This window comes from Mesoplodon bidens (genome assembly GCF_964165515.1).
Source record: "Mesoplodon bidens genome assembly, chromosome: 7".
Taxonomy (NCBI): domain Eukaryota; kingdom Metazoa; phylum Chordata; class Mammalia; order Artiodactyla; family Ziphiidae; genus Mesoplodon; species Mesoplodon bidens.
The window spans coordinates 50773131-50917309 of NC_138164.1; the positions used below are offsets into that span (position 1 = coordinate 50773131).

Consider the following 144179-nt stretch of genomic DNA (forward strand, 5'->3'; position numbering starts at 1 on the left):
GACTACTGGGACAACATTAAACACACCAACATTTGATTTATAGGGGTCCCAGAAGAAGAGGACAAAAAGAAAGGGACTGAGAAAATATTTGAAGAGATTATAGTTGAAAATTTCCCTAATATGGAAAAGGAAATAGTCAATCAAGGCCAGGAAGCACAGAGAGTCCCATACAGGATAAATCCAAGGAGAAACACACCAAGACACATATTAATCAAACTATCAAAAATTAAATACAAAGAAAAAATATTAAAAGCAGCAGGGAAAAACAACAAATAACATACAAGGGAGACTTCCGGGGAAGATGGCGGAAGAGTAAGATGCGGAGATCACCTTCCTCCCCACGGATACACCAGAAATACAGCTACATGTGGAACAACTCCTACAGAACGCCTACTGAACGCTGGCAGAAGACCCCAGACCTCCCAAAAGGCAAGAAACTCCCCACGTACCTGGGTAGGGCAAAGCGGAGAGATTCCCGCACAGAGGATCGGTGCCGAGCGGCACTCACCAGCCCGAGAGGCTTGTCTGCTCGCCCGCCGGGGCGGGCGGCGCTGGAAGTTGAGGCTCAGGCTTCGGTCAGAGCACAGGGAGAGGACTGGGGCTGGCGGCAAGAACTCAGCCTGAAGGGGGCTAATGAGCCACAGCTAGCCGGGAAGGAGTCCGGGAAAACTCTGGAGCTGCCGAAGAGGCAAGAGACTTTTTCTTCCCTCTTGGTTTCCTGGTGCGCGAGGAGAGGGGATTAAGAGCGCTGCTTAAAGGGGCTCCACAGACGGGCGCGAGTGGTGGCTGAAAGCGCGGAGCCGAGACGGGAGTGGGACGCTGGGGCTGCTGCTGCCGCCGCCAAGAAGCCTGTGTGAGAGTGCAGGTCACTGTCCACACCGCCCTTCCGGGAGCCTGTGCAGCCCGCCACTGCCGGGGTCCCGGGATCCAGGGGCGGCTTCCCTGGGAGAACGCACGGCGCGCCTCGGGCTGGTGCAACGTCACGCCGGCCTCTGCCGCTGCAGGCTCGCCCCGCACTCCGTGCCCCTCCCTCCCGCCCGGCCTGAGTGAGCCAGAGTCCCCGAAGAGGCTGCTCCTTTAACCCTGTCCTGTCTGAGCGAAGAACAGACGCCCTCCGGCGACCTACACGCAGAGGTGGGGCCAAATCCAAAGCTGAGACCCAGGAGCTGTGAGAACAAAGAAGAGAAAGGGAAACCTCTCCCAGCAGCCTCAGAAGCAGCGGATTAAAGCTCCACAATCAACTTGATGTACCCTGCATCTGTGGAATACATGAATAGACAACAAATCATCCCAAATTGAGGAGCCAGGAGTCAGTGCTGTGCCTCTGAGGTGGGAGAGCCAACTTCAGGACACTGGTCCACAAGAGACCTCCCAGCTCCACATAATATCAAACGGCGAAAATCTTCCAGAGATCTCCATCTCAACACCAGCACCCAGCTTCACTCAACGACCAGCAAGCTACAGTGCTGGACACCCTATGCCAAACAACTAGCAAGACAGGAACACAACACCACCCATTAGCAGAGAGGCTGCCTAAAATCATAAAAAGTCCGCAGACACCCCAAAACACACCACCAGATGTGGACCTGCCCACCAGAAAGACAAGATCCAGCCTCATCCACCAGAACACAGGCACTAGTCCCCTCCACCAGGAAGCCTACACAACCCACTGAACCAACCTTAGCCACTGGGGACAGACACCAAAAACAATGGGAACTACGAACCTGCAGCCTGCAAAAAGGAGACCCCAAACACAGTAACATAAGCAAAATGAGAAGACAGAAAAACACACAGCAGGTGAAGGAGCAAGATAAAAACCCACCAGACCTAACAAATGAAGAGGTAATAGGCAGTCTACCTGAAAAAGAATTCAGAATAATGATAGTAAAGCTGATCCAAGATTCTATTTCCAAGATCCAAAATCTTGGAAATAGAATAGACAAAATGCAAGAAACAGTTAACAAGGACCTAGAAGAACTAAAGATGAATCAAGCATCAATTAAAAACACAATAAATGAAATAAAAAATACTCTAGATGGGATCAATAGCAGAATAACTGAGGCGGAAGAACGGATAAGTGAGGTGGAAGATAAAATGGTGGAAATAACTGCTGCAGAGCAAAATAAAGAAAAAAGAATGAAAAGAACTGAGGACAGTCTCAGAGACCTCTGGGACAACATTAAACGCACCAACATTCGAATTATAGGGGTTCCAGAAGAAGAAGAGAAAAAGAAAGGGACTGAGAAAATATTTGAAGAGATTATAGTTGAAAATTTCCCTAATATGGCAAAGGAAATAGTTAATCAAGTCCAGGAGGCACAGAGAGTCCCATACAGAATAAATCCAAGGAGAAATACGCCAAGACACATATTAATCAAACTGTCAAAAATTAAACACAAAGAAATCATATTAAAAGCAGCAAGGCAAAAACAACAAATAACACACAAGGGAATCCCCATAAGGTTAACAGCTGATCTCTCAGCAGAAACTCTACAAGCCAGAAGGGAGTGGCAGGACATAATTAAAGTGATGAAAGAGAAAAACCTGCAACCAAGATTACTCTACCCAGCAAGAATCTCATTCAGATTTGATGGAGAAATTAAAACCTTTACAGACAAGCAAAAGCTGAGAGAGTTCAGCACCACCAAACCAGCTTTACAACAAATGCTAAAGGAACTTCTCTAGGCAAGAAACACAACAGAAGGAAAAGACCTACAATAACGAACCCAAAACAATTAAGAAAATGGGAATAGGAACATACATATCGATAATTACCTTAAATGTAAATGGACTAAATGCTCCCACCAAAAGACACAGATTGGCTGAATGGATACAAAAACAAGACCCATATATATGCTGTCTACAAGAGACCCACTTCAGACCTAGAGACACATACAGACTGAAAGTAAGGGGATGGAAAAAGATATTCCATGCAAATGGAAACCAAAAGAAAGCTGGAGTAGCAATTCTCATATCAGACAAAATAGACTTTAAAATAAAGACTACTAGAAGAGACAAAGAAGGACACTACATAATGATCAAGGGATCGATCCAAGAAGAAGATATAACAATTGTAAATATTTATGCACCCAACATAGGAGCACCTCAATACATAAGGCAAATACTAACAGCCATAAAAGGAGAAATCGACAGTAACACACTCATAGTAGGGGACTTTAACACCCCACTTTCACCAATGGACAGATCATCCAAAATGAAAATAAATAAGGAAACACAAGCTTTAAATGATACATTAAACAAGATGGACTTAATTGATATTTATAGGACATTCCATCCCAAAACAACAGAATACACATTTTTCTCAAGTGCTCATGGAACATTCTCCAGGATAGATCATATCTTGGGTCAAATCAAGCCTTGGTAAATTTAAGAAAATTGAAACTGTATCAAGTATCTTTTCTGACCACAATGCTATGCGACTAGATATCAATTACAGGAAAAGAGCTGTAAAAAATACAAACACATGGAGGCTAAACAATACACTACTTAATAACGAAGTGATCACTGAAGAAATCAAAGAGGAAATTAAAAAATACCTAGAAACAAATGACAATGAAAGCACGATGACTCAAAACCTATGGGATGCAGCAAAAGCAATTCTAAGAGGGAAGTTTATAGCAATACAATCCTAACTTAAGAAACAAGAAACATCTCAAATAAACAACCTAACCTTATACTGAAAGCAATTAGAGAAATAAGGACAAAAAAAACCCTCCAAAGTTAGCAGAAGGAAAGAAATTATAAAGATAAGATCAGAAATAAATGAAAAAGAAATGAAGGAAACAATAGCAAAGATCAATAAAACTAAAAGCTGGTTCTTTGAGAAGATAAACAAAATTGATAAACCATTAGCCAGACTCATCAAGAAAAAAGGGAGAAGACTCACATCAAAATAATTAGAAATGAAAAAGGAGAAGTAACAACTGACACTGCAGAAATACAAAGGATCATGAGAGATTACTACAAGCAACTCTATGCCAATAAAATGGACAACCTGGAAGAAATGGACAAATTCTTAGAAAAGCACAACCTTCCAAGACTGAACCACGAAGAAATAGAAAATATAAACAGACCAATCACAAGCACTGAAATTGAAACTGTGATTAAAAATCTTCCAACAAACAAAAGCCCAGGACCAGATGGCTTCACAGGCAAAGCCACAAACATTTAGAGAAGAGCTAACACCTATCCTTCTCAAATTCTTCCAAAATATAGCAGAGGAAGTAACACTTCCAAACTCATTCTACAAGGCCACCATCACCCTGATTCCAAAACCAGACAAAGATGTCACAAAGAAAGAAAACTACAGGCCAATATCACTGATGAACATAGATGCAAAAATCCTCAACAAAATACTAGCAAACAGAATCCAACAGCACATTAAAAGGATCATACACCATGATCAAGGGGGGTTTATCCCAGGAATGCAAGGATTCTTCAACATATGCAAATCAATCAATGTGATATACCATATTAACAAATTGAAGAATAAAAACAATAAGATCATCTCAATAGTTGCAGAAAAAGCTTTCAACAAAATTCAACTCCCATTTATGTTAAAAACCCTCCAGAAAGTAGGCATAGAGGGAACTTATCTCAACATAATAAAGGCCATTTATGACAAACCCACAGCCAACATCATCCTCAATGGGCAAAAACTGAAACCATTTTCACTAAGATCAGGAAAAAGACAAGGTTGCCCACTCTCACCACTCTTATTCAACATAGTTTTGGAATTTTTAGCTACAGCAATCAGAGAAGAAAAAGAAATAAAAGGAATCCAAATTGGAAAAGAAGTAGTAAAGCTGTCACTGTTTGCAGATGACATGATACTATACATAGAGAATCCTAAAGATGCTACCAGAAAACTACTAGAGCTAATCAATGAATCTGGTAAAGTAGCAGGATACAAAATTAATGCACAGAAATCTCTTGCATTCCTATACACTAATGATGAAAAATCTGAAAGAGAAATTAAGGAAACACTCCCATTTACCACTGCAACAAAAAGAATAAAATACCTAGGAATAAACATACCTAAGGAGAAAAAAGACCTGTATGCAGAAAACTATAAGACACTGATGAAAGAAATTAAAGATGATAGAAACAGATGGAGAGATACACCATGTTCTTGGACTGGAAGAATCAACATTGTGAAATGACTCTACTACCCAAAGCAATCTACAGATTCAATGCAATCCCTATCAAACTACCACTGGCATTTTTCACAGAACTAGAACAAAAAATTTCACAATTTGTATGGAAACACAAAAGACCCTGAATAGCCAGAGCAATCCTGAGAAAGAAAAACGGAGCTGGAGGAATCAGGCTCCCTGACTTCAGACTATACTACAAACTTACATTAATCAAGACAGTCTGGTACTGGCACAAAAACAGAAATATAGACCAATGGAACAGGATAGAAAGCCCAGAGATAAACCCACGCACATATGGTCACATTATTTTTGATAAAGGAGGCAAGAATATACAATGGAAAATAGCCTCTTCAATCAGTGGTGCTGGGAAAACTGGACAGCTACATGTAAAAGAATGAAATTAGAACACTCCCTAACACCATACACGAAAATAAACTCTAAATGGATTAAAGACCTAAATGTAAGACCAGACACTATAAAACTCTTAGAGGAAAACATAGGCAGAACACCTCTATGACATAAATCACAGCAAGATCCTTTTTGATCCATCTCCTAGAGAAAGGGAAATAAAAACAAAAATAAACAAATGGGACCTAATGAAACTTAAAAGCTTTTGCACAGCAAAGGAAACCCTACAGAAGACGAAAAGACAACCCTCAGAATGGGAGAAAATACTTGCAAATGAAGCAACGGACAAAGAATTAATCTCCGAAATTTACAAGCAGCTCAAGCAGCTCAATATCAAAAAAACAAACAACCCAATCCAAAAAAGGGCAGAAGACTTAAATAGACATTTCTCCAAAGAAGATAAACAGATTGCCAACAAACACATGAAAGAATGCTCAACATCATTAATCATTAGAGAAATGCAAATCAAACTGCAATGAGGTATCACCTCACACCAGTCAGAATGGCCATCATCAAACAATCTAGAAACAATAAATGCTGGAGAAGGTGTGGAGCAGAGGGAACCCTCTTGCACTGTTGGTGGGAATGTAAATTGATACAGCCACTATGGAGAACAGTATGGAGGTTCCTTAAAAAACTAAAAATAGAACTACCCTACGACCCAGCAATCCCACTACTGGGCATATACCCTGAGAAAACCACAATTCAAAAAGAGTCATGTACCACAATGTTCACTGCAGCTCTATTTACAATAGCCAGGACATGGAAGCAACCTAAGTGTCCATCGACAGATGAATGGATAAAGAAGAAGTGGCACATATATACAATGGAATATTACTCAGCCATAAAAAGAAACAAAATTGAGTTATCTGTAGTGAGGTGGATGGACCTAGAGTCTGTCATACAGAGTGAAGTAAGTCAGAAAGAGGAAAACAAATACCGTAAGCTAACACATATATATGGAATCTAAAAAAAAAAATGGTTATAAAGAACCTAGGGAGAGGACGGGAATCAAGATGCAGGCCTACTAGAGAATGGACTTGAGGACACAGGGAGGGGGAAGGGTAAGCTGGGATGAAGTGAGAGAGTGGCATGGACTTATATATACTATCAAATGTAAAATAGATAGCTAGTAGGAAGCAGCCGCATAGCACAGGGAGATCAGGTCGGTGCTTTGTGACCACGTAGAGGGGTGGGATAGGCAGGGTGGGAGGGAGACACAAGAGGGAGGAGATATGGGGATATATGTATATGTATAGCTGATTCACTGTGTTATAAAGCAGAAACTAACACACCACTGTAAAGAAATTATACTCCAATAAAGATGTTAAAAAAAAGACAACAGAATGATATATGTAAAGTGCTAAAGTCAACCTAGAATTCTTTTTCCAGAGATAATATCCTATAAAATGAAGATGAAATATAGACATTTCCAGACAAAGGCAAAAGAATTCATCACCAGCAGACCTACACTACAAGATATGTTAATGCTTTCAGGCCAAAGGGAAATGGCACCAGATGGAAATATGAATCTACATGAAGAAATGAAGAACTCCAGAAATGTTAAATACTTTTTCTTAAAAGTACTTTAGAAAATACAAAGTCTTGTTTTCATTACAAGAAAAACAGCTGACTGTTTAAAGCAAAATTATTAACAATTTATTACAGCTTATAACATTTGGAAAAGAAAAAAAAAAGAAAAAGAAAAATGTTTGGTAACAGTATCATGAAGAATGGGAAGGGGGTAATTGGAAATATACTGTTGTAAGGTTCTTATATGCTAAGTGGTATAACATTAATTCCAAGTAGACTGTGATAAGTAGAGATATTAGCAAGCCAAACTTAGTAGTGTATACAAAAGACACTATACCAAAACTAAATTGGGTTTAATCCTAGAAAAGTGAGGTTGTTTTATAATTTAAAGTGGAATAATTCACTCTACACAAATTACAGGAGAAAAAAATAATCATAATGTTTTTCCTATTCTAGATTGTCCTTTTCCATTCTGACAAGCTAACTGTGCAACCTCTAACCAGGCCACATAGAGATGATTAAGTTTGACAAAAGATGGCAGATATATTGCACACATGACATGTTTCTGTTTTCTGCACCCATGGCAGACATCACTAAATGATCATGCCTCGCATTCTCTTCTGCTGAGCCTCTCTTGGGTCTCAAATTTTTTCTCAATACAGATATTAGTTATCAACTGACTGGCAATAATACCTAAGATAAAGTCTGTTTACGATCCCTGATTTGGACCAGAAGAATGAGATGTGGAATGGAGTTTTATCAGAACTCTGGGATCACTTAAGAATGATAGGTTAGAAGACTAATATTATTATAAATAATAACAGTAATGATTATGATGACAGTAATAATGAATCAATGCTATCAACTGCCTGTCTCCAGATTTCTTATATAAGAAATATTAATAGCAATCTGTTTTGGGGTATTTGCCATTGAAAGCATTCTTGATACAGACTTGATGCCTAAATTGAAATGTGAAAGATGGGTGAGAGCTGACAAAATTTTGCAGGTAGAGGCACGTCGTGATCAAGACAAGACAGAGATTAGAACTTTGGTAGAAGAGCAAGTGGTTGAGGCATGAGGAACAGGAAAAAATGTAGGAGATGAGAATGTCAGATCGTAATGAGCTTTAGAAATCTGTGTCATGAAGTACAAACTTTATCCTGGGTACAGTGTACAAATGGCAAGTCACTTAGGGGTTTGTTTTTGCTGTTATTGTTGTTGTTGTTTTTTGCAGTATGCGGCCCTCTCACTGTTGTGGCCTCTCCCGTTGTGGAGCACAGGCTCCGGACGCGCAGGCTCAGCGGCCACGGCTCACGGGCCCAGCCGCTCCGCGGCATGTGGGATCTTCCCGGACTGGGGCACGAACCCGTGTCCCCTGCGTCGGCAGGCGGACTCTCAACCACTGCACCACCAGGGAAGCCCCCCACTTAGGGGTTTTAAGTATGGAAACCAACATATCAGAATTGTGATTTAGAAAGATCATTCAGTTGTTGAAGAGAGCATGCTTTGGAGAGGAACCAGACTAGAGGCAAGGAAATCAGTTAGGAAAATGTCATCATGATCCAGGTAAGAGAAATGGTGGTCTCCGGACCACAGCGGTAGCAATGAAGATGGAAGGAAGTTAACATATCCCCAATGTTAAGGGAATAGAATGGCAAAGATCTGGTGACTAATGCAAAAATTAGTATAAAGAGAGGGAAGAGCAGAGAATGATTCCCATTTCTAGTTTACCTGGGTGGATGATGGGGTCCATCTGATGGGACAGAGGAGGAGAGTTTGGGGGACAGGGAGAAAAATATAAGAGATAATTTCTATTTTTGGACAACCTTGAACAGTCTCTTCCAGAGCTGAATTCATCTTAAGGAACGGATGAAGGGCTCTTTATTGAAGTACTACAACCGTGACTCCACTGACAAACAACAGAACAGTGTGTGTGTGCGTGTGTGTGTGCGCGTGCGCACGTGTGCGCATGCCTTTTTGGGAATGGGATGTATAGATGGGGAAGACAGACTAGGTAGAAAGAGTGGGTTTTGTTTTCAGGCAAAGAATTTGCCTTCTAGATGTTGGTGGTTGGACCAAATCTGCGAATTAGCAATCGGTTCCACAGTGATATAATACATATGGAAGAGCAAGGATGATTCCCCTGTAATGATGGTGTGCCCATATCAGGTACTGACAAAGGAAGTAGTAGCCAACTTGAAAAAGTGAGAAAGGCAGTGAACATTTTTTTAGGACCAATCAGTAGGCTTTATTCCACCACAGTTGGGGTCCTGAACTGTGTTAGTGGAAGGTACCAGCATTGCTAAGATGTAGATGAGGAGCTGTATCCAAACCGGACAGGAAACAGATGGCACACTGAGAAAAGTAATAGAGGTCAAGGAAGGGACTACAAAAGTATGAGCAGGGTTAAAGCAACCACGAAGAACGGTGAAGCACAGGGCCTATCAACAGTGGGGAGCTGCAGGCAAGGGGAGGAGATGACGACTGGAACTCTGAGAACTGCGGAGCTGTAGGAGGGAGGCCACCCTGCAGCAGCAATGGCATTTGGTAGAGGAACGCAACCTCTGCCAAACCAGAGCTCGGAGGGAATGACTGAGGAGCAAACAGCCCTGTCCTTTCTCTCCTCTGGTCCTCTACTCCTGCCAGTGCCTCTCACGAGCTGAATCCAACTGGAAGCCAGAAGGCAAGGGAAGCCAAATGTGTCATCCACAGAGGTCAGCTTGATGTGGCAAAGAGCAGCGTGGAGAATAGAGTGGGTCTGCAGGGGCAAAGCAGAACATTCAGCAGAGGAACTTTCTTCTTGAGGGAAAAGGGTGAGGGGGTGCCTCTAAAGTGAGGACTGTGAATCAGAATTAGAAGCTCAAATGAAATAACCAGCAAGTTCTAACCAAGGAAGAAAGGTAAAAAGTAACTAGACTTATCTTGGAAAAAAAATTGAAGTCCAGGGTGGGGGTGGGGGGGGGAAGAGGGGAACCTGACAACTGATGTGGAAACACTGTACATTCTCCTTTGAAAATGAGAAAGAGTGAGAAAGCTGTACAGAATGCCTGGCAAAGCAAAGAACCAAATCTAGAGCTAAGAATCTGTGATTTAACAGTATACAAATACACGTACCCTGCAATTTCTAGTTGTAAGTGAAAACTTCCTGAAGATTTTTGATTCTGAGGAAGAAGCTTTGTTCAAAAACGAAGATTTTAAATGTGTATGTGTGAGGGTGGGATGATTTCCAGAATTTCCTTCTGGATAGTTCAAGGCTTTTCCTAATTACAGGCCACTGATCAGGACTGAGGACTACAGAGCTAATGGAATGCGAAATGCTCCAGCACCCAAGTTATATAAACAACTAGAAAAAATTGACATTTTGCAGTTCAAGTTTGTTTTATCTCTTTTAAATAAAAGCAAGAGGAGGGAAACTCCCCAAAGAATTCTTGGAACACAAATGAGGCCCAGGTCATGTGCTATAATCTCTTTACCTCAGCAAGAAGACAAACTATTGGGTTGACTACAGATCATTAGGGCAGATAAAGAGGGCCAGTTGTCTCAACGTGCCCGCGGGTGAAATGACTAAGGGGGACTTATATTCCCGTATAAGGAAATTTTGAAGGATCCTCATTTTACCCAGTGGGCAAAGTCCTGTTGATTGCAGAAAAGCCACAGGGGAGAAGGGTGCTCAATTAAAGTGATAATAACATTAACACTGCAAGGTGTAAAGAGAACTGATTTCTTATACTTTTATTCAAAATGTTCAAAAATTGTATTCCTTAATGATTAAAAAAAGTGGTATCAGGGACTTTCCTGGTGGTCCAGTGGTTGGGACTTCACCATCCAATGCAGGGGGTGCGGGTTTGATCCCTGCTTGGGGACTAGGATCCCACCTGCCTCGGGGCCAAGAAACCAAAAACATAAAAGCAAGGGCAATATTGTGTCAAATTCAATAAAGACTTTAAAAAATGAGGACTTCCCTGGTGGCACTGTGGTTAAGAATCCACCTGCCAATGCAGGGGACACAGGTTCGATCCCTGGTCGGGGAAGATCCCACATGCCGTGGGGCAACTAAGCCCATGTGCCACAACTACTGAGCCTGCACTCTAGAGCCCATGAGCCACAACTTCTGAGCCCACGTGCCACAACTACTGAACCCACAACATAGAGCCTGTGCTCCGCAACGAGAAGCCACTGCAATGAGAAGCCCGTGTGCCACAACGAAGAGTAGCCCCCGCTCGCCGCAACTAGAGAAAGCCCGTGCACAGCAACGAAGCCCCAACGCAGCCAAAAATAAATAAATAAATAAATTTATATTTTAAAAAAAGACTTTAAAAAATGGCCCACATTAAAAAAATCTTAAAAAAAAAGTGATATCAGAAATGGGGAAATCATAGTATAAAATTGGAGAATATAAATTGCATTGCATTAATATAACTAATTCCATAATTATTCCATAGTTTTATTCCTTAAGCATTTTTGGTGATTTTGAAGAAATAGTTACTCAACACTTACTATGTAACACACACTTTATATTCATTATATCATTTAATCCTTACAACCACGTTCCTGGGCAGGTATTTTACAAAAGTGGAAACTGAGTCTGAGAGGTTAAATGACTCATTCATAGTCACACAGCTGATAAGTGGCAGTTGATTCATGCCTAGTCTTACAGCAAAACTAATGCTTTTTCTACTATACAATTCTGCTTCTCTGTCCTTACGGAAGTTTTGTTGTAATAGTATTTTTTTAAATTTTAGAAGTAACTATGTACTTGTGCTCCAGTTACCATGGAACAGTATGTTAGAAAAGTAGACATGGAGTATTCACATACAAGAACAATTAGAGTATCTGTGAGAATCCCTTTCGACACTAATCTGTAACTGCTTAGTTGTTATTATTATTATTATTATTATTAACATGCCTGTGCCACGTGGCTTGTGGGATCTTACTTCCCTGACTAGGGATCGAACCCAGGCCACGGTAGTGAAAGCACTGAGTCTTAACCACTGGGCCACCAGGGAATTCCGCTTAGTTATTTTTTAAAACAGCAAATCCTTCATGTGTGCAGACCTTAGAGGAATTAAGCCTCCTAGAAGGAATATTAGTCCAATTCCCTGCAAGAAGAATATCAGTAATCCTGGAAGACTCGCTGCAGCTGGAAAGGGAGTTTTCAAATGGGAAATGCGGAAGACAAGAGCAGAGAGAGAACTGTCAAGAACTATGTGACAAAAGGCAGAGTAGCAATGGGACCAGAGTGGGCAAACAAGCAGTAGTGACTCTCAAACAGATGAGGCTAGGTTTTGGTACATTACCTGGGCTTTGTAAAGAAGTTCCAGAGCTGGAGTTTTAAAATGCCTCAAAGTCAATGTTTTCCCCTTGCATTTTTTCTGTGTTAAGAAAAAAAAGGTTTCTTTTCAGACAAAAGGGATTCCTCCTAGGATGCCCAACCTAGGGGATGGTTCTGTGTGTCTTTCTGAGATTATGCTAATACATATGCCTAGTGCCAAGGAGGATCTCAGGATACTCCAGGATCCCAGTACTGACATTTCCTGAAGAATTTGTCCTTATGCTCTGTGATGACCTAGAATTTTATGGTCTGTTAAGCAGTGTATTGATGTATATGGATACAATATGCTTGCAGGTAAAGTGCATCTGACAATTCGAGAAGTAGGAGGGTGCTCATAACATGGTATAAGTTTGAACAATACTGGAATTATACAATGAGGAAATTGAGGGTTGAAGTGATGTCAGAGCAGGGCGGGCATTTCATATAGTGTACTGAACATTACCCCTTGTGTCAAAGGGAAAAAATTCAAAAATTGGCCTAGGCCTGCAAGATCATTCTGGTATACTGGGGAAGAAGGCAGATGATATAGCCAGGTCAAAAATGTGCCATCAGGCCATTCTACTGTGCTGCCAGATGTTACATGCACAGTCGACCCTCCCAGTTGCTTTTGCACCACTGAGCTAAGCAGATTCATAAAGCTTATCCAGAGATTTTCTAATCTAAAGCACACACCACTAGGAATCACCACACACCAGGAATCAAGTTGCCCTTCAATCTAGACTAGATTTCTTTGGATAAGTGTCTTCATAAAGAAAAACTCTAGAAGTAGTACAGACAGCAGAACTAGTACTTTATGACCCACTAAGAATTCAGAAGATTGTATTTAGCATGACTTTACATTAGTGGATAGCAAAGAGCCAATCAATGCTTATCAAATAAAAGACTTACTAAAGTTTGTCAATTGTGGAGTTTCTAACTTGGAGCATTTGCGTTGTCTTTTGTTAGCATCTCTAGGTGAGGGGAAAAAATGAAATTATTGGTGTCAACTTTTATATTCCTTTTGGCAAATTCTTGATTGTAAAATTTTGTATTATATAGGAAAAGGAAGCTTAACAATTCTGGGGCTGATAGAAGGAAGGACAAACTTCATATTATCAATTAAGCTGAGACATTTATTTATTTATTTATTTATTTATTTTTGCGGTGCGCGGGCCTCTCACTGCTGTGGCCTCTCCCGTTGCGGAGCACACGCTCCGGACACGCAGGCTCAGCGGCCATGACTCACGGGCCTAGCCGCTCCGCAGCATGTGGGATCTTCCCGGACCGGGGCACGAACCCGTGTCCCCTGCATCCGCAGGCGGACTGTCAACCACTGCGCCCCCAGGGAAGCCCGAGACATTTATTGAGTAACTTCCATGTGCCAGGTTCCTTAAAGAAATAGGCCCTGCCCTATGGGAGAGCTCACAAGTGTATGAAGGAAACAAAGTAAACAGGCATTTTCAATCTAATGGGGTTAGATCCTGTTTTCATATAGCTTAAGGCAAACCCCCTAATCATTTCAGATTTTCTCAAGTAAAACATTCTAAAATTAGCAATACTTTCAACTGCCTGCATGCTTTGGTAATTATGCGAGGTCCCCATGGCACAGGCTCTAGAACCCAGTTTTGACGACAGAAACACCTTCTCAACCTACGAAGAGCTGAGCACGCTCTGTGACAGCTGACTCTCCATCAACTCACAATTAATTGATATATAAAATGAGCATTATAATGGGAATTACAATGGGAAAGTAAGCTAGTTGGAGGACTGTGGTAACTTGGCTGCACAGAAAGGACATACACTCATGGTCAGTACCAGATAAAGACCGAGTAAGAAACTAGTAAGCACAGAAATGAATATACTTACCGAGTTTACCAAAAACATAACAAAGACCTGGACAATTTCAAAGCCTATCATAGCATAGTAAGTTGTTGTTCTCTAACCATGAGACAAAAATGCCATCTCAAGATCTGGAGTTAAAAACCCAGAATGAATGGACTTTTTTTTTTTTTTTAAGGCTTTTCTTATTTTTCCAGATTCCACACACCCTCATTTGTTACTGTAAAATAAAAACTTTTGCTTTAGTTTACAAAAAATTCAGGCTCATTGCAGAAAACGTAGAAAATATGAAAGTATAAGGGTCAAAAAGCTAGACCACCCATAATTATCACATAAGGCTAACTTCTTGAACATTTTGGCATTATTCCTGTGAGGCCAGACCATTTCCTATGTATTACTATGTGTTTTGTGTCATGTTTTATATCTTGATTTTTAGTTTCAAGTGGGACCTTCCAGACCTTGTCCCAGGTCCTAGGAATGTACTCCACTTGGACCTTGCTGGTATCTCAGGAAGACTGACTACTCAGACCAGCAGTTCTCCAACTTTAGTGTGCATAACAATCACTTGGAGGCCACGTCAGAACAGGCTGCTGGGCCCCACCCAGTTTCTGATTCAGTAAGCCTGGGTGGGATCTGAAAGTTGCATTTCTATTGAGTTCCCAGGTGATGCAAATGCTGATGGCAGCTGGTCTGGGATCATACGTTGAGAATCACAGAAAACTGAAAACAGAGACCAGCTATTTAAACACTGGTGTGGTTTGTATTCTCAAAAATACTTAGTGTCACTATTTAAGTAGAATTTTTTCCCTTGATTTCATTCAGGAAATAAGTGTAATAGGTCAGTTCACTGAAGTCCAAAATCTATTCATATTTAATAGGAATTGGTGTGCTTTGGCTAGGAGGACCTTCTGAGTGTTTTTGACCACAGCCATTCCACATTCCATAGTGAATTCTGAGCATATAAAGGCCCTCGGTTGGCCCCCAATTGCCTCCCCAGCCTCATCTTCCCTTAGTCATCCTCCCCTTTGGCACCAAAATATTTCCTCATGGCTCCCCACACTTCCCTTTACACATGTCCTTCTCTGTTCCTGGAATGCTTCCCTTTCCCACCATTCTTCCAATCAGACTTAAAACCACAATTCAACTGTTGTATGTCTGTATGAGCTCTTCCCTGAAACACTAAATCACTCCTTTGTGCTTTTAGTATTTTGTTCTTTTCTTTATATGTTATATTAAAACTATGTTTACTTACCTATGTTAAGTCATACAACCCTAAAGGGTAGGTAGTGTGTCATACTCCGATCTGAACCACTGACAAGTTTAGAGTGTGTTGAGTGATACAGACAAACAGATAATTGCAATACATAAAACACAGTGCCTAACCCAACAGCATATAAGAGAACCTCTCTAAATGGTCCAGAAGCACGTGTTCCTATAGTGAAAGACAGTATAGTGTGATGGACAAGTGTAGCAGGCTTTTGACCTAGACTTACCTGAGTTCAAACCTTGGCTCTGCCACTAGCAGTGTAACATGGATAAATTACTAATGTTACACACCTTAGTTACCACACCTATAAAACATGGGTAACAGAGGTGCCCTTCTCAAAGGGTTGCTGTAAGGCACAAATGGGTTAATACATGTAAAATGCTTAGAGTAGTGCCTGGCACATAGTGAGTGCTCAACAAGTGTTCACTAATGTTATTTCTACAGTGTAAAAGGTGCGAGCTTGTTTTCCTCTCAACAACCAGAAATCAACAACCCAGTTCGGGAAAATGACAAACCTGTGAAAGATGTAACATAAAGCAGAGAAGTAGGTATTATATGTCAAAAAATTAAGTACTGATGAAATAAATATATATTCTCCTGGGATGACTATTTTAAATAAAATCCATTCATCTGTATGTTTAGGTTCAGGTGTGTTTGTTAAAAAATAAAACAAAAAAAGCAGCTCTAGTACTAGGGTAGAGTCATATGAGATTATCTTTGTAGTTCAAAGACCATCAAGTATTAGCATTTTTATGTGTTTCAACCTAACACTTTCTAGTTACACTTTGCTCTCAAAAACTGCAGATAAGCTTTCCACAGATATATGTGAGACAGAGAGAAAGAGAGAAAGAGAATTAGGTTTTCTGTATAACAGCAGAAAATAAAGGAATTCTGCCTCCAAAGCATCTTTGGAGGACACCTAATTCAACCCCATAGAAAAACAAAGTCAAATGTCTAGGAGAGAATCTCAAAGTAAATATTTTGAAGAGAATAATGAGGTATGCTTATATATTTTAATGAATTCAGAAAAATCTCCACTGCCTCTCATCTTTTTTTAAAATTTCTTGGCTGCGCCACGCAGCATGTAGGATCTTAGTTCCCTGACCAGGGATCGAACCTACACCCCCTGCATCCCTGCATTGGAAGTGTGGAGTCTTAACCACTGGACTGCCAGGGAAGTCCCTGCCTCTCTTCATCTTGTATAAAAGTATAGGTACTATATGTGATCTGTGACAAAGGAAGGGAGGGAGGGAGGGAAAGAAAGGGAGAAAGAAAAGTAAGAAAATGACAATTATAGCCTTATTTGCCCACCATAAAGATATTAAACTCATATTTATCACTTTACATTTTTCTATATAAATGTATTTTTATAGCCATCAACTTGCAAAGGAGCACGTCAAACTTAATGTTACTCAAAGTTTTCTTTAATAAAGAAAAATCAAAGGAATAATTTAACAAATATGCTCAAATGACAAAGATGATTTGTTTAGGAATCTTAAGGGTAGCAGAGATGTGTGCTAAGAGAGTATCATCATAAAAAAAAGGCATTCATTCATTCTATGACTTGAAAATGTCTCAAGATAAAAATACTAATTCAATAAGAAAATATTTCATATTTCTTTTATCACAGAGACTGTAAATTTAATTAACTCATTTCTCTATCAAGTTATGCAGTATACCTTCCTTTCTCTAGCTTCTCATGCAGAAGATTAGGGAGTTTTTCTCAAAATAGAGCAAGTCAGTGCTAATATTTTCAAGTCACAGCTTGGAGTCAGCCTAGAAGAGCTTGGCTAGGAAGGACATTTATACTTACCTATACCCCAGCCTTGTATCAGCTCTCTCCTTCTTTAGTTACCCTCTATTACTAATGAATGATTCCTTATACTTACTCAATAGACAAATTACAACAAATGTATTTATAAATTAATATAGTATCATTCAATGTGGAGGAGAGGAGCTGGAGCCTAATGACACCCTGGCACTGTTTTTAGAAAAACCACCTCATTCCAGCTAATAAATAAAAATAATACTTTAACAAAAAGTATTCATCCTGCCCATATGCTTCCCCTAAAATGCTGTGTAAGAGACGTAGAATTCAATAAAATTAGGATATAAAAAGTAATGAGTACACCTTTAAAAAGGTAAGAAGTATAAATGAGAACTGTTTCCTGTAATCCTAACCCACATTACCTCATGAGTAATTTTCAGGACAATTATTGTAAAAATACAATAAATACTATAATGGAAATATAGGGATTCATTTATTACTTTTTGGTTTACAAACAAAGGCACCCAATAATGCTTCTATTTATTTCTTATAAAAGACTATCGATTTACATTTAAAACAAAAAGCAAAAAACCCTGAAACAGTTCCTACAGACAAGCACAAAAAAGGGAGAGAAGATTTTTCCTCCCTGCTTCCAAGCTTTATTACACAGATTCAGAAAATATTTATTTTATACCACCCTTAAGTCAAAGAATGTATTGCCATGCTTCTCTGTGTTGTTTTTGAACATACTAATGTTGCCAAGTCAAGTTTAAATATAGTTATAATGACTTCATGACTGACAAATGCATATGTCAGAATTATAACAATCAAGGGTGAATAGGGGGAAAAAAACCCAATGTTTAAAAAGCAGCTTTATCAAATGAGTTAAATGAAATATTAGATTTATTTAACAGGCTATCCTGTTAAAATTTGAGTTTGTGTGTAAAACACAATCAGAAAGAACTAAAAACCATGTCTAGCAAATGACATAAATACAAATGATTTCCAAAATCTTTGAGTTAAGTTTAAAGTCAAGTTGGTGAGGATTAACAACCTATATACTTTTTATACTAATTTTAGAACTTGAAGTTCCAGAATGACATATTAATTTATTCATTAGCTTTCTTTTGACAAAAGAATTCTAAACACACAAAATTAATGCAGTGGCCTCAGCACCCTCCCAGTTTTCATTCCTTTAAGTTAGATTACAAGAACAATGACAGAGTTCAGAGACATACACCTTCCATGTACTTCACACACCTGCCGAAGTTGTACCTGATTCTTTTGCAAGACACAAAGACAATTCATCTGATTCTAAGTATATTCAGCAGATGTGTAAAAATCATACAAATGTTAGCAACACATTATGGAAATGTATTTGGAGAGATGGAGTACTCAATGTATAGAGCATCTATAGTTAACTTTGTGGGCCACTTCAAATCAAAGGCATCATCATTTACTCCATTTTTACACTGCCATGGTCTCTCACACCTTACACAAGGTATGGTCCTAGACCAGAGACTTTAGTATCATTGTAAAGAATACATATGTATTTATATTTATATACATATTTCTTTTAAAATAATGTTTTAAAAGGTTTACTACAGAAAATCTGGCTTCAACATGGAAGCATTTTCCTTTTCAAGATTATACACCTGCATGGAAGAAGGTGGTTTCCTTTACATTTAGTTTTTTCACAATAACAAAATAAACTTCTTATACATTGCATTTAAATTGATGAAGAAAATTAAGATGTAAAGTTCTATGTAACTTTTTGTATTGTGAACTGACTTCATTAAACATATTCAAGATACACTGTTAATGATTTAAATATAGTACAACTTGATCAGCTAAATTAGAACATGTTATGCTGATATGTTAAAGCAAATGTGTTATAACAGTAAGGAGAGTTACCTACTATTAAGATTTAAAGGGAATTATAATGTATCATTAAAATATACATCGATTTTCTTGCTATTACTTGTTTCTATAATGAATTCCTTTCTAAAAGCTAAAACCACATGCAGAAAAAAAAAATGATATCTTTAAACTCATTCAACAGTTTGCTACTTTATGTGGTATGTAAATAAAGTTCTTTAATTTTATACACATACATTTTATGTATTATTTTGTTTTTCTGGAAGAAATTCAGCTCTCAAGGTCAAAAATTAGTATGTGTTTACACACATGAGAACATTTTCTTAATGCTATGACTACCTGCAAATACATTCTTCCATAGTAATGTACTTTTAGTTTTCATTGGAAAGACAGTATAAGCCTTTTAAAGTCCTATTAATAAAATTTATAAAGGGCAGAGAGCACAAGTATGGTGAATTCCTCCCTGCACCCACACCTGCTTGTCAAAGTCTCAAGTAATCATCCAGCTTCAAAATATGAACAAAATGTCACGGAACGGATTTTCATTTGGTCATAATGTGGTCAAGAAAAATGTATTCCTATTCTTTTTGACACTAACGGTCTCACTGAATTTTCATTTTCCTTCTAAAAACACATAGCATATGTTGACATGGATTCTCAAACTCATTTAAATCCAGTAGGGCCTCTATAATAATATATGGCCTTCTGATTATGAAAGCAGCTGACTGCTTATAGAAAAATGATATGCATCAGACCTCTAATCAGAGAAAGAAAAATGAGAACGTGTCTCTCATGTCTGAGACCACTCAGTAACTTACAGGATGAGGTGAAAATAGTTTGGCTGTAATTTTAACAAAACTAAAACCCACTTGAATTGATGAAAAAAATCAAACACTGAAGAATCAAATATCTACCACTTAGCTAGTATTCCTGTCCAAATAAATGTTTTCCACTGCACTAAATATTATAATTAGAAAATCACTGTATGTTAAGGCATATTTTAATTAATATGTTCCAGAATTGCACAGTTATACTGGTCAGTGTTCCTATTTCCCCACTCCTACCCTCACCCAACCCCTTTTCCCCAGGGATCAAAATGTTAAGTCATGGTTTTGGTGGCTATTATAGATTTGAGTTGGCATACCACAGTGTATTCACTAGGTTTTTATGAGCATACATTAAAATGTTACATAAAATATACCATAATTTACTCCACACTCTGAGTTAAGATGGTTTAATGTCTTGACAAAAGGTGAAATGACTTAAGTACATTTTATATTTTGTGCATTTAGACCACCATATGCATAGATGTTCTAATGCTAAATTCTTGTCTTCAGTATCTCATAGTGCTGGATGCTCGGAAGTAAGACAGAAACTTGTAACACAGACTAACCACGAAGTACCAGATGTTTCTTGCCATTTGTGATCTTGCGATAAAAATGCGCCAAATCAGGATCACGAGGATAGTATTGAAACCGTAACGTATGTTCCTCAACCTGAAAAGCAAATCAAGAAATGTACTGGATACTATTTTCTAGAATAGAATATTGTTGGACAGCAGACAATTCATGCTCAGTTTTAATCTAATCAAAGTTCAAATCCATATTAAGCTGCAACTTATTTAAAAACTAACTAGAAGGGACTTCCCTGGTGGTACAGTGGTTAAGAATCCACCTGCTGACGCAGGGGACATGGGTTCGAGACCTGGTCCGGGAAGATCCCACATGCCGCAGAGCAACTAAGCCCATGTGCCACAACTACTGAGCCTGTGCTCTAGAGCCTGTGAGCCACAACTACTGAGCCTGTGTGCCACAACTACTGAAGCCCGTGTGCCTAGAGCCAGTGCTCCACAGCAAGAGGAGCCACCTCAATGAGGAGCCTGCGCACCGCAATGAAGAGTAGCCCCCGCTCTCCACAACTAGAGAAAGCCCACTCACAGCAACTAAGAACCAACGCAGCCAAAAGTAAATAAATGAATCTATTAAAAAAAAATCAACTAACTTGAAGTCCTTAAATTAGAAAGTTAGCAAACATCAAACAAACCTGACTGTGCACATTCTGGACAAGAGTCCATCAAACAATGCATTACCTCTATTAACAATGAATAATGCAAAGTTTTTTTATAACAGTACATTTGGGATGTAAATTTATTTATTTAACAAGTATTATTTAGCATCCTTCTGTATGCCCTATACTGTGCTAGTCAGCAAGTACATTAGTAGCTAAAATAGACACATCTCTTGCACTTCAGAGCTTCCTATCTAATCTAAAAAGGTAGATTCATCATATACACCATCCTACAGACAAAATAAACAGTTTTTGGACATCTTTAGCTGCTTACAAGTTGTCAGACAAGTGAATTTACTCCTTCAGTCACAGGATCAAAAGCCAACTGGACAAGTCCTCATTCATGAATGAAACATGGCACTTGCCCTAAATAGGAAGACCCTCCTATTCTCAAAGAGCAACATGCACATTATCTTGCTCATGTTTCAAAACATTTTTGATGTTTTTTAATGGTGTTAGAAAGGAATATAAATCCTTTAGATATGCAACACTGTTACATAAATTCCATTAACTTCAACAGGCAGTGAAAGATATAGGACTACAGTTGATCCTTGAACAATGTGGGGGTTAGGGCATCGACCCTCCAACAATCCAAGTATAACTTCACAGTCAGCCCTTCTTACCCGAATTTCTGCATCAGTGATTCAACCAACTTCATATTGTGTAGTAATATAGTATGTATTTATAGAAAAAAATCTACATGTTTCAATAAATGGACCCACGCAGTTCAAACCCATGTTGTTCAAGGGTTAACCATACAACACACGAACAATGGGTGTAGACAAAAGAGCTTTGAATTAGGAGTCAAAGATCAGTATTCTAGTTTGCCCTGCCACTTAATACAATACGACCTTGTCAAACACAACTTTCCTAAGTCTCCATTTCCTCATCTATACAACTAGCTGCCCTATAAATTCTCAAAGAGTTGAAAGGACAAGAATAATAATGTGAAACCTTTGAAAACTGTTATAAAACTTTTATTAAAAAATTACTATGGGGGCTTCCCTGGTGGTACGGTGGTTGAGAGTCCACCTGCCGATGCAGGGGACACGGGTTCGTGCCCCGGTCCGGGAAGATCCCACATGCCGTGGAGCGGCTGGGCCCGTGAGCCATGGCTGCTGAGCCTGCACGTCTGGAGCCTGTGCTCCACAACGGGAGAGGCCACAACAGTGAGAGGCCCGCATACCGCAAAAAAAATTACTATGAATAAAAGAGATAACTATTAAAACTAACTGCATCTCTGAATAATGGATTAATAGTAATTTTTCCTTTTCTATTTTCTGAGTTTTTTTTAACAATTAGTATGTATTACTTTTATAAGAGACTAAGGGAATAATTACAACTATTTTATAAACAAGGAAAAAAGTTCTATAGTAAATAATGTATTATTATACCTCTTTTCCTCTTCTAAAGATGTATTTAAATAGGGTAAAAGAAACTTTACATTACCCCCTGTTTAAAATATATTTTTATTTTCTCCTAATATCTTTACTTCTTCACTAGCAATAAAGGAAGATAAAAGTGATATTTAAAACTAAATTCCACCTGACTTTATTACTAATGGACAGTATAATCTGATGAAAATAGTAAGGTTCAACAATCATAGGCTAAATTAATACTACCATAGTTACAGCCCCAAAGCAACCACTTTTCTTAAATATTGATACAATATATTATTAGCGGTATCTCAATTTATCAGCTTAGAAAAAACTGTAATATTTCATAAGGAAGACAAGATGAAATCAAACCCATATAAAAACGTACTTGTTCAGATGTTTTCTAGCTGCAGGGAGGCCAGACATTTCTTCATTCAATACATATTTCTTAGTTCCCATACAGTAGTTCTCTATATATTCTGCCCAATGTAACTGTCGTACATCAATATTAAAAGTCTACATAAACAAAAAAATTATTGGTTACTTTCTTGGATAATTTTTTTCACAACCAGTCAAAAATTCACACTTTTTCTAAAGGCTACTTCGACATGACATGATTACAAAACATTTACTATATTAATTTTTTAAATGTTACTGCTATTCACAAAAAAATTCTTATTCCTATTTCATATTGTCCATTAAACAAAGAAACATTTGAGAAGATCATCTGAAAACATGTCAGCTTTTAAAGAGGAGTACATGAAGAAGCCTGCACCATTAAAAATAAATAAATAAATAAACCAACAAAATCCCATTGTCCAAATAGACCTAAGAATTCCTTTTATACATGTATCAATACACCTGTTTCCAGTTTCCTTCTGTCTACACTATCTCTTCTTTTTGAACATCCTGCATACCACACAGATTAATTTTCCTAGAGAAATAGTACTGACATCAAGAGATAGAATATGTTATGAAAGCTGGCTTAGGAATTTAGATAACTGTAAGTAGGCCATTTGATGAAAAGGGTAGATAAACCTGGAAAAGAAAGCCTTATAAAAATGCTATTTCATGACAAAATAAGAGGGCTATACACTGCTCAGTGCTCCTCCACACACAATCAGGTAATTTTTCTGGCGTAATAAATTATTCACAATTCAATTTACCATCATTTCTGAAAATAGCAAGTTCTAGGCCAAAAATAGTAAAGCTACCATAAATAAATCATTAAAGTACCAGTGCACTGAAATGGAGACTTAAGATATGAGATATTATGAGAAGGTCACACATATGTGCAACTGGATTCCCATACGAAGAGTGAAAAGAATAGAACAGAAGCAGTATCTGAAAAGACAATGGCTGGAAATTTTCCAAAAATGGTGAGACACCAAGCCAAAGATTCAAAACACACATATACCACATATACACATATATATCTACACATATTAGAGTAAAACTACTGAAAGTCAAAGAAAAAAATTTTTTTAAAAACCAGAGAAGGCACTGTGGATTACCTCCAAAGAAACATTAGTCTGACCAACTGACTTCTGAAAAGAAGCAATGGAAGCTGAAAGACTATGAGAAGATGTCTTCCAAGTGCTCAAAGAAAGCTGCTACCGTAGAATACTATACCAGTATAAATATCTTTGAAAAATAAAATATTCCCAGAAGAATAAAAACTGATACAAACTGACATCAATAGAAGACACACACTAGAAGAAGTATACTAATGGGTACTCTTTAGGCAGAATGAAAATGATTCCAGATTGAAGTCTGGAATCATTAGAGGAGGATGGAGGATGGAGGAAGAAATAAGAGCAGTAAAAGGACAATTATGCCAGTAAATCTATATGAATACTAATTGACTAGACTACAACAGGAACGACTGTGAGGCACATAACATAAATACAGAATTAAAAAACATAACAACATAGCAGATAGGTGTTACCCTTTGCATTATCCAAGAAAAGGTAGAAGTATCAATATTATATTAGACCTTGCTAAATTAAGAAAGGATACTGTAAAGCAGCCGCAAATTAGACTGGCTTTTCAACACCAAGAATATAAGACAAATATAAAAAGAAAGTTGTCTTTAATGTGCTGAAATCATGCAACATAATCACAAACTGAGAATTCACTACCAACATACCTACAACTCAGACATATTCTTGTATTCTGGATATATTTCAAGCAGAAAAAAAATGACCCTAAAGAGAAGATCTGATAGCAAAGACACTAGTAAATATATAGTTAAATCTAAGTAAAACTGAACAAAATAATCATTTCTAATTATGAGGTTTAAGTAGAGAACTAAAGTAACATATAACCATATAAGTTAATGAGGATGGTAATCAGAGCTAAAACATTTTATGGTCCTAAATATCATTAAGGAAGAGGCTATACAAATTGCTCAATTTAGACTTTGTTAAGTATGCATGTTCAAATATCTAAGGTAACCTTAAAAAGAAAATACAGAGTTTAAGTTTCAAACTAACAGAGAGCAAAATGTGGAATGGCAAAAAGTAAAAGAGTATACAAAAGCAATTTCTGAGAGAAGGTTTTCCTTAAAACTTAAAGAAAACAGAGTGTTTTGGGGGAAAATGCATAAAGAAGTCAAAATTCTCTTTGAATCTGACATTAAAGAGAAAAAGAGAATCAACATGTCAATCATGCTTTGAAAATACCTCTGCTACTCTCATACTTACATTAGAAATTCTAGGATAAAGCAACTTTATCACCACCAATTATGACTGAAGCTTTAATGGGAGACTATAAATAGATCAACTTTCTTATTATATAATGGTTGGGGAAAATACTCAATTATTTCTCGGGTTGCTAATTAGCATACTCCAATTAGTATGCTACTTGTTTTCTAATATAAAACAGAAAATACTTGCCTTTTTATCTTCTGGGTTTAGTTGATTCATTAACATATTGACATTGTCAGTATTCCAAACCCAAGAATTACTTGTGAAATATTCAAGAAACACCATAGCTTTGTGAAGACGAGTTATTGTCTTCATCATCCTGTATTATAAGAAAAATTGAGATTCATAATTTGCATAGATAGGGAAAAATCTCATCACCACCCAGGGTACCAGTTTCTATTTTGAGACATTAACAATAAAATTGTAACACGTAATTCAATAAGTGTACCAAACCACCAGGAAATAAGAATATTTCTGCATCTTAGAAGAACATTTTATAAATCCAAAATGCATTTAATACAGCAGCAGTAAGTTTAAGCAACAGTAATTGAATTTAAGCAGCAGTAAATGAATTTAATACTGCCTAAAGAGAGTTCTGCTGATATATGAAATTAATTTTCAAAGGAAATGCAATACTTCAAGGTCAAATTTTCTACATACAATACTAAGCAAATAAATGGATTCAATTAGTATTCCTTTCCTTTTGTTCCTTAAGCCACATTTTAGTTCAGCTGCATTTTACTAAGATTATCTGTGAATTCCTAACATACTGTTCCATTATAATCTCAACTCTTCAGCATCATGGAAGCAAAGTATACAGAAATATTCATTTGCCATTTAGTCAACTCTCTATATATATTTTAAATAACTTTCTCTTGAACACTAACGGGTGCTGTGATTGTCTGGACGTGCCATGAAATCAATGACTCATGTTGACAGCTTTCTGAAACAGATATTCAAGATATTCACTCATCTTCCCAAGTCCCCAATATCCATCCTTATGGAAATAAGGGAGTTCAATACTTTGTTTCTTTTTAGAAGGGTGAAGGGCTTTAATCTTTAAATTTGTCATTTTATATATCATGGCTCACTATAAGTCATTGATATCGTAACACTAACCAGAAAAGCAACATCTATACAATAATAATTACCTATGGTAAGTAGAGAAATGGAAGAAAGAACTTTTTGAAACAAAACACACACCAAAAATTCCTAACCTCTGGTAAACAGAAAAATTACGTGTGAAGTAATACTTAAAGAGAATTCTATTTATAGTCCCACAATAAGGATTAGCATTATATGCAGTTTAGAAGTCCCAAAATTAGGGGCTTCAGAATCGGAGAAAATTAGAACATTAGAAATGGGGGGGAAATCAAAACAGTAACATTAGCTAAGAAATTCTGATGACATATACATTTAGAAAGAAACCCTAAATCCAGAATACTGCAAGAAAATGAGGCAACATGGACTATGTAAAGAAAAACTGTAATTCATGCAAGGAAGCAATCCCAAAATAAAACCTCCATTAAACACAAAAAGAATTATTGAGCATCAAAGGCTAAATCTGGACAGGATAGTTCAAATAGAAAGTACTTGAAGGGAAAAAAAAACAAGACATGCTGCTTTTAGAAAAGCGATAAGGCAATTTTTTCTAAAAAACAACAAAAAGATTTAACAGATTTGTAATTAATACCCACTATCACAGCCAGTATACTACACTTGAATCACACATATACACATATTTGGTTAATGTGATTTTCCAACATACATCTTACTAAAAAGTTTTTCTTCCTAACTCCTTTTTCACTGACAATTCTCACCTAGTCTTATTTTCAGATTCATTCAAGTGACAGAAATACCCTAAAACCAATCACTGATTCAGCCATAATTACAATAAAAAATTGGAGGGGGAGAAGGAAATTTGAAAGGTCATGTATGTGTGAAGTTCACAGAATACTTATCAAGCAATAAAACTCTGGATTGAATACTATGGGGGATAAAAAGAAACTTAAAACTTTGCACCATCAATCTTTGGTTAAACATGCTGTAAGAGCAGATGCCTGGGACTACACTGCCATGTATGTTCTGAGTATTTATTCTTTATTACAGCAACCTGTAAAAAATAATCACAATCTTTTAGAGGCGGGCAAGATCTTAATGGTCATCTAGTCCAGGGTTTCTCAACCTCAGCACTATAGACATCTTAGGGCAGATAATTATTTGTGGTAGGGGGCTGTCCTGTGCACTCTACCCACTAGATGCTAGCAGCACCCATCCCCCAGTTGTGATAACTAAAAACATCTCCAAAAATTGTTCAATGTCCCTTGAGGGAGGCAAAATTGTCCTCCACTGAGGATCACAAAGATAAAAAATATCAGATTCAGAGAAGTTAAGCTGGAGAAAGTTAAGCTAAATAATAAAAAAAAACAAGACAATGGAAATATTTTTTTAAATACCATTTTAAGAGTGATGAAATATCTACTACATTTCAAGAGCTAGAGTAAATAATTTATACTGCTTCTACATGTGATAATATCATGCATCCTAGTCCCCAGTGACTATTAATCAGTAATCCATATGATGTGTATACTTTTTAAATTATGTCAAGATATACAGTAAGTCAGATTTTTATCTAGCTGGTACTCAGAATAATGTAAATGAGTAAACTGGACACCATGAATGACATGACTGACATTAGTTTAATGCAGAGGTAGGCATTATATTAAGGCCCCAATATAAGGTATAGAGGCCAGTACCTTGCTCAGTAAATATCTGAACAAATTAAATAATATAAATGATATATTTATATTTGTAAATATGTAATTTATATTACATATAAATTAATATAAATTTACTATATTTATATTTAACATTTATAATATTGCCTAAATAAAAAACCTTTATGTCTCTTGTTGCTTTTACAATATAGGCTCCCAAGGCATTCCTGCTTTGATACTTAGGAAGCCTTGTACAGGACAAACCTCAGGTAAGAAGATTCTTTATTTGATGCTTCCTATTTGTTGCAAATTTTAATTTCCAAAGGTGGCTGTAAATATTATCTCCCATCTTACATGTTCACCTATAATATCACCTTAATTATCGCTCCATTAAGAGGTGAAGGTAACTTATACAAAAAGAATGAGGTGGAAGTGACCCTGTGTGACTTCCGTGGGGAGGTAAGAAAAAGTGATGTAGCTTTCTGCCTTGCTCACTGGAATACTCACCCTTGAAGCCTTCAGAGGTCATGTATGCTGTCCAACTCCCCCTGAGGCTGCCAGGCTGTGAGGAGGCCCAAATTAGTCCATGTGTAGAGACCACATTGAGAGGCTCTGAGACTATATGAAGAGAGAAAGATGCCTGGCCACCCAGCTGCTCTGTACCCTTTCTCTCCTTTACCATTCCTACAGTGTACCTGCTCTAGCCCCTGTGACTGCAACTACTTGAAAGATCCTGAGAAAAAACCACCCCATCAAAGGCTTCTAGAATTTCTGACCCACAGAAATCATGAGCAATAAATGAAATGATTACTGTTTTAAGATACTAAGTTTGATGTCAATTAGATCTCAATTTTTTTAAAAAAGAAAGATACTAAATTTGAAAGATTTGCTATGCAGCACAAATAATGGGAACTGAAAGATTTGTTAGGCAGCACAAATAATGGGAACAGATATCAGTACTGGGAGTGAGGGACTGCTATAATAAAAATCTAAAACATGCAGTACTGACTTTAGGATTAGGGGGCAGACAGAAACTGGAAAGCCCTTGAAACCACTGCTAAAACCTGGAAGGACCAAGAGTGTTAGTGGAAAAAATAAAAGGGCTCTAAGGAAACTGTTGATGAGAGTTTCAAGGTAAATGAGGAAAATAATGTTGGAAGTTAAAAGAACAAACTGTCACCTGTGGTCACATGGAAAACAGAAAATGTATCTAATAAACTCGATGATCTAGCTAAGATTTCCTCAAAGAGGACAAAGATGATCTTAAAAAATGAACTATCTGTTTGGGTGCAATTTGGAAGGAATGTAAAATTCCAGCCAGGAATTCTTTAAGAAACATCTTCTGGGGATAGATCAAATCCAGAATGTAAATATAAGATTCTTTGTTAGGACCTCAGAAAGATTTAAGGTAGTATACTTCATAGAACCTTTCAGACAAACAAAAGTTTCACTCTAGATGTTAAAGACATGTCTTAGATAAGCTCTATTGTTTAAGAGGCAGGATGTAAGAGTCTAAGGATCTAAGATCCAAGGGTGCTATCCCACAGCAACCTCATAAGGACCCAAGATAGAGAAGGGTATGTCTCAAAAAGATACGTGGGCTTTGGTCTAATGGAGTGGATTGTTTTAAAATAGATACATGGGAAACCCACACAGTTTTAAAAGGAATCCTATCAGTTTACACTTAAAAGGACAGAGACAGTACCAAATGAAAAGAGGCCTCTGGATCAAGGGCCAGCAAACCAGAGCTTAGGGGCCAAATCGACCTGTTTTTGTAAAAAAAGTCTGATTGGAACACAGTCATGCTTATTCATTTACATATTGCCTAAGGCTGCAGAATTGAGTAGTTACAAGGTGGAAGCTACATTTAACAGCAGAGTTAAGTAGTTACAACAGAATTCATGGCTCACAAAGGCTAAAATATTTACTATATGGCCCTTTACAGAAAGTTTGCCAATCCCTGCCCTGAAGATTCCCAACTTTTTACAGGCAGGAAGTAGGGTAGGAAGGCTATTCAGTTGCAAACACAGGCCATTTTTTTACGGGAATAGAAGGATGACTCAGAGGGGAGAGCCAAAAGCCTCAGAAAACCACCAGGGAGTGGGAATGAGCCCTAACTAAGAAACCATCAAACAGGACCCTGCTGGAATGCAGAACTGTTATGGACCAGTGATTGCTGCGTGCCTCTCTTTTTCTCTCTTTCGAACAAGACTGTCTAAAGTATTTCCTATGCTTGTCTCACTATTATATGTTGGGTGGACGGGCAGCAGGTAACCTGTCACTTTAGTTCACAGGTTTTCAGATTAATACTTGAGGAACTATACCTGAAAAAACACTCCTAAAGAGCTTCATCCACAATTTACCAGATTTCGCTGACCACACTGGCTTCAAGCTGATGTCAGAGAGGTTTTGGGGGGAAAAGGCAAGAGTATTTTCCATGTGGGAGGAATATGAATTGTTTGTACCAGAGACCTGACTATAGTAGACTGCACTTTCCAAAAATGGCTGCAACAATACCTTTCATCTCACCCGTTCATTTACAAGATGATCTTGACTATTCTCTATATCCCTTCTTCTTCGATCTTGGAGGATCTGTGACTCGCCTGTGACTAAAAGAATGAGGTGGAAGTAGTGCTGCATGATTTCCTTAGGTAGGTCAGAAAATGCACATAGCTTCCACCTTGCCTGCTGAAGCACTTTTCCTTGAAGCCTTCAGTTGCCATGTAAGTAGTCCAATTCCCCTAAGGCTACCACTGGTCCTTGCAAAGAGACTCTATGAAGAGATCCTGACACAATATGAAGAAACAATGATACCAGATGTTCCACTGCACGCCCCCCTTTCAGCTCCATCTGACCACAATCACATGAAAGACCTCTAAGACAAAGCTGCCCAGTGGATTCCTTCCTGAATTCCAGATCCTGAAAGAAATAAAATGACTACTGCTGTTTTAAGCCACTAAGTTTGAGATGATTTGTTATGTAGCAACATCTACTATAAATTATTTAATAAACTTTGGCTCTTCATTCATTTTTTAAGTTTACTAAGCCCCACTTTCTGTGTAAGGCACTGTGATATATTTAACTTATTTTACTTTTTTGACCTAGTTCTGATTGTTCTGCTCTAATTTGCAACAACTTTATTAATATCAAGACAGCATCACTGCCAACACTCATAAATTTACATCTGCTTTTTAGCCACGAAAGAATGTTGCCAATGACAAATACTGCACTTTGCAGATCATTCTAGGAAAACTTGAAGACAGTTTTAATGTATTTTGGATCTTCTTTCCACTGAGTATTTCTTTACCTATGCTAAAGTTGTTCAATTCAACACCTCTCTTGTATTTCAATATTTAACATACAGGGTTAGAAACATAAGGGACAACTGAATCCACAGAAAATTCCCTACATGTAACTCAGATCCTGATACACTATAACTGGAAGATACCTCACTTTTTTTTGAGCAGTTGATGGAAGTTCTGGAATCAGCATCTTCTTTATACATAAATACTCAAATCCTGAACTCTCTAATCAAAGGCTCCACTATAATGCCAATGTAGTTAAAAAAATAAATATTTTTATAGTACATTTCACTATAATTGTGGTAAAGACAGTAGGATTACTTTATTTAAGTTTGTGGGGTTTCAATAAAAAAGAAAAGAAAGAAAGGCCATAACAACTATAATAGAAAGTTTTCCATTTGTTAACTTTTGTTTTAAATTCTCAACCTTAAAAATTAGTCAAAAACGGTAATTACGATATTATAAGCTGAATAGGAAGCTGAGATAGCTCAAGCAGTTAATTTTCTAGAAGCATCCTAGGTTTTTTCATATAAAACTGCACAATCCACTTAAAGCAAAACATTTAACCCTTAATCCCCTATAAAACTCACCTCCAAGTTTTTAACGGGGAGAGAAGGGCTCAATTTCAGCTTATAATAACAATGACAACCTTGACGCTGGACATTTCCTATATTATGGGATTCTGGAGGATCAATGGCCCAATAAGATGAGATCCACAGTTAGTCTCCCCAAATATCCTTAATTTCTAAGAAATGTCCTAGCATCCTGACTGTGATTGTGATTAATCAGGTTAGTAATTCTAAAGGTAAAGCTCATGCTAGCGACTTTTTGTCTCTCCAGCAAGCTTCCACCACCTTACCAATACATAGTGTATTTACTGCTATTCTTCTTACCACGGTTTCTGACCTGTCAACCTGAGGGCAAGATCGAGCAATAATGCAGGTACTGTATGTCTGACACCCTTCCAATAATGAAGCAATAAGTTGTTGGAATACAACTTAATATTGGGGCGCCTGAATACTTGGTTTAAAGGATTCATCTTGAAGGAATGATTTAGATAATATCCTGTAGGAAAAATAAGCGTCAAAGCATTTTGAATGTTATTTGTTATTCAGAAAAAATACCTGAAGTTAGACCTAGAATTCAGCACATGACAATAATTTATCATTCAAACTTTAGAACAGTGAATTATAATACCACCTTTGCTTTTCTGACAAATTCTTAAATTCAAGAGTCTTCTCATTCACAAAAGGCCATTAAGCCTTATCATAAGCATAAACAAATACAGAGTTAATATGCATTTTAGTGTAAGCATGGGTTGCTTAACAGTCAGAGGAACAGAGAAGACAGAGCTAGTCACCATTACCTTGGGCTTCTTCCAGTCATCCTGAGGTAGATATCATACAGGAATGCTGGGGCCTTATGGCTTACAGCAATCCAGTAATGATATAAAAGGTGATTGGAGGTTAGATTTACATTGGGCCGTCTGAAGGCCTGTTCGAGAGGATTCCTCTTGAAAGTGGAAATTACATGGTATTCTGAGGAAGAAAAGTTGTGTAACAGCTTTGATAATAACCATGTAATGAAGTTTTGAAAAAAAAAAAACACGTTTTTACAAAGCAAAATATTTTACCAAAGATATAAGAGTTTGCTCATTTAAAAAACAAACTTTTCCATTTTCTATAATAGCTAAGAGAATATGGGTATTAGACTCCTGAACTCAAATGGTTTTAGAACTGCCACTATTTATGAATTTTAATTAGATGAATGAATTTTTGCTAAAATTCACTCTTAAAAATCCTTTTAGTGTTTTACCTACATCAGTTTACAATGTCACTTTCTATATTTCACCTCTCACAATAGCTTCTTTCTTTCTGTTCCTCTTTCCAGATTCTTATTACTGTACTTACTTAAAAAAGAAAAGGGAAACCACCATCCTTTGCTTGTGAATAATTAAGTTGCTCAAATTAACATATATCAACAAGCTTAAAACAACCCCAAATTAACTTCTGTTGTAATTTATTTAGGTTATGCAATATCAAAATAATCAAATCTATTATGTATGTTAATACTTCAATGGAAATGTATACTGGAATATTCACTAAAATAAAGCTCAACTTGATTTTTGCTAAACTTCATAACACAATGAAAGACTACAAAAAACCTAACTCATTAAAGTGTTTCAAAATTCTTAAAAGAGTACAAATAATTATCATAAAATTAAAAGCACCCTAGATTTTTTTTCTTATATGCTCTAACAGTCAATCTTTCAATTGAAATAAAAATGCCATAAAAAACCCTAGGATGAAAGACAAAGATTTACTTTAAAATCAAATCGCTCCTCAAGGGTAACAAAAATTGTTCAATTAGAGGTAAAATAAGACCTAGTACTAAATCAACACTGTAAATACATTTTACTTTAAATTTGAAAACATATACCAACAACTTAAAAATGATTCAATTTAAGTAGGCCTTTAAGTTATACTATTCCTATTCTAAAACAAGTAACATAGCATACACAGTACCTGCTGTGAATCTGTGAATTTAAACAGATTAATAAATGTAATAGAAAATATTCTGGCAACATGTATTCTACTTGCTAATTCCTTCAGTTATTACTCTTAGGACAACTAGCTATCTCCTACAATATACCAACTCTTGTAGTTGGAAGTGATACTGCCTGTGAACAGGGAACATCAGGATTGAGAGTACCCACGAGGGAGGAAAAAAGCATTATTTCCATACCACGAGTATCTATAGGCGTTGCTGCAAATGGCAGCAGAGAAATAGTAAGGGTCAGACAAGGGTGGGATGAGGAAGGAATATACAGCAGGGTATTTTAAAATTTATGAAACATTATTAAGGACCAAAAGGCAGTACTAGCAGATATTCTAACATGGTAATTAAAATAAGAATACATTGGTAACTGGTGGCTTTAATGCCTCATGGGTTATTCTAACGTACAAACTCAGTGAACATTTTAAGTTCTTTAAAATTTATTCTAACATTCAAAAACACAGGTAAAATCATACCAATTTCACCCCAGTGGAAAGGATTAGTGCTGCCTGTTGTACAATTATACACCATGATGTTTCTTGGTCTGCAAAGACAAAGATCAAAGCAATGAAACATAAAAAGAGGCTAAACTTAACCAATCTAAATCTTACATGATACTTAAGTAGGAAGAAATGAGGATGATGGGTACCTTTTCTACAGGGAATATTTAAAATATTATCTTTAAAGGATTAATTTTTTGTGTCTGAACGACTATTTACACTACCCTTTTTCCCTATCCTACTAAAAAATTATTTATGAAAAATAATATAGACTTCATATTTTCTTCTTTGTATTAGCAGGAGTGTCTGTTTTTCATGCGAGGAAAAGGAACAACAAACAACCTCAGCTCTTCCTATCTCCTTCCCATTTTCAGAGGCTCTAGCTGAAAAAATTATGAATTGAGTTCCCTTTCACCAGAAACAATATATTCATATAATTATATCCCTCTTTTTTAAGATATAGAATACTGACTTCAAAAATAAGGGCAGTTTATTATTTAGAAAAAAAGTTATTGAGAAGCTTAGGTGTTCAGGCTTAGGTGTTACCTGTAAATGCTACTACTCCCTTTTAAAAGGAGGCCCATGAGTTGATTAAAGTGCTTTAGTGTGCATGTTTGATATATGTAAGCCATTCTCTGCCAATTTTAGCTCTTTATATATGCCAAGTTTATACCAAGTTCTAGTTTGGATTAAAAAAAAATCATGTTTTCTGTTGTTTTTTTTTTAAATTTCTAATGACCTTGTCCATCCTGTGGGTAGTACACAAGAATTTATGTCAATTCTTAATAATTGCTGATGGAACCACTTCATCGCCTATTTAAACCAACTCTTGCAGTTGAAAGTGATAATGCCTATATGATATTGGTATGGGTTAATAAAACTGATAAATATCAGTAATGAGGGATTATTTAACATTAGTATTCCCATCTCAGTTATTATATATTTAACAAGCGACATTGTCATCTCATATACCTATTAACTCCGGAATACCAGGCTGCCGCAAGACTCATGTTGACAACTACATCTACAGGAACAAGATCTGCAAGGGCATTGTTGGAGGCACGCATTGTTCGAAGAATTCCTTTCCCTGCCTTTGTTGAAATTAAAAACAACACCTTATGATATATAAGCCAAAGCACATATACACAATATACAGATACACAAAAAACAGAAAAAAAGTACAGAATATTCAACAAAACAAAAGGCTTACTTACCGCAATAAAGAGACCACTTGGTCCATTAAAGTTATCAATCCATCCCTAATACCAAAAATTAAAAAAAAGGGAGGGAGCTTAGAAATATTATGAAACTAGAGATTTATCATTTGAAATCTATAACTCTACATATATACTTGGTAGTTTTCTTCTAAAAACTAAAAAACAGACTAGATTCAGGCCAGAATATTTCTCCCCATCTTCAATAGAAGCAGTCTTCCTCTGAGATTGCAAGTGACTAAGTAAAATCGTTTTCAAAGTGCTACCTACTCTTCCATTAACTCTCTGCAAAGAGAATTTTTTAAAAAGGAGTTTATATCTGTCAAATATTTTAGCTAAATGATGACTGTTTAAGTTTGATTTTGTGCTATTTACTAAGGCAGTAGCCTGAGATTGAGGGAAATGGTAAATCCTCCTCAAAATTACTGAATAAAACAGAAGAAAACAGAATAATGCCAAAGCAACAGAAGAGATACTATCATTTACTACCATTACAGAGACCTAAGTTTTTCCTAAATCAATTTATCTCTTATGTTTTCTCTTATTTCAGGGATTCACAAATACCATAATGCCTTGCTTTCTACAGCAGATCACAGAAATCTCTTATCTTCCTTAGCTTGTAATCTATACAGGGAGGAGTCAACCTCTAGGAAGGCCTGCCTCTTTTTGGTACTAAAAAGCAAATGAAATAAAATAAGACCTGAATATTCTCATCTCTATTTCCTTCACCTCTGCAAGGGAAACTAATCTGCAAATAATTTTAAAAGCCAACAAATGTTGACGTGTCAGAGTCCAATCCCTCATCAATCATGAAGAAAACTCATGGTCTCCTTTGACTCCAGACAATACCATAGCCTTCGATTTAATTTTCAATTAACATTTTAAAAATTGATCTGCATATCTATACATACAGTATTACATTAGAAATAAAAGTACCAATAAGAGTGTCTCCTTCTACAAATGGAAACAACTTTGCCATAGTAAGCCATGTTCAGTAAACAAAACCTGCTCATAAAAAATTGCCAAATCTTTTTGTACAGAATTATGCCTTAAAATTCCCAATTCCAATTATTTACAAAGATTTCTAACAACTTACTGGAAAAGGTTCTTTCCAACTGGCACCAACAATTGATGGCCTTACAATCGCCACATTTAGCTTTGCTCCTTCTTGTTGTACAACATATTCTGCCAATGCTTTTGTGTATATGTATGTATTAGGTCTGTCTCCTATCAATTTTGGCGTGATATCATTTACTAGGCCGTCATCCATCCACCTGGTAAACAAAGAAATTGCATGCAAAAATATTTTCGGATGTTTTACTATAAAATGAAAAACCACTTGGCATATTTCAAACATATCTGTTGCACTGACTCAAGTGATTTGACAACAACTTATACTAAAAAAATGGAAATTAGCTTTACTTTCATTAAATATCAACCAGAACTCCATATCTCTTATATCCAGTTTCTATATCCACAAAGGTCTGAAAATCAAGAGTTCTTTCATAAATCATATGGTAGGTAGCAAAAGTGAATCAGAACTGATTTATGGTCTTTTTTTTTAAAAAAAACATCATTTAGTTGTAAGTATTCATATACTTCATATGTGTTTGATGAGGGGTGCTACCCCGAATCCAGTTGAAGTTATTTCATATTACACAATACATAGATTATATCTCCTTTCTAAAGTCTAAATAAATTCTAAAATACATCTGGTCCCAAGGGTTTCAGATTAGGAATTATAGATTTGTATATAATCACCATAACAGCATAACATGTAAATTATATACCTTTTAAATGAACATATATTTACAATCAACACAAAAGATCTAGTAATCTAAATATTTAAGGTGAAGCACTAAAAATTGTTATGCTCTCATTAGCAACACTAACAAATACTGGGGTAAATGATAAAAATAAATTGAACCACGCTATAAAAATTCAATTAGCAACCTACTATGAAGTCACAAAATTCCTCCAATTCTCTCAGTGTCTCTGAAGAAAAGTTCTACTATGATAATCTGTAAGAGGAGGGTGATACGCTAGGTGATCTCTATAGTCTTTTCCAGTCTAAATTTCTAATTCCAATACATTATGTACTTGTTTTCAGACAGTTTTTCTTCCTGTCTATAATACAATGCATACTTGTATGCATACTAAGTATTCTATCAGTGCACAAATGATACCCATACTAACTGATAAGGATGCATAAAATGGAGACTATCAAGATAAACTTTCTTCTGTATGTGGAAGTACTTTTTGCATGTAGAAGGAAAAGAACACTAACAAAATTAAAGGGAGGTTGCTACTCAACTTAGGAAAAATTCCATAGTTCGAGATGAACTTTGAAAAAAGGAAGAGAGAGTTGCTATATTAAAAAAAAACAAGGGCTTCCCTGGTGGCGCAGTGGTTGAGAGTCCGCCTGCCGATGCAGGGGGCATGGGTTCGTGCCCCGGTCCAGGAAGATCCCACATGCCATGGAGCAGCTGGGCCCGTGAGCCGTGGCCGCTGAGCCTGCGTGTCCGGAGCTTGTGCTCCGCAACGGGAGAGGCCACAACAGTGAGAGGCCCGAGTACCACAAAAAAAAAACAAACCCCAAAACAAAACAAAACTGGCTAAACCAAGGAAAGACTTTTAGAGTCAGTAAGCCTCATCACTGGAGTGAGTTTACAGAGCCAATCTATGAGTTACCCTAAAATTATCTGTTGGCCAGTTGGTCAGATTTCTTTGTAAGCAAAGAAAGGAAATAATAGAATTAGAAGGTTATAGGCTCTTTCTCAGCAACTTCGATGTATGGATATACAAACTGCTAATAAGAGAAAAAGTAAAAAGATTTATTAACTTCCACACCCAGCTTTTCCCAGAGATATTAAACACTTCTGCCTACTGACCTGAGGAAAATGAGGTAGACATTTGGGACCATCTAAGAAACGAATTAGAAAACAGAAACCAGGGAATTACCATAAGAATGTCTCAGTAAGCTCCCATACTTATTAGTTTTCTTACAAATCTGTCAACTTCCTCATATTTCCAGGAAAGCCTTAAAGAAATGGACTTATGTGTTTATTTTAGAAGAAAACTTGGAGAAGGAGCTACCAACATTCTGTAGCACCCTTGGGAAGAAAAGAATTCGACTGAGAAAACGGGATGGTAACTGAAGAGCTGAACGTGAATAGGATTCCTTGGAAGAAAAGAGACCAAAGAGCAAACAGAATAAAGGAGGATAAAGCCCACAGGAATATTATATGACGATTAACAAATATGTGAAGATATGGATACTGGAATTTTCTATAATTATTGTCTATAAAAGAAAAGACCCTCTATTTATTCTTGCTCTGATACTGTTTGTTTCACTCGATGAGAAAGTAAAGGCTGAAGCAAATGAAATCCTGGCCATGCCTATTTGTATCCATCAAATGCAAACATTTCTCAACTAATAATTGATGACAGGATCCTAGTCCTCAGAAAGATGACAAACAACACTAGGAGTATCAATTAAAGGACCATGACTCCTCCGATTCCCTAATAATTCAAGGCCCCTCTGTAGATATACAGTTGACACTTGAAAAACATGGGGTCGGGGCATTGACCCCTGCGCAGTCAAAAATCCACATATAACTCTACAGTCAGCCCTCTGTATCGTGGTTCTGCATCAAAAGATTCAACCAACTGCAGATTGTGTAGTGCTAGAGTACTTATCTATTGAAAAAAATCTGCATATAAGTGAACCCACATAGTTCAAACCCGTGTTGTTCAAGGGTCAACTGTACTCCATTGGGCAAAATAAAAGGATAATCTTTTAATAAATTAGACCTTGCTATTGAATAGGCAGTCATTAGTCTCCATGGATATCAGGCACTTCTTAGAGGCTAAGATTGATTCCTCGGAAAAACAGAGACTCTAATACCATGGATGAGTTGTTCAGAGGCTTTCCCCCAACCATCACACCTGGTCAAAAGTGAAAGCTCTACACTGACTTTACACATTGACTTTACGGAGAGTCATTTAAGTACAAATCTATACAATAAAAAGAACATAGTAGATACACAATAATTTGTTGAATAAGGAAGAGATAAATGTATACATAAGTGTGGGTGGAGATTTAGAGAGAGAAACTGAAACAGACCAAGAGATACATGTAAATAGATAAACTCGGATCCAAAGTTTGAGGTCAAAGCAAATGTATATAAATTTCAAACAAACGTACTCTAAAGAATCAATCAGCTTCTTGGGATCCACAGGGGGTGGATAGACTACTTCATCAATATGCTTTCGATTGCAGTAGGCATATGCCGTTGATACATGCATGAACACTTCCAGATTCTTCATCTGTTGTGCAAGCAGAATAAGCTGTCGTGTAGCAATCACATTTAACTGAACAGCATCTCTGTAAAAGAAAAAGTGACAATAAAAAATTGGGAAGCTGTGTCATTTTTTCACCTGTTAAAAAAATCTTATTTCCATTTTAGAGCATCAGAGACAGAAAGGGACAAAGAGGTTTTTGTTTCTTTACAACTGATCCCTTAGCTCAGATTTTGTGTGTTATTTCAACATGAAGTACAACCATTCTATCAGTTGTGTTTAAATTTTTTCTGATTATAAAATAAACTTCATATTAGGATTGTAAAAATAAAAGCACAAATTAAAAATTTTAAATTACCCAGAAGTAGACACAGATCATTTCAGTCTTTGGCTTTTATGCATACATTTTTGAAGTCATTTTAGACTTCTTTTGTCTCTTAATTTTTGAAAGCATACTGTTTTATGAATGGCTATACCACCAGAAGAAGTAAGAATCATTAAGTAATTTTAAAATGCTATGGTAGAGTCATCAATAAGGGTAAAACAGTCAAAGAAAACTCAAAAACATTAAATTATATTAACATATAATCAAGTAAAAGTATGCTGACTTCTCTCTTTGTAGCAATTAACCCAAACACCTTTTTGAGACTACCTTACAAAATGCAAAGGGGTGTTATAATACATTTGTTACAAGAGGCAAATGCAAGACCCCAAGATGATCTATATATTCCCTTCTTGAAATTTATTTGAGGTAAATAATTTCACAAATGCAAAAGTATATATGCCAAAAAATAATCGATGAAGCATCATCTAGTAATAGCAAAAGCCTAGAGAGCCCAAATATTCACTGTGAAATGGTATAATAAAGTAGGTATCTCATCACAATGAAAGAATACAGCCATTAAAATAATTGACAACTATAAAAACATGGAAAATCTGTGTGAATAATATTTTTTAAATATATAGATTATGAAGTGAAACAGGATTAAAAACAAGACTCTGGAATAAGACCTGGGTTCAAACCCTGGTTTAGCCTGCCTATCAGCTAGGATTAGGTGACCTTATAAAGTCATTCAAGCACTCAGGCCTCAATTTCTTCATCTGTAAAGGAGAATACGTAATGGAGACTAACTACTAAGATTTGTATAAAGTTAAATTAAACAAAACAGCTTGCAAGTATTCAGCATTATTCTTAACATAGTCCCAAAATAGGCATTCAATAAATATTACTTAAGGGGTGGATAGTTTTTGCTTTCTATTATACTTTTGTTTATAACTTACTTGAAGGAAAAAAAAGTTGAAATACCCAAAACCAGTAATACTGTGAAAAAACTGGCAAAGTAATACACTGTTGGTGACACTATAAACTGATACAACTGATCTGAAAGAGACTAGGTCAAAGTACCAGGAATTACAGAAATGACAGAGTTATTAATCTAGTTAACCCACTGAAATTAACTGAGAGGAAAAACTTGTTCTAACCGTAATTTTTCAAACAGAAAGAAATTAAGATTCCCTAAATTTGTTTTTTGGGTTTTTTGGTTGTGTTTTTGCTTTTGTTTTTTAATTGAAGTATACTTGATTTACAACGTTGTGTTAGCTTCTGGTGTACAGCAAAGTGATTCAGTTATACATATATATTCTTCTTCATATTCTTTTCCATTATGGTTTATTACAGGATATTAAATATAGTTCCCGGTGTATACATTAGGACCTTGTTGTTTATCCATTCTATCTATAATAATTTGCATCTTCTAGTCCCTAACTCCCAATCCAACCCTCCCCCGCCCCACCCCTTGGCAACCACAAGTCTGTTCTCTACGTCTGTGAGTCAGTTTGTTTTGTAGATAAGTTCATTTGTGTCATATTTTAGATTCTTCATATAAGTGATATCATATGGTATTTGTCTTTCTCTTTCTGACTTACTTCATGTAATATGATAATCTCTAGGTCCATCCATGTAGTTGCAAATGGTGTTATTTCATTCTTTTTCATGGTTGAGTAATATCTGTGTGTGTGTATGCACGCACGCACGCACACGCACACACACACACACACACACACCACCACCACCACATCTTCTCTATCCATTCATCTGTTGATGGACAGTTAGGTTGTTTCCATGTCTTGGCTATTGTAAATAGTGCTGCTATGAACACAGGGTTGCACATATCTTTTTGAATTATAGTTTTGTCCAGATATATGTGCCCAGGAGTGGGATTGCTGGACCATATGGCAACTCTATTTTGAGTTTTTGAGGAACCTGCATATTGTTCTCCATAGAAATTGGCTGCACCAATTTACATTCCCACTAACAGTGTAGGAGGGTTCCCTTTTCTCCACACCCTCAGAAAAATTCCCTATATTTGCTATACTAAGTGAACATGACATAAATTACAGTATAGTAACATGATGAAATATCATCACATCATGAAAATTATAACTATGAAAAAGTTAGAAATATGGCAATTGTTTCAGTAAGTAAAATTACAAATTCTATGTTTACGTTTTATGGAAAACAACATATTTTCAAAGACAGACCACAAGAAAAATTTTTTTTTAATAAAAATAGTTTTGAGTACTTTCCGAAATTCTTACATTTTCAGTATTTAAGAAGAAAAAAATCCAACTGTTCTTTTAAAAGGCCAGGATATGTCACAGATAGAATCTGGTCTACTTGACTGTAAAGTAGTTCTTTGATGCGTATCACATTTGCAAAACAGTGGGAATGGGGAGGGTACTGTTTTGGAAAAGGTATACAGAGAATATCCTGTTACAGGTTTCTGAGGACAGAACAACAAGTTCTGGGTCACTAGGAATAAGAAATAATTCATGAGAGGAAAAACTCTTCGGACTTATTTTTTCTTTTAATTTAATATTATCTGAGAACCTACGAAAACATACTAAAAGGAAAAAACATTTTTAATGGACTAATTGGGTTGGGATCTTAAAAACATGAGTATATCTTTTTCCTTCCTTATCTCAACTGAGGGAGGAAAATCTATTTAAATAGATATCCAGCAAAAAAAGACGCTTCACAGAGAGGATACTGTCCACTAGACTATAAGGCAATGTGCTATTTTCTTTTGCATTTGCAAAACAATAGCGGTAGGGAGAGCGATGTTTTGGGAACAGAACACAAAGGATATTTTGTTACAGGTTCCTGAGGATGGTGACAGAATTTCTGGGTCACTGAAAATAAGGAATAACTTGAGAGAGGAAGCACTCCTGAGCTTTGCCTACTCACCTCTTCCCATCCATCCACACCTGCCAGCGCAAACCTGAAGGCATTTTGTGCCCATGTAAATAACTCTTAGTATCTCTGCCAGGCTAGTATCCTCACTGTTTTACTACCATCCAATTTGTACACCTTGAACTTTAGGCTGAGACCCTGACATGTTAGATCTGAAAGCATTTAGTAGTACCAAACAAACATAAAGTTCTCACTATGTTTTGGTTATGGGGATTCATAAACTCATCTTATATAACACTGGCTTTTGGGGGGGAGAGCAAAAATGAACAAATCTTTGTAATTATGGTCCATCACTAATGTAGACATAGAAACCACTTTAATAAAGGAAAAAGCTCAACTTGAACTGCCAATAAATTTTCTTATTCACCTGTCTTCTATTGACATATTGGGCTGTTCAAAATCTATGCTGATAACACTTCTAAGACCTTAAACCAGAGATCATGCTTTGCTTGACAGACCTGTGAGCTTATTAAAAATGCAGATGGCTGGACCTCATCTTCAGACACTTTTTAATGTGTCTTAAATCACATCTTTTTTTTTTTTTTTTTTTTTTTTGCGGTACGCGGGCCTCTCACTGTTGTGGCCTCTCCCGTTGCGGAGCACAGGCTCTGGACGTGCAGGCGCCACGGCATGTGGGATCTTCCCGGACCGGGGCATGAACCCGTGTCCCCTGCATCGGCAGGCGGACTCCCAACCACTGCGCCAGCACGGAAGCCCTTAAATCACATCTTATATAAGCTCCCCAGGCCATTCTGATCTCTCCCTCATCACTCCCTTCCCCACCTCTGAGAAAATACTACCTACATGAGATCTCATCACTATACTGCTGCTGATTTTTTTTTAACTTAATGAAGATATAGAAACAGATGTCTATTAAGGGGACAATTAATCAATCAGGGTAGGGGATCCAGTCATTTGTAATTTAAATCACACCCTAGGCTCTTATTAAAAATGAGGATTCCTGGGTATTATCTCAAAACTAGAGGGTCTGAATTTGGCAAATACAGTCCAAGACTATGCATTTTTAACACATTTTCCAGTAATCCTTAAGATTCATAATACACTCTAAAGTTTGAGAATCCATGCCCTTAGGCTCAACAGTTTCTCGATCTTTTCTAAATCATCTATCTTTACTTCCACTCCTTTCTGAACACCTACTCTCATATTCATACCCTGGGCCCTCTCACCCAAAATTGCTCTAGCTCTAAAATCTCATACTATGAATTTTCCCCAGACCACACTATCTGTCCTCCCATGTCTGCCCGTAAGCCTGTTTTCTGTCCTTATCATGGTCTTTAGTATCCTGATACTTCTTTACTCTCAAATCCAATGGCCCTGTTCTACCTTCACTTTCCTTACTAAGAGATACCATACCTATGGTCAACTATTTAAGTAACTCCCTTTATTATCCTCAATATCACTCTCTCCTCATCTTTTGTCAGTATTTCTTTATAATTCCTAATCTTGATATCCATTTTTTCCCACTTCAAGATTTATAGACCACCATATCTGAAAATAAATGAGTTCTGTCGCCTCTCAACTCTCACAGCACTTTAATGTATGCTCTTCAGTAACTCCACATTTTCTATCCTATTTTATGGTTATTTAAGTATATTCCATTTCCTCTAATAGACAATATGGACTTTGCAAATAGGATCTGTGTACAATTTATTTTGATTTCTCCCAAAATACAGAGTATAATGTTGGGGGTAAAATCTGGATTTTCTTGTCCTGGCAGTAAAGGCTCTGAACCATTTTTTATTTGTGGGCTAACTTAAAAAGTGGTTATAAAGAATAATTGTTTTGTAAGTAGTTATTATATGTCAACTTACAGTATTTTAGAATGTATCACCACTTAGACATCAATATCCATTAAAACTGCTCCACAGAAAACAATAATTTCAACTAATGACTAGGATTAGGTCAGTAAATATGCATGCCCTGACAAGGAAGAGAAGAACAATAAATTTTCTTGTTCACCTGTCTACCTCCTTCCACTATGGTATCTCTAGTGAAAGAAGAAAGAATAATAATAAAAAGATTTCCCTTTTGTTAATGGTAACCTTGCTTACCCTGAGGGGAAGAGAAAGAGGAGAGAACATTCCCCAAAAGTATTACACTTTGGTCCTCCTCATAAGGTTACTTGGATGAGTTTCACCCTAATGAATGTTGCCTGTTTGCAAAACAATTTCCCCTTCAAAAGCATCTGATTTTCCCTTTGAGGACTATACCATAATTATCAGGTATCTATATACCTTTTTCCTTGAAAACAGTTTCATAAGGCTATGTGAACTCTTTCTTTTGGTTATGAAAAAAATGAAAGCTAGAACTACAGGGAAAAATACCAGTTAGATGGACTATTTCATATTAAAAACCTACCTATAATCGCACTATCCAAATATAATAACTGGCCAATATTAAAAGATATGTATATAAATACACATCTATGTACACACATATTTTATGAAAATGAGATTATACTATAGTTCTAATAAGATTCTTTTGTCACTTTTGAATCCTGAACACATAACTGCTGCATAAAAAGAACTAAAATGTTAATAAATTATTACCACCAGATAATAAAGGATAAAGTCAAGATTAGAACTAAGGTATGTAATTCCAAAGCTCACGCCCTCTCCATTATACAGTGCTGCCTCAGCTTCCTCAAGTATAAAATGGATTTGACCATTACATTACATTGGGTAACATTAAGCATGGAATGAAATAATGAGCGAGAAAACACCCTGAAACTATAAAGCATTGTTAGAGGAATCTAAGGGACTATTACAGTGTCCTTACCTGCAATATAGGCAAAACTCACTGTAATGCTTTGGCACTGAACTGTCATGTTGTACACTGTCGATTAAGGTTTATACTTCTATACTTAGACAATATGGGGGATAATCTCAAAACCCTTTATAATCATAATTGAACTTAAAAACATTTTAAGGAGGCCTTCAAGCAATTATGAAACCTAAAGAAGTGTGCACCATTTTAATTGATATAAGACCATACAATTAGATTAACATTATAAAACTGTATACAAAATCAAAAAATGCTCTGAATTAAGCACCATTATTTGAAATGTGTATTTGTTAGATTTTTAAAAACATAGTGACCATTTTAAATGTTATTTTTTTCTTGAAATAGGGCATTTTGAAGGAAGTCCAAACCGTTTCTAAAGTAAACCTATATCCAATGTACCCTGCCCTTAACACTGATACCAAAGTTTTAAAACAAAAACAGGGTATGACTTCAATGTATAAGCCATTTCATCTTACTCTGCAAAACCTGAGCCTAACTTTTTAAAATTTTCAGATGAATATGTGTGAAGTAGACAAAGCTGCTGAGGTATACACTTCTGAAAGAATGGAGGGCAGAGGAAATAAACACTATTAGTTGTTAAGACTAATACTCCTGCCCAAGGTAAACTTCTCTTTCTTCTACTCCACACTTCCCATTTCTTGCCTCCTCCCTGCCCCATATATAAATTCATGGCAACTTCTAATAAACATATACTAGCTATCTGATGTTTTTAAACTGTTAAGAAGAGAAAGAAAATCCTTTTAATACTCTGTAGGACACGGAATGCTACAATTAACAGAGAGCAAACATTTTCAAAACATTTTCAAATGACTTGACTAAAAAGTAGAATTCAAATTAGATCTTTTAACTGTGCTGCAGTTCAAATATCATATAAATACCTTTACTTACCTCAAATTTTCATTAAACCTTACTGTAGCTGCACAGTGGAATATAATATTGGTAGACTCTATGATGATCTCTTTATCTTCTTCACTAAGAGCCAGTTTAGGTTGGGTGAGTTCACTGTTGACTGCTATAATTTTCTCCCTAAAATCTGGATTTTCATCTCTCAATCTGTCAAAAAGCTATCAAAGGGGAAAAACATTTTAGGGCAGTATTTTTCAACTTTCTAAAACCCATCATCACCACCTTTTCCTCCCCCAAGGATCACTATTTTTTAAATTTCAACTACGTGAATCCTAAGGTTGCTTAAATTGCTATCATTCTGCATGAAAAACACTCTATGGGGTCCACACTATTATCCCTATTTTATAGATGAGGAATCTGAGACACAGAGAGGTTAAGTAACTTGCCAAAGGACACAGGGCTGGTAGCTTGCAGAGTTAAATTTTAACTGTCCATGCCTTTGTTGATTAGATTACCTCTCAGAATAGACATAAGCAGCACAGACATCAGAACAATGTTTAAAATGATCATTCAGGGACTTTCTGGTGGCGCAGCAGTTAAGAATCTGCCTGCCAATGCAGGGCACACAGGTTCGATCCCTGGTCTGGGAAGATCCCACATACTGCGGAGCAACTAAGCCTGTGCATCACAACCACTGAGCCTGCACTCTAGAGCCTGCGATCCACAACTACTGAGCCTGTGTGCCACAACTACTGAAGCCTGCGCACCTAGAGCCCGTGCTCTGCAACAAGAAAAGCCACCGCAATGAGAAGCCCGTGCACCTCAATGAAGAGTAGCCCCCGCTCTCCACAACTAGAGAAAGCCTGATAAACTTGAGATATACATATAGGATTCTAACTTGAAAATAGAAAATTCAGTATTCCTTAAGTATACTCAAAGGAATAAATTTAACTAGAGAATCAGATCCCAAAATGGTTACGGTATAAAGGTACATTCAATTGTGAGTCAAATTTAATTTTTTATCCCAGATTTTATAGAGGAACACTGATGTCACCTCTGGATCACTGTTCTATTACACCCTGACTCTCCACTCCATTGGAAGTCCATATTTGTAGCTTAAGCAGAGATTCTGAAATCTGGGGAAAAAAGTCTATAAAACATATATGGTACTCGCTTTCACCTTCCCAGGTGACTTTTAGTAAGTAACAGTCTTCCCCTCCACCACTGCTAGCTAGTGACTTCAATATTATTGTTTTCTTATATTAATTAATAAAATATTTACTAAGCATTTCAGATGAACTAAGTACCTTCTAGACACTGAGAAAACAAGAATTATGACCTTTGCCTCAGGCTATTTAGAGTCTAATAGGAAAAATGAGACAAGTAAACAGAGAGTTAAAATATAATGTTATAAATAATAAAATCGGGATAATATAAGTGTTATGAGACTGTACAGGAGCAACATCTAGCCCTGATAGTTGGGAAGGACCTGAGATTACAAAGTAGAAGAATAGTGTTTCAGGTAGAGAAAGTAGCATGTACAACCACCTAGAAGTAACAGAGCATTAATGTTTGGGAAATTTAAAAAACTCAGTAAGACTTGGCCAATGACTGGACGAGGGATAAGGAATATAAACTCCACGTGGACAGGGACTAGGTCTATTTTGCTCAGAACAAAGGCCCTAGATAACAGAGTGCCTGGCAAGACACTGACATGATAAACATTTGTTAAATGAATAAACTCATTAGGTGGAAAACACTGGAAGAGAAAGAAATACAGCTATAGAGATATGAGTTCAGTTTTGTGAATGTTGAGTATAAAGTGCCAATGAGAACACCCCAGAAGACTGGTCTAGTAGAGATAACTGGTTCTGTGGGTCCTGAGTTCAGGGAAGAAAGAGCCAGACTACTGATATAGATTTTATTAACCACACAGGTAGCCCTGGGAGAATATCACCCAGGTAGCAACAGTGATGAGCACCCAAGGTCCAGACTATATGAAGCTTTTTCCAAATCTAATTTAAAATACAACCTTTCACCTCACACAAAACACAAGGTGCTGAGTAATTACCTAACTGGACCTAGTAAGAAGAGATCAAGGCCTAGGACAGAATTCTGAAGAATATTTAAGGGGCTAGCGGAGAAAAACGAGCCTGAGGAATGACCAGAAAAGTACTTTTAACACACTGAATTCAGATTTTTTCATTCTCCTAGACTGCCAATGACCTTTTATTCCCCTTCATATCAGATATCTCCACCACTACCACCAATACATGATCACGCTGCTTCACAAGTTACATCTCAAATGTGATGCTCTTCCCTTCTTTAGCTACCATCTCTTTATTCAATACCATCTTTTCCAAAGTTTTTAATCCACTGGTACCCCAATTAGTTCCTACTTTACTAAGTCTACTAATGCCCTCTTTAATGTATTTTATTCCCTTTCCAGAATTTATTTCATGGTCAACTATTTGCACTCCTTGCCAGCAATGAGGTTTACCTTCCCAGAGACATTCCTGTAAATCAGTGGTTCTCAAGTTGGGGCAATTTTAGCCCCCAGGGAACATTTGGTGATGTCTGAAGACATTTTTCTTTGTCAGAACTGGGATGGTGAGGAGAGGGAGCTGCTGGCATTTAGTGGGTAGAGGCCAGGAATGCTGACCACCCTACAATGCATAGGACAGCTCCCCATAACAAAGAATTATCTGGCCCAAAATGTGAATAGTGCTGAAGTTGAGAAATTCTGCTATAAGACAATGTCCCACTATAGTATATGCTCTATGCCTATGCTCTTTTATTCCTGTTTCAAAATCATAGAATGCTCTACCTAAAAGTTTCTTAACAACTTTAAGTGTACATATTCACTGCTACTTGATATAAAAAGAACTCATTTTATTGATTCACCAGAAATGCTATACATAAGTGGGAATGAATGGCCCTAGGAGTAAGTGGTGGGATGTGCCGGGGGGAATTAAAAGCATAAGATAAAATGACAAAATTTTATAGAGTATTTTAGCCAAATATTTATTTAGACAAATACTTGGGGATAAGGCATTTTTATATTGAAAATAATGGCCATATGTTTAGACTAAACTATAAAAGTTCAATGAAATTTCAGGCTTTCAGTAGAAGATAATCATTTTCTTTACAAATCAGACTTACTGGTGAGGAAAAATTTTAGAAGCATTACCCTGGAGACCCCAGAGAAGACGCCCAACTCTTTCACATTTTACTTAGGTCCTCAGTTCCAACCAAGACATCAGCTTCAATAATTGCTCCTATCCAATCCTCTTAACACCTCTACACTCTCTCTTCCTTCCATCCTCCCTCTTAAAAACTCTCTAGACTGCAGGCTCCATTAAGGCAGGGACTCTTTTTTTTTTTTTTTTCCTTATTAATGTAATCACTTTATTATTTTAGATTGAAAAAATTTATTATGTATAACTTGATTTGCTCATTATACTATCACACTTGGTATTTTATACTTAAAGTGGAGTTGATTAAACATTTTATTTTATTTTATTTTATTTTTTACTTTTTTTTATTAGTTTCTGCTTTATAACAAAGTGAATCAGTCATACATATACATCTGTTCCCACATCCCTTCCCTCATGCATAGGGACTCTTATTTATTCCTGAATTCAACCCCTTACATCAAGTCAAGTGCCCAGCACTGAGTAGGCACAATAAATGTTTTCTGAAAAATAAAAAATGAATAAGAATAAATAACCTCTCACTAGGGGGAAGGAGGGTGTTGGGAATTACAATATACCAATTACAAGTGGTTCATGATAAAATGCCAAGATGAGTAAACAAAGGGCAGAGATGGCAGCAAAACACACATGCAGGCATTATTACTTAAAATAGGCCTTGTGGTCTGATAGCCCCCTTGATGACTCCCTTCTCACAGGTTTTCAGGGAAGCAAAGAATTCCAAAAGGATTTGGCAAAAAATCAGAAAGAGGAAAAAGAAGAGAGACTAACATACACTATCTGAGTAGTTAAGCAGTTTAGGGATAACTTCTAAATTTTGGAGAAAGGATTTTACATCCTACAGTTAAATAAAAATAAAAGCAACATATTAAGTATCTGCTGCATGATGTCAAAGAAAAGCTACTGTGACATGACAATTAGTTCTAATCCAAAGAACTATCACAAAGGTATACGAAGTTCATTCAAAGTAAAAAGTCTGGTCAGTTGTTATGTAAGGATTTGCTAATTTTTTTGTTTTTTCCAACAGGACTATAAGAATTTAGATAGACAAATGAGCATCATTTTCTTCCAAACAAAAATAATAATGCTATCATTGACATTTCTTTGGAGGGATATGCCTATAGAGTCAGAGCCCTTGCAAAACTGAGCTCACAGCTTTCTAATCACTTTTGTTTCTGACTCCAATTTTATTCTCTGAATCTTTACTGCCAAGCTTGGGTTCAAATTAATTTTGGATGTCTGCAAAAGTCAACTCTCTCCTTAAAGCATGAACATTTGCCCCTATTCAGTATATCCATTAGAATGTGCCAGTAGGCTGTCCCCACATGGTCTAAGCAACACTGTACACTCTGAATCAGCACCAGTTCTCAAAGTGTGGAAGATCCTAGGAGTCCCTGAGACTCCTACTTAGGGAGTTCACAAAGTCAAAACTATTTTCATAATAAAAGTAAAACATGATTTGCATTTTTCACTTTCATTCTCTCACAAGTATAGAGAGGAATTTTCCAAAGCTACATGTGTAATGACATCATCACTCTCGATGGCTCATGGAATGTATGCTTGTATGTATATTCTTTTACTTTCTCAATTTTCTCAGTCTCAAAATTTCTCAATTTTAAATGGGACCTAATGAAACTTAAAAGCTTTTGCACAGCAAAGGAAACCATAAACAAGACAAAAAGACAACCCTCAGAATGGGAGAAAATATTTGGAAATGAAGCAACTGACAAAGGATTAATCTCCAAAATTTACAAGCAGCTCATGCAACTCAATATCAAAAAAAAAAAAAAAACAACCCAATCCAAAAATGGGCAGAAGACCTAAATAGACATTTCTCCAAAGAAGATACACAGATTGCCAACAAACACATGAAAGGATGCTTAACATCACTAATCATTAGAGAAATGCAAATCAAAAGTACAATGAGGTATCACCTCACACCAGTCAGAATGGCCATCATCAAAAAATCTACAAACAATAAATGCTGGAGGGTGTGGAGAAAAGGGAATCCTCTTGCACTGTTGGTGGGAATGTAAATTGATACAGCCACTATGGGGAACAGTATGGAGGTTCCTTAAAAAACTAAAAATAGAACTACCATATGGCCTAGCAATCCCACTACTGGGCATATACCCTGAAAAAACCATAATTCAAAAAGGGGCATGTACCACAATGTTCACTGCAGTTCTATTTACAATAGCCAGGACATGGAAGGAACCAAGGTGTCCATCGACAGATGAATGGATAAAGAATTGGCACATATATACAATGGAATATTACTCAGCCATAAAAAGAAACAAAACTGAGTTATCTGTAGTGAGGTGGATGGACCTAGAGTCTGTCATACAGAGTGAAGGAAGTCAGAAAGAGAAAAATAAATACCATATGCTAACACATATATATGGAATCTAAAGGAAAAAAATGGCTCTGAAGAACCTAGGGGCAGGACAGGAATAAAGACTCAGATGTAGAGAATGGACTTGAGCACAAGGGGAGGGGGAAGGGTAAGCTGGGACAAAGTGAGCGAGTGGCATGGACTTACATATACTAACAAAGGTAAAATAGATAACTAGTGGGAAGCAGCCCATAGCACAGGGAAATCAGCTCGGTGCTTTGTGACCACCTAGAGGGGTGGGATAGGGAGGGTGGTAGGGAGATGCAAGAGGGAGGAGATACGGGGATATATGTATATGTATAGCTATTTCACTTTGTTATAAAGCATTAACTAACACACCATTGTAAAGCAATTATACTCCAATAAAGATGCTAAAAAAAAGAAAGAAAAGAGGAAACTAGAAGAGGAATACAGCATAAAGCTTACTTTGATAAATCTATACACAGAAAAAGATGGGTGAAGAGCTGAACTGGGGAAGCATAGATCATACCTACAGTGTGAATACCTGACTGTTTGGAAAATTGTTCTTGTTAAATAACTCTCAGCACTCGATGAATGATCTAGCAATCCAGTATAAAATAATATTAATATTAATATTGCACTACAATTATCATAAGTACTAAATCACTATCATTGCTATTACTGCTTCTATCATGTTTTGAGTTTTTACTATGGCCCAGGCTTTGTGCAAAATGTTTTAAATAGTAGTATCTTATTTGAATCAATCATTCAACATGTATTTAACACGTGGTCTGTGTAAGGTATTGTTTAAGTCTCAAAACTTTATAAAGAGGTGTTACGGACTGAAAAAAAAATTCTCAATTTTAATCTCTACTACGATAAACATCAATAAGATATTTGAAATAAAACCTCACAAAAACAAAATCTCTTTGAAGTCCTCAATAATTTTTAAGAGTGTAAAGGGGTCCAGAGATCAAATGAGAATCACTGCCTTAAATAAACAGAATCTTTCAACCTATTTGGATGATATGAAAAAATATAGCCATAAAGTAATAATATCAGTCTGCAATACACTGCAGTCAATATACATTATCAAATAATTTGCTCAAGAGTTTTAATTAAAAGTCACTTGAAAAAAAGCTATAAATTATATCATGTTTTTAAAAAAGTCCTTATACTAGGCTACCAAATAGTTTTAGTTTTAAAATGATATTGAATACAGTTTAGTTGATCTTCCCAGTTCTCAGGAAAAACTGAAAATGACCTTTTGTCAAATGACCTTTGTACCTACCACACTTTAAGATGGCAAATTCTTCAAGCATAGTTATTATGTAGCTAGATTTTACGGTAGTAAATACTGAAATATTAACTCACATCTTTTTTTTATTGTCTCTAAAGAATTTAGAAACAATAATGAAAATGACTAAAACTTGTCTTTTTTTTTTTTTTTTTTGTGGCCATGCCACATGGCACCCGGGATCTTAGTTCCCCGACTAGGGATCGAACCCATGCCCCCTCCAGTGGAAGCAAAGAGTCTTAACCAATGGATCGCCAGGGAAGTCCCTTGTCTTTTTTTTTAATTGAGATAACTAACACTGGTTTATAACATCATATAAGTTCCACGATTAGGACATTATATTTTGACTCCTATATACACTATAGCACGCTCACCAACAAAAGTTTAGTTTCCATCTGTCACCATACAGTTGACCCCCTTTACCCATTTCACCCTACCCCCAACCCCCTTTCTCTCTGGTAATCACTACTCTGTTCTCTGTTTTCACGTTTAACCCACATCTTACTTTAAAAAATAAGTACATAGAAAGTTCATGTGATAATTCCTTAATCTAAGAGTTTAAAGTTAATACTAGCTACATTTTTCTCATGTGTAACTATAAATATTTGTTTGAAGCCCTCTTCCTCAAGTCAAACAAGCAAAAATTTAAAAGAATAATTAACAATTTCAATTGTATTTTAAAAGGCAAAAACCTCACTTGGGGAGAGGCAGAGTGTTAGGAGGAATACTCCAGCACTTAGTATTTACTTTACATGCCTTATACAGAGTCCAGTAAAGCAAACACCACAGCTTGCTCTGACACTCTTCCAACCTGCCAAGCAGTTCTCAGAGCCTTTGCCCGTGCTGTTCCCTCTACCTTTAACACTCTTCCTCCACGTACCACATGGATTCTTCCTCACTTCATCATTCAGGTCTCTGACCAAACGTCACCTCAGAGAGAACTTTTTCTGAACATTGTATCTAAAGCAGCACCTCCGTCACTTTCAATCCCCCTTTTCTGCTTTACTTTTAAACAGCACGTGCCACTATTCAACATGTTATATAGTTGTTAACTTGTCTCCCTAACTAGAATGTAAATTCCAAATACTGGGATTTTGTTTTCTTCACTGCCGTATCTCTAGTAACCTGAACAGCTTCTAGTATATAGCAGGACTCACGTCTTTGTGGAAGGGAGGGCAAATGGGAAGAACAACAAGTGCACGAGAGTTTGGGGCAATGGGAAGAACGTTACTAGAGTATAACTACCCTTGTGAGCTATACTGTCACTGAGTAGCCCTCAAAGAAGTAGATTTGTTTAAAAAAGTAATTCAGAGAAAAGAAGTTTTTCTAGTTGAAGTAAAGATTATTTAAAGTTTTCATGTGGGGACAAACTCAATAAACAGTGGGACAAAAGTAAATATTATTTTTATTCTTTAATGCCCTATTAATAGTTTCAAACAATTTATTTTTAAAAGTAAAAACAAATATTAATTTACACCTCACTGTTAAAACCCTGTGGGTCTAGGATTACCTCTTAATGGGGAGGAGGGGGAATACAAACAAGAAAAATGTGGATGCTTCACAAAAGAGAGTTTATCTTTCTGAACCAAAATTATATTTGAATGGAAATCATTCTCAAACAACGTAACATCTTAGTAAAGAAAACATTCTAAATATAGTTTAACCTTTTCTTAATTTATCCCAAGTCACTGTAGTGAATATTGGTGATTGTATTTTATTATAACACTGTAATGTTAAGAAAATTAAAAGTTATATTTAAACCCTCCCACACTTCTGTACAGGTCTTATTGTGTATCTTCTCTTTTTCTCTTAATTGTTTTTCTGTTATCATACTTTATCACTCCTAGGAGATAAGCTTCCCACTACTGCCCTAACCCATAAACTGACTCTTATTCCTTCTGGTGTTAACCTCTGTTATTCGCTGCCCTTCACGTACTTCTCTTTTGCTTTTGTCATCTTCTCTTTTAATTTTTGTAAACTTGGGCACTAAGCTTTTTGCCATTGGCTTCGGGAAATTAAGCTATTTTTACTCAGTGTGTACCAGCTACAATATTTACAAGTAGTAAGGTATCCAACTCTCAAGATTACTTTTTCCATTTTATCACAAAGCGTTCCATCATCTCTGCCTTACTTTCTTATCTATTGGGGAAGTAATGCTATAAAGTAGAAAGGGATTTGTTATCAACTCATCTGCGTTATATCCGACATCTATTACCTACACAACTTCAGATAAAATAACCACCTCTGAGACTCATTGTCCATATTTGTAAAATGGGGTATATCAACATCTGTCCCTACCAGAGCATGAGCTCTGGGTTCAATCGTCAGAGTTCACAGACATTGGCTCTAACACTAACTATATGACCTTGTAGAATGGGAATAAGACCAGTACTTACCTTGAAGAGTTCCTGTGATAATTAAATACATACAAGGTGCTTTGCACACAGTGCCTGGCACAACTTAAGCACTCAATAAATGTCAGCCACTATTAACTATGGATTTCTACTGAAAGATCAAAACAGGCTGGAATACAAATCATGTCTAATAAATTATTTATTAACTCTAGAGAACTGTTAATCTATAATTAATCAACATATCTTTTGATACTTTTCAGCAATTCTTTCACTGCTCAGAGTAACTCAGAAGTTTCTAGTTTTGGTCTTTTTTGTTTTTTTATACATAAGTCACAGCTGCCCTAGAAGGTTAAAAGGTACCAGATACCTACCTAATAACTAAAAAATTACATAGCTACTATACCAAACTTACTAACAATGAATATCAGATAAATTCTAAAGCTTATAACTGTGAAATAATTTTACTCCAGCTCATTTCCATTTTTTCTTAGCCATATTTTACTAAAGGTTCAAATGTATGACATACTCTTGTGTTCTATATAACCCCTCTGTCACCATGTTCTTATTTGTCAAATGGGAATATGTGATTTTGCTACTTCCTAATACTTTTGTGGGGAGCTATTAGTGCTTACAATTTTTTTTTTTTTTTTTTTTGCGTTACGTGGGCCTCTCACTGTTGTGGCCTCTCCCGTTGTGGAGCACAGGCTCCAGACGCGCAGGCTCAGCGGCCATGGCTCACGGGCCCAGCCGCTCCGCGGCATGTGGGATCTTCCCGGACTGGGGCACGAACCTGTGTCCCCTGCATCGGCAGGCAGACTCTCAACCACTGCGCCACCCGGGAAGCCCGCTTACAAATTTTTAACTGTTATCAAAGCACTGTGTCTCACAGCATAGTAGGAGTTAGAAACTAACTCATTATTATTATTCTGAAACTATTTAAACATCTAGTAATTACAAATAACCTGCCTCAAATATTCTAAAAACACATTAAGCCTTTATCATAAAGGTAATTTAGAACTTGTTATATAATTTTGTTCATCATAGAAGAAAGCTTTTTTCTCCTACTGATCACAGTCATATTCAGTTTACTGCCATTCTTATAGGATTTTTTTTTTACCAATTTTTTTCAGGATACTTAAGAAATATACTAAGCTGATGATGATTACAATAATTACATGCACAAACACACACTTTTTTCTCTCTTCCAAATGATCATTTTCCATACTTACCTTGCCACTAATGACTTCTTCTACTCGCTCCTGGGATGTCTGTCCAGCTTTCTGCCTCACCAAAACATACACTGAATTCACCTTAGGACAAGACCTCAGCAACTTTTCCAGAAGTACCTTCCCTAGGAAACCAGTAGCTCCAGTGAGGAGGACATTCTTGCCTTCATAGTATTCTGGGATTGAAACCATTCTGATCCTAAAGAAAATATGACAAATAAGCATCACTTCAAAGATTTATGCTCATTGTTACATACTGAAAATCTCTTGGTATTCAAATAAGTATTTTAAAGGACAGGCAAAAATCAAAGTTCAGCGTTAACACAAAAGGGGACATTAACGTTTGGCTCATTGTAGTAAGGTGGAAAGTACAATGAACTGCAACACTGGCTTCTAATCCCTGATTTTACCTGGACCACCTCGGACAAGTCACTCACCTTCTCTGGGCCTGGGTTTCTTTAGTACACTTTGTACCAAGTGACCTCTAAAAATTCCTTCAGCAATAAGAATCCAAATCTTCACTTAAACCTCAGTTAAACCCCAAACATGAATAAGTGGTGTTTCTCTGTCTCCAAAAGTATTTATAACACCAAATAGAGGTCAGCAGCAAGACTCAATTGCCTAGCTTGTATAACATGGTGAGGTGTCATATTCACCTATCATCACCAGTTGAAACAAGAGGTAACACCAAGTCCTTTCTTTTACATGTCTGTAGTGACAATATATTCAAAAGGTACTTAAATCTCCCTTTTAAAAAAGTCATAGTAAGAAATATATAGACTGACTTATCCTCCCTACCCAAGTTCCACTGAAACAGCAGAAAAGAGAGTATTCTAACAGAATGAACACACAAAAGAACCATGATGAGTAGAAAAAACAAGATGCAGAGGGACTCATGCAGTATGTCACTATTCAAGGCTCAAACACATTCAAAATGATGCTATTTATTGTTCAGAAATGCATACACATGATAATATTAATAAATGCATTAGAGTATAATACAATCAGAGAAGAGAATAAGAAGCTTCAATTGTACTTATGTTTTGTTTAAGCTAAGGAGTAGATACCTGTATTTTATATCTAAATTTTTCATAATAATAAAAAGTTAAATTCGTAACAATCTGAAAACCCATTAACAAGCAAAAAGAAAAGAAGGAAGGAAGGTAGGAATGAAGGCAAGAAAAAAATAATTTCCACAAGAAATAGATGAGACTAAATTGATAGAGAAGCCATAGCATAAGAAATAACAACCTAAGCAAAACAAACATAGAAAAGCACCATAAGGAGGCAAGAGCTGTCCCAACCCCCTAAATAGAAAACACCAAATTCAGGATCAAGAAGCTGAATAAAAGTGTAGGGAAATTAAGGTAACTAAAGGTTGCTCACAGAACAGCAGAGCCACTCCTGACAGTCTTACTTCCTGTATAAACTTTGGCCCCCAGGCTTAGTATCCAGATCTGCTGAGAACATCCAGCATGGGTGCTAAGGACAAAAGAGAAGTAGGGCTGAATTTGAGGTTGCTCTGTACATCCACAAATGGAGGTGGGGCACTGGGAGAAAGGAAACAAAAACAACCAAAAGAAAAAAAGTCTTCAGAGCACTTGTGCCCCAGAAATAAATTTTAGGTCCTCAGATTATCTGGCTGCTACTGGCCCTTAAAACAAACTCGTACAGAGCTCTCAGTAATTCCACTTGGAGAAAAGATCTCTTGGAAAATCAGGCTTCAGAAAACTGAGAGGAAGGCAGTATCAGCTACTAAAACCAATCATACTAGTCCTTCATAAATATGGATAACTAAGGATCATGATATATTTAAGAAATATCTACAAAATTAAGAAGGACCAAAATGAAAAGCAACAGAACCAATCACAAAGAAAACTAAGGTAATCAAAAATTTACAGGAAACTTAAATTCTAATAAATACCCTCCAAGTCATTCACAAGAATATTGCATCCATCGAGTAAACTACTACGAAAAAGGAACAGAGAATAAGAAACCATTGGAGATGGAGCTCTGCCCACCACAGCAACAGCCAGCTCTACCCACCACCAGTCCCTCCTATCAGGTAACTTGCACAAGTCTCTTAGATAGCCTCATCCACCAGAGGGCAGACAGCAGAAGCAAGAAGAATTACAATTCTGCAGCCTCTGGAACAAAAACAACATTCACAGAAAGATAGACAAGATGAAAAGGCAGAGGGCTATGTAGCAGATGAAGGAACAAGATAAAACCCCAGAAAAACAACTAAATGAAGTGGAGATAGGCAACCTTCCAGAAAAAGAATTCAGAAAAATGACAGTGAAGATGATCCAGGACCTCGCAAAAAGAATGGAGGCAAAGATCAAGAAGATGCAAGAAATGTTTAACAAAGACCTAGAAGAATTAAAGAACAAACAAACAGAGATGAACAACACAATAACTCAAATGAAAAACACACTAGAAGGAATCAATAGCAGAATAACTGAGGCAGAAGAACGGATGAGTGACCTGGAAGACAGAATGGTGGAATTCACTGCTGCAGAACAGAATAAAGAAGAAAGAATGAAAAGAAATGAAGACAGCCTAAGAGACCTCTGGGACATTAAACACAAGAACGTTCGCATTATAGGGGTCCCAGAAGAAGAGAGAGAGAAAGGACCTGAGAAAATATTTGAAGAGATTATAGGCGAAAACTTCCCTAACATGGCAAAGGAAATAGCCACCAATGTCCAGGAAGCACAGATAGTCCCATACAGGATAAACCCAAGGAGAAACACACTGAGACACACAGTAATCAAACTGGCAAAAATTAAAGACAAAAGAAAATTATTGAAAGCAGCAAGGGAAAAACAACAAATAACATACAAGGGAACTCCCATAAGGTTAACAGCTGATCTCTCAGCAGAAACTCTACAAGCCAGAAGGGAGTGCAATGGCATATTTAAAGTAACAAAAGGGAAGAACCTACAACCAAGATGACTCTACCCGGCAAGGATCTCACTCAGATTCGATGGAGAAATCAAAAGCTTTACAGACAAGCAAAAACTAAGAGAATTCAGCACCACCAAACCAGCTCTACAACAAATGCTAAAGGAACTTCTCTAAGTGGGAAACACAAGAGAAGAAAAGGACCTACAAAAACAAACCCAAAACAATTAAGAAAATGGTAATAGGAATGTATCTATTGATAATTACCTTGAACGTGAACGGATTAAATGCTCCAACCAAAAGACACAGGCTTGCTGAATAGATACAAAAACAAGACCCATATATATGCTGTCTACAAGAGACCCACTTCAGACCTAGGGACACATACAGACTGAATGTGAGGGGATGGAAAAAGATATTCCATGCATATGGAAATCAAAAGAAAGCTGGAGTGGCAAAACTTATATCAGACAAAATAGACTTTAAAATAAAGAATGTTACAAGACACAAGGAAGGACACTACATAAGGATCAAGGGATCAATCCAAGAAGAAGACATAACAATTATAAATATATATGCACCCAACATAGGAGCACCTCAATACATAAGGCAACTGCTAACAGCTATAAAAGAATAAATCGGGGCTTCCTTGGTGGTACAGTGGTTGAGAGTCCGCCTGCCGATGCAGGGGACACGGGTTCGTGCCCCAGTCCGGGAAGATCCCACATGCCGCGGAGCGGCTGGGCCCGTGAGCCATGGCCACTGAGCCTGCGCGTCTGGAGCCTGTGCTCCGCAATGGGAGAGGCCACAACAGTGAGAGGCACATGTACCGCAAAAAAAAAAAAAAAAAGAATAAAACGACAGTAACACAGTAATAGTGGGGGACTTTAACACCTCACTGACATCAATGGACAGATCATCCAAACAGAAATTAATAAGGGAACACAACCTTTAAATGACACAATAGACCAGATAGAATTAACTGATATCTATAGGACATTCCATCCAAAATCAGCAGATTACACTTTCTTCTCAAGTGCGCACAGAACATTCTCCAGGATAGGTCACGTCTTGAGTCACAAATCAAGCCTCAGTAAATTTAAGAAAATTCAAATCATATCAAGCATCTTTTCTGACCACAACGCTATGGGATTAGAAAGCAATTACAGGGAAAAAAACGTAAAAAACACAAACACATGGATTGATTTGCGTATACTGAAGAATCCTTGCATCCCTGGGATAAATCCCACTTGATCATGGTGTATGATCCTCTTAATAGGTTGTTGCAGTCTGTTTGCTAGTATTTTGTTGAGGACATTTGCATCTATATTCATCAGTGATATGGGTCTGTAATTTTCTTTTTTGTAGTACCTTTGTCTGGTTTTGGTATCAGGGTGATGGTGGCCTCATAGAATGAGTTTGGGCATGTTCCTTCCTCTGCAATTTTTTGGAAGAGTTTGAGAAGGATGGGTGGTAGCTCTTCTCTAAATGTGTGACAGAATTCCCCTTGAAGCCATCTGGTCCTGGACTTTTGTTTGTTGGAAGATTTTTAATCAGTTTCAATTTCAGTGCTTGTGATTGGTCTGTTCATACTCTGACAAAACAATATGTTACAAAATGACCAAGAGATCACTGAAGAAATCAAAGAGGAAATCAAAAAAATACCTAGAGACAAAAGACAATGAAAACACAATGATCCAAAATCTATGGGATGCAGCAGAAGCAGTTCTAAGAGGGAAGTTTATAGCAATACAAGTCTACCTCAAGAAACAAGAAAAATCTCAAACAATCTAACCTTATGCCTAGAGGAACTAGAGAAAGAAGAACAAACAAAACCCAAAGTTAGCAGAAGGAAAGAAATCATAAAGATTGGAGAAGAAATAAATGAAATAGAAACAAAGAAGACAATAGCAAAGATCAACAAAGCTACAAGCTGGTTCTTTGAGAAGATAAACAAAATTGATAAACCATTAGCCAGACTCATCATGAAAAAGAAGGAGAGGACTCAAATCAATAAAATTAGAAATGAAAAAGGAGAAGTTAAAACAGACACCGCAGAAGTACAAAGCATCCTAAGATACTACTACAAACAACTCTATGCCAATAAAATGGACAACCTGGAAGAAATGGACAAATTCTTAGAAAGCTATAACCTTCCAAGACTGAACCAGCAAGAAATAGAAAATATGAACAGACCAATCACAAGCACTGAAATTGAAACTGTGATTAAAAATCTTCCAACAAACAAAAGTCCAGGACCAGATGGCTTCAAGGGGAATTCTACCAAACATTTAGAGAAGAGCTACCACCCATCCTTCTCAAACTCTTTCAAAAAACTGCAGAGGAAGAAACATGCCCAAACTCATTCTATGAGGCCACCATCACCCTGATACCAAAACCAGACAAAGATACTACAAAAAAAGAAAATTACAGACCAATATCACTGACGAATATAGATGCAAAAATCCTCAACAAAATACTAGCAAGCAGAATCCAACAACACATTTAAAGGATCATACACCATGATCAAGTGGGATTTATCCCACGGATGCAAGGATTCTTCAATATATGTAAATCAATCAATGTGATACACCATATTATCAAATTGAAGAATAAAAACCATATGATCATCTCAATAGATGTAGAAAAAGCTTTTGACAAAACTCAACACGTATTTATGATAAAAACTCTCCAGAAAGTAGGCATAGAGGGAACCTACCTCAACATAATAAAGGCCATATATGACAAACCCAGAGCAAACATCATTCTCAATGGTGGAAAACTGAAGGCATTTCCTCTAAGATCAGGAACAAGATAAGGATGTCCACTCTCACCACTATTATTCAACATAGTCTTGGAAGTCCTAGCCACGGCAATCAGAGAAGAAAAAGAAATAAAAGGAATACAAATTGGAATAGAAGAAGTAAAACTGTCACTGTTTGCAGATGACATGATACTATACATACAGAACCCTAAAGATGCCACCAGAAACACTATATATACAGAATCCTAAAGATGCCACCAGAAAGCTACTAGAGCTAATCAATGAATTTGGTCAAGTTGCAGGATACAAAATTAATGCACAGAAATCTCTTGCATTCCTATACGCTAATGATGAAAAATCTGAAAGAGAAATTAAGGAAACACTCCCATTTACCATTGCAACAAAAAGAATAAAATACCTAGGAATAAACCTACCTAGGGAGACAGAAGACCCGTAGGCAGAAAACAATATGACACTGATGAAAGAAATTAATGATACAAACAGATGGAGAGATATACCATGCTCTTGGATTGGAAGAATCAATACTGTGAAAATGACTATACTACCCAAAGCAATCTACAGATTCAATGCAATCCCTATCAAATTACCAGCGGCATTTTTTACATAACTGGAACAACAAATCTTAAAATTTGTATGGAGACACAAAAGACCCCGAATAGCCAAAGCAATCTTCAGGGAGAAAAATGGAGCTGGAGGAATCAGACTCCCTGACTTCAGACTATACTACAAAGCTACAGTAATCAAGACAATATGATGGTACTGGCACAAAAACAGAAATATAGATCAATGGAACAGGACAGAAAGCCCAGAGGTAAACCCACACACCTATGGTCAACTAATCGGTGACAAAGGAGGCAAGGATATACAATGGAGAAAAGACAGTCTCTTCAATAAGTGGTGCTGGGAAAACTGGACAGCTACATGTAAAAGAATGAAATTAGAACACTCCCTAACACCATACACAAAAATAAACTCAAAATGGATTAGAGACCTAAATGTAAGGCCAGACACTACAAGACTCTTTGAGGAAAATATAGGAAGAACACTCTTGGACATAAATCACAGTGAGACGTTTTTTGATCGACCTCTTAGAGTAATGGAAATAAAAACAAAAATAAACAAATGGGACCTAATGAAACATAAAAGCTTTTGCAAAGCAAAGGAAACTACAAACAAGATGAAAAGACAACCCTCAGAATGGGAGAAAAATATTTGCAAACGAATCAACTGACAAAGGATTAATCTCCAAAATATATAAACAGCTCATGCAGCTCGATATTAAAAAAACAAACAACCCAATCCAAAAATGGGCAGAAGACCTAAATAGACATTTCTGCAAAGAAGACATACAGATGGCCAAGAAGCACATGAAAAGCGGCTCTACGTCACTAATTATTAGAGAAATGCAAATCAAAAGTACAATGAGGTATCACCTCACGCCAGTTAGAAGGGGCATCATCAGGAAATCTACAAACAACAAATGCTGGAGAGGGTGTGGAGAAAAGGGAACCCTCTTGCACTGTTGGTGGGAATGTAAATTGATACCGCCACTATAGAGAACTGTATGGAGGTTCCTTAAAAAACTAAAAATAGAATTATCATATGACCCAGCAATACCACTACCTGGCATATACTCAGAGGAAACCATAATTCAAAAAGACACATGCACATCAATGTTCACTGAAGCACTATTTACTATAGCCAGGTCATGGAAGCAACCTAAATGCCCATCAACAGACAAGTGGATAAAGAAGATGTGGTACATACATACAATGGAATATTACTCAGCCGTAAAAAGGAAAGAAATTGGGTCATCTGTAGAGACATGGATGAATATAGAGACTGTCATACAGAGTGAAGTAAGTCAGGAAAAGAAAAAAAAATATCGTGCATTAACACATATATGTGGAACCTAGAAAAATGGTACAGATGAACCGGTTTGCAGGTCAGAAATTGAGACACAGATGTAGAGAACAAACATATGGACACCAAGGGGGGAAAGCGGCAGGGGGGTGAGGGGGGTGTGATGAATTGGGAGATTGGGATTGACATATATACACTAATATGTATAAAATGGATAACTACTAAGAACCTGCTGTATAAAAAAATAAATAAAATTAAAAAATTAAAAAAAAAGAAAGCACTGGAAATCAGAAATGCAACTGTACATAGAAAATTCAATCAATACATAAGTAAACTATTAGAATTACCAAGTGAATTTGAGAACTAGATACAAGGTTTATACAGAAAAAAAAACAAATGTATTTCTATACACCACCAACACACAAGAAAAAAAGTTAAAAAAAAAACTATACCACTTATAATACCATCCAAAACACCAAAAGATTATGGAAAATATCAAGTATCAATTGATGAGGATGCAGAGAAACTGGAACTCATGCACACTGCTGATAGGAATGAAAAATGATTCAGCTGCTGTGGGAAAGTTTGGCAGTTCCTCAAAAAGTTAAACAAAAAACTATCATATGACCCTGCAATTCTGCTCCTAGGTATACACCCCAAAAGATCTGCAGATAGGTACTCAAAAAGTACACATACACACTTGTTTATAGCAGCAGTGTTTACAACAGCCAAATAGTACAAACAGCCCAAAAGTCCATCAACAAATGAATGGATCAACAAACCATGGTATATATAGTGGAATATTATTCAGTCATAATAAGGAATGAAGTACTGACACGTACTACAATGGGGGATGAACCTCAAAAACATACTAAGTTTAAAAAATCAGATATAGAAGATCACAGACTATACGATTTCATTTATATGAAATATCCAGAATAAATAAATCCATAGAGACAATGCAGACTGGTGGCTGGCAGGAGCTGAAGAGTGGAGAGAGTGGGCAGTGGAGGAAAACTGCTTCAGGAGCTTTACTTTGGAGTGAAGGAATTCTGGAACTAGACAGAGGTGGCAGCTGCACAACATTGTGAATGTAGCAAATGTTATTGAATTTTTCACTTTAAAATGATTAATTTTATATTATGTGAATTTCACCTCAACGAATTTTTGGGGGGGTGCTGAGTTGGGTCTTTGTTGCGGTACACGGGCTTCTCATTGCGGTGGCTTCTCTTGTTGCAGAGCACAGGCTCTAGGCACATGGGTTTCAGTAGCTGTGGCTCACGGATTCTAGAGCACAGGCTCAGTAGTTGTGGTGCACAGGCTTAACTGCTCCGTGGCATGTGGCATCTTCCCAGGTCAGGGCTCGAACCCGTGTCCCCTGCATTGGCAGGCGGATTCTTAACCACTGCACCACCAGGGAAGCCCCTGAATTATTTTTTTTTTGAGAACACCAAAAATTAGAAATAAATGTAAAAGATACTAATGGAAAACTACAAAACACTGATAGAAATCAAACAATACTTAAATAAATGGAGAGATGTACTACATTCCTTAGATTCAATACAATCCCAATCAAAATTTAAGCTATTTTTATTTATGTATGGAAACTAAGACTCTAAAATGTTACAGAAATGCAAAGGGCCAAAAGTAGCCAAGGCAAGCATTAAGAACAAGAAAGCTGGAGAACTTATATTACCATGTATCAAGATGTATTATAAAGCTATAGAAATGTGGTATTGGGACAAGAAGAGAAGAGTACAATCAATTGGATATCCATATAGCAAAAAATGAATCTTGACTTCTATACCACACCACACACAAAAAAGAATTCCAGACAGACTATACACCCAAATGTGAAAGGTAAAATAGTTATGATTCTAGAAGATGACACAGAACATCTCCATGATCATGGGGTAGGCAAATATTTATTAAATAGGACACAAGAAGTGCTAACCAAAAAGGAATAATATTGATAAACTGGAAGACACTAAAACGGAGTTCATCCCACAACACCATTAACAGAGAGAAAAGGCAAACCAGGTAAAAGATATTTGCAGTAGTATGTATGACAACTGATTACTACCCAGAATATATGAACTACAAATCAATAAGGAGAAGTGGAAGAAACAATAGAAAAATGGGAAAGGCTTGAACAGAAAAGGAAGCATAAGGGAGAGTATCCAAATGGCCAATTAGCACATTTAAGAAAGCGCTGAGGACTTCCCTGGTGGCGTAGTGGTTAAGAATCCACCTGCCAATGCAGGGGACACAGGTTCGATCCCCAGTCTGGGAAGATCCCACCTGCCACGGAGCAACTATGCCTGTGTGCCACAACTACTGAGCCCACGCACTGACAGCCTGTGCTCCACAACAAGAGAAGCCACCGCAATGAGAAGCCCATGCATGCAATGAAGAGCAGCCCCCGCTCCCCACAACTGGAGAAAGCCTGCGCACAGCAACGAAGACCCAATACAACCAAAAATAAATAAATAAAAATAAAATACAGTTTAAAAAATAAAAAAAGGGCTGAACTTCATTAGTTATCAAACCTCAATGTGATCCTGGTACACTGTCCCCAGAATGGCTAAAATGAAAAAGACAGACAATACATAGTACCGGTAAAGTTTCAGAGAGAGAAAAATGGAACCCTCATCTACTGCTGGAGGAAGTACAGATAGTTATAACACTTAGTAAAAGTGGTACAACCTAATAAAGCTAAACAATCACATATCATATGATGTAGCAGTTCCATTCCTGATTATATACCCAACAGAAATGAGTACATTTGTTCACCAAAAGACTCATAAACAATGTTTATATGTTTGTAGCAGCACTATTCCTAAAACCCAATGTCTGGTCAATAGTATATTACATAAATTATAGCATATTCATACAATGGAGTATTAAAAAACAATGAGAATGAAGGAATTATCCTATACACCACATGGATGGGGATCACAAAGAGAACACTGAGCCAAAGAGGCCAGACACAAAAGGTGTATACTGTATGATATCATGCATATAAAGTTCAAAAACAGGCAAAAATCATCTACGGTTAAAAGTCAGAACAATGGTTATATTCCAGGGGAGGAAGAGGTAGTGACCAAAAAGGGTGTGAGGGAGGCTTCTGGGATACTGGTTATGTTCTATTTCTTGATCTGGGTGGCTCATTTTTTAAAACTCGTCAAGTTGTACACAGGATTTATGGACTTTCTGAAGGTATGTTACAGGTCAATAAAAAGTTTACTGTAAAAAAATAAAAGTAAATATAGGGTGACCATATATGTCCTGGTTTTCCTGGAATAAGCCTGGTTTTACACATTATTCCAGCTTAACTTTGATTAGAGCCCCCTCTTCTCAAAAGTGTTCCAGTTTTCACAGTACGGTTACTCTACTTATAACCTGCTTCAGGTCTAATAAGACTATTTCAAGACTTCGTTGACCCCCAAACCTAATTGAAACTATAGAGCATTAAAGTTAAAATGTTGTCATAGGGGAGAAATGAAGAATAATTCTGCATCAATACACCTAACAAATCTGGTAAGTATTAATGACAATTACATACTAAATATATATTAAACACAGTGTCCTAGACACATGACCTAGAACAAGTTATTTAATTCTCTGAGCTTCATTTTCTTCATATGTAAAAATCTATTCAAGAAATATTTATTAAGCACCTACCAGATACCAGGAACCAGAAAGTTTTCCATAGGTGTACACATGCATTTAAGACAGAAAAAGATACTAAGCAGTTTGCCCTTTAATAATTGAGGATTTAGGGGCCTCCCTGGTGGTGCAGTGGTTGAGAGTCCGCCTGCCGATGCAGGGGACACGGGTTTGTGCCCTGGTCCGGGAAGATCCCACATGCCGCGGAGTGGCTGGGCCCGTGAGCCGTGGCCGCTGAGCCTGCGCGTCCGGAGCCTGTGCTCCGCAACGGGAGAGGCCACAACAGTGAGAGGCCCGCATACCGCAAAAAAAAAAAAAATAATAATAATAATTATTATTATTATTATTATTGAGGATTTATAGCCTGAATATGTGATTGGCTCAACCCTTCCTCACCTACCGGGACACCCTCCCTATAAAAATCTGTTAAAAACAAACAACAGAAAATTTTTACCGAACTTAATACTCTCTCCTAATAACAGTATAAAGATTATTTGCTAAGAGAGTTGTAGAATGAAACTACTACTTACCAGTTTCAGGTAACTAGCTTAAAGCTAATTGCATGTGATTTTATCCTTAAGGTTCTCTTCACGGAAGAAAGAACAGATTCCCACAGCTCCCCAACTTTATCACAGCGCAACCAAAAACTTTATGAGCACCAAGTATTTTTAAACTCTGTCTCCAGGTATTCTTGATTCCCCCACCCACCAATATACTTTACCCTATTAACTTACTGGCAAAGCAAGTACAAATGAGCATTCCTTTTAAGGAAAGTCTAGACTTATCACATCTTCCACATAGTCCTGCTAGTATGGCCAAAAGCTACAGGAAAAGCAGAAGCCAGGAAAGAAATGCTGCCAATCCTTCCAGAGCATGCTGTTTAGATTCCTACTGTGTGATTCTACTTACACAGGAAAATATCTAAAGCTCCTATCAACTGTTAAAAAGTAGCTGCAGCACTGCAATAATGAGAAAAGCAGCAATATTATTCCATGTGCCAGGGCAAAGAAACTGTGAAACATGACTCATATTTATTTTCACTGTTCCTGAGATGCCTTAGGATACACCACCTAGCACTGGCAGCTGGGTATTTTCTTCAAAAAGTACCTTATCCTATGGTTCAAAAGTTAAAGAGGCAGAAAGTCTTTCAGAAGACCAGCAAAATGGTGGGTACCAAATATCACAATTACTTTTGAGGCTTTCTTGCTAAAGTGGGTTTTCCTAGTGGGTTTTTTGTTGTTGTTGTTTTTTGCGGTACGCGGGCCTCTCACTGTTGTGGCCTCTCCTGTCGCGGAGCACAGGCTCCAGACGCGCAGGCTCAGCGGCCATGGCTCATGGGCCCAGCCGCTCCGCAGCATGTGGGATCTTCCCAGACCAGGGCACGAACCCATGTCCCCTGCATCAGCAGGCAGACTCTCAACCACTGCGCCACCAGGGAAGCCCTCCTAGTGGGTTTTATATTATGCACATAAACTTACATTAAGAGAACATATTACAAAGCTACTTAAACTAAGATACCTTCACCTGCTAGTGGCTGAGGTCCAGGCTCTGCCACTTTGAAGCCATGAGATCCTAAGATAACACTACTATTCTTAACCTGTTTCCTTATCTATAAAAGGAGAACATGCAGGCTCATGGGCCAAAAGAGCCTGGAATGGACGCAAATGGAGAAACCACAGATAATTCTAAGATAGCACTCACCCAATCAATATAAACTGCACCCTTGTAACATAATTGTAGTCTCTTAATAGATGTCCTAAAATTAATGGAAAGCCAATCATGTTGTCTCATTATTTTCAGAAACCTAGTTAAGATAAATAATTAGAGACAAGTTCCTTCTCTCATTTTCAACTTTTTAAAAAAGAGTTCTTTATACTGTGTATAAAGTGGATGACTGGTGAGAGTCTGCTGGGTGGTACAGGGAGCTCTACTCGGTGTTCTGTGGTGACCTAGATGGGAGGAAAATCCAAAAAAGAGGGGATATGTGTAAAAAACTAAAAATATAAACTTAAATTTTTAAAAAAGAGTTCTTTAAATAGACAAAGCAATCAAAGTGAGATTGGGGTATTACAGTAACATGAAAACCACAAAAATCTGCCAAAAAAAAAAAAAAGCAGCTCTTTAGTGACAAGAAATGGGAATTCCTTTGCTTATATTAGCACTAAAAATGACTCAAATTAATTAAAACTTTAAATATACTGTCAAGTAGTTGTTTCAGAAACTTGCTAAGCAGACAGACAAATGTGAACAAGTACATGGAGATTAGGATATGGTGAGAGGAACGAGGTGGGTCCAAGGGCTTGAAGCAAAGTTTTACAGAAGACTCATCAGTGATAAGAAAAATAAATAATAAAAGGAAGACAGGAAAAGGAGAGATTAAGCACAAAAAACTATATCTCTCATGCTTTCCAATACAATTTCCTACAAGTCTTCTTAATAATTTTTCTTGCCTAAGGTCACTCAGCACCTGTATATAGACAGAGGCAAATTTAAACCAGTATCTTCTAACTAAATTCCACATTTATAGAGAGTATAAAAAGTTTCCACTTGTCCTACAGTGAGGTAAAAGCATCAACTCATAGGTAAGGAGTGAGTGCACAGCACTGGAAGAGAAGTTCAGGAAAGTGAAGAGGCTGGAATAGATGGTCTTCCTTTCCATTTCTAAAGTTGTATGATTCACTGTAAGAGGAAATGGACAGTATCTTTACTACAGGGTCTTCTTGGCATATAACAGACAAGAATCTGCTCCACAGAAAACTTTAGCATATGAAATAAGGCAAATTCTGGCTGAAAAATCCTTAAAACTCCACATCATTTCACAGTAAAAGTTGATGGGCCAATTCAGTAACACAGTTTAGAAATAATATTAACTGGTTCAGGTAGACTCTTAAACAATTAAAGCTCAAAAGCAATTAGACTTTTGAGCTTTAATTGTTTTTTGCTTCAGTATTTCCCTGAAGGCCATTTCCAGAGGCACCCAACAAAGAGAATGAGAAAGGAAAAGGTCTGTTGTCCAACTTAGAACTCGACTCACAAGACCACCGAAGCGGACTTAATTATCGCCACTATCAGTTTGAATAAAAAGACATCATTCTCAAGTTAAGAAATAAACACTTAACGAAGGTTAGTGGATTTATTTCCAACTCTACTCTACCCGACCCACTGAAAGACCTTTCCTAAACAGAACTATTTATTGGAAGACTAGAAACAAAAAACTCAGGGCAGTAGAGGTAATAAGATAAAGACAAGAAGCTCTGAGAGCTTCTTAAGGTCTTGCTTAAGATTAATAACAAAATTCAAACATGTTTCTATAAATATCTATACCAATATATGCAAATATCTATACCAATATATATACTATGTATCACACTTACCTACCTTTGAAAAACAGTGAGTTCTGTGTAAGGGAGTATGGGATCAGAATTTGCACCCCAAAGCTTATCACTAATAGTACATGGATTACTTTGAGCTGAAGGAACTGAGATTCAACAGACGCAGAAAGAATTCTTCTCAGAGCTTCCCTCATCTGATTAAAAGCAGAAACTTCCAAGAAATGAGGGCAGCCATAATGAGGACTCTCTGGGTGAGTTTAATGGCCATGAAGAAGATGGAATGTTAGCAACCGATACCTTCTATTAGTTTTCCCACATATTTACCTTCCCACAATTTATTGCCCCTAGAAGCCCAAACTCCTTTTCCTTTGGCTAGTCACTTCTCCATAATTTATAACCCTTTGTTAATATGGTATATAAGCTCTCAAGTCTAACCATCTTTTTTTGGGTTTTTACTTTTCTGTGAAGCCTTTATGCACATTTTAAAAATATACATATGCCTTTTCTATTAATGTCTTTTGTCAGTTTAATTTGCAGGCATCAGTCCTAGAACATAAAAGGATAGAAGAAAAGTCTTCCTCCCTTACATAAGCTATTAAGAAATTAAGTCTCTAGTGAAGCCATTTTCAGTACTCTATTGAATCTGGCCCTGTTATAAACTGCTTCCTGATAAATAAGGTAGGCCCCCTTTGTGGAAACAAGCCTTCCAAATAACCCAATGCCATGATGTAGTGGGGACCTTTGGGCTCTGAGTCTAGCAGGGCTGGGCTGGAATCCAGGCTCATCCATTTATCTTGGGGGTGAGCTTACTTATCTGTTTGTTTCTGTAGTTTCCTCATCTCTAAAACATATAGACAGCATATACACCCCCACCCCTTCACTTCATAGCATTTGTATAAGGATTAAGGCTGGGCACATAATTACATTTCCTTATTCATCTTCCCCCTACTTCTTTGGCAGTGATTTCTCTGTGGTCCCTCAGCAGTCAGTCTGATCTGTAATATTTCAGTCTAAAAAACTTTAATTATCTTTTTTTATGGAAATAATCATTTACTTATGAGTGTAATTTTTAGACTAGGAAAAAATTTTTATTACCAAAGTAAAACTAATAGCTACTTTATCTCTGGACTGTATACTGTTACAGTCACATGCACATATACCCATTTTTTAATTCTGGGAAGGAAATTAATGATTTTAGGAGAAGTAGGTTTAAACCAAACCTCTGAGGACTAAAAAAGGAAAGAGGTGGTTCAACTTATACTGATATGAAACACAGCATTCATGATTAACTTTAAAAGCAAGATGTAATATTCTGTATGATATACCACCTTTTATGGAAAAGGAATGAAAAAATGAATGCATATGTTTATAAATACACAGATTTTTCTGGCAAAAAAGCCAAAAAAACTGGTAATAACGGTTGCCTCCCTCTGGGAGGGAGACCTGGGTAACTAGGGAAGAGAAATGACGGGCATTTGCTTTTCACTATATATCCTTTTGCACAATTTAAAATTATGTACAAAGTGCATATGTTATATATTTTTAACTACTGGTGCAGAAAGAAACATACAGGTAGAGCCAGTAAATAGAAAAATCAGAAGGTACCAAAAAAATATTTGAAAGCGTATATTTTCCCATCAATTGGCCAGTCTATACTATCTTTTGTCCTCTAACAATTTACAAACTCACTTTCATCTATGAGAAAAAAAAGTATGAAAAATCTTTTCTAAAGTGAAAAATAAAAGACGAGCATTGTGTTAAGAAAAAAAGTGTAATATCTTTCTTCTGCTAATCTTTATTACTTGAGTTTTTATTTCATTTCTTTATTAGATGGCAAACCTACTAGATTAAAAACCAGATGATGTTTTAACTATGAAACTTTTGTTTAACAAGACTTTAGCAGGCTGGATTTCCTAAATGTAATGTGAGAAATTCTTCCCCCGTCTGGATGATGATGATCTTTGGATCAGATACCACTCTCTCCCATCTCCTGAGAGGACCCCTACGCTCACCATGTTCACCAAGGAGTCAAGTACACAGAATTACCAAACACAGTTCTGCAGTGAAGTTCTGCAGTGAGACTGGCTCTACCTATATGTTTCTTTCTGCACCAGTATTTACTGAACATACAGTAAAAACTGACAAAAGGTAATTGTAAGAACTCTTAGTTCCTTGTTTTAGCTGCTATAAATTTATTTAGGGAAACTAAGCACTGAATATGAAAATCTCTAGACAATGTCTAAACATTCATTCCAGCTTCCTATAAATTTCCACCTACAGCTACACCTTAAAGTAGGATCTACTTAGTTGTCTTCCTCTTAAAAAGTGGCTCCTCTGTGCCTCTAGCATGTAAACAAACCCAAAGTAAATAACCTACCGATGGAGACAGTGGGGAGAGCAAAGAGACAAAGAATAAGGTATTTCATCTATCTTTCTATTGGGAGTCACTGATTGACTCCCAATCAGGGGCAGTTCTGTGTTTAACACAGACACATCCAATGCTGTTTTGTCTCATAATCCTACTACACCTCTAAGCTGGAGGACCACTTGGCAGGAGTACTGGAGGAAATTCAAGCAGCAGTAGACAGAATGCTGAGCTAAATGGTCTTTTAATATCCCTTAGATTCCATGGCTGAAAAAGTTAAAAAAATAAATAAATAAAAGAATTTCAAATATCCTTAAAAGAGGGGGAATTAATTCCAAAATATTCTAAACCAAGAGTTGGCAAAGGTTTCTGTAAAGGGTCAAGTAGTAAATATTTTCAGCTTGTGGGTCATACAATCTTAGTAGCAACTACTCCATTCTGCCATTTGGGACACAAAATCAGCCATGAACAGTAAGTAAACAAATGGGCATGGCTCTGTTTCAATAAAACTTTATTCACAAAGACAGGAAAACAGTTTGCAGGTCACAGTTTGCCAACCCCTGTTCTAAATAAAGATTCTGAATATTCCACATTCAGAAAAATGAACTACTAAGAAAGGCATCAATGGGAAACCAGCACAGTCTAAATATCCATTGCCTACGATTTCACTATTCCTAGAGTTACTATGCATATCACTCTAAAATGGACAGTAAATAATTGATATAATATTTTCAAAAAAAAAACAATAAATGAATGACAGGCTTCAGAAACACAGATATTCCAGAGACTAAACACAACACAAAGACATGACCTATAGCCTTTTTCAAGGTGTACTTAAAAATATGTATTTTTAAAAGGAGAGCCCATTAAGATAAGATGTTCAGGGGTGAAGCTTGGGCGATATTATTTTGGAGAAAAGGCTACAAGTGAAGAAGAGCACAGAATATAATCGCAGACTCAGAAACCCTAGACCGCTACCATGTTCAAAAAAATCTTGATATAATAATAAAAAAATAACACAGAATTTAAAGAGGTCAAGAGTTAACCCAACACTGTTGCAAGATACAAAGCTTTGTTTATATACTGTGTACAGGTCTAAAACTACATAGATTAGTCTTTTCTATGTAAAAGTATAACATTACTTATAATTTTATGTAGCCAAAGGTTATACGTGGCTAAGGGAACGGGAATGGAAGCAGAAAAGAGACTATGCACATGGTAAATATCACAAAATTATGAAAATTCCCCAAAAAGCTGCACTGAGCTACAATGACCATGAGGGGATTCCATCTACATACTTCTGCTTCCTCATTATTTTTCCTTTTCGTTTGCTTTTCCACTAAAAGGGAAATAGAAATTAGGTATCTGTAACTGACGGGAATTAATAACTCTCTAATCCAGAAGTTCATCAACAGGCTTGGGGGGTGGCAGGGAAATCCAAGAACATGTTAAAGTTTCATGCAAAATATTGTTTTGAGTGTGTTTATGTATGTGTGTACAAGTGTGCACTCCCGTGCATATATCTGTACATTTTTTCTAGGGGAAAAAATCCACTGCTCTTATCAGATTCTCAAAAGGGTCAATGAGCATAAACAGTAAAAAACTACTATCAAATTTTATGTGTAGTATGTGTGTATGCTAGAGAGAAAGGGGACCTAAACTGCAGAGAATAGAGCTTCATGGTCACTGATTAAAAACCCCATTCATACCTAATCTGGAGTAAAAATGTGTAAATGGTTAAAACATAATTATATCAATCTCCCTTGAAGCCTGTTATGGATTGAACTGTGTTCCCCCTAAAAAGATATGTTGAAATCCTAATCCCTAGGACTTCAGAATGTGACCTTATTTGGAAACGGGGTTGTTGAAGGTGTAATTAGTTAAGGTAAATGATATAACACTGGAGCAGAATAGGTCTCTAATCCAACATCACTGGTGTCCTTATAAGAGGAGAGGCATGTAAAGACAGAGATACACAGGGAGAACTCCACCTGACAACAAAAGCAGAGACTGGAATTACACAGCTACAAGCCAAGGAATATCAAAATTGCTAAGAAAAAACTAGGAAGAGGCAAGGAAGAATTCCCTTACAGGTTTCGGACAGAGCATGGATTTTGGACTTCTAACCTCCAGAACCGTGAGACAATAAATATCTGTTGTTTTAAGCCACCCAGTTTGTAGTACTTTGTTACAGCAGCCCTAGGAAACTAAGAGAAGGCCAAATACCATAGTAACTAAAATTAAGGTACAGAGCAAAAGGCCTTCTAAAGATGATCATATGCTTTCATGACATAATAAACATACCATGGACACTTTCCAACAAACATGACAGTTTCAATTACCAAAATACATTCTACTAAATAGTTAAGGATGGAATGGCTTTTCCAAATGGGTACAGGAAAGAATGATAGAAAAAAGTTTTATATATTAAAGGTAAAGACCAAAATAAAGTTAATGTTCAGATCCCAGAACAAACCACTGGGGTATATCACTGACTGTACATCTGTACACTGTATTTAAATCTCAGTATATAGTAGCAGATTCAGGGAAAGTAGTGTTCTGATGATCTATTGCTATGTAACAAAATCACTCTAAAACAACATCTTAAAACAACAATAATCATTTTTATTCTCTCTCATAGTTTCTGAGAGTTAGGAATTTGGGAAGGGCTCGAATAAGCAGTTTTAGCTGAACAGTTCTGGCTCCTATCTTAGAGTCTCTTCACGTGGTCTGTCCACATGAGGCAGTCTGGGTTTCCTTATAGCGTGGCAATCTCAGGCTATACTGATGAAAAGCTGTTGAAGACTTCAAGACTAGTATTTTGGTGAGCTGGATAGAAGCTCACCTTTTCTGACCTCACCTTATTGCTCACAAGTGATTCACAAGAACACCCAAATTCAAGGGAAGGGAACATAACTCCACCTCAGGATGAGAGAATGGTCAAGGTCACAAGAACATGTGAGAAGGGACACATTGTTACAACTACTTTTAGAAAATACAATCTGCCACAAAGAATATGGTAAAGTAACTGCTCATTACTCCTGAGATGGTCAACCATTTGAAACTGTCCCATAGGTTAACAGAAACTGATGACTAAAAGAAATTCTTGAGCTTGTCTCACAGAACAGCAGCTAAGGGGAACAGCTTATTTAAAAAAAACCCTGCTTGTAATATGCTTTCACTGATCAAGCTCATCTTAGTTATTTCTTTTGGCTCCTTAACCACCACCTATAGATAACACCTCTGTCGTATGGGTCCCTACAGTATTGGGGGCTTATGCTGTTTTCCAGAAACTTGGAGTCAGCTCTTATCCAGTTCAAGTTGGCTAAGATTTTTGGTTGGGACCACTGACCCTAAAACTGGGCCTGCAAAGGTGTCCAATAAATGACCTTTTGACGTCAGAGGACTCAAAACTCCACCCTCAGATCATGCTAAGTGCCTCCGTTTTTGAACATGCATCTCAAGAAGAAGCATGTAACTCAGATATGCCTGCAAGAACACCAATTACCTCACCTTTTCCCTACCTCCAATCACCTTTCCCCATGCCTAATACCACCCTTCTTCTTTATCCCATAAATATTTCAAACCCCTTGCCTTCAGGGAGGCAGATCTGAGATCTGCTCTCCTGTCTCCTGACTTGGCTGTCTCCTGAATAAACCCCTTCTCTGCTGCAGACCTCAGTGTCTCAGCGTTTGGCTTGCTGCACATCAGGCAAACAAACCTGGTTCGGTAACACATTTAATCCATGTTCAAGTTACCCAAAATGCTTTAAAAAAAATATGGCCCCATGGGCCTCATACTTTTAAGTGCAGATGATCCTTGAACAACACAGGTTTAAACTACATGGGTGCACTTATGCACAGATTTTTTCAACAAATGCAGATTACAGCATTATACAACCTGCAGTTGGTTGAACCTGAGGAGGCAGAACCACAGATACAGAGAGCCAACTGTAAAATTACACACAGATTTTTCTGACTTCTCGGAAGACTGGCACCCATAACCTCCACTGCTGCTCCAGGGTCAACTGATTTTGCCTACCAAATAATCTCATTCACTGAATAAAAATTTCACTTTCCCATATCCACTTAATTGTGAACTTCTAACCAGTAGATTTCTACTTGGAGTTGACATACTTGTAGCCAAAAACAAGCCAACTCACTTTAGTTAGACTATTAAGAGGCCTCATATTATAGGTAAGCATATATTTTCTTTTAAAATTTTTGATAGACTCTCATCTGGAGGCATATCGGGAACCACTGGTATAGCGTCTTTTTACTATATTTTAATAACTCTAGAATATTTAGTGTTTTGATTAAGACTCAACGTAAAAGAAAACCTCTGCAAGTGAGCTGTAAAAAACAAAAGAAGGACTAAAAAATGCAAACTCAAAATGTACAAGTTGATAAGAATAGTGGGTTCCTTTTTCTTTTCAAAAATTAAGGCTTACAAAGCATTTTTCAACAAACAAAAGAATAACTCTAGCATCTTGGTTTTCAATAAAAGATGCTAGTGTCCAACCCTGTTGTAAGCATCCATTGAAGTGAATATAATGGCCACTCTGTTTGCCTACACAGACATTGACATGCCAATATTTAACTCTCTATATCCAACCTTCCCCAATGTCTATGACACATCTTGGTAAGGAATCTCAGTAGGTTCATTGGTTCTTAGGGCACTACACAACTATTTTGTATACTGATGTTACTCCGTAAGCATGGCACTTTGGCAAGTTAAAATGCCTCTAAAACCTCATTATCCTGGAAAATATTAGACGTTAAGAAAAATCACACTCAGAATTCCTCTGAGTGATGTAAAAATCAAACACAAAAACATCCTTAAAAGTCAAGTTCTACTTCATCAGAGAGGAAATGTCAATTCTACAGCATTAAAATTATTTGCTGACATGAAAACTTAAATTTTTTAGCAATACCCATTTTCCTTTGTTTCTGTCCTCGAGGCCTGTACCAGTAGGGTAACTTCTCTACTGTAAAGCCTACAGAAGAAGGGCTGTGCTCTTGTTTACACAGTTTGGTAATAAACAGTTCCACAGCTTGCAAAAACATGTATCCAATTCCATTTTGGGAGAAAACAATCTTAAAAAAGTAACCTCCAAAAGTCATACATGATTTTCTTTAGATCAACTATTGTGCTACAGACTCCTTACCTTAATAAAAATGTTTTCATGTTAAATATTGTCATTTTTATCCTAACACTTTCAGACTCAAAAAAGTGAAATACAATATACAAAGGCATACTAGTATTTCAAGTGTATTAGCAAAGATAAGGCTTCTTAAACTTCTCCAACACAACACAGAAATCGAAATATCCCATTCTGCTTAAAAACTCATTAAAGTTGTGCATCTGATTCCATAATATACCTAAGAATTAATATAGGGCTTCCCTGGTGGCGCAGTGGTTGAGAGTCCGCCTGCCGATGCAGGGAACACGGGTTCGTGCCCCGGTCTGGGAGGATCCCACATGCCACGGAGCAGCTGGGCCCGTGAGCCATGGCCGCTGAGCCGGCGTGTCCGGAGCCTGTGCTCCGCAACGGGAGAGGCCACAACAGTGAGAGGCTCGTGTACCACACACACAAAAAAAGAATTAATATAAAAATATTTCACTCTTTTCCTCTCTGGCTGCTTGAAGATCAGCAACCATCATAAATGACACAGTAGCTCTCCAGACCAGGAAGTTCATGACCAACCACTACTTTAGCAGAAACAATTGGTCATCGACATCCTTCACCCTGGGAAGGCAAAAGTAGCTAAGAGAGATATTCAGGAAAAACTAGCCAACATGTATAAGACCACACCAGATGTCATCTTTGGATTTGGATTCAGAATCCATTTTGGCGGTGGCAAGACAACTGGCTTTGGCAGGATTTACGATTCCTTGGACTACAGAAAGAAAAATGAACCCTAACATAGACGTGTAAGACATGGCCTGCAAAAGAAAAAGACCTCAAGGAAACAGCAAAAGCAATGAAGAACAGAATGAAGAAAGTCAAGAGGACTGCAAAGGCCAATGTTGGTGCTGGGAAAAAGTGAGCTGGAGATTGGACAACAGAAGGAGTAAAGACTCTGAAGTGACTGTATCTGTGGTGACTGTGTAGATTTTTCATGAGATGATTAATAAACTAAGAACTTTCACATGAAAATATATACACATTTCAAATTACTCGGCAAAACTGATTTTAACATGAAAATGTTCCACGTATACCGTGAACATTACATGTAGACGTACACATACAAGTTTACCCAAAAAATTGACTCAGGCAGATTACTAATCATGTATCTTGTGTGGTCTGATTTAAAACTACCAAAGCCTACTCATGAAGATTAGTAACTTTAAGAACAAGTTGTTAGAATCAGGTATTTCACTAGTTACAGGAAGTAGACTTTGTTTGAAAGCTGTTTATACTCAGTCTGATTATTATAGCAAATAACCTGCAACTCTTAACTACGGAAAAGTGCTTTGAAGCTCCTGCTGTATGCTGTATTTCCTCTCTGCTTCTCTTGTGTCACTTTCTTATGAAGCCTTCTGAATCTGTTCCCAAGGCTGAACCTAAAAACAGCCTCTAGTCCACCAAGGCAGCATTTTCCAAATTGTGGTAAATGGGGCTGGGAAGCTGTACACTTTATCCCCAACCAGGAGAGCTACAAAGTGTATTAGCATATCAAAGACCTACAAAATGTACTGAAGTAAAGAAACTCCTAGACCTCTTTTTTAAATTTAATTTTATTTATTTATTTTATACAGCAGGTTCTTATTAGTTATCCATGTTATACATATTAGTGTATACATGTCAATCCCAATCGCCCAATTCATCACCCCCCCGACCCCCCGCTGCCTTCCCCCCTTGGTGTCCATATGTTTGTTCTCTACATCTGTGTCTCAATTTCTACCCTGCAAACCGGTTCATCTGACCTCTTAAGGCTGGCCTTTCACCAATTTCCCAACACCGCTAGGGAAACAATGCTCCTGAAAAGCTCATTATTACCACATCAGCCTTCGAAGGTAATGACTATACAAACATGGACCAAACCTCCCACGGTCTACAAATGATTTAGAAAGCATGACCTTCCATTGATCCACAAGGTTACTTATGAATACACTATAAAGCCAGTTATTAAGAGTTGCAAATATGAGTATGTTATTAGAATGTATCGAAAACTTCAGTTTGTTTACAATTAATAACTCTGCTTGCTGCAACTCACAATGCTGCAAAGCTTCTACCAAATATGCACACTCAAAACCTGGAATTCTGTAATTTTCAACAGGAGCAATCAATCACTGTCAGTGAAACTGGTCATGGTTTTCAATTATCATTATTCTTACTTCTAATTAAGTTGAGCTTCATTATTATCATTTTAGTTGTTCTATTAAACCAGCAGAATGTGTTATGTAATTCTATCACTAGAATTTGAGACCTACAGTTTTCTAACTAGTCTAGACTTTAAGACAAGTATATTTTTTGTGATTCAAATAGGAACCATCCATTTCCCTAACTGCTGAAGAAAGTCCCTCTCCCCCCCAAAATGCTTATACCTTGACAATTTATTTGTTATTATTCCACTAGAAAGTGGGAATTACTGAGCTAAAGAATGACCCAGCTAAAGGGCCGGGATTAAAAGAGCTGGAGGGTCACTGTTCTAAAGGTCTTTACCCCAGCTATAAGGGCAGGTCTTCTCCTTGGTCACCAGGTCCACACCAACCAAATGTGGCATGAGGACATGGAATCAGAGCCCTTCGTGGAAGTAATAGAAACTTCTCTGAACTTGAATGTCAACGATCCCTCCAGTCTCTAGTTTTGAGTAGGAAGCTTCCAGCAATCTCTTTAAACAACTGAATCCCATAACAAAGCCTCTTCTCAAAAATCTTCCTGGTCTAGCTTTAAAACCTTGCCAGGTTCTTATGTAAAGCTTGCAACAAACAAAATGCTGTCAAGCACAGAAAGGTATAGAAAACAGGAGGGAAGTGTTTGATGACTTTGTGGATTCTTAGAATCTCTTTCCAGCTCTGAAACTGACTTAACGCATCTAAGAAGCCCAGCGAATTCTTAGGCAATTTATCAATTGAGAATCAGTCACAATGCTAAAAAACTCTGTCAAGATATTTCCTTCTCCATAAACTGAGATCCAGAACGAAAAGACAGCCAAGATAAATAAGAGCAACAGACTACACTGTTGGGACTGCCACTAACCACGTGACCTTGGGCAAGTCAATTAATTGCTCTGATCAGTCATAAAATTCACTGAAGGGGAGGCTAAATCACTGATGGATAAATCCTCTTCTAGCTCTCAAAGTCTATGTATTACTTTATATTAGAATAAGTTATTTCCTAGTAATACATTAGATACTCAGAAAATTATTAACTCCAGTGGGTCACAAGGTTATCACTTTAAAGCCATACACCTAATATTCACTGATCTTCAAACAACCTATGCTCTGCTCTGCAGTCAAATGTCCCATTTAGCAGCTAACTGATCTGTTCCTATCTCCTAAGGATTCTGCTTATGCTAATAACCATTATTATGATTATATTTTAGGTACAATCCACAAATTTTTAAAACCCCATACTTACCTCACACCGGTCAGAATGGCCAACATCAAAAAAAATATCTACAAACAATAAATGCTGAAGAGGGTGTGGAGAAAAGGGAACCCTCTTGCACTGTTGGTGGGAATGTAAATTGATACACCCACTATGAAGAACAGTATGGAGGTTCCTTAAAAAACTAAAAATAGAACTACCACATGACCCAGCAATCCAACTACTGGGCATATACCCAGAGAAAACCATAATTCAAAGAGTCATGTACCACAATGTTCACTGCAGCACTATTTACAATAGCCAGGACATGGAAGCAACCTAAGTGTCTACTGACAGATGAATGGATAAAGAAGATGTGGCACATATATACAATGGAATATTACTCAGCGATAAAAAGCAACGAAATTGAGTTATTTGTAGTGAGGTAGACAGACCTAGAGTCTGTCATACAGAATGAAGTAAGTCAAAAAGAGAGAAACAAATACCGAATGCTAACACATATATATGGAATCTAAAAAAAAAAAAAAATGGTTCTGATGAACCCAGGGGCAGGACAGGAATAAAGACGCAAATGTAGAGAATGGACTTGAGGACACAAGGAGGGGGAAGGGTAAGCTGGGACAAAGTGAGAGAGTAGCACTGGCATATATACACTACCAAAAGTAAAATAGCTAGCTAGTGGGAAGCAGCTGCATCGCAAGGGGAGATCAGCTCAGTGCTTTGTGACCACCTACAGGGGTGGGATAGGGAGTGTGGAAGGCAGACGCAAGAGGGAGGGGATATGGGGATATATGCATATATATGTATACATATAGCTGATTCATTTTGTTATAAAGCAGAAACTAACACACCATTGTAAAGCAATTATACTCCAATAAAGATGTTAAAAAAAATCAACCCATACTTCTAAGAAATATATTTAGGCCCATCCTTCAAACTAGATGGACAATAAACACTTATGATCTCAAGGTTCTACTGAGAATCAATCCTCTGTCAGACCAATACATGTTTCTAAGCCTCTGTGTATCATATCTAGGAGTTGTTTTAACACAAATGTGAACCTCAAAATACTTTAACAGATCCTTTCCTCCACAGATCTTAACTAATTAAGGGCAAGAGAGGTCAAAGAAGTTTTTTCCTTTACCTCTGAAAAGGTGGTATTTATGTATTTATTCATCCTTAAATCATATTCTACTTCATCTTAATTCAGGATGGATAGCAGCCATTATATAAAGTTCCATACACTTATTCCCAAATCTTTGGTAAAATCATTCCTACATATTCAAACTGACTACAGCTTGTTTTCCCCCAAGAATCCAATTAAGAATTGGTCTTTTAAAAAATTAGGCATTTGCATAATGAATTTTATAATTTCACTCAATAATGAAAAACACTTGTTTGACTCAAAATTCCTGCAATGACCATTGCTAAGAATGCAGGTGTCGAAGGATCACTGATAGTTGAGAAAATTTTGCAAAGTTCTTCAGAAGTTGCTTATGACGCTATGCTTGGAGATTTTGTGAATATGGTGGAAAAAGGAATCACTGATCCAACTAAGGTTGTAAGAAGTGCATTACTGGATGCTGCTGGAGTGGCCTCTCTGTTAACTACAGCAGAAGTCGTAGTCACAGAAATTCCTAAAGAAGAGAAGGATCCTGGAATGGGTGGGATGGGAGGTGGGATGCGAGGTGGGATGGGAGGTGGCATGTCCTAATTCGTAGAATAGTGCTTTACCATCATGAATGAGCTGTGAAAGGAAGCTCAAGGCAGCGTTCCTCACCAGTAACTTTAATAAGAGAGGTCAGCTGAAGGAGTTGACTGAAGAAAAGGCTGGCTGATGTTTAAGAAAATCACTATAACCATCCGTTACTGGTTTCAGCTGACAACATAGAATGGTTTACTGCTGTCATTGTCCATGCCTACAGATAATTTACTTTGTTTTTTTTTTTTTTTTTTTTTTTTTTGCGGTACGCGGGCCTCTCACTGCTGTGGCCTCTCCCGTTGCGGAGCACAGGCTCCGGACGCGCAGGCCCAGCAGCCACGGCTCACGGGCCCAGCCGCTCCGCGGCATGTGGGATCTTCCCGGACTGGGGCACGAACCGGTGTCCCCTGCATCGGCAGGCGGACTCTCAACCACTGCGCCACCAGGGAAGCCCTACTTTGTATTTTTGAATAAAGACATTTGCACATTCCTGGTAAATGAGTGTAAGAGCCATGTACCAATGTACTGCTTTCAATTTAAATCACTGAGGCATTTTTACTACTATTCTGTTAAAATCAGGATTTTAGTGATTGCCATCAACAGATGAGAAGTTAAGAAGCAGCCTTTCTGTGGAGAGTAAGAATAATTGTGTACAGAGTAGGGCAATATCCAATTATGTGACAACCTTTGTGTAATAAAAATTGTTTAAAGTTAAAAAAACAAAAACACTTGTTTGTAAAAGGTGAAGAGCACAAAGAAATAAATATAAGTTGAATTTTAGCAGTATGCTATCTGCCTATACATTAAAGAATGGATTATTAAACCAGAATCTGTAAACCTTCAAAGATATCTGAATGGGTTTTGAAAGTATTATTAGCCTCCTGAAATTATTAGAAAAACTAATTGTATATGTATATTTTTTCTGAGGAGAAGAGATAGCACAAAGCTTTGAGATGCTCAAAGAAGTTTATGACCTTTGACTAAGACTCTGCATTATGGGGTATATTTTAAGATTTTAATTCTCAGTTAATAGTTCAAAGTTTTTAGGTCAATACTCCAAAATAATAAGATATAGTGGTAAGAATTCCTTACATTCAAGAAGGATTTCTCATGTGGCTGCCATGCCAACATTTTTGGCAAAAATTCCATAAAGGACAAGAATGATCTAGACTAGATATCTCAAAGTAATCTTAAAACTGTCAAACACTTAAAACTTAAACACACGCACACATACATACACACACTCCACCAATGTCATTTCCCATTTAGAATCTCTAATACTGGCATATGATCTTACATTGCTACATTCTGTTTTATATATGTATATTCAGTCTCTCCAACTACTTATCCCTGTCCTACAGTAGATTAGTAAATCTAATTTCTCTTGCTCAGAACAGTATAATATACAAGTCTCAAATATATTTATATGAAGAAATTTCCACTTCACTTAGATTAGCATGTCTATTGTTGCACTTATCATGCTGTATGGTAATAACGGGTAAAAATGTCTAGGGACTTGTTTCAAAATTAAAAAGGGGGAGGGGAGTGGGTGGAGATACAGATGAAACAATACTGACCACAAGTTGAAAAATGTTAAAGCTGGTGATATGCATATTATTGTATTTTTATGTTTGCAATTTTCCATAATACAAAGTTTAAAGACATTGGCCTCGCCTATTAGAACAGAGAGCTTCTTAAAGACAGGTGCAGGAGCTTTCCTCTTTGTACATCTGCCCAGTAGAGAGCAGATAGTTACTTTGTTAAACACATTTCATTCTTTATGTGAAAGGCAGCAGTACTATCCTTCAATGAAACTTCAACAACTCTTTGATGGTATTTTATTTAAACAATTATTTTATTAACCCAGATAAAACATATTCATTCATTCACTACTTACTGGTTACCTACTTTTCCCAGATATCCTGTCTTGATAAATGGAGGATATAAAAAGTAATTCATACTCTCTAATAAATTAAGAATCTGACAATACCCTCAAGGATCCATGGAAAAAAGGGCAGGGAGGGAAGACAGGGAGATGAAGAGAAAGAAAAAATAGTAAAAAGCAACAAACACAGTATTTTAAGAAAGGGCTCTAAGGCATCCACATTTTTAATTAGAAAGAAGGCATACAGTTTCTTTAAGCTGGACAGGTCTAAAAGTTGCCCTCCCCACTCTATTCTACAGATGAGGAAACTAAAGCTCAGAGAGGGGAAGTGACTTGCCTCAAGTTACACATCAAGTTGCTAACAAAACCAAAATTAAAATTCAGATCTGCTCATTCACAGCGCAATGTGAATTTTCTACATAAAAAATTTTCTCCTACACCATAATATTCACTACCTAAAGAGAATGACTATTTTATTATTAATAAACACTTCAATTTTGTATTCTACCATACTAAAAAAAAAAAGCAGTACACTAAGTAAAGGGAGGAGGCTGGGAAGAAAATGCAAACAAACTGCTAAGACAGTTATACATGAATACTATATGCACATACCACACTTCCTTAATTCTGAGACACATTTGACTTTAAGACAAAGTATCCATTTTGTAAACATTTTTTAAAAAATATAGACACTGTAAAATCTTCATTTCAAAAAATATTAAAATGTGAAAACACACACCTCTAAAGCAATAAAATATAACGTACCCTGTAAGACACAAAAATCACTATCATTTAAGACCTCGTGTCACAGGCACAAACACACAGAGCAAGAGTCCCATCTTCTAAAGTAACGAATAGTTACTAAATACCTAAGGCTATGTGGCATTTTTTTCAGTTGTATGTATTCATCAACAAGCCCTTCTTGCCATACATCTCATATGCATGAGCTCTGGAGTCAGAGAAAGCAAATTGGAATCTCCAGCTCTGCCACTTAGCTCTCTGGCCTTTGGAAAGTTACTAATTTCTCTAAATCTCATTCTCTTCATAAAATAAGATAACCACCTTAGAGAATTGCCTGAGAATTAAATGCAATAATTTATTTAAGGAACATAGTACAGTGCCTAGATGAAATACTAAGTTTCCTTCCACAATTCCTATGGACCAAATGAAATTAAAACTAAAAACTACGTCCCATTCTTGACTTACAAGATTGGAATAAATCTGTACTAACCCTAGGGCAAATACTACTAATTTGCTTTGGAATAATTATTTGATAAGAAAAGCTTATTTTCTTGAAATTTATCTCTTTTCTTCTTCAAATTGGGAACAGAAAACAATGACGACTTTTTTTTTTTTTTTTTTTTTTGTGGTACGCGAGCCTCTCACTGTTGTGGCCTCTCCCGTTGCGGAGCACAGGCTCCGGACGCGCAGGCTCAGCAGCCATGGCTCATGGGCCCAGCCGCTCCGCGGCATGTGGGATCCTCCCGGACCGGGGCACGAACCCGTGTCCCCTGCATCAGCAGGCGGACTCTCTCAACCACTGCGCCACCAGGGAAGCCCCAACAATGACGATTTTTAAGTGTTTAAGTTAAATTTGTTATACGTAAGCTCAGCACTTTCATGTTGCCTTACTGAACTGAGACTCTAAGCCCAATACAAACCCACTGAAGAGAGGAACTACAAGCCTACGTGTGGGAGGAGAGAAGGGTATAAGGCCAAAAAGACACAGTTAAAATGACTCAATGTACGACTGGTCTGGGTTTTTTTTAACCTTAAATTCATTTATTAAACAATGTTCAGAAAAGCCAAGACCATATCTCCATGATTCAGGGTGCTTTAGTAACCTGATCCCTCAGATTAAGCAAATGTAGTTTCAGGTTGTTTCCAACAATAACAAGTCATTGCCAAGACGGGACTGTGCCTAGAGAAGTGGCTCATATGCGGTAGACACTGAAATAAGACCATCTTCTCTCCTACCCCAAACATAGTACAGACTAGACCATCCACATATTCTCTCACTATTAGTTCATTTTAGTTGAATGACTTTTCCCCACTAATGATAAAAATAACAATGCTTTTTTTTAACCTTGGAAAAATACAAAAAGTACCAGCATTTTTAAACTACCCATGATCTTATCAGCCAATAACTAAAATATTACAAAAGGACATACCAACATCTTTCCTATGAATTTGACCATAATTGTGATCATACCAAACTTTAAATTTGCATAGAGCACTTGCCACTAAACACAATTAACTACCAGCCTGTATGTTAGTATCTTTATTTTGGCTTTCTTGAGACCAAATTCACACGATGTTTTTCCTTACTCAACTCAATGGTTTCTTCTCAATCTTTGCTCTTCTGAGTCTCTCAGCTACATATTTTGCTGATGATCACTTCCTCTTTCTTAAAACTCTATCCTAAGTTTCCCTAAACAGTATATTCCTCAGTGTCTACAAAAGTCTCTCCAACTAATCTTTTTCTATTTCTTCACTGGCTCTCTTCTGTCAACTCCTGACAATCTATAAAACATGGCTCAGTTTTGACCTTGAATTTGCTTGTCAACCTTGAATCCCTAGTACTTAATAACACAATGCCTGGCATGAAGCAGATGCTCAATTCACGTTTACTTACTGACTTTGCCAACCCTGACCTGCCACCTACTAGTTGTGTTACCTTGGTTAAATTAAATCTTTCCGAACCTCAGTTCACTCATTTATAAAGTAGGGATAATCAAAGGAAGATGATGCTTGGAAAGCTCAAAACAGTTTCTGGCACAAAGTAGCACCCAATAAATTTTGCTATTATTATCAACATAATCTAGTACAGGAATCAAAAATATTTATTATTATATATGGTTGAACACCAAATCTACCTCTCAACAACCCAATTTACTTTCACCATATTCCTCTTATCAGAACTATCAAAAAACATTTTTGTACTCTTCACTACTTATCTCCAATCCATCATCAACTATTCTAATTTTTCTCTCCTAGCCACCATACAAAACCACCATTTATCAACTAAGCTATAACAACAGACTTAGTTGATTTCTACACCTTTACATCTTCATTCATGGGCTTCCCTGGTGTCGCAGTGGTTAAGAATCCACCTGCCAACGCAGGGGACACATGTTCGAAACCTGCCGGGAAGATCCCACATGCTGCGGAGCAACTAAGCCCGTGTGCCTCAAGCAACTACTGAGCCTGCACTCTAGAGCCCGCGTACCACAACTACTGAAGCCTGCACACCTATAGCCGGTGCTCCACAACGAGAGAAGCCACCGCAATGAGAAGCCCATGCATCACAAAGAAGAGTAGCCCCAGCGCACCGCAACTAGAGAGAGCCTGCGCGCAGCAACGAAGACCCAACTCAGCCAAAACTAAATAAATAAAATAAATAAATTTATTTTAAAAAAATCTTCATTCAAATCTTCAATCCTCCTTAAAAACCATTTTTAATTTGTCACTCTTGTCCACAGTTGCTTATAACATGTCCATACTACTGAAATGCCATCCTCTTATCTTGCAATAACCCATGTCCCAACTCCTAGTTCAAAAGATGGCTCAACACTCACCTCTTCCAGGAAACTTTCCCTGATTAACTCCACACCACTCAGATTACTTCTGCTCCGAGTCGCCTCAGCACCTCAGCACTTAGGTACTCTGTTATACTAAGAGTAAAATGTGATCAGTGAATAGCATTACCAAGAAATTACTTCCACAAAACTATTTCTACATCCTTAAGAATGGTCCATTACCTATAATGCTTTGTTGATTCGGTTAATTAGGAAACATCCTATTTGACAAATGCCCTCTTTGGGTTTTGTCCTTAACACTATACTACTTCATGTTGGTAAAGAAGCACTTAACTCTTCACAATCCTTTTGTCCTATCCTCAGGCAGAAATTATACCTCAGTTGTATCAACTCCTCCTCTTTAAATCCAATGGAAATGTAGTAATGGACCATTTTCTTTTCTACTAACTTTTCTCTGCCCCCAACCTCTGCCCATACCCCGCAAATAAAACCTCCAAAGCTTTAAACAGAAAGGTAGTAGCAGTGATACCATGTTTTTCTTTCCTGTAAGTGAAAAGAACTTGGAACCTATTTAGCTACAAAACTCTTCCCAAGGCTGAAAAATTTCCCAACAAGTGTGATGCATAATCAAATTCTACATCAAAATGCTTGATTCTTATAGAGTAACAGAATTGTACTTATGTTCACTCTGACTTGTGTTACTGTAAGAGATCTTGCATCATTTTTATGACACATGACTGTTGAGAAACTCCCCTGTACTGCAGTTTTTGGAAAGTAACCTGTGATGTTGTCTTTAAACTAACACATTCTACTTTTTTTTTGATATAAAAATTAAGCGATTCCTCACTGCGATCCAATCAAAAGCAAACAATATTTGTGCCATGGCTTGTGAGAAGATGAGTTCGTGTGCTGCTGAGGCAAAACAATGAGATGAACTGTCACACGGGTGGGAGAAGGGTTGGGGAGGACGGAGGAAGGTTGGGGAGGGAGGACAATCAACCTCAGCAGTGAGAGTTAACAAGTCTGAGAGTTTGGCCATCGACGAGTAGTGAATGAACCTATGGACCTGGCTGACTGACTCCTACCTGACAAAACCGACAGTTATTCTTGCTGACTTACTCATAAAAGATCCACACCCTTCAGTTACCATACTTAAACCTACCTCGTTTGCTCCTTGTATACTTTCTCCTAACTGGCCACCTAACGCCTTCTAGTCAAACAGCCTCCATCCACACCTCACCTAAAACCTCTGCTTCTCAATCACCCTCCGGCCTCTTACTCCAGATTCACGTGTCCCAAGCCTGTCCTCCCTTCACTCCCAGCTGATTTCCCCCCAGTCTCAATCAATGCCTACTTCCAAGAGGGCAACCACACGCCCCGGCTCCGCACCTTCTCCCCGGGCACCCTTTTCTGAGCATCACCCTATTCCCATCACTTTCTTCGTCCCCAAACCCAGAATCCTGCTATCACAGGCCTCCTTTCACTGCCACCCTCAGGCGCACAAACCTGCTCCTCCGTTAACTACCCCGCCCCACCTTCGCCACCTCTACGCGGTCTCTCCGCCCCAGGCGGCGGCCCCAGGATCCGCGTCTGCAAACCAGGCCCCTCCCTATGGCACCGCGCTCAGACCCGGCTCTCCAGAGGGCGGTGGCCCCACCAAGCCTCGCAGAGACCATCCGGGCAGAAGCGGGCGCCCCCCGCTCTACGCAGCCGTGGGCGGGGACGGGGCAGCGGGTGTAGCCCCCGCCTCGGCCAGGCCTGCCTCCCCAGCTCCCAGAGCCGCGGCCCCGGCCAGGCGAGGAGGGACCCGCAGCCCGCCTCTCCCGCCCGGCGTCCCCGCCTCTCACCTAGACGCAGAGGCTCGGGCCTCGCTTTCCTCCTGGCAGTCCAGAGAGTGCTCTGTCGCCGTCGCCGTCGCGCTCCCTTCACTCGCTCTTCCACCGCCCCCGACCGGCCGCTGAAGAGCGGACGGGTGGTGGCACGCCCATTGGCTGCGGCCCGCGCTCGCGTCAGCCGGCCCCGACCCGGACCTCGGAATGTGACTGGCTGACGCGGCGCCTCTTTTCCACGTCTTGTCCTGATTGGCTCTCTCGCGCCCCCTTACTAGGAGGACCGCTCACCCTCCTCCTGGCTTCGGCCTCCCACCCCCTCAACCCCGTTTCCATCCGGGCGGGAGGAGGACGCGAGCGGGCGCGGGTGGGACACGAACGGCCAATGGGAGGGCGGAGAGAGGGCCGGGAGGTGGGCTCTGCTCCCGGCCAGCTCGCGGGGAAAGTTCATCCAATGGTCGCGCGCCCCACATCCCGAGCTCACGAGCGCCCCCGCGGGTAGCTCGCGTGCCGGCGGGTCGCGTCCAGGGCCACACCCGGGCTGCCCGTCGCTTGGGAGCGGCGCCCACTGGAAATGTGGGGAGGATGCGGCGAGGCGGCCGCGGGTGACCGCTGGCAGCCATTGTGGCGTGCTCCCGCACTGTCTTCGTGAGTCCCGACGCGCCTCTTGGCGGGGCTGGTTTGGGTCGGTGAGAGCGGAGCCGTGGCTCTGTGGTCCCCTGGAGCCTCCGCGGGGTGCCCTATAGAGAGGGAGCCGAACGTGCGTCTCGTCCAGCCCCGCGGGACTGTGGGTCAAATATTTCCACTTAACACTGCTTCCAGAGTAATTTCATACAAAATTTAAACATGGTGAGAGAAATTAGAATAATGGTTATCTCGCGGGGGGAGGAGGGGAAATGGAAAGGGCACAAGGGAACCTCACGGAAGCTTAGAGCGTTCTGCCTCTTGATCTGGGTGATAGTTACCGAGGTGGTGTCTGCCTAGGTAAAACTTCACCGAGTCGTACACTTAAGATTAGTTCCCTCAACGCACTTTATGTATAATATCTCAATTTTTTACATGGTAAAAGGATTGTGAGAAAAACTCTAATATTACCATAACCTTAGGCTCCATGGGACACCCATGGTATAAACCATCCCACTAGGATTTAGCTATCATTCAAAAACTAGAAACCAGAGGAAGAAAAAAAGGACTGTGAGAATTTAAAGTGAGTGAAAGCTCCTGGCACGGTGAATAACACTCACAGGTTGGTGCTTTAAGGATGAGCTAAGATGGTTCAGAATGATTTTTCTCTGAGGATTTAGAGCTTGTTTCAGTGCCTGACACTGTTACTAGAACTAAAGCACCCATGGTGCTGCACCCAGTTGGAAACTACAAAAGTTTACGGAGCTGCGTACTTTACTTTCATTTGAACACCATGGCTTCTGCCTTGGAGGAGCTCACAGTCCAGCACAAAGTTCAGTCACCCTCTGTATCCGTGGGGAATTGGTTCCAGGACACACTCTCCCCATCCCACCCCACCCCCCGCAAATACCAAAATCCACAGATGTTCATGTTCCTTGTGTAAGATGGTGAAGAATCTTTGTTTCTGAACTTGGCATATAAAGTTAGGTAAGATAGATTTTCCACAGAGCATAGGATATAATAAGGACACAGACATAAACAGATAATTCCACTATAATGTAGGATGAGGGAATACATATAAATAGGATCTTACCCAGCCTAGGGAATTTAGGGGCATCTTCTTAGAACATGCAGAATTAAGTTAACCACTGCTAACATAAGCACTGTGCACATACTCCCACATTCTTTAAATCATCTCTAGTTAACTTATAACACCTAATACAACGTAAATGCTATGTAAGTAGTTGTAAATACAATGTAAATGCTGGGTAAATAGTTGCTGACAAATAGCAAATTCAAACTTTTGCTTTTTGGAACTTTTCTAGAATTTTTTTTCTGAATATTTTCAATCCACAGTTATTTGAATTCACAGATGTGGAACCCACGGATACTGAGACTGTCAATACAGTCATTCCTGGCAGAGGGCACCGAACACAAAACTAATACAGCTGCCTACCCTCAGGGATGAGTCATTTCCCTAGGCTAGGCAAGATGTGTGTGTGTCTAAAACCCAGTCCATTAGCAAAATTCTGAAATATCCAGGGTCAGATGAAACACTTCTTAGCTATAGGTCAATAATATTCTTCCCAAAATAGCCACAAGAACTACGGGCCAAATGCTAGCCTGTGAAAGGGCATCAGCAGCAAAACAAGTTAAAGATTACAGGATTCGTGTTTATTAATTCAGTCATTAAGTTGTTCATTTCTGATAAATACCTTTGTTTAAAGGACTTGTCCCTGATGAGGCACATAAAGTTAGGTAAGACAGTATTTCCCACAGAGCATAGGGTGTAATAGGGAGGCAGACATAAACAGATAATTCCATTATAATGAAGGATGAGAGAATATATATAAAAAGGATCTAACCCAGCCTAGGGAATTTAGGGGCATCTTCTTAGAAGACACAGAGCTAAGTTAACCACTGCTAAGGTTTATCACCATACCGTAAGCAATTAGGCACTCTTTCTGGAGAGTACTTTCATTACAAATTTTTTAATTTTTGTGCAAATACCTTGATTTTTAAAAAATAGTTATATGTAAATATAACAATATAATGGCTATATATAAATATAAATTAATACTTAGTTCTGAGGAAAACGTGAAGAAATTAAGTAATTGCTTAATGAATACATTATGACTTTCAAAAATAACTTTAGGGTTGCAAGCTTAAAGGCGTTCATTTGATTCAAGTCGATGTGTATGTAACATGTCCCTCCAGCAGAAACCCCCCACAGATGAGCAGCATGCATTCTGGAAGAGGACTTAAAATTAAAACAACGGTTTACTGTCCAAGATGGTACAGTCTCATGAGCATGTTGTGTGGCTCATGTCCCTTGTAGTGCACCACCATTTTTACATGAATTCCAAGTCATTTATCTATAAAAAGTGACTAATAGTCTTCACAAAAGGTAATGAAGGATTTTGCCCAGAGTCAAACACTTAAAATATAGTAATACCAAAAAATAATAATAATTCATTCAAATGCTTTTCCCATCTCTTTTCAACAGGAGCCCCGAAAATTGGGCTGACATATATTGGAATCTACTACATTGTAATTTTATTCACGTATGGAACACCTGTATATACTTTTGATTCTTGCTACAGAAACACAGTTCTGTAAATGAAGGTAAATTATACCAAGTCAAAAATGTATTACTATAATTTACAGCCTAAGGATACCATATATTACTGAGAAAATAAATAGGAATAGACACCAAAAACACATATGTTACTCATAAACTAGTTATAGCTATTTGTGCATTCCCTCAGACTTCCATAACTTCTTTAAAAACAGAAGTCAAGTAAGGTCAAGCATTCATTTTTTTATGCAAACAGTACCTCTTCCTGCTCTGAGGAAATACTTTTCTCATGGCATGTATCATTTTCTAACTCATATGATATATTCTTCTGTCAATGTCTCATTAAACATAGTTCTGTTGAGGTTCTTCACTCCATCTTTATAACAGCCCTATGCAAATGCTCATCTATTCATCTGAATTTTGTAGAAGAGAAAATTGAGGCTCAATGAGACAAGTAATTTGCACAAAGTCACACAGCTGTTAGGTGGCAGAAGTGGAATTGAAATCTAGGTCTATTTGATGGCAAATTCCATAATCTTTTTACTATGCCACATTTGCCTCCTCCAAAACAAGACCTGGTCATTTTGCCTTCTCCTCCATACATCTTTGTGTTCCCCACAATGAGTAGCACAGAATCTTACGTATGTCTCTCATGGAACTCATGGTGTTAATAATTATTTTCACCATGCTTTATCTTTACAGATTTCATGACAAAGGAGAGTGTGAACTATTTAAAAGTAACTACTTCTTTTGACAAAACTAAAGGGAACACAACTTTGTAGTTGCAGTGAAGAACCCATTACAGCTATCTAGAATGCATAAGAGATGCTCACTTTCATAGCATAGACTGAGCACAGCATAGAAAGAGTTTCAGGCAGCTTTTCTCAAGAGAACCAAATTTCTAGTGAGTACAGTTACTCTCTGCAATTCATTTGGTGATCTCTACCTTGTTCGGTATTCAATTATGACACCCAGAATTGGTCTGCTTTAAACATATTTTTAAAGCTTGTTATTAAAAAGCAAACAAAAAAATTCTACCGAGTTTCTAACATTTCTGCTAATACATCAATTGTCAGTCTGAACGAGTACACACAGGTTTCTGTGGCTTCATTTCCTCATCTCTAAAAGGAGGGTGAAACTAAATGCCCAGTATCTGTTCTGCGTGTTTTAGAGATCTGTGAAATAAGTTTGGTTTTCACCTGGAGGCGAATCATCTGACCCTCAGTTATTCAACAGCTTTAATCTACATGGAACAAAAATGGAGCTGCTATGTTCTTGGCTCTTCTAAAATATTCCTTGTGTCCTGACCACTGACTTTCTGGTTCTTGAAGAGTGGCAGAATATGCCACCCCAAAATATGCCACTTTAGCATAAGGATTATTTTGAGCTAAAGTCACCTAAGAAACAGCAGATGCAAGAAGAGCCTTCTAAGCTCCCCTTTTCTTCCTGAAAACAGGAGATAAAAGCTCCCATGTGAAGGATGCTCTTATACCAGAAGAAAAGAAACATTCTTCAGTGGCAAATCAAAGCCGAGTATCCTGTATACATAGACTTTGTTAAAATAATTCATATCTTCCTTTAGCCTCCCCATATAATTTACTTTTTCACAATTGCCTTTATTTGTTCAACCTAGTATAAAAGCCTATAGATTTTGCCATTTCTTTGAGTCTTCATTTAACATAAATGTGTATACAATTCTACTGTTAATCTGTTTTATGCCAATTTAATTCTCAGGCCCAGCCAAAAAACCTTAAGAAGACAGAGGTAAAATTTTGCCTCCCCTACAGTTTCTGGTTATGAGGTTGGGATTTCAATGGTTGGGACACTGAGAGATCCTGGGACAGCTGACAAAAAGCCAGCAGAAGGTAAGAATTCTTACACATCAATCCCTTAGATCTCTGCCTGCATGGCCCAACCAAAGCAAGAATAATGAAAGTCTCTCATCTTTTTCCCTTTCTAAATGTAGCTTGGCAGGAGAAAAAGTATGTAAAAATTAGTTCTTTGAGTTATGACCTTTGTATTTGGTTCTGAGTACCCATTGGTTATAATCCACAGCCTCCTAGTCTTTGTTTCTTTGTCTCTGTCTTTAGTGGTGCTTGTCATAAGGAGCAAAATCATAAAATGAGCTGCTCCATTCATCTTGTTTCACATCTTCAGAGCTTGGCTTTGTGACCAGGGAAAATATTCTCTCTGATCTCCACCAGCTGGACTGGACAGTACAAGTATTGGCCTGACTCAGGTAACCGGCCAAACAGGCTGGAAATCAAGACACAAAATGACAAGAAGCATTCTCTTTGTCCAACCCTGCCACCTCTCAGAGAAGTGTGTCTTAAGAGAGATTCCAGTTTGTCTTGAGAGATTCCAGTCCATAAGGAGCCTTTGTTGTCTTACCTTTGTTGTCTTCATAGTGCTAGGAAGCCCTTATCCTAATGTCACCTACCCGATGCCACAAATTAGCTGGTCTATAGCTAGAGATATTTCAAGTTCCTGTAGGAAACAAGAGACACCAGTTTCACAAACACTATTCTTACTGCCTGTGACAGTAAAGCTCTTTGCATTCTTAGGCTAACTCTGGGAGTGAACTTTCTGGATTTTGGGAGGGCTGCATCTTTTGTACTCTCTTTGGGGATGCCTCTCATGTCTGTGGCTAAGCCATAGAAGGCTTATTGGTTTTGAGTCATAATTAAAATAGGTATACTCTTGAATATTTGGACTTCTGTATCTAAAAGGATTTTTTAGAGAGCTCTCACCCTATACAATTATCCTATTGTTACCTATGGGAAGGTCAAATTGAAAGGAAAAAATTAATAAGACGAAGATAACTCTTGTATAAGTTAGTAAATTTTGTGTTTCTATATTTATACCTAACTCATGGCTAAGGTTTAAAATGAAAACTGTAAGATCTCTTTTTGTATATGTCTCTATATGTCTATGTATATATGTAATATTTTTCTACCTCTGGATGATACTGTCAAAATTACTCTGTAAAAGAGTTCTATTTAATTGGTTTAAAAAAATAAATGCTTATATAAAGTATTCCTGAAACTCTCAGAAATATAGAAACTAACCCAAATGTTTCTCAGGTTCACAGGATCTGGGATAAAAGCTTGTTTAAGTCATGTCTTCAGAGTTGTCAACAATAAATATAATGAAGACATAGCACTTATTCTATTTGGGTTTACTAGTCAAATGAATTTATGTTATCTCTACTAGATGTTTAAGATTGTAAAATTTTAAACTCAATTTAAAATCAGGATGTATAGTCAAAATAAATTGCTTGATGCGTGTCAAACACAGCAGTACATTAAAAAAGTTGGAGAGGGCTTCCCTGGTGGCTCAGTGGTTGAGAGTCTGCCTGCCGATGCAGGGGACACGGATTCATGCCCCAGTCCAGGAAGATCCCACATGCCGCGGAGCGGCTGGGCCCGTGAGCCATGGCCGCTGAGCCTGTGCGTCCGGAGCCTGTGCTCCACAACGGGAGAGGCCACAACAGTGAGAGGCCCACGTACAGCAAAAAATTAAATTAAATTAAATTAAAAAAAAAATAATAATTTTTTTCCTAAAGTAAAATGACTAAATGTTCCAGAATGAGAAAGAGAAAATGAATAGGACAAAATCAAAATGGATATAGAAAATTACAGAAGGTTTGTAGAACAGAAATTTTTTGTGGCAAGGTCAAAGCTGGCTAAAATTAAATGCATTTACTTATAAGACTTCTTCAAATGAGTGCAATAATGTACTGATACAAATCTAGAGTTTAATTTTCTCTGTTAACAGGACAAAGTTTATTAGATTGTCTGCTTTTTTTTAACTTTTTTTTTTTGTACAGTGTTTTTGGGTTTTTTTTTTTTTTTTGCGGTACGCGGGCCTCTCACTGTTGTGGCCTCTCCCGTTGCGGAGCACAGGCTCCGGACGCACAGGCTCAGCGGCCATGGCTCACAGGCCCAGCCGCTCCATGGCACGTGGGATCCTCCTGGACTGGGGCACGAACCCGCGTCCCCTGCATCGGCAGGCGGACTCCCAACCATTGCGCCACCAGGGAAGCCCTTTTGTACACTTTTTAAAGGTTATGCTCCATTTGGTCTGCTTTTAATAAGAGATTATAAAAGGTTTTTTTCTTTACCTTTCATATAATCTGTCAAGGAAACAAAGATTTTGTGTCTTATCGAAATAATTTCCTATGCTTTGCATTTTCTTTATCAGGTCTTTGATTACTTACAAAAACTGAGTCTTCAGTATTAAAGAAGCTGAGGGTTTTTTATTTTACAGTTATGTAATTTTTTTATTTACCTTTAAAATCTTTCAATTGTCAACCTTAATTAGATGGGTAACTAAGTATCTGTTTTTCTGTGACCTGTGATACTTACTTAATCAAGTGTTTTAAACCTTTTGACAATTTTGCTAACCTTACCCAAATCAAATTCAAAATGAAGACTTTTTTTTTTTTTTGCGATACGCGGGCCTCTCACTGTTGTGGCCTCTCCCGTTGCGGAGCACAGGCTCCGGACGCGCAGGCTCAGCGGCCATGGCTCGCGGGCCCAGCCACTCCACGGCATGTGGGATCTTCCCAGACCGGGGCACAAACCCGTGTCCCCCGCATCGTCAGGCGGACTCTCAACCACTGCGCCACCAGGGAAGCCCTGTATGGGCATATGTTACTAATATTTCAAAAATTTTACAAAGTTCCTAGAAATTTGTCAGTACCCTAATTATCTGTATAAGCAATCATAAACCCAATTATTATTTTGAAACACTGCATGTCACAGAAATAACCAAATGTCCCTTATAATTGCATCATTTCTTTAAAGAGTGAACTCTCACCAGATCTTTTTTTTTGCGATACGCGGGCCTCTCACTGTTGTGGCCTCTCCCGTTGCGGAGCACAGGCTCCAGACGCGCAGGCTCAGCGGCCATGGCTCACGGGCCCAGCTGCTCCGCGACATGTGGGATCTGCCCAGACCGGGGCACGAACCCGTGTCCTCTGCATCGGCAGGCGGACTCTCAACCACTGCGCCACCAGGGAAGCCTTTGAAAGACTTTTAAAGGTTCAATCTAAGATTCCTTATTAAAAGTTCTAACAAAGCAGACTTATAAAGAACCTATATGATAAATCATTCTTGCTGCACTTATGTAAATAATCATGCCAAGTTTAACAAGACTAAACGTAGTTTACAAACAAAAGTCTTACTGTAATTATATTTAATAAAAATGGGGTTGACTCTAGAGAGAAAATTATGTTTCAGTGAAAAACTATAACTCACTCTTGTGATTACTAGATTCTAGCTGTGTTCACTGTCTTTGAGGTTTTGTCATCTACTTATAAACTGGTCTGGATCCTGAATTCTTTTAATTTCCTAAAATATATGGCTACAACTCTCCAAGTTATCATTTCCAATTTTTCTCCCACTCTTCTGACTTGAAATCACTAAGAACTAAAACTGCCCTTTTCCCCAAGCCCTACAAGCTAAAGCTAGATGACCTGATATAAACTTCAGAAAAACCACCACAATAAAACATATATAAACAACCTTCATGCCTCCTGCTGTGTGAGCCACTCAGAAAATTCACCAGAACACCCAATGCCATAACCAGAGACATTCAAACTTCAAACCAGGAAATTTGTCAAATTACAAACTGCTATCCTCATTCCACCATCTAAAGATGCTTCTAAGCTTAAATCTAGAAATCTTATTACCTGTTGTCCTCTGGACTCAGAAACTATATTTCCAACCATTAATATTTGTTTTTCTTTTGTTTCCATTAAAAAATATCCCTCACTTGGGCTTCCCTGGTGGCGCAGTGGTTGAGACTCCGCCTGCCGATGCAGGGGACATGTGTTCGTGCCCCGGTCCGGGAAGATCCCACATGCCGCAGAGCGGCTGGGCCTGTGAGCCATGGCCGCTGAGCCTGCACGTCGGGAGCCTGTGCTCCACAACCGGAGAGGCCACAACAGTGAGAGGCCCGCATACCGCAAAACAAAACAAAACAAAAAATACCCCTCACTGAATGCCTGATTGTTCACATCATATAGAGATCTAACTTAGATGAGCTACTGCTCTCACCTGCACCACTGCCTCCTGAACTAAGACACAACTGTTCAAATAAACTGACCTATTCTCAAGACTAATTCGAGGAGAAACAGAATAATCTGCCAGCTCAGATTCTGCACTATGAATCTTTGGGGTGAAGTTTCAGAGGGGAGCAATAAAAAGTGGCAGAATATACCACCCCAAAATATGCTGCTGTGACATAAGGATTATTTTGAACTAAAGGCACTTGAAAGAATAGCAGATGCCAAAACGGCCTTCTAATCTCCCCATTTCTTCCTGAAAACAGGAGATAAAATCTCCCACGTGAAAGATACCCTCCCTATACCAGAAGAAAGAAACATTCTTCAATGGGGAATCAAAGCTGAAAGAATCCTGTATAAACAGAACTGTTAATTCTTATCTTCCTTTAACCTCCCATATAATTTAGTTACTTTCCCACAATTTCCTCTCTTTGTTCAACCTAATGTAAAAGCCTGTAGGTTTTGCCATTTCTTTGCGTCTTCATTTTCTTATCAGAGCCCCCCGTTTCGCATAAAACGTATAAATTTATATACATTTCTCCTGTCTTATGTCAGTTTAATTCTCAGGCCCAGCTGAAAACCCCTAAGGAGGTAGAGGTCAAATTTTGCCTTCCCTACATTCTCAAGTGTCTCCTCCAGACCCTGTTTATTGCTAACAGCGTTCTGGTGTTACCTGACTCACAGGTATTGGGAGGAACAGGAACAGTATTTGTAACATTTCTTTAAATACCATCTGCTGTCTTTTTTCCAAGTGTCACTGTGGAAAGAAGTAACCATCTTGCTGGCCAGTTTCTTCTCACAACTGATTTGGTGGTCATTTGCCCTTCTTTTGTGGGTGGCATTGTCATTGTTTGGAGCTCACTTTGGGGGCAGTAGTAACTCAGTAGGACCCTGAGACCTGGAGATTATTCTTTTTTTCTTTTTCTTTCTTTTTTAGGGATTTACTCTCTTTGCACATGAGTCAGAACCGAGCTGCTTCAGATGCCCAGAAGTGGGAATCACTCGTTCATTATCTGTGTTAGAACATCACAGCGTGTCTAAGGTGTAAGCCACAGACTCTGACTCCCCTATGTCCTGCTCTCTGGGTGGTGCTTTTTGAGAACTGTGCCTAAAGTCTCTGAGATCAGTATCAGCTCACCCTTGAGCTTCTAGAGAAAGGCCTCTTCCCATAAACAGTTAAAGCAAAGGACCTGAACTGGGAGAACCTCAGACAGCAAACCACACCTATGTGTAAAAAAAAAAACTATCAGGGTATACACACATGTATGACTCTTAAGGAAATAAAACTTATATTTAACTCAGTTCCTAATCACTTATTCTGCAGATCAGAGAACAGTGCGCAGATTAGGTTCTCCATAAAAAAGCCATTTAACCACTCTGTTATGATATTTATTAGAGCAGCCAATTGTAGGTTTTTTCTAATAAATTAGTCAGTGGTTGGCTTGAGAAGAATAGAGCAGTGATTAAGAGTCCTGACTCTGGCACTGAACACCTGGGTGTAGAATCGAAGCACTACCACTTACTATGTGTGTGACCCTGGGCAAGTTACTTACCCTCTGTGCCTCAGTTCCCTGGGGCTAAAATGGAAATGACAGTAATAGCACTTACCTCATATGGGTGCTGTCAAACTGAATGAGTTAATGTTTTTAAGCTTTTTATCACAGTTTCTGGCACATGGTAAGCCCTATCTAAACTCTTACCTTTACGACTGTTAAATCCTAAGGGGGGAAAAATAGAATGAAAGACTTCTCAGAACCAATAATAATGTCTTCTGTTTTTAAAGGTATACTAATATGCCAAAGGCTTTATAGATATTATTTCCGAACCCCACAACAGGTAGCTATTGTCTCCATTTTACAGGGAAGAAGTGGAAGACTGGGAAATTTAATTTCATTGCCTAAGAGCACATAGCTGAGTAGTGGAGCTGGGAATTCTAACCAGGTGTGCCGAATTCCAAAGCCTGTGCCCTTCCACTGTGCAACATTGTCTCCTAAAATTTATCTGATCAGTCATTGTTTTCATGACTCAACTCTAAATGCTCTGCATTTATTTATATCCACACTATTTCAGAACTTGTCTAAGACTCACTTTGCCCATCCCCTCTGTCTTTCACAAGTAGGAAAACTGAGTTCTTAACAAACAAGTGGCTTTCCCAAGACTAATTACTTAATGACTGTTAAGTAGCCATTGAATACCAACTAAGCATTTGCTTAGTAGGGAAAAGGTAGGGAAAGGAATGAAGTTACGTATATTGCTTACCACAGTGCCTTTCACATGCAATCAGCAATAGCTGTTTTTATCATTGTTCATTTATTCATTAATTCATTTAGCAAGCATTTGTTAGGCATTTCTGACAAGTCGAACACCTGGAAATACAAAAATTAACAAGATATGATTCCTTTTGAACGTCATACTAGTCTTTCAGTACAGGAGCCATTAACCACATGTGGCTATTGAGCACCTGAAATGTGGCCGGTCTGGAGTGGAATATGTTTTAAGTATAAAAAACATGCAGAATTTTGAAGACTTAGTACCAAAAAATAAAATACCTCGTTAATAAATGTTACATTTGCTACATGTTGAAATGATATTTGGGATGTATCAGGTTAAATTAAAATATTTAAATTCTTTTCATCTGTTTCTCTTTACGTTTTTTAATGTGGCTACTAGAAAAGTTACATGTGGCTTGTATTATATTTCTATTAGACAGCATTGGTCAAGATAGCAAAAAAGATGAACACAACAGAATGTAAGTCCAATGAGAAGAGTCACTAGAACGTCTGTGGGAGCACAGAGGAGAAACTGCCCAGGAGTCAAGAAAGTCTTCACAGAGGAGGTAATATTTGACTTGAATTCTGAAGGATAAGTAAGAATATTGTCAGGTGAGTATTTTCCAGGCAGAAGATGAGCATGTAGAATGTCACATAAACATGAGAGAATAACCCACACATTTTCAATTTGGGGATGGAAGAATGAGAAAGGAAGAGAGGAGATTTAGATGGCCATAACTTGGGCAATGGTAATGGGAATCCATAAGACAGGGCCACAAAAGATATCTCAGAAATAGAACTGACAGGACCTGGTAATTCATGTCAGGGAAGCAACAAAAAGAGAGGGATCAAGAGAGATGCCCAGTTGTATTTGTACATGGCTATGTAGTGACATCTCCTTCTGTTCATTCACAAAATATTTATTGAAGGCTTACTTATGTGCCAAGTAGTAGGTAGTAGTGCTTAATGGGCTCCTGGGACAATGTCTTAACGTTATGTGATTATAGGGATCAGAAAAGAAAGTATTAAATCCACATTTAATTACTGGCCCACTAACGAAACTTTTATTTCTGTGGAATAATCTTATTTTCAGGGACATTAAATGGTCAAAGGTCTTGTGCTAAGGTGAGAGTGGCAGTTCCTCCTCTAATGAGATAGAGCAGGAATCTGATCTCTGAGGGGAGAGATCAATCCACAGACTGGCAGGTATGAAGTCTGATAATATAAAGTTTAAGAGAGGATGTGAAGAAACAGGAACTCCTTCATAAACTGCTTGCAGATTAGTACGTTGCATTTAGAAAAGCAATTTGGCAGTTTGCAGTAAAACTGAAAATGCACATTTTGTAGAACTTGGCCATTGGATTTCTCTACCACCCCAGGCATGTGTGGGAAGAAAATGTGAGAACTTCTATTGATGTGTTTTTAAAATATGTATATATACAGAAATGAAAAAGAAATTGAGCTTTACTAAAATTTATTATAAGGATTGAAGCTTGTGCCTTTATTCAATCTGTATGTCAGATATCATATGGATGCTGACAACTCCTAAATTTAAACATCCAGGCTTATCCTGTCCCCTGAACTTTGCCTACTAAGAATCTTCACTTGGAAATATGTGAGTACGTTGCAAAGGTAGAGAGACTAGGCAGTTAATTGATCATTCATTGATAAAACAAATGAATCAAGAGATAGTGGTATATGCTTATTCTTTAGGTTTATCAAGATAAATGACAGAATTCCATCTTGAGGTGCTAGAAGCAAATCTTTCTTCAGTACCATTCCCTGGAGGTGCTGTTCTCTTCCCTCTGACAATGAGAGTGGGCCTTCTGCGTTACTGGCACTGGTGCAAGAACAGCATGACAATGGAGTAGGGTGTGGTATGGTTGAGGAGCAGGGAGAATAAGGGCTGACCAAAGGCTGAAACATGAGGCAAGAAATTAGTGTACAAAGAGCCTAAAGAAAGTTCTATGGAAAAGGGGGAGGCATTATGTCAGGGAGTGGGAGAATTAGGGTCTGAAGCTGTATTGGGTTGGAGTTTACCCTTTCTCACTCCTTCTCCTTCTCATAAAATCTCAACTTGGGAAGTTCCCAGTCCAGTCAGCCTTTCTTGACCATGAGGGTAGTATAAAAGTTAGGAAGGAGGTGATGCAGAAGGACGTGGTGTTGACTAATACCGTGGCAACAGCAGGTTGGGCTTGTCTTCCCCTTCCTTGCTTGCTTTCCCCTTCACCTCACCTACTGTGAGCACAGTATGGAACGGGGGACCAGAATGAAGAGGAAACTGAGTCAAGGCCCTGGGACCCTGGCAAGGATCAGCTCCCAGAGAGAAGAATGAGGGAGGTTAACTGCTCATCCACAGTGTAAAGGGAAGGAAATTTCCCACTCTTTACGCAATCCTGTGAGAGAAATATACAGAAGTCAGGCATTTCAAGGTCCAGGCTTGTCTGTAGTAATAAGACAAAAATTCTCTCAGTCAAAAATCACCCCATCCATTTCTCAAAGTTAAGTGTGTATTTACCGTAGGAAACATACCCACACAAAATTATATGTAATCAAGTTTGAATAATGAAAAGGAAACAAATATTCGGCAATTTTACTTTTCATTGCGGGTTACACAAGAAGATGCTCTGCATGCCTCTGCTTGATTCACTAACACATTTCTGTTTTTAGTATAAGGTTTGGTGAACTTTGAGTGGAAAGAAAAGCTCTCAGTTACAATAGTTACTAAAAATTATTGACAACCAGGTTAGAGTCATGTGGGCCAGAAGAACTTGATGTTCAAGGCAAAGTTTTAGAATGGATAAAAAAGCGAGAAAGAGGAATGACTTCATACTTGAAATACAAATGACATGAGTACTTCTCTCTTCATCTCTGAAAAGGAAAGTGGCAATTCAGGTTACATAGGCCTTCAAACATAGAATGATAAGGAAAAGCACAAGTAATGTACACAGAGATTAAAGAAAAATTAGTTATACAGGAGGGAGAGAATCAAGTTCTTTTCTTTCAGCACAGTAAAAACCTGGTAGAGGCTGTATTCTAAAGTCATTGTTTATTGGTGTTGTGCTTTAATTTTTCTAGGATACAGCCACAACATTTACTTAGTAAAAATATCAAGGGAGCTGAGGGAATCTCACTTTTTAAACTGGTATTCATGTTATTCAAGAAAGTAAAAGGGATGCCAAGATATCAGAAATACCTTGTATATAGCTGGTATGGTGTTCCTGGGGGTATCACTGGGAGAGCTGACTATTGGGAGGCCTAATGGGCTGGAACAACAACGTGGATAGAGGGGTGCTGGGAGTGGGGGTGGGGAGGAATTGGGGAGGGAACCCACCAGACTGTAAGGTCTGAATTTGAGGCTTGCTAGTCCAGAAAATAGACTTTGGACCCTAGAATGAACAGGTTCTCAGTGAGAGATTCATAACAGAATTTTCTGAGTTGGTGCAATTAGCTTGAATGCTGGATGATTGATTTATAATAAGGGGATATGTCTTTCTAGTGACATTATGCTCCTGTGCCCTCTTCACTGCATTCCTTTCCCAGGCCCACAGTTCCTTGTAGGCTGAATCAACATTCTGAAAGTTGTTGGATAAGCAGGGAATTCCAGTCAAAGCATATAGTTAGACCTGAGGCATATTTCAGCCAGCTCAGGCCTGGGGAAGTATTCTTGACCCACAGAAGAACGTTTTTCTTATACTAGGCACTCTGTCAGAATTTGCTTTTCAGAACCACCCTATACTTTTGGAATAATTTTAGATTTACTAAAAAGTTGCAAAGGTAGTATCAAGAGTTCCCTTGTACCCTTCACCCAGCTTCCCCTACTGTTAACATCTTAACACAAACACAGTACAGTTGTCAAAACTAAGAAATTAACATAGTTATAATACCATTAACCTTGCACTTTATTTGTATTTTACCAGTTTTTCCGCTAGTGTCCTTTTTCTATTTGAGGAACCTACCTGGTATACCATACTACGTTTAATCATCACCGTTCCTTAATCCCCTCCAATCTTTGACAGTTTCTCAGTCTCTTTGTTCTTTATGACTTTGACAGTTTTGATGAGAGCTGGTCAGATACTTTGAGAATGTCCTTCAGTTTGGGTTTTTCTCATGATTATATGAGAGTTATGAGTTTTGGGGGAAATTACCACAAAGGTGAAGTGCCTTCTCCGCACATCATGTATCAGGAGGTATATGATATCAAAATGATTTATTACTGATGATGTTAACCTTATTCATTTGGTTAAGGTAGTACCTGCCAGTTTTCTCCACTGAAAGTTACTATTTTTCTTTCCCATACTTTCTTTGGAAGCAAGTCACTAAATCCAGCCCACACTCAAGGAGAGGGGAATTATCTCTACTTCCTGGAGGAGGAAGTATCTACAAATATTGTTTTGAATTCTTCTGTAAGAAAAATTTGTTCTTTCTTCAGCACTTACCTATCTACTTATTTATTCAATTGTTTATATTAGTATAGGTTCATGGATATTTTATTCTTTGGGTCATAATAGAGTACTGTCATTATTTTGTTGCTCAGATAGTTCCAGCTTTGGCCAAATTTTTCTAGCTTTGAGAGATATTTCAGGTTACCTCCAGTATCCTTTTATTGGAGAATTATACTTAGAAACCAAGGTTTGGGTCCTGGGTGTGCTCATTGCTACTGAGTTGCCACTGTTTCTCAGCCCACTCAGTGAACAAAGCTAGCAAATGTGTGTGTGTGTGTATGTGTGTGTATGTATGTGTGTACATGTAGATACTATCCCATGTAAACACACATATATATGTTTCTGTATCTGTCTGCATGTATCTTAAAATAAACATGAGTTCATACATCCCCAACTCTAATACAGCACTATAGGATTAACTCTAGCCTCTTTCTCTGTAATTAATTTTTTGACTATTATCTAACAGTTGGAAATCTGCCTCCTATTATCTACAACTTATTTAATTCTTCTATCCTAGTATATATATAAAGCAGTTACAGAAATGCTAACTCATGTCACTAGTTTTGTCTTTAGCCTTAAAGTATCCAGTCAAAACATGGTTTTCCAAAGTTACTTAAGTTAGCTCCTGTTTTCCTCACTTCCTTCAGTCAAGTTTTATTATACATTTGTAATACAATTATGTTCATTAGTCATTGTCTGCATTCCATCCTGGGATCCCTGGGCATCCTGGTTAATATTTGTGAAATTTGCATGCAGAAATTCACTATTTGTGATGCATAATTCTATGGGTTGTGACAAAACATAAGTCATCTGTCTAAAACTACAGTATCATATAGAGTATTTCCATCACCCTATAAATTCCCCTGTGCAGCCCATTTGTAGTCTGAACTGCTTTAAAATACTAGTTTTTCCTATTAATTGATTTATTCACTTTAACTATGTAGCCGTTCTCAGGGCCTAGGAGACATTTTGCTGGCTTCTTATATATGTTGAGTTGATAGGTTTAGGATTCAAAGAGCAGCATTCTTTCTCATTTCTAAAATTTCAGAAGGCTCCTCACTGCTGCTCACTCCACTGCCAGGAATTAACTAAATAGCTCACCCATAAAATTATAATGACCCAAAAATTGCTTCTGAAAGACTCATTTGGGTCTGAACTATGGGACCATTCCATCCCCCCACTTTGCAATATCATATCAGAGTAAGATATAGAAAACTTTGTTGGAAAGCAAAGATTTATATTTAATCTATTATTTGCAGTTGGTGAGGACTTTGTATTTGTGTAATGAGTAACTCCCAGGGCAGTTGGTAAGGGTGCTGCTTGTTCAGACATGAGAACCCAGCCTTCAAATGTCAAAAATGGTCCATTCAGTTTAGATGTCTGGCTATAGTGGCTTCTTGACCTTTCTTGGCCAGTCTCATACCCTTCTAGTGTCTTCTGAGAATATGGTGAAAACTATGGACTTATCACCCAGAAAAATGAACACACATCAACTCAAAATGCTATATATAATTAGAATGTTTCATGGACCTCCTCCCCCCACCTGAAGATGGGAGACCCTCTAGAGGTCCATGGATTCCAGATTAAGAATCTTTATCTAAATACTAGTAAGGCAAATTGTTGAATACAAGGGATTTGTTGTTAATTAATGAGTGTATTCTACTATAGAGTTAAATGTACATGTGTACATTGTGATGGTTAATTTTATCTGTCAACTTGATTAGATTATATGCTCAGTTGTTTGGTCAAACAACAGACTAGATGTTCTGTAAGGGTTTTTTTTTTTTTAACATGTGATTAACATTTAAATCAGTGCAATTTGAATAATATGATGGGGCCTCATTCAATCAGTTCAAGGCCTTAAGAGCAAAGACTGAGGTTTCCTGAAAAAGGAATTCTCACAACTGCAACATAGAAGACTTACCTGAGTTTGTAGCCTGCTGTCCTACAGAATTCTCAGTACTGCAACATCAACCTGAATTGCCAGGCTGCTAGCTAGCCCTACAGATTTCAAACTTGCCAGCCCTCCCAATTGTATGAGACAATTCCTTAAAACACACACACACACACACACACCACTTCACATATATAAAATCTCCTATTGGATCTGTTTCTCTGGAGAACCTTAAATAATACATTCATCAAACTGTAAGAAATACACAGTGAATTCCCATAGAAATGTCCAGTTTTCTTACTATGAAAAATGATGAAACCTCTTAATTAGTGTTTAGCTAGGTATTGCCTCTGTTTTGATCCAGTTTTGATTCCTCTTGTCTTTTCATTGTCCAAGTCCTGTAGATGATCTTTGCTTTGTCTCATGCTGTTCTTATTGTACGTCAGCCTGTACTTGGATTCTCTAATGCTGCTGTAACAAATTATCCCAAACTTAGTGGCCTAAAACAACTTAAATTTATTATCTTACGATTCTGGAGATCAAGTCTCAAATGGGTGTCAGCAGGGCTACATTCCTTCTGGAGGCTCCAACAGAGAATCCATTTCCTTTCCTTTTCTAGTTTGGGGAGGCCATCTGCATTCCTTGGCTATGGCATCACTTCATCTCTGCTTCTGTTGTCACATTTCTTATTCTGACTCTGACCCTCCTGCCTCCCTTTTGTAAGAACTTTTGTGATTACACTGGGCCTCAGAGGATAATCAAAAAATATTTGATTTTTTGACTATTTCATGACAATTTTTTTATTATTTCATGACAATTTATTCATATCTTAACCCCTTTTGCATGTAACATTTACAGATTCCAGGGATTAAGACATGGGTATCTTTGAGGACTTGTTATTCTATCTACCACAGATGTCCTTTTTTCTAATTTATTCTCTGTTTTACTTGACCTTTACTTTTGTTCATAAAGTTATTTACAAAGTTCACATTAAGGACTGTTTTGATTAGTTTATTTTCATAGGTTTATTCTTCTTATACTCTGCAGAAGTATTTTTTCGCTTGTTAAACCCCAATTACTTTTCTCTTTTTCTGACTGCATGATTTTGAAGCATTTCTCTCTATATATCTAGGACCTCTACATTCTCTCTGAGTTCTATTTTGTCCTTTGTATGGCAAAGGAAGGACAATTTAACAACCCTTTTGGTGAGAAAAATAAATTATTCATTAGTATTCTAGCTGAAAATGGGTTTCCTTCCACTAAACAATGGTGTATTGGTAGGTAGTGCATATACTCCACTACTATTCTCCTCCTATATCCTTGCCAATATTGGTTTTGGTTTGATTTTGGTTTGAAGTTGTAACAACCAACACTGTTCACAGATACTGCCAAATGTCCCCTGGAGGTCAAAATCACCCTCAGTTGAGAATCACTGTCTTAGACCAATCATGACAATCCAGTTCTCCTTTTTCAGTGACTTATTTATGGAAGGGCATATGATCAAATTCTGGAAAAAAGAAAGGAGAAGTCCATTTAGGGGTTGGGGTGGAAGGGAGAGAGGTTCTTAGGAAAAGTTTCTTTTCTGAAAAAAAGAGAGATAAAAAAATGATAAAGCCCTTTTAACCCATCCCCTTCCTTGCTGCCTGGGATGCTGGTGTGTATAAACTTGAATCTTGGAGCTGTGGCAGCCATCCTGTGATTTTGAGGTATGGCAGAACAGAAAAATGGGAAGAGATTATATCCTCAAGGACATAGTTAAACTGCAGAAATAACCTTGGAGCTGACTACCTCTAGATACTAGACATGTAAGATAACAGAAAGTATTTATTGTTTAAAACATTGTTAGTTAGAGCTTCTGTTATTTGCAGGCAAAAGCATCCTAACTGATAGGATTAAAACATGACAGAAATAAGGATATGCATTAAACATTCTCTGCCCCTGCAAAATACCCAAATGGTCAAAGTTTAGATGAGTGTGGGATGTTAAAGAAGAAATATCTGGAACTATTTAAATACTTTGTGGAATAAAAATGTTCATAAGTACACCTAAGGAAAATTTAATAAGAATTTCCATTCAATAAAGAAGAGCTCAAACACCAGATAAAATGAGACCAGGAGATGGAAAGGGAAATTGCAGAGTTGCAAAACCAATTCAAGGACCAAAATAACACTAACTTTCCCTAACAAATTATATGAAATAGGAAGAAATAGAATGGACACAACTGAAAAGAGATTTCTAACACAAAAGAAAGCCTGGTTAATCACTTATAAGAGAAGAAAACAAAGGTGAAAGCAATTAGAAGTTAGTCATTGCAGAGGACAAACATTATCCAACATAAGACTAATTATTATCCCTAAAAGAGTGAGCTTAAAAAATGCAGAGTGGATATATGTATATGTATAACTGATTCACTTTGCTGTATAGCAGAAAGTAACACAACATTGTAAATAAATGATACTCCAATAAAAAATTTTTTAAAAAAGGTCTAAATAGAGGTGACAAAAAAAATGCAGCAAGAAAAAGTATTAAAAGAAACTGAAACTGTAAATTAAAGGGCTGATTTTGATCATTCCAGAATGATCTACCTGAGATGAAACATGTCAAATTAAGTTGAATTTCAAGGATTAAAGAATGTTCTTCAAGCGTCAACCCAGAAAAAGAAGGTCATCTATAAGAGGGGGCAAAGGGATTATCCTTTGACTCTTCCACAACAGTATTCATGCCAGAAAATAATAGAACAATCTCTAATAAGTTCAAATGTAAGACAAGAATACTACACATGTAAGGAAGCATATTAACATCCCTAAGCAGAAAGGAACTCAGGAATCACATTGCCCAGGAGTTCTAGCACAAAACTACTTAAAAAAAATCCATATATCCATGAGATTTAAGTATACAGAAGGTAATGTAAGAGGATTGGTGGTAAACAATGAATACATTTAAATATGGAGTTAAATAACTGCGATATAGAGCATGGTCTGAAATGGTGTTCACCGAATATTTCTGATGATTATCTCTGGAGGATAGTATTTTTATTTCTTTTTACTTTCTTATTAATATGTTGCTGTGCTGCTTGAATGCTTTTCAAAGAGTATGCTTTATTTGCCTTTTCACTAACACAGTAGTCATTGGTTTAAAAATAAATTTGTGATATAGATTAAGTAAATTATCTCTAGGAATTTTAGGAGGGGGTAAACTTAATCTGGGACAAAACTTGTTGGCTTGATTTTTGTCTTTTAAATATTTAGTACCTTGTTCGTAATAGTCTATCTTGGTATGTAATATTTTGTATTCTAAGGGTAGAATTATGCAGCACAAAACAGTCTTTCATTTTCTTGGCTTTAGTTGCATTACTAAAGTCCTTTCCAAACTTCAAAAAAATGGAAGAGGAGGGAAAACTTCCTGACTAATTCTGTGAGGCCAGTGTTACCCTAATGCCAAAACCAGACAAAGGTGTCACAAGGAAAACGACAAAACCAAACTACAGATCAACATCCCTGTGAATATAGTCACAAAAATCCTCAGCAAAATAATAGCTGCATATTTGTTCATTTGCAGGCCACGTCTAGCAACATATAAAAAAGGATTATATACCATGACCAATTGGGACTTATCCCAAGAATGCAATGTTGGTTTAACATACCAAAATCAAGCAATGTAATACACCACATTAATAGAGTAAAGTTAAAAAATCATATAATCTCAATATTTCTGATAAAAACATTCAACAAACTAAGAATAGAAGGCAACTTCCTCAATCTGATAAAAGGCATCTATGAAAAAACCACAGCTAACATCATACTTAATGGTGAAAGTTTTAAAGCTTCCCCCTAAGATCAGGAACAAGACAAGGATGTTTGCTCTTGCCGCTTCTATTCAACATTGTGCTGGAGAGTCTAGTCAGTGCAACTAGGCAAAAAGAAAAAAAAAAGAAAAGCCCCATTCAGACTGGAAAGGAAGAAGTAAAACTACTTCTACTTGTAGATGACATAATATTGTACATAGGAAATCCCGACTCCATTAAGACCATTAAAACTAAGAAATAAATTTACTCACTGAAGTTGCAAAATAGAAGCTCAATATACAAATATCATTTGTACCTAGGTACACCAGCAAACAGCAGTAAGAAAATAAGATTGAGAAAACAATTCCATTTTCAATAGCATCAAACAAATAAAATATTTAGAAATAATTTTTTTTAATTATTAAAAATTTTGAAAAAAATTAAAGAGGACCTAAATAAATGTGAAGACATGGTCACAGATTGGAAAAATTAATATTGTTAAGATGGCAATATACCCCAAGTTGATCTACAGATCCAGTGCAATCACTATCAAAATACCAACAGCTTTTCTTTTTTTTTTTTTGCGGTATGTGGGCCTCTCACTGTTGTGGCCTCTCCCGTTGTGGAGCACAGGCTCTGGACGTGCAGGCTCAACGGCCATGGCTCACGGGCCCAGCCGCTCCATGGCATGTGGGATCTTCCCGGACCAGGGCACGAACCCTTGTGCCCTGCATCGGCAGGCGGACTCTCAACCACTGCGCCACCAGGGAAGCCCCCAGCTTTTCTTTTGATCCTAAAATTCACATAGAATAGCAAGGGATTTGGAATAGTGAAAGTAATCTTGAAAAAGATCAAAGTTGGAGGACACACAATTCTTAATTTCAAAACTTATTACAAAACTACAATCATCAAGGCATTGTGGTACTGGCATAAAGATAGCAATATAGATTAATGGAATCAAGTTGACAGTCCAGAAATAAACCCTTATGTTTACAGTCATTTGATTTCAACAAGGATACCAAAACAACTCAATGGAGAAAAGAATAATCTTTTCAACAAATGACACGGGGACAGCAAGATATCCATATGCAAAAGAGTGAATTTGTACCCCCTACCTCACACCATATAAAAAAATTAACTCAAAATGAATCAAAGAACTAAATGTAAAAATTTAAACTATAAAACTCTTAGAAGAAAGCATGAGTATAAGGTTTTGTAACCTTGGATTAACCATTGATTTCTTAAATATGCCACCAAATATGGGAATGCAAATTGATACAGCCACTATGGAGAACAGTATGGAGGTTCCTTAAAAAACTAAAAATAGAACTACCATATGACCCAGCAATCCCACAACTGGGCATATACCCTGAGAAAACCATAATTGAAAAAGAGTCATGTACCACAATGTTCATTGCAGCTCTATTTACAATAGCCAGGACATGGAAGTAACCTAAGTGTCCATTGACAGATGAATGGATGAAGAAGATGTGGCACATATATACAATGGAATATTACTCAGCCATAGAAAGGAACGAAACTGAGTTATTTGTAGTGAGGTGGATGGACGTAGAGTCTGTCATATAGAGTAAAGTAAGTCAGAAAGAGAAAAACAAATACCGTATGCTAACACATATATATGGAATCTAAGAAAAAAAAAAAGGTCATGAAGAACCTAGGAGTAAGATGGGAATAAAGACAGAGACCTACTAGAGAATGGACTTGAGGATATGGGGAGGGGGAAGGGTAAGCTGTGACAAAGTGAGAGAGTGGCATGGACATATATACACTACCAAACGTAAAATAGATAGCTAGTGGGGGGCAGCTGCATAGCACAGGGAGATCAGCTCGGTGCTTTGTGACTGCCTAGAGGGGTGGGATAGGGAGGGTGGGAGGGAGGGAGACGCAAGAGGGAAGAGATGGGAACATATGTATATGTATAACTGATTCACTTTGTTATAAAGCAGAAACACACCATTGTAAAGCAATTATACTCCAAAAAAGATGTAAAAAAAAAAAAAAGAAGATGTGGCACATATATACAATGGAATATTACTCAGCCATAAAAAGAAACGAAATTGAGTTATTTGCAGTGAGGTGGATGGACCTAGAGACTGTCAGTGAAGTAAGTCAGAAAGAGGAAAACAGATACTGTATGCTAACACACATATATGGAATCTAAAAAAAAAAAAATGTTTCTGAAGAACCTAGGGGCAGGACAGGAATAAAGACGCAGAGGTAGAGAATGGACTTGAGGACACAGGGAGGGGGAAGCGTAACCTGGGACAAAGTGAGAGTGGCATGGACATATATACACTACCAAATGTAAAATAGATAGCTAGTGGGAAGCAGCCACATAGCACAGGGAGATCAACTCAGTGCTTTGTGTCCACCTAGAGGGGTGGGATAGGGAGGGTGGGAGGGAGACGCAAGAGGAAGGAGATAGGGGGATATATGTTTATGTATAGCTGATTCACTTTGTTATACAGCAGAAGCTGACACACCATTGTAAAGCAATTATACTCCAAAAAAGATGTTAAAAAAAATGCCACCAAATAAAAATTAGATTGGACTTCATCAAAATTAAAAATGTTTGTGCTTCAATGTCAAGAAAGTGAAATAACTAACCACAGAATGGGAGAAAATATTTGCAAATTGTGTATCAGATAAGAAACTAGTATCCAGAATACATAAAGGGCACTTTCAACTAAACGGTAAAAAGACAATCCAGCTAAAATATGGGCAAAGGATTTGAATAGATATTTCTCCAGGGAAGTTACATAAATAGCCAATAAGCGCATGAAAAGATGTCCGGCATCATCAGCCATTAGGGAAATGCTAATGGAAACCATGATGAGATACCATTTCACACCCCCTAGAATGGTTAAAATAAAAATGAAGGCCAAGTGTTGTTGAGGATCTGGGATAGAACCTTATAGCTTGCAGATGGTGTTTGTCAGTTTCTCAAAATGTTATACATAGAATTAACACATGACCCAGTAATTACACTCCTAAGTGTATACCCAATAGAATTGAAAACACACATGGACACAAAAAATTGTACATGATGTTCATAACTGCATTATTTACAATAGCTATAAAGTAGAAACAACCCAAATATCTATCATTATGAGTGGATAAATAAATTGTGATGTATCCATACAATGGCATGTTGTTTAGCCATAAAAAGAAATAAAGTACTAATACATGTTACAACATGGATGAGTCTTGAAACATTATGCTAAATGAAAGAAACCAGACACACAATGCCACATATTATATGATTCTGTTTATATGAAATATCCAGAATAGGCAAATTCATAGAGACAGAAAATAGACTAGTAGGGACTTCCCTGGTGGCGCAGTGGTTAAGAATCCACCTGCCAATGCAGGGAACACAGGTTCGATCCCTGGTCTGGGAAGATCCCACATGCCGTGGAGCAACTAAGCCCGTGCGCCACAGCTACTGAGCCTGCGCTCTAGAGCCCGTGAGACACAACTACTGAGCCTGCGTGCCACAACTTCTGAAGCCCACGCACCTAGAGCCTGTGCTCTGCAACAAAGAGAAGCCACCGCAATGAGAATCCTGCGCACTGCAACGAAGAATAGCCTCTGCTATCGGCAACTAGAGAAAGACCACGCACAGCAACGAAGACCCAACGCTGCCAAAAATAAATAAATAAATACATTAATACATTTATTAAAAGAAAAGAAAATAGACTAGTAGTTGTCAGGGGTTGAGGGGAGGTGAAAATGGGGAGTAACTGATGAAAATGTTCTGGTATTATTATATAGTAGTGATAGTTGCACAAGTTTGTGAATATACAGCAACCACTGAGTCACATTCCTTAAAAGGGTGAATTTTATGGCATGTGAATTATAGCTCAATTAAAAAAAAAGAATGAGGGAGTGTAAGGGCCCATGTATTGCCCATTTGGGCTGATCTCTGAGCCGAACCATGCTAAACATTAACTGAGAAAGGAAATACTATTATGTTATGACCCCTTTCCGTTCCCACATGGAAAATGTCCCAAGAAAAAGCTGACAAGTCAAGAGAATCCAGCAGAGCCAAACAGTCTCTGAAGAAGCAAGTTGGGATCTTTTTCTGAGAGATTTTTTAAAATTTCTGTAGGAGACAGACCAAAAACAAGCAGAAGAGCACCCTTTTCCTCACAATCTGCCTCAGCTGTCTCTATTGCAAGGGACTGAGAATCATTCAAGTAACAATTATGGGATAGCTGGGGTAATGGTACTCACAGGAATCAAAAGACAGGAATCAGAATCATGTGGGAAGGCCTATGGCAACACAGGAAAGGACAGAAAGCCATGTTGCTGGGCAGTGGACAGTTCTTGGTTCAGCTTCCCTATATTCATCTTTTCCTGTTCTTAGCCCCCCAATTTCCTTTTCCCCTATTGCCTCTTCCACTTTGATTAATTTGGAGCTATTATTTGAGATTTGGCTTGTAAACCAAGCTAGGAGGGCAGGCCCATGACCCAAGCTAGGGCATTGTATATTCCCTCCATGGAATTTGAATCTCTAGCACAGGGACAAAGAGACTGAAGCTATCAATGATCAAATTTCCCTTCTGTCTGTATAGCAGCATCTTGACCAGACCATTCCTGCCACTGAGACAGCTATTGTCTCTAGGGCTGTCTTGCTTCCCACCAGTCCTCAAGTCTGACTCTCCCACCTCCTGTCAATTTGATTATACCCCTAATGCCCTTTTAAAAAAAATATGTATCTATTTATTTGGCTGCACTGGGTCTTAGTTGCAGCACGCGGGATCTTTTAGTTGCGGCATGCATGTGGGATCTAGTTCCCCGACCAGGGATAGAATTCAGGCCCATGCATTAGGAGAACAGAGTCTTAACGACTGGACCACCAGGGAAGTCCCCCCCGCCCAATGCCTTTTGAATAAATTCCCTTCTGCTTAAGTTAGAGCCATTTTCTGCAGCTAGCCACAGAGAGCTTCACTCATGAATGGCTGGAACCATGGTAGAGCTGGGTCCCATGGGACTGGGTGGTCATGCACAATCTAAAACAGCTCTTGGGTCCTCAGCAGTAAAAACTGAAGTACTATCTCTCTAGTGCACCATGATCAGCTATTCTTTGTCCGCTATTCTCTGCATCTGTTTCTTTCCCTACTACAAATTCATCCTCACCCTTTATCTTTTCTCCAGCTCACAGTTCTGTATGCTCAAACTTTCAATTAGTCTCTTCCACACGTTTATGACCCCTGCAGGGGAGGGAAAACCATTCCTCTACCCTCTTAGGTTCTGTGGCCAGACCTGAGAATTAAACTGACATAAGAGAGATTAACAGGAGAATTATATACAAATTTTATTGAATATTGTTATGTGCACTTGGAGCCTTTATAGGAAAACTGAAGACCCGAAGAAGCAATTAGGACCAAGAGCTTGTATACCTTTTTTTTCTTTTTTTAATCAAAAAGACAATAAATCTGTGGAGAAATGACAAGACAGAGGAAAAGAGTTTAACCTTCTAGGAGTGGTAAATTGTGAGGAAGTGACTAGGAAATATTAGGGGAAAGTAATGAAAGATAAGGTTTGTTTTTAGTAGGTTGGTTTGTACAGATGAATTTTGGCATTGACTCCCAGTCTCTGGTGATAAGAATGTTCTTCTCTTCCTGATACGTGGAGGACACTTTTCTTATGGGAAATTTTATGATCTGCTTTTAGGTAGAAAGGAGAAGTTCAGAGAGCCCTTCCTGCACCTGCTGTTTCTCAAATGCCTTCCGCTCAAAATAATCAATGTGTCAAAGCTGCGTATTTCGATTCACATTTGGCATGTTCTGCTCCCCTCAGGGATCAGGCTTCTGGCCTCTGCTTTCATCCTTAACTTACTGAAACTTTCAGGATTCAGCAATTAAACTTCTGTGAGTGAGACTCTGCCACAGTTCATTCCCCAATAATCAGAGTGCCACACAGGGCCAGGACTAGGGTGAAGCAAGCAAGGCCCCCAGAGAACAGAATTTCAGAAGACATGCACTCTGTGATGCCAACCACGCACTTGTACAACCCCAAGAGGGAACGCCTCCTGACATGTTGCCCCCTGGCGGTCTTGCTGGCCTCACCCTAGTGCTGGCCCTGGACTGCCTCAGCACAGTGTTTGGAGGGCCAGCCTAATGCTTGCTAGAGTGCCCTTGAGTCAATTTCCCCTACCTAAAGTATATTCCTCAAATCCCCAAGGTTCTGGAAGGGGGCCTTTGCTTTTATCTTTCCCACAGAGTCCTCATATTATGCTCCAGAATTCACCTTGTCCCAGGGTGATTGAAGGTGGAAGCACTCATTCTCTTCACCCCCCCATTCTCAGAGCTATCCTCCCTTACCTTAGGCTCTCATCATAAGATTCCTCTGAAAATAATGAGCCGTCCATTTTCCAAAATGTGAACAACTCAATCTTTTATAATATCACATGTAGGCTTACAACCAAGCAGTAAAGCTCGTTTTGGATATTTGTGGCTTGTCTTCAGTTCTAATTTCCTACTTCTAGTTACTTGGACAAAATCACATCCCTTCCTTCAAAACAGCGATTTTTACGTGTAGGCTATTCTATTTCCAGATTAAGAAAAAATGTTTTTAATATCATTTTCAGGGATGTGGTTCTGCTAAAAAAAAAAAAAAATTACCCCTTTAAATAGGACACTCAATTTTTCAACATAAACCATCTATATTTGTATATTTTTACGGAATTCCCCAAGGAAAGTTGATAGATACTTGACTCATATTCATGTAACTAAAAAGTCATGCAAAAATAATACCTTCCAGAGTATGGGGAGGGTCTGCTCCTAAAAGTAATCTGTTTTTCCATCCTGCGTGGCAGAAGGTGCTTGCAGCATATAAAATGAAAATGTTCTTGCGTCTACACTTTTTGTAAGGTTCAGTCTTTAGTAAGCAAACTCCTTCCTCAGTTAAGGCAAAGAATTTCACGTCATTCCACCGTACAGGATGTGGGCCAGCCTATGTATTGGTGGTTCTTCAGTCAGGTGCCTATGTATCGGTGGTTCTTTAGTTAGGTGCCTACCTGGCCTCAATCAGCTGTGGCCATGTGGTATGGGGTGAGGTAGTCACATAATATAAAACAGGGTTACTTGGTCAGCATGGGCCATACATGGTCTGGGGTAGAAGCAACGTATTTACATCATTAACACAGGCCAAAAGTGATTCTAATTTGAGAATCCCTAGGAAATGCATCTTTGAAAACAAAAGGTATCTAGTGATAAATTCCCCATAAAGGAGAAGGAGCAGGGACTATCTGTGATTGGGATTTGATCTCCTCTACTCCCAGCCCAACTTGGTGTACGTGGGGCTGATCCATATAAATAGGCAAAGTTTCAGAGAACAGGTTGAGAGAATGGAACATTTTGTTTACGACAAAGACTTCCAAAGGGCACAGTGTATTGGGAAAGTTGCAGAGGAATATGATACTGTGTCAGATCACTAGCTAGGGGATGCTCAGAGCCATATAATTTAGTATGTCCCATCTTTCAAAAAATGCTTCTTGACCACACTTCCCCTTGCAAAAGCTTCTTTATTTCTCAATTCCACCTTATTGCAAAACTCCTCAAAAGAGTTGTCTATTATCTCTATTTTATTTCCTATCCTCATATTCCCTCTTATATTCACTCCATTCAGGCTTTATAACTTTGGCAGAGTAATCAATCTTCATGTTTCCAGGTCCAATGATTATTTTTCAGCTTCATCTTGTTAACCGCCAGCAGTGTTTGACACAGTTGATCATTTCCTCTTTCTTGAAATATTTCTTCACTTGGCTTTAAGGGCATCATATGTCTTTCATTTTCCTTCTACCTCCTAGACCATTCGTTCAGAGCCTCCATTGTTGATTTCTCCTCCTCAGCATTTACTGGAGTCTACCAAGGCTTAATGCCCAGCTCTCTTCTTTATCCACCTTCCTTCCCTAGATTATCTCATCCAGTATCATTACTTTAAGTGGCATCTATATGCTGATGACTCCCCCAAATTCTTATCTCTAGTCCTGACCTTTACCCCACTCCCAAGTCAATAACTTTTACAACTACTTCTTGGTGTCTCCACTTGGAGAGTGTAAAAGTTTACATGTCCAACACTGTCTTTCTTCCCCCAAACCTGCTCTTCGTATAGTTTTTCTTATTTTAATAAGTGGCAACTCCATTCTATCCATTGCTCAGACAAAAAATGATCCTGGATTCCTCTAACACCTCACGTCCACTCCCTCTGGAAATCCTACTTCTTCTACCTTTAAAATATAACTTGAATCTAGCCATTTATCACCACCACTTATGCTACCCTGTTTCAAGCCACCATAGCTCTCATCTGGATTAATAGCCTCCTCACTTATCTTCCTGTGTTTCTATCCCCACCTTCCCACATAGTCTATTGTTAAGACAGCAGCCATAATGATCCTTTTAATATATAATTCAGATCATGTTACTCTTGCACAACCCTTCCACCCCACCCCAACCCCTGCATTTCCAATCAGTGGGAGGATACATTTTTAGTACTTGGCATTGAGTATATTTGGATAGTCCTTTGGCTAAATATTTTTATTGAAGCATAATTGATTTAAAATATCATATTAGTTTCAGGTGTATCACATAGTGACTCAATATTTTTAAAGATTAAATAGATTTTATAAATTTAAAGTTATAAAATGTTGCCTATATTCTTGTGCTGTACAATGTATCTTTGCAGTGTACTTATTTTATACATAGTAGTTTGTACCTCTTAATCCCCTACCCCTATCTTGCTCCTCCCCACTGGTAACCACAGTTTGTTTTCTGTATCTGTGAGTCTGTTTCTGTTTTGTTATGTTCATTTGTTTCTTTTATTTTTTAGATACCACATATGTGGTAACATACAGTATTTGTCTTTCTCCATCTGACTTATTTCGCTAAGCAATAATACCCTCCAGGTCCATTCGTTTGTTGCAAATGGCAAAATTTCATTCTTTTTATATGGCTAATTAATATTGTATTGCATATATACCACATCTTCTTTATCCATTCATCTGTTGATGGACACTTAAGTTGCTTCCATATCTTGGCTATTGTAAATAATGCTGCTATGAACATCAAAGTGCATGGATCTTTTCAAATTAGTGTTTTCATTTTTTTCTGGATATATACCCAGGAGTGGAATTGCTGGATCATATGGTAACTCTATTTTTGTGTTTTGAGGAACTTCCATACTGTTTTCCACAGTGCACACCAATTTACCTTCCCACCAACAGTGTACTAGGGTACACGTTTCCCCACATGTGTTATTTGTAGGCTTTTTGATGATAGCCATTCTGACAGGTGTGAGGTCATATCTCATTCCTTTGGCTAAAATTTAAAGTAAGAAATCTGTATTAGTTTCCTATTTCTGCGTTAAAAATTACCACAAATTTAGTGGCTTAAAACAACACAAATTTATTCTCTTACAGTTCTGGAGGTCAGAAGACTAAAATCAAGATATCAGCAGGGCTGTATTCATTCTGGAGGCTTCAGGACAGGATGTATCTTTGCCTTTTTTAGCCTCTAGAGGCTGCCTGCATTCCTTTCCTCATGTCCCATTTCTTGCCTCATGGCTCATTCCTTGCAGCACTCCAACTTCTTGCTTCCACTTTTAGATCTCCTAGTACTACTTACTCTGATTGCCTGCCTCCTCCTTATAAGGACCCTTGTGATTACTTCAGACCCACTCCGATAATACAGGATAATTTCCCCATTTAAAAATCCTTAATCACATCTACAAAGCTACTTTTGCTATATATGATAATACTCAGTGATTCTTGGGGGACCATTATTCAGCCTACCACAATCTCTTTCTCACATTGTTCACAAAAATAAATTCTGATGAATTTCAGGCCCATGTGTTTTTTATTTTTATTTTCAAAAGATTTTTATTTATTTATTTATTTATTTATTTGGTTGCGCCAGGTCTTGGTTTGGTGCTAGGGATCTTCATTGCCACGTGCGGGATCTTTGTTGCGGCATGCGGGATCTTTAGTTGCAGTATGAAAACTCTTAGTTGTGGCATGTGGGGTCTAGTTCCCTGACCAGGGCTGGAACCTGGGCCCCCTGCATTGGGAGTGTGGAGTCTTAGCCACTGGACCACCAGGGAAGTACCCCCACCCAATGCCTTTTGAATAAATTCCCTTCTGCTTAAGTTAGAGCCATTTTCTGCAGCTAGCCACAGAGAGCTTCACTCATGAATGGCTGGAACCATGGTAGAGCTGGGTCCCATGGGACTGGGTGGTCATGCACAATCTAAAACAGCTCTTGGGTCCTCAGCAGTAAAAACTGAAGTACTATCTCTCTAGTGCACCATGATCAGCTATTCTTTGTCCGCTATTCTCTGCATCTGTTTCTTTCCCTACTACAAATTCATCCTCACCCTTTATCTTTTCTCCAGCTCACAGTTCTGTATGCTCAAACTTTCAATTAGTCTCTTCCACACGTTTATGACCCCTGCAGGGGAGGGAAAACCATTCCTCTACCCTCTTAGGTTCTGTGGCCAGACCTGAGAATTAAACTGACATAAGAGAGATTAACAGGAGAATTATATACAAATTTTATTGAATATTGTTATGTGCACTTGGAGCCTTTATAGGAAAACTGAAGACCCGAAGAAGCAATTAGGACCAAGAGCTTGTATACCTTTTTTTTCTTTTTTTAATCAAAAAGACAATAAATCTGTGGAGAAATGACAAGACAGAGGAAAAGAGTTTAACCTTCTAGGAGTGGTAAATTGTGAGGAAGTGACTAGGAAATATTAGGGGAAAGTAATGAAAGATAAGGTTTGTTTTTAGTAGGTTGGTTTGTACAGATGAATTTTGGCATTGACTCCCAGTCTCTGGTGATAAGAATGTTCTTCTCTTCCTGATACGTGGAGGACACTTTTCTTATGGGAAATTTTATGATCTGCTTTTAGGTAGAAAGGAGAAGTTCAGAGAGCCCTTCCTGCACCTGCTGTTTCTCAAATGCCTTCCGCTCAAAATAATCAATGTGTCAAAGCTGCGTATTTCGATTCACATTTGGCATGTTCTGCTCCCCTCAGGGATCAGGCTTCTGGCCTCTGCTTTCATCCTTAACTTACTGAAACTTTCAGGATTCAGCAATTAAACTTCTGTGAGTGAGACTCTGCCACAGTTCATTCCCCAATAATCAGAGTGCCACACAGGGCCAGGACTAGGGTGAAGCAAGCAAGGCCCCCAGAGAACAGAATTTCAGAAGACATGCACTCTGTGATGCCAACCACGCACTTGTACAACCCCAAGAGGGAACGCCTCCTGACATGTTGCCCCCTGGCGGTCTTGCTGGCCTCACCCTAGTGCTGGCCCTGGACTGCCTCAGCACAGTGTTTGGAGGGCCAGCCTAATGCTTGCTAGAGTGCCCTTGAGTCAATTTCCCCTACCTAAAGTATATTCCTCAAATCCCCAAGGTTCTGGAAGGGGGCCTTTGCTTTTATCTTTCCCACAGAGTCCTCATATTATGCTCCAGAATTCACCTTGTCCCAGGGTGATTGAAGGTGGAAGCACTCATTCTCTTCACCCCCCCATTCTCAGAGCTATCCTCCCTTACCTTAGGCTCTCATCATAAGATTCCTCTGAAAATAATGAGCCGTCCATTTTCCAAAATGTGAACAACTCAATCTTTTATAATATCACATGTAGGCTTACAACCAAGCAGTAAAGCTCGTTTTGGATATTTGTGGCTTGTCTTCAGTTCTAATTTCCTACTTCTAGTTACTTCGACAAAATCACATCCCTTCCTTCAAAACAGCGATTTTTACGTGTAGGCTATTCTATTTTCAGATTAAGAAAAAATGTTTTTAATATCATTTTCAGGGATGTGGTTCTGCTAAAAAAAAAAAAAAATTACCCCTTTAAATAGGACACTCAATTTTTCAACATAAACCATCTATATTTGTATATTTTTACGGAATTCCCCAAGGAAAGTTGATAGATACTTGACTCATATTCATGTAACTAAAAAGTCATGCAAAAATAATACCTTCCAGAGTATGGGGAGGGTCTGCTCCTAAAAGTAATCTGTTTTTCCATCCTGCGTGGCAGAAGGTGCTTGCAGCATATAAAATGAAAATGTTCTTGCGTCTACACTTTTTGTAAGGTTCAGTCTTTAGTAAGCAAACTCCTTCCTCAGTTAAGGCAAAGAATTTCACGTCATTCCACCGTACAGGATGTGGGCCAGCCTATGTATTGGTGGTTCTTCAGTCAGGTGCCTATGTATCGGTGGTTCTTTAGTTAGGTGCCTACCTGGCCTCAATCAGCTGTGGCCATGTGGTATGGGGTGAGGTAGTCACATAATATAAAACAGGGTTACTTGGTCAGCATGGGCCATACATGGTCTGGGGTAGAAGCAACGTATTTACATCATTAACACAGGCCAAAAGTGATTCTAATTTGAGAATCCCTAGGAAATGCATCTTTGAAAACAAAAGGTATCTAGTGATAAATTCCCCATAAAGGAGAAGGAGCAGGGACTATCTGTGATTGGGATTTGATCTCCTCTACTCCCAGCCCAACTTGGTGTACGTGGGGCTGATCCATATAAATAGGCAAAGTTTCAGAGAACAGGTTGAGAGAATGGAACATTTTGTTTACGACAAAGACTTCCAAAGGGCACAGTGTATTGGGAAAGTTGCAGAGGAATATGATACTGTGTCAGATCACTAGCTAGGGGATGCTCAGAGCCATATAATTTAGTATGTCCCATCTTTCAAAAAATGCTTCTTGACCACACTTCCCCTTGCAAAAGCTTCTTTATTTCTCAATTCCACCTTATTGCAAAACTCCTCAAAAGAGTTGTCTATTATCTCTATTTTATTTCCTATCCTCATATTCCCTCTTATATTCACTCCATTCAGGCTTTATAACTTTGGCAGAGTAATCAATCTTCATGTTTCCAGGTCCAATGATTATTTTTCAGCTTCATCTTGTTAACCGCCAGCAGTGTTTGACACAGTTGATCATTTCCTCTTTCTTGAAATATTTCTTCACTTGGCTTTAAGGGCATCATATGTCTTTCATTTTCCTTCTACCTCCTAGACCATTCGTTCAGAGCCTCCATTGTTGATTTCTCCTCCTCAGCATTTACTGGAGTCTACCAAGGCTTAATGCCCAGCTCTCTTCTTTATCCACCTTCCTTCCCTAGATTATCTCATCCAGTATCATTACTTTAAGTGGCATCTATATGCTGATGACTCCCCCAAATTCTTATCTCTAGTCCTGACCTTTACCCCACTCCCAAGTCAATAACTTTTACAACTACTTCTTGGTGTCTCCACTTGGAGAGTGTAAAAGTTTACATGTCCAACACTGTCTTTCTTCCCCCAAACCTGCTCTTCGTATAGTTTTTCTTATTTTAATAAGTGGCAACTCCATTCTATCCATTGCTCAGACAAAAAATGATCCTGGATTCCTCTAACACCTCACGTCCACTCCCTCTGGAAATCCTACTTCTTCTACCTTTAAAATATAACTTGAATCTAGCCATTTATCACCACCACTTATGCTACCCTGTTTCAAGCCACCATAGCTCTCATCTGGATTAATAGCCTCCTCACTTATCTTCCTGTGTTTCTATCCCCACCTTCCCACATAGTCTATTGTTAAGACAGCAGCCATAATGATCCTTTTAATATATAATTCAGATCATGTTACTCTTGCACAACCCTTCCACCCCACCCCAACCCCTGCATTTCCAATCAGTGGGAGGATACATTTTTAGTACTTGGCATTGAGTATATTTGGATAGTCCTTTGGCTAAATATTTTTATTGAAGCATAATTGATTTAAAATATCATATTAGTTTCAGGTGTATCACATAGTGACTCAATATTTTTAAAGATTAAATAGATTTTATAAATTTAAAGTTATAAAATGTTGCCTATATTCTTGTGCTGTACAATGTATCTTTGCAGTGTACTTATTTTATACATAGTAGTTTGTACCTCTTAATCCCCTACCCCTATCTTGCTCCTCCCCACTGGTAACCACAGTTTGTTTTCTGTATCTGTGAGTCTGTTTCTGTTTTGTTATGTTCATTTGTTTCTTTTATTTTTTAGATACCACATATGTGGTAACATACAGTATTTGTCTTTCTCCATCTGACTTATTTCGCTAAGCAATAATACCCTCCAGGTCCATTCGTTTGTTGCAAATGGCAAAATTTCATTCTTTTTATATGGCTAATTAATATTGTATTGCATATATACCACATCTTCTTTATCCATTCATCTGTTGATGGACACTTAAGTTGCTTCCATATCTTGGCTATTGTAAATAATGCTGCTATGAACATCAAAGTGCATGGATCTTTTCAAATTAGTGTTTTCATTTTTTTCTGGATATATACCCAGGAGTGGAATTGCTGGATCATATGGTAACTCTATTTTTGTGTTTTGAGGAACTTCCATACTGTTTTCCACAGTGCACACCAATTTACCTTCCCACCAACAGTGTACTAGGGTACACGTTTCCCCACATGTGTTATTTGTAGGCTTTTTGATGATAGCCATTCTGACAGGTGTGAGGTCATATCTCATTCCTTTGGCTAAAATTTAAAGTAAGAAATCTGTATTAGTTTCCTATTTCTGCGTTAAAAATTACCACAAATTTAGTGGCTTAAAACAACACAAATTTATTCTCTTACAGTTCTGGAGGTCAGAAGACTAAAATCAAGATATCAGCAGGGCTGTATTCATTCTGGAGGCTTCAGGACAGGATGTATCTTTGCCTTTTTTAGCCTCTAGAGGCTGCCTGCATTCCTTTCCTCATGTCCCATTTCTTGCCTCATGGCTCATTCCTTGCAGCACTCCAACTTCTTGCTTCCACTTTTAGATCTCCTAGTACTACTTACTCTGATTGCCTGCCTCCTCCTTATAAGGACCCTTGTGATTACTTCAGACCCACTCCGATAATACAGGATAATTTCCCCATTTAAAAATCCTTAATCACATCTACAAAGCTACTTTTGCTATATATGATAATACTCAGTGATTCTTGGGGGACCATTATTCAGCCTACCACAATCTCTTTCTCACATTGTTCACAAAAATAAATTCTGATGAATTTCAGGCCCATGTGTTTTTTATTTTTATTTTCAAAAGATTTTTATTTATTTATTTATTTATTTATTTGGTTGCGCCAGGTCTTGGTTTGGTGCTAGGGATCTTCATTGCCACGTGCGGGATCTTTGTTGCGGCATGCGGGATCTTTAGTTGCAGTATGAAAACTCTTAGTTGTGGCATGTGGGGTCTAGTTCCCTGACCAGGGCTGGAACCTGGGCCCCCTGCATTGGGAGTGTGGAGTCTTAGCCACTGGACCACCAGGGAAGTACCCCCACCCAATGCCTTTTGAATAAATTCCCTTCTGCTTAAGTTAGAGCCATTTTCTGCAGCTAGCCACAGAGAGCTTCACTCATGAATGGCTGGAACCATGGTAGAGCTGGGTCCCATGGGACTGGGTGGTCATGCACAATCTAAAACAGCTCTTGGGTCCTCAGCAGTAAAAACTGAAGTACTATCTCTCTAGTGCACCATGATCAGCTATTCTTTGTCCGCTATTCTCTGCATCTGTTTCTTTCCCTACTACAAATTCATCCTCACCCTTTATCTTTTCTCCAGCTCACAGTTCTGTATGCTCAAACTTTCAATTAGTCTCTTCCACACGTTTATGACCCCTGCAGGGGAGGGAAAACCATTCCTCTACCCTCTTAGGTTCTGTGGCCAGACCTGAGAATTAAACTGACATAAGAGAGATTAACAGGAGAATTATATACAAATTTTATTGAATATTGTTATGTGCACTTGGAGCCTTTATAGGAAAACTGAAGACCCGAAGAAGCAATTAGGACCAAGAGCTTGTATACCTTTTTTTTCTTTTTTTAATCAAAAAGACAATAAATCTGTGGAGAAATGACAAGACAGAGGAAAAGAGTTTAACCTTCTAGGAGTGGTAAATTGTGAGGAAGTGACTAGGAAATATTAGGGGAAAGTAATGAAAGATAAGGTTTGTTTTTAGTAGGTTGGTTTGTACAGATGAATTTTGGCATTGACTCCCAGTCTCTGGTGATAAGAATGTTCTTCTCTTCCTGATACGTGGAGGACACTTTTCTTATGGGAAATTTTATGATCTGCTTTTAGGTAGAAAGGAGAAGTTCAGAGAGCCCTTCCTGCACCTGCTGTTTCTCAAATGCCTTCCGCTCAAAATAATCAATGTGTCAAAGCTGCGTATTTCGATTCACATTTGGCATGTTCTGCTCCCCTCAGGGATCAGGCTTCTGGCCTCTGCTTTCATCCTTAACTTACTGAAACTTTCAGGATTCAGCAATTAAACTTCTGTGAGTGAGACTCTGCCACAGTTCATTCCCCAATAATCAGAGTGCCACACAGGGCCAGGACTAGGGTGAAGCAAGCAAGGCCCCCAGAGAACAGAATTTCAGAAGACATGCACTCTGTGATGCCAACCACGCACTTGTACAACCCCAAGAGGGAACGCCTCCTGACATGTTGCCCCCTGGCGGTCTTGCTGGCCTCACCCTAGTGCTGGCCCTGGACTGCCTCAGCACAGTGTTTGGAGGGCCAGCCTAATGCTTGCTAGAGTGCCCTTGAGTCAATTTCCCCTACCTAAAGTATATTCCTCAAATCCCCAAGGTTCTGGAAGGGGGCCTTTGCTTTTATCTTTCCCACAGAGTCCTCATATTATGCTCCAGAATTCACCTTGTCCCAGGGTGATTGAAGGTGGAAGCACTCATTCTCTTCACCCCCCCATTCTCAGAGCTATCCTCCCTTACCTTAGGCTCTCATCATAAGATTCCTCTGAAAATAATGAGCCGTCCATTTTCCAAAATGTGAACAACTCAATCTTTTATAATATCACATGTAGGCTTACAACCAAGCAGTAAAGCTCGTTTTGGATATTTGTGGCTTGTCTTCAGTTCTAATTTCCTACTTCTAGTTACTTCGACAAAATCACATCCCTTCCTTCAAAACAGCGATTTTTACGTGTAGGCTATTCTATTTTCAGATTAAGAAAAAATGTTTTTAATATCATTTTCAGGGATGTGGTTCTGCTAAAAAAAAAAAAAAATTACCCCTTTAAATAGGACACTCAATTTTTCAACATAAACCATCTATATTTGTATATTTTTACGGAATTCCCCAAGGAAAGTTGATAGATACTTGACTCATATTCATGTAACTAAAAAGTCATGCAAAAATAATACCTTCCAGAGTATGGGGAGGGTCTGCTCCTAAAAGTAATCTGTTTTTCCATCCTGCATGGCAGAAGGTGCTTGCAGCATATAAAATGAAAATGTTCTTGCGTCTACACTTTTTGTAAGGTTCAGTCTTTAGTAAGCAAACTCCTTCCTCAGTTAAGGCAAAGAATTTCACGTCATTCCACCGTACAGGATGTGGGCCAGCCTATGTATTGGTGGTTCTTCAGTCAGGTGCCTATGTATCGGTGGTTCTTTAGTTAGGTGCCTACCTGGCCTCAATCAGCTGTGGCCATGTGGTATGGGGTGAGGTAGTCACATAATATAAAACAGGGTTACTTGGTCAGCATGGGCCATACATGGTCTGGGGTAGAAGCAACGTATTTACATCATTAACACAGGCCAAAAGTGATTCTAATTTGAGAATCCCTAGGAAATGCATCTTTGAAAACAAAAGGTATCTAGTGATAAATTCCCCATAAAGGAGAAGGAGCAGGGACTATCTGTGATTGGGATTTGATCTCCTCTACTCCCAGCCCAACTTGGTGTACGTGGGGCTGATCCATATAAATAGGCAAAGTTTCAGAGAACAGGTTGAGAGAATGGAACATTTTGTTTACGACAAAGACTTCCAAAGGGCACAGTGTATTGGGAAAGTTGCAGAGGAATATGATACTGTGTCAGATCACTAGCTAGGGGATGCTCAGAGCCATATAATTTAGTATGTCCCATCTTTCAAAAAATGCTTCTTGACCACACTTCCCCTTGCAAAAGCTTCTTTATTTCTCAATTCCACCTTATTGCAAAACTCCTCAAAAGAGTTGTCTATTATCTCTATTTTATTTCCTATCCTCATATTCCCTCTTATATTCACTCCATTCAGGCTTTATAACTTTGGCAGAGTAATCAATCTTCATGTTTCCAGGTCCAATGATTATTTTTCAGCTTCATCTTGTTAACCGCCAGCAGTGTTTGACACAGTTGATCATTTCCTCTTTCTTGAAATATTTCTTCACTTGGCTTTAAGGGCATCATATGTCTTTCATTTTCCTTCTACCTCCTAGACCATTCGTTCAGAGCCTCCATTGTTGATTTCTCCTCCTCAGCATTTACTGGAGTCTACCAAGGCTTAATGCCCAGCTCTCTTCTTTATCCACCTTCCTTCCCTAGATTATCTCATCCAGTATCATTACTTTAAGTGGCATCTATATGCTGATGACTCCCCCAAATTCTTATCTCTAGTCCTGACCTTTACCCCACTCCCAAGTCAATAACTTTTACAACTACTTCTTGGTGTCTCCACTTGGAGAGTGTAAAAGTTTACATGTCCAACACTGTCTTTCTTCCCCCAAACCTGCTCTTCGTATAGTTTTTCTTATTTTAATAAGTGGCAACTCCATTCTATCCATTGCTCAGACAAAAAATGATCCTGGATTCCTCTAACACCTCACGTCCACTCCCTCTGGAAATCCTACTTCTTCTACCTTTAAAATATAACTTGAATCTAGCCATTTATCACCACCACTTATGCTACCCTGTTTCAAGCCACCATAACTCTCATCTGGATTAATAGCCTCCTCACTTATCTTCCTGTGTTTCTATCCCCACCTTCCCACATAGTCTATTGTTAAGACAGCAGCCATAATGATCCTTTTAATATATAATTCAGATCATGTTACTCTTGCACAACCCTTCCACCCCACCCCAACCCCTGCATTTCCAATCAGTGGGAGGATACATTTTTAGTACTTGGCATTGAGTATATTTAGATAGTCCTTTGGCTAAATATTTTTATTGAAGCATAATTGATTTAAAATATCATATTAGTTTCAGGTGTATCACATAGTGACTCAATATTTTTAAAGATTAAATAGATTTTATAAATTTAAAGTTATAAATTGTTGCCTATATTCTTGTGCTGTACAATGTATCTTTGCAGTGTACTTATTTTATACATAGTAGTTTGTACCTCTTAATCCCCTACCCCTATCTTGCTCCTCCCCACTGGTAACCACAGTTTGTTTTCTGTATCTGTGAGTCTGTTTCTGTTTTGTTATGTTCATTTGTTTCTTTTACTTTTTAGATACCACATATGTGGTAACATACAGTATTTGTCTTTCTCCATCTGACTTATTTCGCTAAGCAATAATACCCTCCAGGTCCATTCGTTTGTTGCAAATGGCAAAATTTCATTCTTTTTATATGGCTAATTAATATTGTATTGCATATATACCACATCTTCTTTATCCATTCATCTGTTGATGGACACTTAAGTTGCTTCCATATCTTGGCTATTGTAAATAATGCTGCTATGAACATCAAAGTGCATGGATCTTTTCAAATTAGTGTTTTCATTTTTTTCTGGATATATACCCAGGAGTGGAATTGCTGGATCATATGGTAACTCTATTTTTGTGTTTTGAGGAACTTCCATACTGTTTTCCACAGTGCACACCAATTTACCTTCCCACCAACAGTGTACTAGGGTACACGTTTCCCCACATGTGTTATTTGTAGGCTTTTTGATGATAGCCATTCTGACAGGTGTGAGGTCATATCTCATTCCTTTGGCTAAAATTTAAAGTAAGAAATCTGTATTAGTTTCCTATTTCTGCGTTAAAAATTACCACAAATTTAGTGGCTTAAAACAACACAAATTTATTCTCTTACAGTTCTGGAGGTCAGAAGACTAAAATCAAGATATCAGCAGGGCTGTATTCATTCTGGAGGCTTCAGGACAGGATGTATCTTTGCCTTTTTTAGCCTCTAGAGGCTGCCTGCATTCCTTTCCTCATGTCCCATTTCTTGCCTCATGGCTCATTCCTTGCAGCACTCCAACTTCTTGCTTCCACTTTTAGATCTCCTAGTACTACTTACTCTGATTGCCTGCCTCCTCCTTATAAGGACCCTTGTGATTACTTCAGACCCACTCCGATAATACAGGATAATTTCCCCATTTAAAAATCCTTAATCACATCTACAAAGCTACTTTTGCTATATATGATAATACTCAGTGATTCTTGGGGGACCATTATTCAGCCTACCACAATCTCTTTCTCACATTGTTCACAAAAATAAATTCTGATGAATTTCAGGCCCATGTGTTTTTTATTTTTATTTTCAAAAGATTTTTATTTATTTATTTATTTATTTATTTGGTTGCGCCAGGTCTTGGTTTGGTGCTAGGGATCTTCATTGCCACGTGCGGGATCTTTGTTGCGGCATGCGGGATCTTTAGTTGCAGTATGAAAACTCTTAGTTGTGGCATGTGGGGTCTAGTTCCCTGACCAGGGCTGGAACCTGGGCCCCCTGCACTGGGAGTGTGGAGTCTTAGCCACTGGACCACCAGGGAAGTCCCTCAGACCCATGTGTTGTTTAAAAAACATATCTTTCAAAGAATAAAAGATAAGTTAAGGGAATAGATTTATTATCCTAGATGTAGAAAGTCGTTAAATGAGTTTCAGAAAGCTAAATCAGAGTGACAACAGTGAAATTGTTAATTTTTTTATTATTTTTATTTTTAATTTTTAAAATTTTGACCACCTGCACAGCTTGCAGGTTCTCACTCACCTGACCAGGGATTGAAGCTGGGCCACAGCAGTGAAAGCACCAAATCCTAACCACTAGACCACCAGGGAGCTCCCACATCAGTGAAAATTTTAAAGTAGAGAGGGAAATCCAGAGTTCTTCCCCTCCATAAAAGCAGTAAATAAACTGGAAAAAAAAAAACCCAAAACTGTCAAAACCAACTTTATCAGTACCTCTAGAAAGTAATAAAAAGTTTGCAACCAGGCAAATGCTTAATCACAAAAAAAACCAAAACAAAACAGGTAAATCTTGGTAAGACAGCTTTGTGGAATTTTGATTTTCACTCCTTATCCTCCATCCCTCACTCCCTGGTTCATTCAGCAGTAGCTTTCAAGACATCTTGCATTATAGGTTAAGTTACAAGTGCCAGAGAGAGCAGGACAGACCTTATTCTCAAAGAATTGTGGTAGTTTTTTTGTTTACTTGTCTGGTGGTTCCCTGAAAGACCAGATCAAAGGGCTTGACTTTATTTCACCTACTTGGATCTCTCCCGATGCTAAGGCAGTTACCTGGAGGTATTTGTCAAAAACATTTAAAGGCAAATGTATTATCTGCTGCTGCCTGGGGCAAAAAAAAATAACAGTTGGAACAAGCAATAGAAAAGCTTGGGAGGGGAAATCCTGGGAAATGAGATGCTTTGGGGAATAAGGCTTTTGAAAAGTTCCCAAGACTCTGGAAGGGCATTGCATGCCCAGGGCTGGTGTGTGTTCAGAAAATACTGGAGAAGACCCTGGGCTCTCATCTCTAGCTGGCCTTAAGTCTCTGCTCAAGCAGGAAGTGAAGGCTAAGGCAAAGTTGCTAACATCTGGATAAGTGTTGAATGTGTGTCACAACATGCACATGGAGACCCGTAACAAACTGGGAGGTTTTCTGTTGTTGTTGTTTTCCAGACATTAAAGGAAATCTGTCAAATCATTAGCTGATCACTGAGATAATTGAACAGAGACTTCAGTGGCCCACATGACCAAAAATAAAGTGTTTACAAAATTAATTCAGAAAACTCAATAAAGAAACAAAGAACAACTACAACAAGCAGGAACAGCAAACCTTGGGGAGGAAAGAATATAATTTCTGTAGATGCTGCATTATAATATTCAAAAGGTACTTGTACAAAGAAGTAAAGGAAACCAGGAGAACAAAGTCTCATCAAATAGAGAATATCAATAAATAAATAGAGATTATTTAAAAATGAACCAAATAGAAATTCTGGAGTTGAAAAATGTATAACTGAAATTAAAAATTCACTTGAGGGGTTCAACAGCAGATTTAAACACTCAAAAGAAAGAGTCAGTGAAATTAAAGATAGGTCAATTGAGATTATCTGATCTGAGGAGCACAAAGAAAAATGAATGAAAAAAAATGAAGAGTCTCAGAAATTTGTGAGACACCACCAAACATACCAATGTACACGTAATTGGAGTCCCAGAAGGAGAGAAGAGAAAGGGACAGAAAGAATGTTTGAAGAAATAATAGCTGAAAACCTCCTAGATTTGATAAAAGATGTGAATGGTCATATTCAAAAAGCTCAGTGAACTTCAAGTAGGACAAAATCAAGGAGATACACACCAAGATACATTATAATCAAACTGTCAAAAATCAAAGACAAAGAGAATCATGAAATCAGCAAGAGAGCAATGACTTGTCAAGTACAAGGGATCATCAATAAGATTAACAGCTGATTTCTCATCAGAAACCACAGAGGCCAGAGGTATGAGACAACATATTCGAAATGCTAAAAGAAAACAAAACCCTGTCAACCAAGAACTATATATCCAGCAAAATGTTCTTGCAGAAATGAAAGAGGTGTACTTATTGCATCATTTTTCACAATAGCCAATATGTGGAAGCAACCTAAATGCCCATCAGTGGATTAAAGGATAAAGAAAATATTGAACATACATATAACAGAATATTATTCAGTCTTAAAAAAGGAGGAAATCCTGTCATATACTACAGCAAGGATGAACTTTGAAGACAGTATGCTAAGTAAAATAATCCAATCACAAAAAGACAAACACTCATGATTCCATTTATATGAAATATCTAGAGTAATCAAACTCATAGAAATGAAAGAATAGTAGTTTCCAGGGGCTGGGGTGAGGAGGAGATGGGAGTTGTTGTTCAATTAATATAGAGTTTCAGTTATGCAAGATGAAAAAGTTCTAGAGAACTGTTGTACAACTATGTGCATATAGTTAACAATACTGTAACATATACTTAAAAGTTGTTAAGATGGTAAATTTATGTCATGTGTTGTTTTTTATTTTTTACCACACACAAGAAAAGCCTAACAAAAAAGGAAGAAACCAAGACTTTCCCAGATAAATAAAAACTGAGAAATTGTTTCTGGTAAACATTCCCCTTCAAGAAATGAAAAAAGGGGCCCTTTAATCTGAAATAAAAAGACACTAGACGGTAAATTCAAATCCACATGAAGAAATATCCACTAATAAATGTAACCACATAGCTAAATATAAAAGTTAGACTTAATGTATTTTTGGTTATAACTTCTCTTTTTAGTCTATTCAATTTTTAAAAATCTACATAAAACAATAATTATAAATCTATGTTGGGCACATATTGTGTAAAAATGTAATTTGAGACAATAACAGCATAGGGAATGGAGGAGCTATATAGGAACAACGTTTTTATATATTATTGAAACTAAGTTGGTATTAACTTGAATTATCTTGTTGTAAATTAAGATGTTAATTGTAAGCCCATGGGAAACCATTAAGAAAATAACTAGAAAATACATAGTAAAGGAATTGAAAAGGAAAAAATGGTATACTTGAAAACTATTATTTTATTAATTTCTATCCACTTAACACAAAAGAAGGCAGTAATAGGGTAACTACGGAACAAAAAAGATATGAGACGTATGTAAAACAAATAGACAAATCACAAAAGTAAATCCTTTTCTATCAGTTATTACATGAAATATAAATGGGTTAAACTCTCAAATTTAAAGCAGAGATGGGCAGAATGGATAAAAATTTGATCAAACTATATGCTATCTACAAGAGACTCACTTTAGATCCAGGACACAAATAGACTGAGAATGAAAGAATGGAAAAAGATATTTCAGTAACCAAAAAAGAACAAACAGTAAGCAAAAGAGAACTGGAGTGGCTATTCTAATATCAGACAAAATAGACTTTAAGACAAAAATTGTTACACAAGATAAAGAGGGACATTACCTAATAATGAAAGAGTCAATTCATCAAGAAGATACAACAATTGCAAACATACATGCAACTAACAACAGAGACCTAAAATATATTAAGCAAAAACTGACAGAGTTGAAGGAAGAAATAGACATTTCAACTACAGTAATTGGAGACTTCAACACCTCACTTTCAATAATCAATAGAACAACTAGACAAAAGATAAACAAGGAAATATAAAACTTGAATGACTATAAATCAACTGGACCTAACAGACATGTGTAGAATACTTCAGCCAAAAACAGCAGGACTCACATTATTCCCAACTGTACATGGAACATTCTTCAGCACAGGACATGTTGGGTCATGAAACAAATCTCAATAAACTTTAAAATATTAAATGTTATAAAGTATCTTCTCTGACAACAATGGAATGAAATAAGAAATCAGTAAAAGAAGAAAATCTTGAGATTCACAAATATGTGGAAATTAAACTACACAGTCTTAAACAACCAATGGGTCAAAGAAGAAATCAAAAAGGAAATTAGAAAATACTTTGAGATGAATGAAAACAAAAACACAACATACCAAAACTTATGAGATGCAGCGAAAGCAGTGCTCAGGGGGAAATTTATAGATGTAAACATCTACATTTTTCAAAAAAGAAGAAAGATCTCAAATCCACAACCCAGCATTCCACCTTAAGGAACTAGAAAAAAAAGAGCAAACTAACCACAAAGCAACTAGAAGAAAGGAAACAATAAAGATTAGAGCAGAGATAAACAAAATAGAGAATAGTAAAACAATAGAATCAGTGAAAGGTTGGTCCTTTGAAGAGATCAACAAAATTAAACTTTTAGCTAGACTAACCCAGCAAAACAGAGAGAAGACTCAAATTAATAAAATCAAGAATGAAAATGGAGACATTACTTTCAATCTTGCATAAATAGAAAGTTTATAAGAGAATGCTTTGAAAAATGTACACCAAAAAATTGGATAAACTGGATAAAATAGACACATTCCTCAAAACACACAAAAACTAAAACTGACTAAAGAATAAATAGAATAGAATAGAATAGGTTTATTCAATAAAATTTGAATAAACCTGTAACAAGTAAAAAGATTGATTCAGTTATCTGAAAACTTCCAACTAATAAAAGCCCAGGATCAGATGGCTTCACTAGTGAATTTTATCAAACATTTAAAGAAGAATTAACACCAGTCCTCAAGCTCTTCCAAAAAAAATGGAAGAGGAGATAACACTACGTAACTCATTGTGTGAGGCCAGTATTACTTTGATACCAAAGCCAGACAAAGAAATCACAATAAAAGAAAATACAGACAAATATCCTTTATGAATAAAGATGTAGGGGCTTCCCTGGTGGTGCAGTGGTTGAGAGTTTGCCTGCTGATGCAGGGGACACAGGTTCAAGCCCTGGTCTGGGAGGATCCCACATGCCACAGAGCAACTGGGCCCATGAGCCACAACTACCGAGCCTGCATGTCTGGAGCCATGCTCCACAACGAGAGGCCACGACAGTGAGAGGCCTGCGCACTGCAACGAAGAGTGGCCCCCGCTCACTGCAACTGGAGAAAGCCCTCGCACAGAAATGAAGACCCAGCACAGCCAAAAATAAATAAATAAATTAATTAATTTTAAAAATAAATAAATAAAAGATGTAAAATTCCTCAACAAATTAGTAGCAAATGAAATCCAGCTGCATATTAAAAGGATTATACACCAAGACCAAGTAGGATTTATTCCAGGAATGTAAGGGTACGTCAACATGAAAATCAGTCAGTGTAATACACCATATTATGAAAATGAAGAGGGGAAAGTCACATAATCAACTTGATAGATGCAGAAAAAGCATTTGACAAACTTCAGTACCCTTTCATGGAAAAAAACAAAAAAACCTGTATAAGCCAGGAAGAGACGGAATACTCCCCAACCTAATAAAGGGCATCAATGAAAAAACTCACAGCTAACATCATGCTTGAAGCTTTCTCCCTAAAATCAGGAACAAGACAAGGATATCTGCTTTCACACTTCTTTCCACTACCTAGCACTGGAAGTTCTAGTCAGGGCAATTAGGCAAGAAAAAGAAATAAAAGTTGGGGCTTCCCTGGTGGCGCAGTGTTTGAGAATCCGCCTGCCAATGCAGGGGACACGGGTTCGAGCCCTGGTCTGGGAAGATCCCACATGCCGCGGAGCAACAAAGCCCGTGAGCCACAACTACTGAGCCTGCGCGTCTGGAGCCTGTGCTCCGCAACGGGAGAGGCCGTGACAGTGAGAGGCCCGCGCACCGCGATGAAGAGTGGCCTCCTCTCTCCACAACTGAAGAAAGCCCTCGCACAGAAAGAAGGCCCAACTCAGCCAAAAATAAATAAATAAATTTATTTAAAAAAAAAAAGAAATAAAAGTCATCCAAATTGGAAAAGAAGAAGTAAATCTATTTCTATTCACAGATGACATAATTTTAAATATTGAAAACCATAAAGAATCTATTCAAAAACTATTAGAGCTAATAAGTGAATTCAGCAAAGTTACAGGATACAAGATCACTTACAAAAATCAGTTGTATTTCTATACTCTTCAATGAATGACCTGAAAATGAAATTAAGAACACAGTTCTATTTACAGCATCATCGAAAATAATAAAATACTTAATAAATTTAACTGAGGAGGTACAAGACTCATATACTGGAAACTGTAAAACTGCTGACAGAAATTAAAGAAAACCTGAATAAAAAGACATTCTGTGTTCATTGATTGGAAGACAATATTGTTAAGATGACAATATTCCCTAAATTTACAGATTCAGTGCAATCCCTATCAAAATTTCAATTGCCTGTTTTCCAGAAATGTATAAGTTTATCCTAAAATCCATATGAAATAGCAAGGGACCCATAATAGTCAAAACAATCTTAAAAAGAACAAAGTTAGAGGACTCACAATTCTAACCTTCAAAACTTACTACAAAGCCACAGTAATCAAAACAGTGCAGTATTGGTATAAATATAGACATATAGATCAATGAAATAGAATTTTGAGTCCAGAAAGAAACCCTCACATTTATGGTCAACTGATTTTCAACAAGGGTGCCAACACTATTCAGTGGGACAAGAATAGTCTTTTCAACAAGTGGTGCTGGGACAACTGGATATCCATATGCATAAGAATGAATTGGACCCTTACCTCACACCATACACAAAAATTAACTCAAAATGGATCAAGATTTAATGTAAGAGATAATATAAAACTCTTAGAGGAAAACATAGGAGCAAATTTCCATTTCTTGGATTTGGCAGTGAAATCTTAGATAGGATATTAAAAACATAAGCAAAGAATATATAAGAAATAGAAAAAAATTAGTTAGACTTCATTAAAAAACATAAAAAACTCCTGTGCACTGAAGGACACTATCAAGAAAGTTAAAAGAGAACCCACAGAATGGGAGAAAATATTTGCAACTCAAATATCTGATAAGGATCTAGTATTCAGAATATATTTTTAAAAACCTCTTACAACTCATCAACAAAAAGACAAACAACTCAATTAAAAAATAGGCAAAAAACAAAAGGAATAAAACACCTAGGAATAAACCTACATACAGAGACAAAAGACCTGTATGCAGAAAACTATAAGACACTGATGAAAGAAATTAGAGATGATACAACCAGATGGAGAGATATACCATGTTCTTGGATTGGAAGAATCAACATTGTGAAAATGACTATACTACCCAAAGCAGATTCAATGCAATCCTTATCGAACTACCGATGGCATTTTTCACAGAACTAGAACAAAAAATTTCACAATGTGAATGGAAACACAAAAGGCCCTGAATAGCCAAAGCAATCTTGAGAAAGAAAAACGGAGCTGGAGGAATCAGGTTCCCTGACTCCAGACTATACTACAAAGCTACAGTAATCAAGGCAGTATGGTACGGGCACAAAAACAGAAATATAGATCAATGAAACAGGATAGAAAGTCCAGAAAAAAACCCACGCACATATGGTCACCTTATCTTTGATAAAGTAGGCAAGAATATACAATGGAAGGCTTCCCTGGTGGTGCAGTGGTTGAGAGTCTGCCTGCCGATGCAGGGAACATGGGTTTGTGCCCCAGTCTGGGAAGATCCCACATACCGCAGAGCGGCTAGGCCCGTGAGCCATGACCGCTGAGCCTGCGCGTCTGGAGCCTGTGCTCCACAACAGGAGAGGCCACAACAGTGAGAGGCCCGCGTACTGCAAAAAAAAAAAAAAAAAAGAATATACAATGGAGAAAAGACAGCCTCTTCAATAAGTGGTGCTGGGAAAACTGGACAGCTACATGAAAAAGAATGAAATTAGAACACTCCCTAACACCATACACAAAAATAAACTCAAAATGGATTAAAGACCTAAATGTAAGACCAAACACTATAAAACTCTTAGAGGAAAACAGGCAGAACACTCTATGACATAAATCCCAGCAAGATCCTTTTTGACCCATCTCCTAGAGAAAGGGAAATAAAAACAAAAGTAAACAAATGGGACCTAATGAAACTTAAAGGCTCTTGCACATCAAAGGAAACCATAAACAAGACAAAAAGACAAACCTCAGAATGGGAGAAAATATCTGCAAACGAAGCGACTGACAAAGGATTAATCTCCAAAATATACATGCAGCTCAATATCAAAAAAACAAACAACCCAATCCAAAAATGGGCAGAAGACGTAAATAGACATCTCTTCAAAGAAGATATACAGATTGCCAACAAACACATGAAAGGATGCTCAACATCAGTAATCATTAGAGAAATACAAATCAAAGCTACAATGAGGTATCACCTCACACTTTATTTGTAAATAAAGTGAAAAGACCACCCAGAGAAAGGAAGAAAATATTTGCAAATTATATATCTGATAAGGATCTATTTTTAAGATATATAGGAACTCTTACAGCTCAACCATAAAAAGGCAACTCAATTTTTTAAATGGACAAAAATTTGAGTAGACACTGCTCTAAAGATATGTACATTGTTAATAGACACATGAAAAGATGCTCAATGTCATTAGTCATTAGGGAAATGCAGATCAAAGCCAAAATTAGATGCTATTTCATACCCACTGAGATAGCTATAATCAAAAAGGCAGACATTAATAAGTTTTGGTGAAGATGTGGAGAAATTGGAACACTCATACATTGCTGGTGGGAATACAAAATGGTGCAGCCACTTTGGAAAATAATTTGGAAGTTCCAAAGAGGTTAAACATAGAGTTATTCTGTGATCTAACTAGTACATGAGATTCATAAAAGCATTTTTAAATATTTATTCATTTATTTATTTATTTGGCTGGGCAGGGTTTTAGTTGCAGCACGCAGGATCTTTGTTGCAGCATGAGGGATCTTTAGTGGCAGCATGCAAACTCTTAGTTGTGGCAGGCATGCAGGATCTAGTTCCCCAACCAGGGATTGAACCTGGGCACCCTGCGTTGGGAGTGTGGGGTCTTACCCACTGGACCACCAGGAAAGTCCCATAAAAGCATTGTAAATTATAGCTAAAATGTAGAAACAGCTCAAGTGTCCATGCATGGATAAACAAAATGTGGTATATGTGTACAATGGAATGTTATTCAGGCATGAAAAAGGAATGGAGTACTGATACTTGCTACAACATAGGTGAACCTTGAAACTGTTATGCTAAGTGAAAGAAGCCAGTCACAAAAGGCCACATATTGTATGATTTCAGAATAGCCAAATCTATACAGACAGAATTAGTAGATAAATGGTGGCCAGAATATGGAGGAGAGGAAGGAATGGGAAGTGACTGCTAACTGATACAGAGTTTCTTTTAGGAGTGGTGAAAGTGTTCTGGAATAGATAGTGGTGAAAACACCTTGTGAATATACTAAAAACCACTGAATTGTATACTTTAATTTAAAACAGTGAATTTTATGTTATGAATTATATCCCAGTAAAAATAAATTAAGAGTTATCTGGCCTAAAATGTCAATAGTACTGAGATTAAGAATCACAGTAATCTATATAGATGCTAAATTTAGTCACATGGCCACAGATAGCTACAAGGCAGGCTAGGAAACACAGCCTTTAGCTAGGCAGTCATGCACTCAGTTAAAAATTTTACAATTCTAAATCAAGGTTTGACAAAGTATAGCTGGGGGCCAAATCTTTCCATTGCCTGTTTTTGTAAATAAAGATTTATTTGAACATAGTCATGAACATTTATTTATATTATATGGCCCTCAAGGCCAAAAATATTTACTGTCTGGTCCTTAACAGAAAAGGTTTTTTGACCTTGCTGTAGAAGATAGTTGACTATTGGGACCAGGTAAAAATCTCTGCCATACTGTCCCAGAAAGAGCCTGAGTTCCACATGATACATTTTTTTAGTGGTACAGCTCTTTCAGTTCACACATACAAAACAATTTTTCACATAACAACCCACAGTACCAAGGTGGGAGGGTAGAAATCATTTCTGCAACTATAGTGTTTTCCTATGGCCTCAGCCATCAGTGTAAAAGCTGACACACTGATCCATACAACTTTTAACTTCATGAAGAGTATATTTTTAGGGTCAGTGTTCTTCTGTCCTTTAACTAGGTTTTTGCCAGACTCCCTCTGATCCATCAGACCTCTTTCAATATCTTTGTTTCTTTATTGAATTGTGGATATAATTAGATATGTGTGGGAAGAGAAGAAGTATCCTAATTCATCTGGCCATACCCTTAAAAATGAATCTGAGGGGTGACATTAGTCACTAACAGAATCTGAACTCCAAAG

General features: G+C 37.8%; 1 protein-coding gene, 1 long non-coding RNA gene and 1 pseudogene across 4 annotated transcripts; 2 read left to right on the plus strand and 1 right to left on the minus strand.

Moving 5' to 3' along the window:
• Window positions 1-20399: 20399 nt before the first annotated feature.
• Window positions 20400-91921, minus strand: FAR1 (fatty acyl-CoA reductase 1). Of its 2 annotated transcripts, XM_081240483.1 has the most exons (12): window positions 91745-91921; window positions 57297-57492; window positions 46891-47066; window positions 39829-40008; window positions 36718-36895; window positions 35622-35666; window positions 35380-35498; window positions 34384-34451; window positions 32245-32416; window positions 25522-25651; window positions 23013-23140; window positions 20400-20677 (listed from the first exon to the last, which is right to left on the minus strand). In XM_081240483.1, exons 2-12 carry the CDS (start codon window positions 57483-57485, stop codon window positions 20515-20517), a joined length of 1548 nt encoding a protein of 515 aa, XP_081096609.1. In that variant the 5' UTR covers window positions 57486-57492; window positions 91745-91921; the 3' UTR covers window positions 20400-20514. The 2 variants fall into 2 exon arrangements, with proteins under 2 accessions (XP_081096609.1, XP_081096608.1); XM_081240482.1 differs by lacking the exons at window positions 32245-32416; window positions 91745-91921 and adding an exon at window positions 32718-32889.
• Window positions 73798-80374, plus strand: LOC308620776 (small ribosomal subunit protein eS24-like; annotated as a pseudogene). Its single transcript has 2 exons — window positions 73798-73997; window positions 79864-80374. The product of its transcript is annotated as a small ribosomal subunit protein eS24-like (transcript).
• A 335-nt stretch (window positions 91922-92256) lies between the features above and the next one.
• On the plus strand, window positions 92257-96766 carry LOC308620657. Its single transcript, XR_014016352.1, has 3 exons — window positions 92257-92575; window positions 94857-94975; window positions 96663-96766. It is a non-coding gene; the product is annotated as an uncharacterized lncRNA (long non-coding RNA).
• Window positions 96767-144179: the final 47413 nt, after the last annotated feature.

Bases quoted from the DNA above. Each gene is read 5' to 3' on its own strand.
- FAR1 (XM_081240483.1), bottom strand. From the start codon at position 57,485: ATGGTTTCAATCCCAGAATACTATGAAGGCAAGAATGTCCTCCTCACT. The intron at 47,067-57,296 runs GTAAGTATGGAA...CCCCTTTGATAG, and splicing joins AAGAAGTCATTAGTGGCAAG to CTTTTTGACAGATTGAGAGA. The intron at 35,667-36,717 runs GTAAGTTGTTAG...TTTTGGTATTAG, and splicing joins GTTGGAAAGAACCTTTTCCA to GGATGGATTGATAACTTTAA.